Below are 129,100 nucleotides of genomic sequence, written 5' to 3'. Positions count from 1 at the left end.
GACATGTCCTGAAAAAAATCTATACAACGTTTTTTTCTTTTGTCCCTTTTAACTGCAATTAAAAATATTTACCTTTAGACTAATATAGGGTATAGACCTCTGACTCAGGTAATCCTTTATACTCTGATTAGGTGTGAATCAATACGACATATTTACACGTTGTTTACACCTTTCATTGTCGTATCGTTAAATATAATTGTGAAACGTTTTACAAAGAAGTGTAAAGCATTTCACGGATCATCTTATTATCAATGAAATACTATCGTTTGTTCAGTCTATATCATTTTAGGAATCAGTTATAGTCGCTTTAAAATAATGACAAAATCTATGTGTGACCCGTACATTTTTTTACAAAGTATTTATTATGATTCTGTATTCTATAACGGACTTGTATATTAGGTATATATATATATATCAGATATAATTAAGGGCAAATATATTTTGTTGCAAACATTGTCATTTTGTGTATTTTAAATCTTAACTTCAAATCTGTTAACCACAAGTGTTGCAAAAATAGCTTTTTAAAAGTGTCGCATAGAAACAGATAAAACAGTTCATATCGATAAAGTTTTTTTCATTCACAATTTTAATGCATTTTAAAATATGATGATAATCGAATTTGAGCGAGGGATTTAGGTAATAAGTCTACCAAACAAGTTCATCGAAAGCCGGTGAAAGCAATTAGCCAATCAGGTCACAGCAGCCTCATTAAATATGAGCGGAATATGCCGATAATCCGACGGTACTTTAGTAACCCGACCAGGGGTTTTACATATGGGCAGAGACTTGCCTGATACACAAGTCTGTGATATTGGTAGGTAGTGCTGATTTTTTTTAAAAATCAGTTCTGAAAACAGATTTTCATCCTTCAATACAAAACAAACCAGAATATAAACTGTTTGGAAATCATTATTTATTTTGTGATCTTAAAGGGTTTTGGACACATAGGTTTTTTTTCCATTTTCTGTTAGCCCGACCCCATAAATGTTGGCTGACACAGGTTTTACCTCGCCTTACAAAGCTGTTTATCTATTTTAGGCCAGTAGGGGGATATTGCTGCTGACTGAAAAAATCTAATGAGCTAGGTGGTCACGTGGTCCGACGCGTCATCTGGTTCACCTCACCAGTAATATGCATTTATAGAGGGAAACTTCAAAGAGCCCCATATTATTTTGTAAACATTGAAAGCAATGACAGTGAATGTCCTGATTTTATCATCTTACATGTTTAGATTTTCTTTCCCCACCTCATGTCTGTAATTGTATAATCAAAATAGTAGACCAGCGGACAATATCATAACCTTGGTAATTTACTAATATCACATGTCATCTTTTTATTTTTTTTTTATTTTAAAAACTCAAACAATGGCATATACACTATAGGTCTACTCAGAGATGTAAATATCACATATGTGATATTTACATCTCTGGTCTACTATACAGTGAGGTGACAAAATGATCTCACTTGTGCAGTCTTTTTACGGTGATTAATTTTCCTAGCCTTGTTAAGTTACCATTTTATTTTTGGCATAATTTGATAAGATTTTGTACACTTTTAAGAACATGTTTTACCCTTTCCTGACGTAATATTAACATAAAAATATCCATTTCTTAATTTTGCAAGATAAAGATTTGATAAAAATGCAGTAGTTTGAAATACAGTTGTTTCATCCTGATGTAATTTAATTAGATAGTACGTAATCACAGAACTGATTTTTTTCATCTAAGACGATACATGAGTTTTTTATACATTGAACTTTGAGGATTTCCTTTGTACATATTAAATCAAGAATTTTTAAATATTGGTTGAAATTAAAGCGTCCAGATAATTTTTACTCAAATCATGTTATGATGACATGTTGGAAACTAAAGATCCTTGGATTCTTTATATAAATCAGTAACTTTGAACTGTCAGTCTTGGGTAAATGTTTGAAGAAATCAGTTACTGTTCTGGTCAATTTTACAGTAATGTATTCAAACAACGTCCTTTTTTGACAATTTCCTTAAAGAATGTTTTATGAAGGTTATGAAGGAAATGTATTTGATGTGGTGAAAATGTTACGCAGACATTCGTATTGATTTGATTAAAACATATTTTAAATACTATAGTATGTTTAAACGTATTCAGTTACTCAAAGTAGAAAATATAAAAGAACTTAACAATTTAGGAAAATATTTATCACTAGCAAATAAACTAAAGGAAAGATTTTTTATAAGATTTTAATTAGAATATATTCATTTTTAATGATTATTTCTCTGTTTCCCTGTAACAAATCTGACAAATTAGCTTATTGAATTATGAATCATGTAAGAGTGGATGCCTTTGTCCATTAATGTTATATACTATTTTATCCAATAAGTTGTAAAACTTATGGAATAAAGTTGAATTTAATACAGTTGTTTAATGAATAACGGGATCATCACTGGAGTACATGTGACCAATTCACTGTTGTAACCCAATATATTAATGTGAAGTATTCCCACATCACAAAACCTTCGGTAGATAGTGTGTAAATAGTGATTTAATGCGACACACATTTGGGTGTTTATAACGTTAGTTATACTATCATCTCGGCAGCAGTGAACCTGTGACGTAGGAGGCTGACCGACCTCGTTATCAGAATGAAATTTTGCATATAGGTCAGTTGTCCAGATGGCCCCTTGCTGTGCCCTGTATCTCAGCGTGTATATACACAACCCCAGGAGTGTGAGGGTTATTTGACTGGCTTTTCAGAAAACCAACCTATAGACAACTTTAACCTTTTTGTTTCTAAAACCCTTTAAACAAAAGAAAAACACACCAAGCTAATTTGGGTTTGCGAGACTATTTTCAAACGTGCAATGCAACTTTCAGACATAAATATCCAGAGCGAAAACGTTTTATTTTTTTTATTTTTCACAATAAACTTTTCTGAGTAGGCGTATTTTTTCTGGGTCGGGCGGGTTACGCCAAACCAACTATGTTTTTATTTTGACCTCATAGGTCTACCAGCAAGTTTCATCAGACCCCGATGACTCCTTAGATACCGTGCGAAAGCTTATCCTCCTCCCAATTTCGTTCGGATAATAACAGATATAAAACAGCTGATTACTAAAATTTAGTATCACAGGGGTTTGACTTTCACAGTCGGTGAGGAGGAGAGGAAGAAAGGATGAGGGGGTGGGGGTGGGGTGGGTTCTGGGGGTCAGGCCCCCCCCCCCCCCCCCTTTCGGATGAGGACATTTTTTTATAGAATCTTATCCCCGAAAAATTGCAAATTCGCTATATCATTTCATTTTCCGAAATTTTGGCCCCCAGACCCACCCAGACCCCTCGCCAAAAAAAATCGGCTCGCGCCTATGGCGCTCGCATTACCACTAAATTTTACTGGACCCCCTGGGTACAAACATATCTCCCATCTTTGAAAAAAAATGGGACATAAGTAAACTACAGATCATTAACATCAGTACCGTGTAAGCTGCTGTAAACACGTTCTAGATCACCTAAGGAAGAACAATATATTTGTCTCAATTAGTAGCTCAGTTGGTAGAGCATCCGGCTGGCGTTCGAAGGGTTCTGGGTTCGAACCCCGACTTGGCTGCAACATTTTCTCTTTCTCCTGTTACGGCTGTTAATCAAAAGAAATACAGAAGATCAATTAATATTAAAAAATTAAAGACCAATATAAAACGATTTACGGATAGTGCTTCCGGATATTTATAGCGGATTTGCTTTGTGGGTACTAGATTAGTAGCTTCAATCATGAGCCAATCAAATTCGTCCTTTCATCTCTTTAAACATATCAGCGCCATATTTGATCAATGGTAAACACTCCAAAATGTGAAACATTAAAGCAGTCGATTGATTTCTATTTTAGCGTCAAGAGGTAAGTTTAAACAATGAATCACCACGAGATATACTTGTACATTCGCGATCTTTGATGAAAATGGAGTTTTAGATTTCAGCTTGTAACAACGAAATTTGTTCTATCAGATCATGTCTACTGTAAATTTGTGGCCAGATGCATACAATACATATGATGATCAGATGATTTAATCTCGCCACTGCACGTACAGGCGCCTGTAGATCTGATAATTTACTTTTTTCGTATATATCGACGATAATGGATTTTAAGTCGGCGTCCAGATGCAAGCGCCTGTTACTGTAGTCAGCATATTATGTTTTGGCACCAGCAGTACATGACCATAAACTGTGATAAAGAGTTTTAAAAATTGTACTGTAGCAATAGTAAACGACCCCACTGATGATGAAAAGAAGCAGCAATTAGCTGGTCACCAGCTTTCATGGGTTGTCCTTGGTAGAAGCTAAACTATTTGATTGTTGCTACAGGCTCATTGTCTGACCCTTTAATAGCTGCTATAACGTAGCTCTGTACAGACAATTTCTGAAAGATGGTCGTCATCATGATCAGAGCTATGATTCGTTTAATTCCCTTCCATTGAAGATAGTGCACATGTTGCAAACCACTAGTGCACGTGTTGCAAAACACTGCACCTCGAAAATGCTTCAAATAGTGGCTGTCATGTAACTTTGGAGTATACGGACGCGTAATATTTAGTTTAATTAAACATTTCTAATGCAATTTTATCAATTTACTTTAGCCTACCTGTCACATCTGGAAATCTTTAATTCGCACATTACAATATAGTAGTATTAAGATAATATATATACATGTAATATATAATATTAATACTCCATATAAAAATATCCTGTATACAGTTGTATATTATATAATCATTACGTTATACGTTGAGTAATGCTCTATCAGTAAGAAAATATATAATAATTCATAACAAATAATCTGTTTACTAATATACAGGGTATATAATATAAATGGATTATTAATATAATTCAGTATATAATAACATTCTGAATTATTGATAACAAAATGAAATGAATGAATTGTGCAATGGCTCATTGTGCCATTCTTAATGAATTTGTATGAACAAAAAGGTACCATTGCCAATGCTAGCGTAAGTTTCCTCTGACTTCAGATTTGAAAATCTGACAGTTAATGGTCGCCTACACTAGACATATATCAGCAAGAATGTCCATTAAGTCCAGGTTACAGGAAATTTGGGCTATGAAACAGCATGAGGAATACATATGTTTTGTAAATCTATGTAATTCAAGAAACCAAGGACTGAAATGCCAAAGGCCATTCCTAAAACACCAAACACATACACGATCTATCGTCTAATTATATATATAACCATTCAGTGATTTTGTCTCCTAGGTTCACTTCCTGACTTAGTACACACAGTCATGGGGAGGAGGGGAGAGAGAACGGTGAAGACTTATGGTCGACATCGACAGCGTGTCATCTCTTCGGATGTGTGGAACAATGCAGTGAGCAAGAATTCAAAAGAGGTTGACAAGAATGTGTTCAGTACAAGTTCCAGTATGGACTCGCTGTCAATGTCTCACAACAGTACAGACGATTCAGTGTTCCAGCTTCAGAAACCAAGGAACAGGTGTGATCACATTACTAATCATACTTTTGACTGTAATCGTCTTGTTCTTGAATTTGCTGTTTCCGACGAGTAAATTTTTTGTATGCCTTTAATATCAGTAATACTTTAAAAGGCTTTCTGATGTAGTCAATCATGTGTTAAAATCCTGGAAATTTAATTAATTTTCAGTTTCCATCATTGCATATTTTTTTGTTTAACTAAAACATGCACAATTACCTAGAAATGGCATATTAAAATAAGTCCACATTTACAATTGTTATTGTGTGTACAAATGATACAGACTGTGAAATTTGTTTGATCTGGTGAAATACAGGAAAATATCAATTGACTGAGTCTGATGTTTGATTATGAAAAACTAACATACTGTAACAGTTGATAATCAGATCAGTTAATGTTAAACAACTGTATCGTCAATTGTTATTCCATCCACTTCTGTCAGAAGACCAAGATCTGTAATTAATGTTAAAAATGATATCGTCCATCGTTATTCCATCCACTTCTGTCAGAAGACAAGTTTAAGTTAATGCAACAAAACTCTGTTATTTATCAATATAGATATACCAGGACAGGCCATACTGAGCTAGCTGTACATATAATAACTACCTGCTCTGAGTGTGATAGTAACCATTTATCTTGTAGCAACAAGAATAAAGAAAACCAACAACAAGTACAGAAGAGATGGAACCTAAGGAAGCTGGACTCCAGTGGAGGGGTTAGTGTGGAGAATGGAAATTTTTTTTTATTTTTAGTTCAATTGTAATCAAATGTTCTAACAACAGTTGCATTTGTATGAACCACATAGAAGTGTCTGTAAAATTAATGTTAATTACAGGATAGTTCAGTTTAATAATTTTGAAAACAGAGTAAATTCGTTTATGGCAATACAGTACATCATACTTTTGTTTTTGAATTCACATCAAATATGAAAGGAGGTCACTGCCAACTCATTTCATGGTTTAGTGTGTTCAGCCATTTTCTGGTTTTGAATTCACATCAAATATGAAAGGCTATAGCTACTGCAAAATGGTGTTCATGGCCTTCCAACAATTTTCCGGTTTACCCTTTTGTGGTTTGAATTTTGTTGGCCAAATTTTAAGACACTTATAATAATTATTGAAAGGTAGAACAATTTTCATGTCACGCAGAACCAAAGTTGGTAAGATAAACCAATATTAATTTTAAAAGTTGTATTCAACCATGTATTTTTCAAGTGAGTTTTCAATATAGTAGAGGTAGCAACCCAAATGTTCGAACGTTTTCTAGAGCATGTTTGATAATGCATAACAGTTGTTTAGTACCTGTATTGAATTTAGTTTTGTTGTATTGCCAGGGGAGCACCTCTAGTACATGTAGTGAAGGGTTGTTCCACAGTAGTTCACGCCCTCGTAGGGCACTTCGAGATCGCAGCAATGTAAAGGGAAATGAAGTGAAGGCTAACGGGAAACGAAAGCGAGGCCAGATATCTGCCCTTCATCACTACAGTCTGTCAAAGAATGCTTCTGCCTCATCATCTGTGCCCTCTCTCTACAACTTCAGTGACTTTGACGACTACAGTCTTGTGATATCTGGTACCCCAGGTCAGGTAAACGGGAAAAACTCGTTTGAGAATAGTCCTGCATTTTGTTCTCCTTGTCATCTTAGGTCGGGTAAGAAACTGCAGATAGAGACCAGTACACCCTTTGCCAAGAGGTTTAACCCAGGTAGTCCTATTGTGGAGAAAATGGAGGACAAAGATCTGTCTCATATTGACATTTTTGATAGCCCAATTGTTAATCTTATTGGGGACAATTCGCTAGAATCCAAGGAGAGGTCAGGTACAGACTTAGACAAACTGGGTATCTCCAGCATAGTGGAAGGCTCACAGATATTGTCCTCATCATCCATTCACCAAGTTTCAAACTTGGAGAGTTTAACAAAGTCTTGTGATTCTAGTGCAGGGAAAAGTCCCATTGATAATTGTGTGGTTGAGTTAGTGAGACTACGAGAAAGTTTTATGTCCATGCATGTGTCAACTCGGAGTAGTACGCGAGGTAAAAGCTTAGATCAAGTGGTAAACAACTCACAGAGTCTTTTCAGTGATATCAGCTTACACACAGATGAAAGTTCTACAGACGATAATAACAATGAGAACAGCGATGAACATGAGACATCTGAAGATGATGAGATTGTTCTTAGTGATATAGAGGAAAACGAGGAATCAGAAGAGGAAAGTGAAGAAATCGATGATGACGAGGATGATGAGGACAGTAGTATTTCTCCCAAAAGTTCACATGATAACTCAACACACTATATGTTGGCTGAGGATGTTGAAGAAAGTGAGGAAAACGTTCTTGATGATATTGAAGAGGAAGGTGATGATGAGGAGGAGGACAGTGAGGAAGAAGAAAATGAGTCATCTAATTCCTCCTATAATACAGCTGACAGTGAGTCAGAGGATCCATCTTATCACACGGCTGATACCACCAACACCACTCCTCTGCTCAGTCGGGGGTGCTTGAGACGGAAAGAAAAGGATAAAACACAGGATTTGAACGGATCAATTTTTGTAAGTCATTTTTAAGGGCTTCCAGTTGACCCTGGAGTTTCAGTAAATCCAGATATCAAATCAACATGAAAAATAGACATGTCCCTTCAATCCCTAGAGTCGATCTCATTTTGGGGAGTCAAAAATATACTCTCAAGGGTCTGCTGGAAGCCCTGAACAGCATTATTTCAAGACAGTAAAATACAAATCGATGGAATAATATGACCAAACATAGCAAGTCATTATAATAAACCATTAATAATGAGCCAGAATACATGACTGTCTTTGAATGTGGATAAACTGCATTATTATCATTGTTACATCAGAGAAGTAAGACATCCACAATTTTCTTCACAATGTAAAATGATCTTGACATTCTGAAACATTTCATTTTAAAAAAAAGTTCAGAAACCAATATCAGAATGTTTCCTCCGTGTACCGGGTACCTAGCCTAGCTTTTAGATATGTGCCACAGTATCTTATAATAACAGTTAACGTTGCAGTATTTATAATGTAATTCTAGTGGTATTTATAATGTTATTCCAGTAGTATTTATAATGTAATTCTAGTGGTATTTATAATGTAATTCTAGTGGTATTTATAATGTTATTCCAGTAGTATTTATAATGTAATTCCAGTAGTATTTGTAATGTAATTCTAGTGGTATTTATAAAGAAAAGAATTATGTAACTTTGTTCACTAAATTTCCTGTCTGTGGTCACCAGGATGTGTTAACTCCTAAAAAATGTAAGAAGCCTGTCGTCGAGGAATCACCTAGGACGAAGGTCTACCAGGTGTGTCAGCAGAAATCATCGATATCTTTTAGGACATGTATACCAGATAGGTAAGTATATAGTCTATTATCAGTGATTGACAAGTCCAGACAGGTAAGTATATAGTCTATTATCAGTGACTGACATGTCCAGACAGGTAAGTATATAGTCTATTATCAGTGACTGACCTGTCCAGACAGGTAAGTATATAGTCTATTATCAGTGACTGACCTGTCCAGACAGGTAAGTATATAGTCTATTATCAGTGACTGACCTGTCCAGACAGGTAAGTATATAGTCTATTATCAGTAACTGACATGTCCAGACAGGTAAGTATATAGTCTATTATCAGTGACTGACCTGTCCAGACAGGTAAGTATATAGTCTATTATCAGTAACTGACATGTCCAGACAGGTAAGTATATAGTCTATTATCAGTGACTGACCTGTCCAGACAGGTAAGTATATAGTCTATTATCAGTGATTGACATGTCCAGACAGGTAAGTATATAGTCTATTATCAGTGACTGACCTGTCCAGACAGGTAAGTATGTAGTCTATTATCAGTGACTGACCTGTCCAGACAGGTAAGTAAATAGTCTATTATCAGTGATTGACATGTCCAGACAGGTAAGTATATAGTCTATTATCAGTGACTGACCTGTCCAGACAGGTAAGTATATAGTCTATTATCAGTGACTGACCTGTCCAGACAGGTAAGTATATAGTCTATTATCAGTAACTGACATGTCCAGACAGGTAAGTATATAGTCTATTATCAGTGACTGACCTGTCCAGACAGGTAAGTATATAGTCTATTATCAGTAACTGACATGTCCAGACAGGTAAGTATATAGTCTATTATCAGTGACTGACCTGTCCAGACAGGTAAGTATATAGTCTATTATCAGTGATTGACATGTCCAGACAGGTAAGTATATAGTCTATTATCAGTGACTGACCTGTCCAGACAGGTAAGTATGTAGTCTATTATCAGTGACTGACCTGTCCAGACAGGTAAGTATATAGTCTATTATCAGTGATTGACATGTCCAGACAGGTAAGTATATAGTCTATTATCAGTGACTGACCTGTCCAGACAGGTAAGTATGTAGTCTATTATCAGTGACTGACATGTCCAGACAGGTAAGTATATAGTCTATTATCAGTGACTGACATGTCCAGACAGGTAAGTATATAGTCTATTATCAGTGACTGACCTGTCCAGACAGGTAAGTAAATAGTCTATTATCAGTGACTGACCTGTCCAGACAGGTAAGTAAATAGTCTATTATCAGTGACTGACATGTCCAGACAGGTAAGTATGTAGTCTATTATCAGTGACTGACATGTCCAGACAGGTAAGTATATAGTCTATTATCAGTGACTGACATGTCCAGACAGGTAAGTATATAGTCTATTATCAGTGACTGACCTGTCCAGACAGGTAAGTAAATAGTCTATTATCAGTGACTGACCTGTCCAGACAGGTAAGTAAATAGTCTATTATCAGTGACTGACATGTCCAGACAGGTAAGTATATAGTCTATTATCAGTGACTGACCTGTCCAGACAGGTAAGTATATAGTCTATTATCAGTGACTGACATGTCCAGACAGGTAAGTATATAGTCTATTATCAGTGACTGACCTGTCCAGACAGGTAAGTATATAGTCTATTATCAGTGACTGACATGTCCAGACAGGTAAGTATATAGTCTATTATCAGTGATTGACATGTCCAGACAGGTAAGTATATAGTCTATTATCAGTGACTGACCTGTCCAGACAGGTAAGTATATAGTCTATTATCAGTGACTGACCTGTCCAGACAGGTAAGTATATATATAGTCTATTATCAGTGATTGACATGTCCAGACACGTATTAAAGTACTCTATAGTAGTAATTTTTGTGGGGTATCTAATTTCTCTATTCACAGTCATTAGATAAAGTATCAAAATATAAATGAATGTAAAGAGAAGTATTCACTGTGTAATGTTAACTAGGTGTGGTTCCACAAGATTTAAACCCAAACTAGGTTCGACTAGAGCAAGTGTAAAATATCAGCTACATGAAATTTAAAAACTCTACAGTATATTGCCCATTATCAGTGATAGACATTATGTAACACAGGTAAGCTTGTAGTGTTGTAACGTATATTGCCCATTATCAGTGATAGACATTATGTAACACAGGTAACGTACACATAAAAGTGCTTAAATACTTTTAATACGATTAAATCTTCAAATAATAAATATTAAAATCTTCAGTGAAAATATTTTTGGTTTGTAATTTTGTTGTATGATAGAATATGTGCATAAATGAAAAACAATTTTTTTTTAAATTTTGTTTGCCCAGCAGTATATAGTAAAAATAAGATGGTTCCATGTTAACCAGGGCGCTTAATTAAGTAATGTACATGTTAACATCCATATGCATGTAGTTTACTCACTTCAGTTGACAAAATTTATATGAATTGGTTTTCAGTTTTCCATAAAGAAATGATAAATCATGAGTTTATACACAACACACCAAAACAGTATGAAAGTCAAAAATTTATTGAATGGAACCAATAACTTGTTCAGGCTCATATTAAATATTACCTAAAGGTTTTGGCATTCTTAGGGGCTGCTCATTCTTACAACTAAATAACATCAACTAACAATATTACATAATAAATTTTTACTCACTACTAAAAAGATACACCTAAACAATTAAGATACTAATTATACTATAGGGGCATGCAACCCCCAAGCTAGAGCGATCATAGCTTAGCTAGCTATGACTAATAGAAAGGAGAGAAACCTAGCTTGAGCGACCTCAAGCCACAGAGTAAGCAGTTGGTAGCTAAAAAGCAGGCAGTTCTGCTAAGACTGTTTCAGATGGGGCGACCCCCGAGCTTGGGCGATCCCAAGCATATCATCTACATAAGAAATAAATACACAAAATATGATATAATGAATTGGGGGCAAGAAATTCCCCGAATTTAAAAGTGCTAATATCACGGCGTGATAAATTCATTACTGTGAGTGATATCCTCTAACTATTCCGTACTAAGAAGAGCAGCCCAAAAAAAAAATAAAAAAATGTGACAACATGTAATAAAATAAAGCTTATAATTAACCAACACAGATGTACAATGAGGTGCTGCGAGCCGGCTGCCCCAACCTGAATCAGGGAGGTAGGTTTATCCAATGCTCAGACCAGCTTGCCAGGTGTTGTCTCACCATGAGGCCTTACTTACCCCTAAACAAATGAGCCCGAAACAAGTAAAAAAGACATGTACACTGTAATAAATATAAATATTATAAGTAAACACATATAATAAAAACAACGTATACACATGAAAAGTACAGGCAATCAAAACAAAACAACAGTATATAAATATTAAAAGGTAATTATAATATAATATAAAGAATTATACACAAACCACAGTAAAGAAAACTGCAAATTATCAAAGGTGGAGGTGGGGCGGATGGTGGATGATGAATAAAACACTGCTGCTACAAATAATCACGCTGCTTGAAAATGAATGCAGGTGGCGCTATCCCCTGACGTATTTCCATTGGTCAAGAACATCACGTGATCAAAGGCGCGAGGTTAGAAATAGATATTTACTAACATGAAGACTGTGACGGGGTTTTTAAATGTTGTGTACAAACAACTATTTAGTAAACAAAATATCATTTTATACACAACACACCAAAACAGTATGAAAGTCAAAAATTTATTGAATGGAACCAATAACTTGTTCAGGCTCATATTAAATATTACCTAAAGGTTTTGGCATTCTTAGGGGCTGCTCATTCTTACAACTAAATAACATCAACTAACAATATTACATAATAAATTTTTACTCACTACTAAAAAGATACACCTAAACAATTAAGATACTAATTATACTATAGGGGTATGCAACCCCCAAGCTAGAGCGATCATAGCTTAGCTAGCTATGACTAATAGAAAGGAGAGAAACCTAGCTTGAGCGACCTCAAGCCACAGAGTAAGCAGTTGGTAGCTAAAAAGCAGGCAGTTCTGCTAAGACTGTTTCAGATGGGGCGACCCCCGAGCTTGGGCGATCCCAAGCATATCATCTACATAAGAAATAAATACACAAAATATGATATAATGAATTGGGGGCAAGAAATTCCCCGAATTTAAAAGGCCAAATCGAAGAGGTTACAATAAAGTAACCGAATGAGAGCCCCAGATTACGTTACTGCTGAATTTTAACGGGAGGGTTAGCTTTACAATATCACACATGTTGTCATTATGTTGATGTTATTCCTGAGATTTCCATGATGCTATTTATGTTTTATTTTTAGAATGATGTCAGTCTGCACTAAAGTGGGAGAGGGAGTTTACGGAGAGGTGTTTAGGACACAAAACAAGGGCGAGTCGGTCGCCATAAAGGTAAGTAGTTGGTGTGTTAAGTAGGGTTTTTCTGATTAATTAATTTAATCAATGATCTCTCGTTTTACCTCTGATTATGACTAATTGATTATAATTTTCTGTAATAGATAATTAGTCCCCGACTGGTGAACTTGGGAGACTGTAGATTTTAGTCTCCATCTGTCTGGTACGTGTGTTTGTATACAACCCCAAAGTTTGTCAGAAACCCTATATGGTGAGACATTTCTTGCCCGGGCTAGTCCTTCAAACATGTCAAACATATTTTACCAATTTCATTGAAATTCCACAGGAATATTAATAGGGACCATGTTTAGATGTACATGTTGGGTTTTTTTTGTTTTGTTTTTTTGAAACTTTGGTTGCCATGATAACCAGGTCATTACACACAGGTTTTGTTTGATGGCCAATAGCTCATAGTGGGGGTATTATTTAGCCATTGGCTAATACAGTTGAAATTATCGATTTTGTTTTTTTAAGGTAATTCCTATAGAAGGATGTTTTCCTGTGAATGATGAACCACAGAAAACCTTTGGTGAAATGCTACCCGAGATTGTCATATCCAAGTAGGTTGTCTGTACATATCTCACTGTAATATATAGTTTTATCTAGTTGCAAAGCTTGTTTTATAAAAGTCTTCCATTACAGATATTCACCTCACACCATGTATTAAAAACAGTTAGCTTTGCAAATGATCAATAGTGTAAAAATTGAACGATACCAAAAATTCAGAAGCGATCAACTTTCTTTACAAGACTACTTTCTGGGTATCAATTAGCTGTCACACGAAAAAAAAATTCAATTAAAAAAAAAACTAAATCAAATTTTGATTTCTTGGTGGGAATTTGAAAATTAATTTTCCTGCTCATATTAAAGGGCCTTTAGTTAATAGATCTGTTTAATTCCGAGAATGCATGGCCCATTCTTATTATCAGAAAGCTTACCATGAATAACATTAAATACGTCTCTGTTGTATTTGTTTCAGAGAACTTAGTTCCTTACGTTCACTGAAGGAATCTTTTACTCCGAACTTCTGTCAAGTAAATAGGTAGGTTCCTATCTGTGTGATTATGATTGTCCAATCAGACTGTAACATTGTACATTTTCCATTGTCTATAAGCCCATGCATGACACAAGGGCATATTATCTGGTCTTTCATCCAGAACTACCAAATTTTGTATGCATGTACTTCTTTGGATGGTAAAGGTAATATTTCTTAGAGGTGTGTCCCTTAATTCATTATTATCAGCCCATCATCATCAGATAGTGGGCTATTCAAATTGCCCTGTGTCCGGGGTCCGTCCATCCCTAAACAATTCTTGTTATCTCTATTTCTTGAAAAGTATGTAAGGAATATTTCTCAAACTTTGTGTGTACGTTCTCCTTGGTAACATGTTGTGCCAATTCAATTTTGATTTTTGATCAGAAAAACAAAATGGTTGACAGGCGGCCATCTTGGATTTTGAGATTGAAGTTTATTATCGCAATTTTTTAAAAGTACTTGAAAGGTATTTTTCAAGTGTGATGAATAACTTTCCCTTGGTCCATAGTTGTGCTAATTAAATTAAGATTTTTGGTCAGAAAAAGAAAATGGCCGATAGGCAATCGTCTTGGATTTTGAGAATTGAAGTTTGTTTTCACTATTTGTTGAAAAGAACCTCAGGGTATATTCATCAAACTTCATTTATAGGTTCCCTTTGGTACACAGTTGTGCAAATTTAAGCTAGATTTTTTATCTGGAAAAGAAAATGGCTGACAGTCGGCTTTTGGATTTCTTGGATTTCAAGAATTGAAATATTCTTAAAAAGATCTGAAGGGATGTTTCTCAACCTTTAGATGTAGGGTTGACTTTTTCTTGTTTTTAAAGAGGAAAAGAAGAAAGAATGAAAAGTAGAGAGATCGGTATGACATAGAACCAATATAGATCATTCAATGGTGGGCCCCAAGATCACTCTGGGATCTCTTGTTAACAATAATACCTATCAAAAAGATATCCCGTTATATTATAATTACATATATGTTATAATTATATATGTTATTGTTTCAGAGTGTCATGTGTTCAGGGCCAGTATCCAGCCAAGCTACTGAAGGAGTGGACTGTGTTCGATAAAAAAGGCCAATCACAGAATGACAAACCAGGTACTTCTACTTTGACAGTTTGTTTTCTGTTGTTAAGTCACAAATTAATATCACTTCAAAATTACATCTCCAGTTTTTTTTTTTTTTTAAGGGAGAGATGACCTTTTTCATATTATATCAGAATATGCAGTGTTTTCTGAAAATCAAAATTTCAGATATATTTCCCTCAAGAGTGACACAATGGCTTAACCAGTCTTCAGAGTTCAATATAGTGTCAGACCCTAGTAAATAGATATGCATAAAAGTCTGGTATTGATAACGATAAAATATGTAAAACAGATAATGTAGAGAGAAATGATCTTTGGCCCCAATCATACTCAGCCACGTTTCCACTTTGTCCAACTATGTCCTGGATAGTTTTGGAGAAGACAATGAGAATGCCTTAATACAATATAGAAAGAATGCAGTAGAAACCGATTAGGGTGTGGTGTACACTTATGGATGTTGAGCATGTTGACAAACTTTGAAAATGTAAAAAAAAAAGCGAAGCAAGGGCGTCGTCGAATCAGATTAAGAACCTAATAAGGACGTATTAGGGATAGTAGTTGAATACTGATGACACAACCTGTTCAGGTTTAATTAATTGACAACTAAAATTTTCTGAACTTTACGTTAAATACAACAAGGGTCAAATTTGACCAATCCACCTTACTCCTACCTGTCTTGTTTCAGATGTGTTTGATGATGAACAACTGTTTATTGTGTTTGAGTTTGCTGATGGTGGCCGGGACATAGAATCATGTCAGGTAATAGTCACAGATAAAATTGTCTATATGTATGAAAGGAGAGACAGATCATGAAGTGGCACTAAAATATAATTATAGATAGCTAAATCTATGATCATAGATCGCATCTCAAATTTAATGTTTCCATATAAATTAATAATTGATGTATACTTGAAATCACCTAGATTTTACGGATACTTTATTCGCAAACTTACTTTTTCAGACATAATACATGATTTTGCTAATGCTTAGCTATGAGATTCATGGACTCCTATATTGGTAACTGATAGCTTGGGCGCCATACAAAAGTGTTATATTCATATGAATAATCGCGATTTTAATTTGAGCTTGACTCATCTCGTGTATTAACGCGAAAAATGAATCCCACATGAAATATGAGTGATTTACAGTATCTAGGAAGACTGCCTATATGGGATTGTTTGGTATGTTTTCCAATCTTGAAATGTTTCCAAGGTATCCTGTATGTTACTTGTTATTCAGTTCCAGAATATCTCTGAAGCAAAAAGTGCCCTTGCCCAAGTGGCGTTTTCGCTAGCAGTTGCAGAAGAAGCACTGGAATTTGAGCATCGGGACTTACATTGGGGAAACGTTTTGGTGAAGAGGACTGAGGTACCGGAGATCCACTACAGATTGATGGGCCAAGACTACAGTATACCCTCCTGTAAAGTGGAGGCATGTCTCATAGACTTTACTCTCTCTAGGCTCAGAAAAGGTAAACCAGGACAATAGTATACCCTCCTACAGAGTGATGTGTCTCATAGACTTTACTCTGTCTAGGCTAGTGTTGGGACGATGATCGGTAAAGATCGATTAGCGATCGTTTATAGCATCTCGATGCCGATGATCGATGGCAAACATCAACAATCGATCATCGGCAAATATAAAAAGGTACCGAAACGAACGAACCTCATGATCAGTATATGTAATCGAACGCGCCCGTCAAACAATGTACAAAGATGGCGGCCGCTGAAGAAAATCTAAGGGAAATATACCCAAACCCAGGCTCCATAACGAAATCAGATGTTTGGAAATTCTTCGGATTTTATAAAATTAATGATAATGAACCACCATCAAAAAAGAATTTGGATACAACGCAAGCTGTTTGCCGTCTATGCCGCAAGTTTACAGAAATACAGGTAAGTTCTACCAAGCTAACAAACTCGTACGGCAGACGTAACATGTGTTTCATTTGTAAACTCAAAATTGTATCAGCCGTTTAGAACGCTTGTCAGTTGTATATTTATTATCTTTGAACAAGTATCAACTTAATGTTTTCTTCCGTCGTTTTCAGGAAATACTACGAATTTCAGAGCCCATATTGACGGGGAACACAAATTACCGTCGGGAAATTCCACACAATCGCGATCAGACAAAGTTGAAACAAAATTAGTTCAACCAACAATATCGGCTGCATTTGTCAAAAGATGTGATGTTGTATCAGGATCAAATACTGTATTGAGTCAAGAACGGAGAGGACGGGTCGATGATGCAATATATCAACAGACATTAAAAACAATCATTTCCAGGGAGATTTGAGTGCATGTATTGTATTTGCATTTGTGAGTTTTTCACCCTTGTTCGTATACATGTTCAATAAATGTTTACTATTATTTTCTAGTCAAAAAAATGGTGTGTCAAAAATGTCAATTGTCTAGTCAAGAATGTTTAGTTATTGCTCTGTTATACTAAATTGTTATTGTTTATCAGTTTAATAGCTCAATTAAGCTGTTTTCATTGTTAATAAAAATATTGTTTTTCTTGATTTTAGCTTTTTGTGATTGATGTGTCCTCATGATTAGTAATTAAAATTATTTTGAGAAATCCTCAAATCCCAAAAACATATCAAGTTGGAACACCCCTTTTCTATAGTGCTTAAAGGAACTGGTTAAGTGATTCATAAAGTGGCATTAACATATTAGAGACTTTATCATGTTCAACAGGAAGTTATGTTTCACATACTACAGAGGGGGTGAAGCATACAGTACACATACAACACAAAATAAAGTAAACAAAGGCAGATAACTGAAAACAGTTTATTTCCATGCTAAGTTACTACTATTCAATGGAATTTTAAAGATATTAAAGTTATAAATGCATTGGAAAAGTAAACCGATTATTTCACCGATTATCGGTTAACACTAGTCTAGGCTCAGAAAAGGTAAACCAGGACAATAGTATACCCTCCTACAGTGTGATGTATCTCATAGACTTCACTTTACTCTCTCTAGGCTCAGAAAAGGTAAACCAGGACAATAGTATACCCTCCTACAGAGTGATGTGTCTCATAGACTTTACTCTGTCTAGGCTCAGAAAAGGTAAACAAGGACAATAGTATACCCTCCTACAGTGTGATGTATCTCATAGACTTCACTTTACTCTCTCTAGGCTCAGAAAAGGTAAACCAGGATAATAGTATACCCTCCTACAGAGTGATGTGTCTCATAGACTTTACTCTCTCTAGGCTCAGAAAAGGTAAAGTTGGTTAGGGCAATAGTATAACCTCCTACAGAGTGATGTATCACATAGACTTTACTCTCTCTCTAGGCTCAGAAAAGGTAAACCAGGACAATAGTATACCCTCCTACAGAGTGATGTATCTCATAGACTTTACTCTCTCTAGGCTCAGAAAAGGTAAAGTTAGCCAGGACAATAGTATACCCTCCTACAGAGTGATGTATCTCATAGACTTTACTCTCTCTCTAGGCTCAGAAAAGGTAAACCAGGACAATAGTATACTCTCCTACAGTGTGATGTATCTCATAGACTTTACTCTCTCTAGGCTCAGAAAAGGTAAACCAGGACAATAGTATACCCTCCTACAGAGTGATGTATCTCATAGACTTTACTCTCTCTAGGCTCAGAAAAGGTAAAGTTAGCCAGGACAATAGTATACCCTCCTACAGAGTGTTGTGTCTCATAGACTTTACTCTCTCTAGACTCAGAAAAGGTAAAGTTTGCAAGGCAAGGACAATAGTATCATCTCACACAGTGTGATGTGTCTCATAGACTTCACTTTTTCCTTGGAATAACACAAGAAGTCTATTTTGGTGCATATTTGTTTTATTTTTTATGTCCAGGCCATGGTTTATAAATGTTACTACTTGGGGGGGGGGGGAGATCTTTTACAGTAAGTTTAATTTCGACAACTTAAACTTTATTCAAATGAAGGAATTTTAAAAATTCTGCCTGAAAATATGAATTCGAGGAATATTGTAACTTCTCTATTGATTCAGTCACACTGCAGAGGCCTCTAGTAAGGTATTCCATAACTTCAACAGGGGCTCAAAAAGTATTCATGACATCTTGCTATTTGCTACAAATGATAAGGCTATATCAGAATTATCTGTGTGGGAGGCACGTATATTAAATTTGGTCAGAAGTGGGGCAAGTCCCCAGTTTTCTAGTACATGTATTCCTTTTGTTTAATATCTTTAATATTTGATGGATTGTGGGGTTTCTGAAGAAATGCCTCCCATATGGATCATTTTTAAAACAGCCCTAATATAAATTCTCATTTAATGAATTATACTTTGATTTTATCAGATGGATGTGTGGTGTACAATGATCTATCTAAAGATGAGACTCTATTTGATGGTTCGGGTGATCTACAGTTTGACATCTACAGGCAGATGAAGGAAAAAAATGGGTTAGTATTCTCGAAGCTTCATTTACTGATGAATTTAGTACTGTATCTGTTCTTGTCCAAAGAAGGACTCTACTTTTAACTTCTTCAACACAACTAAAAGCAACTGGGTAGTGATATTTGGCCACTGTGTACCTTGGGGATGGTTCATTGAAGTGTCCTCATATGATTGACCTTGACTTATTCTCATGGTCACAAGCCTCAAATATGTTTAAAATGGTCTCAAATTCCAGAGGACTGAGACTCTTCTCAAGTTCTAGAAGTCCCAAAAGCCTTACGTTTTTTCAGTGGGTCTCTTAGAACTGGGCACGAGTTCTATAAATTTTATTCATATAAATGACCTTCACCTATTTCAATTTCATATTGGAGTTAAATATGTTAAAAACTTCAAGAATGTTCTCAATTTCCAGATGATCAAGAGGCCTTATTATTTTACCAGCGAGTGTGTAGATTTGAGGTCTATAAGGTTGACTAATATAAACCTTAGGGAAAAATGCATTAGGAATCTACTTTGGAAGTTCTTGAAGACCAAAATGTAAGAGGCCTGTTATTTTGTCTGCTGGTACCTTGTATGGAGTGTTATAAAATTTCCTCTTATTAATGACCTTGAACTATTGTCAAGGCAACAGGAGCAGATTAATTAAAAAATCCTATTGAGGATCTTCTTCTTATCTTCTAGAAGACCCAGAGTTCTCATAAAAAAGTCAACATGAAAACTTAAAATAGAAATTCTGCCATTATTCCTAATTAGGTAATTTGATACTAGCAATAAATGATTCAGGCCCTTGTGTTAAAATGTGTTTAACTGTGAACTATATCCAGCAATGATCACATTCCTAGAAATAACGCAATCCATTACCACATCTATTCTTGTAAAATTACCAACTAACTTGAAAAGTAGCTGCATTGTCCGTAAATATCAAGCCTACCCTAAGACAGACGCATAGTTTGTGGGTTAGCCCAATTGGCTCATTGCAGTATCTGTACAATTAGAGGATCTAAAATGTTCTCTTTTACCACACTTGTTTATAGTGTAGTACATGTGTTGTGAAATTCACAATTTTATTTCTACTTGTATTTTTCTTTCAGGAATGATTGGGAACCATTCCACCCACACACAAACATCCTTTGGTTGCATTATCTAGCGGACAAGTTGGTGCGGTCAAAGCGATATGTGCGCAACTCGCGTGAGGATAAGAGCATATTGCGAGAGTTCAGGAACTTTCTGAAGGACATTTTGGATTATAACAGTGCCTGTGAACTTGTAACCTGTAATGATTTTCTCAAATCCTGATATATCGTGTAATGTGTGGATGTGGACAGTGATGTGAGATGTTCCAGGATTGTATGTGTACAGTTGTGTGAGGCCCTTGTGCTTTAGGATTAGGTGTGTACAGTTGTGTGGGAGAAATTTGCTGGAAAGAATAATTTTATTTCACTTTAAAGATCTTTTAAGCATGACAACTATTTTACATTAAATTCCACAAATGGATTGATACTTTGGTGAAAACATATGTACAATGGTATTGGATCAGGGTCTTGCTTCAGGAGTTCCCTTGAAGATAATATTTTGATTGGAAATACCTGCTCATTTACACAATTCAGAAAATTTGTTTGTTTGCTAGGTTTATTGCCCTGTTAACAGCCAGAGTCTCCTTGTACTAGTTGTAGTAGTTGGTGACTACCTCAATGAATAACATATGGGAGGTCTGTCACTTGCCATCCAAAACAATTAGGGTAAAGTGTCTTGCCCAAGGACACAACCATGATCGCAGCCTCATTCAATTCTGAAGAAGTTATTTAAACATTTTAACAGATTGTAACCTTACTTCACATTATTTTTAGAATGAAATTCTTAGCCTATAAACCAAAATTAAGCAGCAGATTTGATTGTTTTAAGACATGTGGGCTATTCCTGTAAACTGTATTGGGGAGAATTCCAGGAATGAAGAAACTATATGCTAGGTGTATGTGGGAGAAAAAGTGGCATTTTAATATCACTTATTTGGATGGTTCCTGGTTTAAATAACAAACCTGCAGTCCTCGGGCTGGGTAATAAATTTCACTGAAATAACCTCGAGTTATATTTGGGATCATCATTGTCAAAATAATAAGGCAATTTTGAGCTTACTTTTTTAAGTATCATTTGCAAGAACTTTGTTTCTTATATTTATATCTGTTGCAACTTCAAAATATGTTGGTTAAACATGACTTTAGCTATTGATGGATGTTTGACTATGTATAAACAATTCAACATTTTTGGTCTTCAAATTGAAGCAATTGCTGGAGAGTGATTTGACAGGTTGACATATCCCTACCTTAAATCACTTTTTTGATTTCCCTCTCGTGTTAAATTAATATCATGGTAATCAGCCCTTTGAAGAGAACCTTATGGATCATGTCTAGAATTAAACAGTTACTCTGTTGTCTATAATGAGACCTGAGAAAGATACATTGTCCTGTAAAATCATAAGTAGAGATATCCAAGAAGGGTTTCTCCCATACCATATATGTAGAGGCCCCTTTCCTTTTGCCTGATAATGATGCAAAGATGTCAATAGTATGATGAGTATATGATTAGGATCTCATTTATTAAAATCTTTTGTTGAAAATTTCATCAGTATTTTTATGTTTGTATGTATGTGTAATTACAATGACTGCCATTTCATTTCATTTGGATTCCATTAATAGGAAGATTTGAACTTTTGATAATATTTAAATGTTAAAGTACATTGTAAATAATCTCCAAAATATCTATCTGACTTTTGAAAGACACACAAAAATGTCCAGTTTGATTTTAAATTTGAATATTTTTTTCAAAAATATGGTACAGTAGAAACCTATCTATGGGTTATGTTCTTGTTATATTTTCAGTGCAACCCCCTGGATTTCCGAGTTCTTACTTTCATTTATTGAATATGAAATTGACAGCATTGGTAGTCATGTAATCAATTTATTTATGACAAATGTGGATGTTTATTTTTAAAATAGGTTTTCAATTTACCATGTATTTGCATTTTACTTGTCAGAAAAAAACATTTTACCCAAATTTGAGTGCTGGTAATCGTTCATATTATGAAAGGCTGGTATGTTGTTTATACAACTTGACTTCAAATTTATCTATACCTTAATCTGCTAATTTATCATTTACCAAATATTTATGTTGCCTGATGATGATTTACATTTAACTTGATATCGATAGGAATTGTAGATGAGGTGTAAAAAATAAATTAAATAAAAGATTTATAGCAATATTCTGGTGCTTCATCCGATGCTTTCTTTTAAAAATTTCAATCTTCACATGTACTCAATGTACCTACATCACAAAATAGCATTACCTGGTAGAACAATGTTTCAAACTGTCAAGGCCATAGAAATAATGAGTTGGACGGACTGTCAAGGCCATAGAAATAACGAGTTGGACGGACTGTCAATGCCATAGAAATAACGAGTTGGACGGACTGTCAAGGCCATAGAAATAAGAAGTTGTTAAAACTGACAAAGTGCGAGAGGCAAGACATATAATTACATGTAATTCTTGTGACAAGCAGGATATTTACACTGTTGGTGATGGAGCATGTTAAATTATGTATGAATCCCGTATAACTACACATTCTGTATTTTAGAACTTGATACTGATCAGCTGGAGTCATGGTAAACCTTTCTTCGTTTTAGGGACGATGCCATGGATTTATAAACTGCTCCATTTTAAACATTTTCTAACGAATAGCTTGTATTATAGAAACTGCTCCATTTAAAACATTTTCTAGATTGTATTATTTATTGCAACATTTAAGGTTGTGTTAGAAACATTGTGATTGTTATCTTTATTATCAACATAATCACCATAAGCCAGAGTTAGTAATGAAATAACAAATTTTATTTGAAATACAAATGTAACAAAATGTAAGAAATAAAATAGATTATACTCCTGTATAACAAAACAAAATATTGAAGAAATATTCACTTTGAACGGAATAACTGAGATAGCCATATATAAACATCAACTAACTTTACATTTTATGTAGCATGGAAGTGCATAGTAAACAAATCACCGATGACTAATTTGGTGCCCATTATTAGAGGTAACTATGTAAACAAATTATACAGATCTGAGAAGAGAGGTTTTGCTATGCAAATCCACATGGAAATAATCTGTCATTAAGAAGGCATCTGTTTCAAGGCATGGTGGTGAAGATTCCAGAATTTGACAGTAATATGATATCCAACCACTACAAACACGTCCTCCCGACACAGGCAAGAAAATGACTATGAAATATCCAAGTTGGTATGCTAAAACAGGTAAGTTTCACACAACAATGGAATTCAAATAAATTAAATTTCATGGTTGAAAACATACAAAAATTTTCAAAAAATTAAAGGAAGGACAATAACTTAACAAAAATAGTTGAATCAAAATGCTGTTCAGGGAAACACCTTTTTTTGTGGATATACAGCCTTCCAAGTTGCAAAGAAATTGGTTGAAAAATAAAGGAGATCTCTGGAAAAAAAATGCAAAGGGCAATCACCTTGGAAAAAATTCCTTTCAAGTTAAGACATTTACATATGATTATAATGCATACTTAAGTTTCAAACAGATTGATCAATAAATGTTGGAGGAGACCTTTGGACAAACAAAAGTTTATGCCAGACGAACAATGCTATGTCATAATACTCCCGTCAAATTTGACAAGCATATAAAAAAATTATCCTCCTCATGGATGTGGTGCTGACAACATAATCAAAATAGTCGAATTTAACATAAATATCTATGTTTTCATGTCAATGACAGCTACACTTAACAGCAATACATGATTATCTGTTTTTGTGTGACTGACAGCTACACTCAATAGCAATGCATAATTACCTGCATCTTCACATCAATGACAGCTACACCTATTAGCAATGCATAATCATCTGTTTTTGCATCAATGAAAGCTACACCCAATAGCAATGTTATACTATCTGTGTTTTTGTGTTAATGACAAATACACCCAACAGTGCTACAAAATGATCACTTTCCATTTATGCTTTTCTGAAATTAAGTGCATATAACTCCATCTTGCACAATGTAAAAGGTTTAAGATTATACTTTGAAGTTAGATATCTGTTTTTCAAATTTTTTAGCATTGAAGGTAAATGTATCTTTTTCCACCTCAAATATAGTTTTCAAGGTAAATAGACCACTCACAATGATTTCGATTTAGAAATACACTCAGGGAAACTTGCACTAAAAAAAAACCATTTTCACTTTTGCTAATTCAGTAGTGTGCATTTCAACGATGGAGCATTGACCACTAGTAGCTGACCTATGGAATAAAATATCTTTAGATTCTTTTTTTCCAATTCTCTTACAAACATGTATATCATGTATTCATCATTCTTGAAATTATATGAAAAAGTAAATAAGATTTTTGAAGGCAAAAAACTTCCAACCATCGAATTTTAGGATACAATTCAACTAAGGGCCAAAAATCTGTATTATACACAGTGCATTGTGAGTTACACAACACAATTAAAGTACTTTGTACATTAACTTTTGTCATCCTTAAATGTACTAATTTATGCAAAGCATTAGGCATTTTGGTAGAAAGAGTATTACAAAATGAACACACAGAGTGATCCATATAAATTGGTGTTGTAAAAGTACATAAACAAAATCTGTCCATATCCTGTTGATTGGTATACCCTTACTATTCTCATCTACACTTAAAGCCTCTTAGTCATATACCACAGGGACCTGGAATATGTTAGCCCAGGTGTATTTGGATGTATCCTAGAGTGTGTATTACTATTGCACATTTTTCTTTGTAATCTAAACCCAAAAACATGTAAAAATGAGCAACACACACCAAGGATAGGTCTAAATACACCAAGACAGTAAGAATTCTCAGGGTTCTGTTTCACAAACAAGCATGTATTATCGTTTTTGTTTTCCCAGATTCAGATCCAATCTGGCTGCTTCCTCACTTGTTTTCGGGTTCAAAGTCATGTTTTTTCATCCTGTGGTAATGGAGAAGATTGAGCTGGTTAAAGCTACTGTTACATGTAGAGCACTGGTATGGTCGTTCCTTGGTGTGAATCCACATGTGGATCTTGAGATTCCCCTTCTGGCTGAAGGATTTCTTACAACGTGAACATTTGAATGGCTTCTCCCCTGTGTGAACTCGAACGTGGGCCTGAAGACAACTTGTTGTTGGGAACAATCGTTTGCATATGAGACATGCTTTTTCATTATCAGTAGGCTCTCTCCGAGGTAGAAGGGCTGCTATATTTCTTGGCCTCCCTCTACGAGATCTTGGTATCTTTACAGCCTTTTCATCACAATATGCAGAACCTTTAGTTTCGGTTTCATTTGGTTTCCTTCTGTGACCAGTTTGAAGATGCATTCCTCCTCGTCTGTTTCTTAAACTTGCTGGTACTTTATTTTGGATGTCATAGTTTTCAGAAGGAAAAATTTGAAAATTATTTTTCTTAGGCCTTCCTCTTCCACATTTATTTTTCAGATGAAATGCTGAAACTTGACCAGTGTTTTCTTCTAGCTGTGGGTAACAGGATGACCTTTGGTTGTTGGAGTGATGGGTCAAAAAGCTATGTGATGTGAGGTCACTCAACCTACTGAATCCCTTGCCACATACCTGACATTTTTGCAAACGATGTGAAAGTTTAATATTTTGCCTACCTGGCAGCACCATGTAGTCGTCAAATTTACTTGCTGAAGAGTTTGAGCTAGACACACTAAATGATGAACTGCTCATCATTGAATTCATTCTATAACTTGTCCTACTGCTGCCTGGGAAAGATGATGAATTGCTTACCATCCTAGATACAGAATTATTCGTCCCATAATTAAAGATTTTTTCGTGGTTTTCTTTGTCATGCTGTCCGAGTGAAGTTCTGTAAAATGTATTACTGTTTCTAACATCTGCATCTTTACCTCCATTTTGTTCCATTTGACTTCCTGAACAATGAAATAAAGGTGGGATCAATCCAACAAGATTTCCATTGCTGTCAAATCCACTGATATTCCCCTAATGTACACAGCTTCCTGGATGAGCTGAAAGAGTTTGAGTGAATTTCTGTTTCTTTGTGCTCACTTGTTGATGTTCCATTCCCGTTAAAAACATTCCATTTCTGAACATTAGATTCACTTAGTACTGTGTAAGTTCGAGTTGTATTATAAGTCTGCCCTGTTTCAGTGTATATATTACAGTCTGATGCTATGCATTTTGGCAATGGTGGGTTACATTTAAGTTTACTAAAACCTTCTCTTTTCAGCTCTGTAGAATTATCGGAGACTTCACATTTTGACTGTAGTATGCTGGATCCATACATTTTTTCAATATTATTATCCTGTTTGTCCAGCAAAGGAATATGGAAAGCCTCATTTTTCAATTTTGACACACCAGGAAGACTCTGAGAGCATTTCTGCGTTCTCATGCTAGGCACACTATTCTGAGGAGCTTTATATTTCTGTACTGGATGCTGAAGTGCTTCACATTGCAGAACAGGATGCCGAAGTACTTCACATTTCTGATTCGGAATATTTGGAATAGGTGGTTTTGAGAGGCTAGGAATAAAGTCCATAGGTAATTCACATTGCAACACTGGTATGGTGTGTACATCAGTATTAGGATTTTCACATTTTTGCTGATGGGGTAAAGTATTCCCATTCTTTTCACATGTCAACTGTGGCATGCTTGGCTCAATATCCCTCAATTTTTCATACCTCTGATGTCCTTTTTGATGGTGAACCATAATCATGTGAGCGTTGAGGTCTCCCTTACGACAAAATCCAGTGCCACAAACTTCACATATACTCATTAGTCTATTTACCTGCCCAGACTTGAGGTGTGTTAATATGCCCCTACCTTTTTCCCATTTCTCATCATCTTCAATGTCGGACCAAGTGTCAGATATTGTATCAGATTTTGATATGGTGTCTGACTCACTATCCCACAATGAACTGTCAAGCTTGTCATCAGAGACATCTGTTGAACTTTTTTCCAGTCCTGCGTCAGTGTTTGTATCGGTGAAAGTTGTGTGATAATGATTGGTGATTTTCACTTCCTTGCATGAAATTGTTTGTGAAACATTGTATGTTACAGAACTTGTTAGATCACCAACAGGATGTAGCACATTTTGAATTTTTTGGAATGATGACAATGTAGCGGTTGGTCTTTTTTCATGAAATCCTCTTTTCAGATCATTTTTCAGAGTTGCCTCCCCTGCATAGCTAGTATTGGTTTGGTTATATCTCTCAAGTGTTACATCATCATCCATTCCTGCATTCACACAAGATAGAACCGCCTCGTTATAGCTGACACTGTGTCGATTACGTAAGCTGTATGGTCTTTGTGCTTCTTTACAAATCTTTACCTTGGACTTGTAAGGTTTATCAACACCTCTTTTCCCCACCATTGTCAATTACACATCTCCTGAAATACACAGAAGAGAAAATCAAAGATCTGTTATAATACAGACATTTTTTAACAAAGATGGTTAGCCTTAGAGCTGATAGCAAATGGCCTCTTATGATAAATACTTATATCAAAAACAAAAAGGATAAATGAACTTAAAAATTACAAAGACAATGGAACAAGACATCTGAGAGATCTTGACACCCACTATTGCATGATTTTTATTGGTTCTATGAAGTATTAACTTTTCTCTACTTTTCTCCTTTTAATTAACTCTTCTATTGGAAAAATACAAGATGGCTACTTATAGCCTGGCCATTTTGTTGGAACAGCTAGGGAACAAGGGAAATCTACACATGACATTTGAAAAAGATCTTTCCAAACTGTCAGAATCCAAGATGGTATAAATACGGCAGTCTGTTTTTTTGTTTTTTTTTATCAATGTCAAAATTTAGCATGCACATCTATGGACTATATGATATACATCTATGACATTTTAGAAATATTCTTTCAATACAATACACAATGTACTTCCCAAATATTAGTGATAATGATGCAGATCATTGTAGCATTAACGAGTAGACGTCCATACCTATTATTTTTTGCTAAAAATGTCAAAACTTATTCCTCTTGTCTACATCTGTTACACAGCCATTGGTACTCGTCGACAATCAAGCTAAGGTCAACATCTGTTTGGACAAGTGACGGTAGACAATCGTAGCGGTACCAGCTGTCACACCTGTCGCACCCAACCCAGAATCTGTCTTCGTCCGTCATTTTGATATTTTTTTTTCAAAACTGTGTCAGATCTACATTGGAATCATTACTTTTCTTTTGAATTATATATTTTGCTATAATTCTTTCAAAATACAGATTTTTCCATGAATGCTAACCTTTCCGGGAATGATGTTTGATGATATTTGATTGTACACTATATGATGACCATTGTCGTCTGCTCAAATTTGGATCATCGCCCTTGATAGAGATTATAAGACTCTTTCATATGTGTATATGTAGGATAGGGATATTCCACCCGAGGGGTCACAAAATGTGGTGAAACCCGAGGCTTGCCGAGGGTTTTACCACATTTTGTGATCCCAAGGGTGGAATATCTCTATCCTACATACACACATAATGAAAGAGTCTTTTTCTCTCATATCATTACCGAATTTCTGGCGAAAGTGTCCCTCAGCCATCCATTTTCTTCATTTTTTTAATTTTTTTATTTGACGTTTTTACTAAAAATACTTGTGATATTCTGAAAGATCATACCTTATTTTGGCAAACTAAGTTTGCACACAAATTTCATTCATTTTGTGGTTAAGTGATGAACGAATGAACAATTCGCCGATAAAAAATTACCGTAACTTGGCCGACTTTTACGTGGCCATGATAAAATTGTCAACATCCGAGAAAAAGGAGTTCTATCAACACTACTGAAAGCCAAAGCTGAAATGAGTTTTCCAACTTTACATATAATTTGATTTGCACCTCGACATATTTTATCATTTCACAGAATACACTGTACTTTTAAATGCAAGTCAATTTTTTTTTTTATAAAATACTACGTCACTGCATGACGTCACGACTGTCATCGGAATTCCATTCATAGTTCAAGGATATTGAGAGTGATGTTGATCTCGATCGCCATGACGCGGCGATGTTTCGTGGCTGGTAATTTTAAATTCACTGTGATTTTGGCAACTTCGTGTGTGAACCAGCAAACAGTGACTCTATACGAGTATTCGATCTTTTCTGTGACATAGGATTATATGTGTTTAACCGGTTGTCTTGATGGAATGACGAAGGTAGGTCAGTCGATAACGATGATCATATTGAAAGGCTAGGATGTCAGTTAGTTTTCATTGTTAGTCTACACAAATATAGACTCTGAGTTACAATTAAAATAAATATTTTATATGAACATCGAGGGGTGTCATTTTTACCGAATATTCGTTCCCATTCCCAACTTCCAAATACACAGGTTACTGAGTAGGCCTAGCAGTTACTGACAGTACAGTAGAGTAAACAAATTCCAGGCCACCCTGCGGACGCAAACGGAACCATTTCATAGGTTGTGATGTTTGACATTTTCTTTTTTATATTTTTTGATGTATGGTTTTTATTTTACTTCCTGTCATTGCCAGGTGATTGTGTGTGTTTACATTTTTTTAATGACAAATGACAAATCTGTCGGGTAGGCCAGTCTGTATTACTGTACTGTAACTGTTACAACAGGCCTGTAGGCCTATTCTACAGTAACGGAGTTATATGTTCGCTCAGATGAAATGTCTAATCGTTTAACCGTGTAGCCCTATTGGTTTACTGCTGATATGATATATATTTATCTAAGAATGTATGTATTTTTATAGTTAAGTCAAATGTTTCAAAACCGACACTGACGATAAGGACTGTCGGATGTAAACACAAGCAGACGACGTTGTGAGAGTTGTCCCCCTTGAATGGAGATTACTCCGCGCACGTGAAATGCTATGTAAGATAGATTTATCTTACATAGCTATCTTACATGGGCAAACTCTATCCAACATGGCGAGATATGAGAGAACTATCTTTACCGGAGGTAAGAAAGTGCTGTTACACCCCATAATAATCATGTGGAAAGAACGGACGGAAAGTATGATTTAGGAAAGGAGAAGCAAAAATAAGCAGTGCTCGAGCACTGGTCAGTATAGTCTTTGTCTATAGGTCTATACCAAATTATTATTTGACTTTTGGTGGTTTTCCTTTTTTAATTTCATAGTCAGTAAGGTGGACATCATAATAATTAATCAGAAACCCTTTGCTAGCGGAAGTTCATGGATCATTTGCATTCAAAGTCGCCCGAGTTTTCTCTGGTCCCGTCACCATGTCTGGTCTACACATGGTGACAGGGCCAGAGAAAACTCGGGCTACATTCAAAGAGGACCAACATAGCCATATCATTGTGCATATTTCCGATTTATGAACCATTCTACTTTCCTCCACACTGCATATGCGACCGGTCAGAATTTTTAGTCAGCGATTATGGTCAGTTTTAGCGGACTATCTTGCCTACCTAGACTAAAGGCCTCGTCTCGTCTCGACCACTCATTACCAATAATGGACACGTGCATGTGTAATTAACAGAGGAAAAATGGATGGAATTTTCTAATATTAGCAATTAAGGGTCATGTAGGGATAAACTTCTAAACTTGTCCGAATTGTTACCTTTCCTATAACCACCGTTTTTCTACCGGCTCAGGTCAATTTTCTTACCCGTTTTATCACCGGATGTAGGAGGGTGCACGTGAAAAGCGCCTTAATCTTGATCAATAACATGCTTGAACGACGAGTGAAGTTGTTGGCGGTGGTAAAATATGAAAACGTGATAGATTTTGTCATCAACTTTCATAACAATCTTTTTTATGAAATCGTCATAATTTATGCGTTGATACTTGATGTGATATCAAGCTTTTTGTATATGGTAAGGCACCAAAATGTTTAAAAGTGTTGAAATCCAGACGACGGAAAAAGCGTACGTGTAGGTAGGCCTACCTAGATCTAACGATAGAATCTATAGGCCTATGTTTGAATTTAAAACTATTTTTTTTATAGCTATGCTGTGCACTTACCATATAATTCAAGAATATTGGATAAGTTATCTTATCATATATACGAGAATTTGGGAATGATAGGCTATCTTGATGGTCTTTACTAACCACGGGTGTTTTCTTGCACGGATGGGTCTATCCGAGCTAGCATGATTTATTTTCCGTCAGATGAATATCATATATACAAGTCACTGTGAAATATTTCTCTCTTATGACAATCGAGAAAACGACTCAATTCTGCATTTTCATGTTATTACAGAAACAAGATTAGTAAAAATGTAATACATCTTTAAAAGTTGCCTCATAATTGTTATAAAAGAAACTAAATCTAACATAGATTCTAGAATAATCGACGAATACCCGCAATGGAGGATGATCATGATTCCATTTCTTTTTTTCTTTCTTTTGTTTTCTTTCTTCTTCTTTTCGGTTATAAATCCTCGAGTCAGTCATGTATGTTACTGCGGAAAGAGTTTAGTTTAGTTTTTTTCAGTGATATCTAGAGCTAGCTTCCGCTGAATCTTCTTGCTCTGACTAGCCATTTTGTCAAGTGCTTTGCTAATATATGTCAGGAAGCACTGTTAGTCTCTAATAGGCGTGTCTCTTAGGAAACTTGTGTTTAGGCGGCAGACTGTAACGGGAGTCCGTCTGTTTCATGACTGTAATGTCTACTTTATATATGTTCAGCAACCTTAGTCAGTGTTCTGTCGGCCTTAGTTACAGGTTTACCACCTACATGACCCCGCCTATCGTTAGGTTTCGTCTCACCGACTATATAGTCAGTGTTCTGTCGGCCTTAGTTACTGGTTTACCACCTACATGACCACGCCTATCGTTAGGTTTCGTCTCAGTTTCTTGTGCTCCGTTAGGGCCAAATTTCCAATATCGCTCCTTCGACCTAAACGCGAAGGAGCGAAAACACGATGGCGAAGGAGCGAAGTAGCGAAGGAGCGAAAATACGATATCAAAGGAGCGAAAACAAGATGGCGAAGGAGCGAAGGAGCAAAAATACGCTCCTTCGCTTCTTCTCTCCTTCGCGCTCGGAGGTTGGATGGAGATATATTTGACGCATGCCCAGTCTAAAAAATGGCGACACGTGGGGAAGATTTTCATAATGTTTTCGCTCCTTCGTCATCGTATTTTCGCTCCTTCGCTTCTTCACTCCCCGGGCTCGCCATCGTGTTTTTGCTCTTTCCCGTTTAGGTCAGGTTTCGTCTCACCGACTATATAGTTCATGTTCTGTCGGCCTTAGTTACTGGTTTACCACCTACATAACCCCGCCTTTTGTTAGGTTTCGTCTCGCCGACTATAGTCCGTGTTCTGTCGGCCTTAGTTACTGGTTTACCACAGGTCTACATGGCCCTGCCTATCGTTAGGTTTCGTCTCATCGACTATAGTCCGTGTTCTGTCGGCCTTAGTTACTGGTTTACCACCTACATAACCCCGCCTTTTGTTAGGTTTCGTCTCGCCGACTATAGTCCGTGTTCTGTCGGCCTTAGTTACTGGTTTACCACAGGTCTACATGGCCCTGCCTATCGTTAGGTTTCGTCTCATCGACTATAGTCCGTGTTCTGTCGGCCTTAGTTACTGGTTTACCACCTACATAACCCCGCCTTTTGTTAGGTTTCGTCTCGCCGACTATAGTCCGTGTTCTGTCGGCCTTAGTTACTGGTTTACCACCAACATGACCACGCCTATCGTTAGGTTTCGTCTCGCCGACTATAGTCCGTGTGCTGTCGGCCTTAGTTACTGGTTTACCACAGGTCTACATGGCCCTGCCTAGGTTTCGTCTCGTCGACTCTCGTCAGTATTCTGTCGGTGTTCCAGTCTTATTCTGCATGTTGAAGCCAGTTCCCGCTGTCTTGTCTGTATTCACAAGCGTCTTCCAGTACTCTACTTCTTCCATGGTTAGCCTACATCAATATTCACCATTCGTGTAAGGTGGTCCCTACAGGGGATGAAAAGTTATAGTGTCTGCTTTAGTGTATCGCTGTACAAGAACCGACGATGTTCTCGAGTCTTAGCTGCGGATAGGACGTTCAATAATGATGTACCAAATCAAACCCACGCAGGGGAGGTCGTCCTTAAATGACCTTAGCTGTGAATAGGACGTTCAATAATGCTGTACCAAATCAAACCCACGCAGGGGAGGTCGTCCTTGAATGACCTTAGTGTGGATAGGACGTTCAATAATGCTGTACCAAATCAAACCCACACAGAGGATGTCGTCCTTGAATGACCTTAGTGTGGATAGGACGTTCAATAATACTAAACCAATTCAAACCCACACAGAGGAGGTCGTCCTTGAATGACCTTAGTGTGGATAGGACGTTCAATAATACTGCACCAAATCAAACCCACACAGAGGAGGTCGTCCTTGAAAGACCTTAGTGGGGGATAGGACGTTCAATAATGCTGTACCAAATAAAGACAACCGAATCAAACCCACACAAGCTGATGGTAGGACGTTCAAAATACTGAACCAAATCAATTCACACTTTTCTGATGCAAGGTTTGGTTTGGTTTATTTTGTTTAACGTCCTATTTACAGTGGTCATTTCCCGGACTTATCTTTATATGAAATAAGAATACATGTACATTTGTATATATTACGGGTATTTCTGACTAGACGATTAGGTGCCGTAGCTAGATCGTGAGTTCGAGGCGAAGTCCGGGCACGAGTCATGTATATATGTCTCTTCTTAAACATTGCGTTATTTGTGTAAAAAAAAAAACAAAAAAAAACAACAAAAAACAAGAAAAAAAACCTTACAATATCAAGAAGCACAATAGATATAGAGTCTATACATTTTTTTGAAAAGCTATCAGGAAGAGAAAAAATGTCAGCAAACCCATCCTTGTTTGACTAATTAATAGAAATAGGCTTTCTGCTAAGATTAGCTTCTTGTTACCACCATATTTACCTTTCTCAGAAAAAAAGTTTGACTCTGATATAAGAACTTCACTGTCTCTTTCTTCTTTAATGTGTTCGATTCTTGTCGGGGCACTGGGCATGAATGTGTTTTCCTCTGTTCTTTCGCCTGTCTGGAATAGGGCCTACCTCTTTATGATCTGAAGTACTGGAAAGACCTCCAGTCGAGTATATTTTCCATCATCAATCTTTATTTCCCCCTATTGGAGATTTTGTTTTGTTTACAATGAAAGTGCATGAAATTAAAATGTAAATTATAAATATTAAGTTAAGTTGAGGTCGAATATGAATGATATCTAGATCTAGAATGTCTGCATATTTTTTTTTATAATTAATTGCTGTAAAAATCTTGACAACACAAATAGTTTGGAAACAACTCTTAGAATTTAAATATAAACTTTATTCATATTACAACAAGTTATATCAACTTATATTAGCCTGATTAAGCTTGTTGGTCTTAGGGTCTGTGTGTGTGTGTTCTATTCGAATACTAAGGGGTCGCTCGTTTGGTAATTCTAACTGTGCGAATGCCTGTTCCACAAGAGTAGTTCCCCTTGTGGCGCTTTTCCGTTGTTTACCAGAAGTGACGTCAAGGCAAGCACTGCTACTTCAGCCGAAGTAAACGAACCTGTCAGTGTGTGGAAATTACACGACCTGTAGTTCAGCTTGTTACATTTGATTCTGCAAAATGGATAATCTGTTGTTTTGGCTAAATGTGTGATATATATTGTGTGTTGATATGACGATTTTGTAAATAGGAGCTGTCTGCTTGGGCAGGTGTGACTGGCCGCTATGGACGGGCCATACACTCGAGTTTTACTTATAAGCGCAAATGTTGGTTCCATTTTCGAGGATGTAAGTATTAAGCTTAAACATAACTTTGCTAGTGAAATATATTGATTTTTTTGCGCATTGATGTTTTTGGTGTATGGGGGTATTATTTGTGTCTGTAAGGTGATAACGTGTATGCGGCAATGTTTACAAATACAACTGTGTCTTGCATATATGCTAGACCAGTAGGCCCGGTGCTGTAATGAAGGGCAGACCGTCTGTTTACTATCTATCGACTCCCCGTAAACAATCCACGCTGTCGACTTATCTTAATTGAGAAAGTATCTGCTAATGTGTAAAATCGACAAACGTCCTGCTGTGGGGGTTGAATGACCAATGACATGGCAGAGTTACAATCCACAGAGGTTACTGTAGAGAGTAGGTTAAACAACTTCTATAAAACATTTGATTGCATAGTAAATGCATTCCACAACAACCAACGACTTTTAACTGAAGATCAACTTACCAGACACAATTGATGTTTGTATGACATTAAATGTCATTAAAACACAAAGATCTGTGATGCATGTCATCCATTGTTATTTGTGCACAATAACCAAAAATCATATAGCTAGGCATCACTTGTAACCAACCAATGAGTTACCTGTAGCTGTGAAATATAATACACAAAAGAATGCACTTATTGGGCAGTTGTAGGTAACTTATTGGAGAGCGGTAGCTTATTGGACAGTTACAGTTTTGAATGAGCATATACTTGTGCTAGTCAATGGAAAGCATTATCAATATCAGCAACAGCTTGACATATGCATGCAAACAAAGTGTGATATATCTTGGATGAAAACATGTTAGATATGGTGTTGAAATATGTTTTTTTCCCAGAATCACAGAAATGTATTGTTATCACTTCAATAAATCAATCACATTATTTGAATTTTATCCATTTCAATCATGAATGCTGGTGATCAAGATGTACTCACTGTGCATATATATTATATCTATAGGTTGTGTTATAGGAACCAATTACCTTCACTGTGATCAGATGACATTATAAAAAAAAGTATAAATTCCTCTCAGGCATATTTTATACACCTGTAAATTCATGCCATTGTGCAAAAGCATGCAAAGTATGTTACAGGACAAATGTATCATATACTCATCTAATATGGAAAATATTAACACGAAGAGGGATCAATGTGGTTAAGTAAGATGTAACTGCCTCAAACTTACTCGGCAACCATTATTGTTATAACGGTGGGTGCAGTTGCAGTTCACCAGTCAAAATGGCTGTTTATTTCCTTCCATCTGATTACTCTTTTGGTAATAGTAATGAATACTGTGAATTGTTTTAATTTAAACAAATTATTATCGATATAAAATGTGTGTTGGAAATATTAATGTAAGTCTAACTTCTGTTGAACTGACTTTATTAGATATAGCATTAATAGTTGTTATGATCGAATGATCCTGACACACTTTGTCAGCAAATTAAAACATACCGTATTGCAGTAGCTAGAAATTTTCATGTTTGGTCGTGAACCTATTTGTAACAACCATATATATATTACATACAAAGGTAGATTAATGGTTGGATGTCAACAACTTGACTTATTTGACAAATTTTCACAGCTTTTCTATGTATGGCTAAAGTTTTGATGTTTTGGACACTAAGTTCAGACTTTGTGGTGCAATACTTAGATTTATAGTTATTAGTGCTACTCTTACAAATTTTGGCATTCTTTCTGGTATCATCAAACTTTATGGTTACTATGCATGGTTACTGGTAATATGATACTAGTCTTTTTGTGATTGCTTATTGGGGCCAATTTTATACATGCATTTACCCCGCAAGTAAAATCCCCAACATTTACAGTAATTACATGGAACTGAAAAATACTCCCCTCCTGATTCACAAATTTTCTTCCTAATATGAGGCAAAAAGGACCCATCCCAAACCAGTGAAGAAAACCCCTGATCAAAATATATAGATATATATTTTTTCTAAATCTCAATACTCCCCTTCCGGATATGGCTATTCAAGTTGAGACACTAACCTGATGGGAAGTCAAGCCAGACATGAAACAAACATGCAGCATGTATAAACATGTGATTTCGACTTGTTGAGGTTATAATTACAAAGGTAAAATGATGGAAATTAGATTCTTATCAATGTTTTAACGTCATGAAATTTGGAAGGTAGACTAAACAAAATATAATAATATTCTAAATTGTCTAGTCCTAAAGGCTAAAGGGATGGTACAAATATATGTTTTCTAACTTTGATTTTATTACCCTGGTTCAATTACAAGGACTTGTGTACTATTTGTCAAGTGCTAGAGGTCATATCCTGACAAATTGATGATTTACAGCGATTTGAAATGTTAACAGTTCAATTAACACCCACCACTTGTCATGTCTGACCTGCTTTATGCTGGAAATTAATTACCAAAGAGTATGTATATATATGTACATGTATATATGTGTAATGTGTCAATTACGTGCAGTAAATACATACTTATACTCCTACGCATACATACCTATACTAGCTATAGCTATATACCATCGACTGTAACATCATACTGTACATGTCTACTTTAACTTCCTGTGTTTTGTTTAATTTTGTTTTGTATGACTTTTTATCTATATGGATGTTATTTTTTCTGTAATACTTGGATTACTAAATTAAAAAAAAAATACGTATCAGATGACAGCCATCAAATGTAGACAGCAATAGCTGTTTATATCATATTATGTACATCAAAGGAAATTTTTTTTTAGAAATTTAAACGAATTTTAAAATCTAAAAACTGTATGACAAAATTTTTGATACAGGATGTACAGTTTATAATGCAATGTAAATGATGTGTTAAAATATTTAATATTTTGCACGTAGATCGTGATTGTTAGCTAGATGAAAACATGAACTTATATAGATCGTGATTGTGAGCTAGATGAAAACACGAACTTGTCTAGTTCTACTCATGAATAAGTAGTATTTTAAGAATGTTTTCGAATCAAAATTCTGAAAAAATCAAAATCTATTCAACCCTTCTTACACTGTACATGTATTTATGTATACATTTTGAGTTGTTAAAACATATCAAAGATCAAAATCAAAGTCTCGGTTATACATACTCATCAGTGAAGTCTTATGAAATTCTTTCACATGGATCACATGACATGTACAGTGACAGGGAACATTATGGGGTATCAATTGCAAGTTGGTAGAGAATGAAATGATGAAAATATGTGTGTATCTTTAAACCAGTGAGACTCCAACCATGTATTTGTTACAAATGTTCCCTGTAATATGCCAAATCAATTAAATGGGTGACCTAAAGGCCTGCGGTGGTCCATCCAGTTAACAAGGTACCCCACCCTGGTAACCATGGTAACTGTTGATTAGTATGTATATCTATATGTACTGATCACGTACATGTGTATACTGGTATCTATATATGTACTAGCAGAAAAAAGAAAACGCAAATTTATTTTCGATAGTTATAATTTTACATGATTGTTTGATGGTGTGTTCATGGTGCGGGTTTCTCGATTATTTCATCATTACTGAATACATTTTAATTTTTGCTGTCCTATCACAAACGGTGTTTGAGTGAATACTAAAACAAGGGTACCCTATGACGTTTCCTGATTGAAATCAGTAGTGTGTGTGTGTATGTGCACATCCCTGGCATCCGTCGCTGCTCTTTGTAATAACTCGACTTAACATTAACCCCATCAAGGTGTTTATTGCCTTTTGCGGGTTATTATTCCACTCATGAATAAGGGCCTGCGTGAGTTAAGTTATATGGGACGTTGACGTGCTTCCTAACCCTTCTGTCCAAGAACTGGAACGTTGTTTTGAGCCTTATTAACATGGGGACTCTCGTTGTCCTGCTGCAGCATAAGGTTACATTGACGGATGAGAGGAAGAACGTGTGGTCTCAAGACCTGAGCCCAATATCTTATTGCTGTTATAAGATTACCATTGTTAACCACAAGAGGCGTTTTCACAGACCCTCCCCCAAATCTGTCGCTTTTCGTTAGGCAAGTGTCAAAATTTCGCTCACCACGATGTTGGCAGTGAAAAACGTGCGTCTTCAATGAGCCAAATGAAACCGATTAGGTTCATGTGCAATCAGTAGTGTTGGGAATCGGTTGAATTTTTGTGATCGATCATCACTTGTGTGTAACCGATCGATGATCGATTAAAATCGATTAATTTCCAAATGTATATTTTGTATTCATGTCTCAATATTTTGTGAAATGCTTTCAACAACAATTTCAGTAACTAATAACTGTTATACCTATATAGCTACATGTATACTATCTTCCTGTATGTTTATTTGTTTATTACACAGATAAAAATGAACCAAAATTGTTTTTTTTGATAATTTTATTCAACACATAAAAAACAACAACAAAAGGATTGTTCATTGGAGTATTTAGCTCATTGGAAATTTTTGCACGGGCTGTAAAATGCTTTAATCCATCCGTTATCGAAAGTCTAATATACTATAATACTTTGAAAACAAAAGTAGAACTGTGACTTACCATTGAAGGAATACGACTTTCTGCACATTTTATAAATAGTTTTTGTCATATTTAAAGTATCAGTACTTAACAGACCTAATGCTTCTTGTTTTCATTAAAAACCAAAATGTTTCCATAAAATAGACCCTGTACGTTTACCGGGAAGAAGGATTGTATACATTGACGTTGCTTCCATAGCTATTCGCTTATGTTCTCACAAACAAAATCTTAGTCATCGGTAGGTTTGCATTCCTCCTAGTATTACAACACTACCAGTTATTGCGACGCTTGATTTTGTATGATACAAGCATAACCATTTCCCGCAAGCGACTGTGTTGTAGACATTGTCAAGCTGAACTTGCGGATGTTTATCTGAAATCCGGCGAATATATTTTCATAAAACCTGAAGTAGGACACTTCCGACTAAACTCGATTACATATTTCTTACTCGATTAATTGATCAAAGGTCTCAAACAAGTGATACTTGACGAACTCGATTAATCGGAACACCACTAGCAAGCAGCACTGTATTCGACGTTGATGCCGCTTCTGCGTAAGTGGCGGACCAACATAGGGATGTCATGGCCATAAATGAACTCCCGCAACCAATTTCTAACTGCTGACAACTTGACATGCTGTCTCCGTTGCCGTCTGAAATCGGTTAGGGAGGTGCGAGAAAGGTATATATGTGTCTGTATCTTGAAGTCGTGACGTAACGCGATGTCTTGAGCTCCTGGGACGGTCATCCAATTCTCCCTGTGATTCTGAGATGTCCAACTAAATGGGATAATGTTGTCTCATGTACACCATATTGCTAGGGCTACATGACATATACATAGCGAATGCCCCTGCATTATCAGAGCAATGGCCCTACCCCTTTCGACTTAACTCAAACCCAAAATTTCACTGTGCAATTGTTGTGAAACTGATCTGTAGTGTTCAAGTGTTCGATTTGTAATGATTTACTTAAGCTTGTACTACATATAGTGCAAGAATACCTTGGATGCATGCTTCTTGAAAAATCTGCTGAAAGCATGTAGCATTGAGCAGGTCACGGTGGACTGAATTTTAATTGAAGAACATTCTCACAGTGCGAAAAGCTGGCTCAGTGTGAAATTTAATTGAATTTACACCACATGTCTTAAAGTTATAATAGAAAAACCGAACTTGTGTTTCTTTTTTCCGCTAGTATATATATATACCAATATTGTACTGTGTGTCCTAAAAATAAAAACTGTAAAACTTACTAGTACATTACCCTGAGTAACAACTTTATGTAGTATATTGAAAAGGGAAATACATGCACAGGAAAGTTTTGTCAATTTAGTAAATTTTTAGTTAATAATAACCCTTCAGAGATTATATGAGTGAAAATTAAAATATTTTTTGAATGTCCCATAATAGGTTTTCTGCACTGTTCATCATATTTGACCATGGGAGTAATATATAAAAGAAATCTATCATAGAGCTTCTATGATGATGTTATGTTTGTTCTTATGGAGGGGCCGCGGTGGCCGAGTGATTATATTAAGGTGTACCGACAGAGTTCGAAACCTACGTGGGGCAGTTGCCAGGTACTGACCGCAGGCCGGTGGTTTTTCTCCGGGTACTCCGGCTTTCCTCCACCTCCAAAACCTGGCACGTCCTTAAATGACCCTGGCTGTTAATAGGATGTTAAACAAAAACAAACCAAAATTGTTCAATTATGGTCCCAAACTTATTTAAAGTTATTTCTTAATCTCCCCTGAGAATCAGACAAATCTTGGAGATCAAAGTTTATAATTCTTATATTCTGGATACGGGGCCAGTTGACAAGCGGTCCGTCGGTTAGGATGAATTTGGATAGGTCAAGGTCATTATGGGTTGATGTCTTCTTACTATAGCACATATATAATGTTATGAAGCAATATTCAATTCACATCAACTGTCAGTTGCCACAGCTAAATGTTTTAGGGATAGAGGTTCAATTATGCATGATCATGATAAAACATTTAATCAAAATAAATCTTATTGTCATATAAGACCAGTCTAAAGATAACATAAAAGCACAATTGAGCCACCTTCTATATTACATGTACATGAATGTACATAAAAAATGTATAGACCCCCCCCCCCCCCCCATAACATAAAAGTGAATGTTTGCCTGTTTGAATCCCTTCTGGATTGGTTCTCTTCTTCTTATAAGACAAAATAAAATTAGGAAATTAAATTTTTTAATGATTCCAGGTAAAGTACTACATTATTGTAGTATGGCCTTTAAATCTGACGTTTTGTACATTTATAATCCGGGAAAGATCAGTTGTCTCATACTATAATTGTTAGGAATGTCGGAATGCACAGTGATGAATTAGTATCGGTAAAAAAAATTCTGGTCTGTTGTTTCATTGATTGAAGTGTTTGTGATGCTGATGATGGGACCAGAGGTACCGGACTGTAACAAATGGATGTGTGATGTGTTCCACCCTTCTTTATCCTTCTCATACAATTTATTTGGTGCTATGTATCACCCAAACTAATTATATATATAATCAGTATAGTGATTTAATTTATCAGTGTTATTTCACTACATGCTGATTAGTGAAAACACCTCTCACAGGTCTAGATACCTCTCACAGGTCTAGATACCTCTCACAGGTCTAGATATATCGTGATATTACATGGAAACCTACAGAATCATTCAATACGAGGTGATTAGAACAGTCCAAAACCATGTTTGCACCTCACAGGTGAATATTACTTCACCTTCCCTTTCTTTGCATGAGCATCTAGAAGAGAGCATCCGGTACCGTTTGAAAAGATTTCAATTTGGAAACCTTGGAGACAGATCTCTAGCTACAACCATTGATTTTGACCTTTTTCACACAGTACATAGATGAAAACTCAATCAGAGGCTTGAATAAGTCTGGCTTTCTATCAATGCATGTATCTGGGCCAAGTGGTTAATAATGTTTCAGAATTATTGTAAAATAAACAAATTTATTCCTATATTTGTTTGAAAATGTTCTTTGAACTGTTATTAAGAGAAGAGTTCAAGCAAAACACTGCACAGTTTGCTAACAAACACATACCACAGGTTTAAAATTTCTAATCAATATGGTACAGTCATGCAATTTATGGTTGTAGGAGACTTTCGATGGTCTTTACGAAAAATGTTTCCTGTCTAGCCAGAACTATATATCTTAACTATAGTGTGTACAGGCATGTTCATGTATATGTGCTGTAGACGCATGCTAGACTGTCAAAACTACTGGTTTCCAGGTACATTGTAAGTGTATATTAGTCAGAGGAATTTTCATATACTGCCTACAGATGATAGCAGTACCCTTTACCATTTTAAAAAAATGACCATTGCTCTGATAAGGTATATATATATATGTATGTATATTCAAGAGTTCTGGAACATTTTATTCTGCCATTGGCAATGCAACATGGTTGCTGTGGCCTCTGTTTGACATAAGATATGTATGGTCCAATTCTCTCCAGGGGTACATATATATATAGTTTTAGGAAGGTAGATAACAGTTTTGACAGTTAAAATTGTATATGAAATATATTGTTACCTTGAATATTCAGGATATCTCAGTGTTTTCATGATCCCACTGACTTTTTGATAACAATGTGTTTCATAAAAAAAAAAAATTGATTATAAAGTAGCTATAGGTATTACATAAAGCTTGGTCAGTGATTAATATGTCTGATCATTACGTTAATCATTTATACAGACCAAGTGATTTTAATGATTTTTAGTTGAAATGTTATATGTTAATTAGCCAATGAACAGGTTGATGTACAATTATTATAAAATTTAGATGATACTCTCTTCAGACTTCATTTTTAGCCCACCATCATCAGATGGTGGGCTATTCAAATCGCCCTGCGTCCGTGGTCCGTCGTCCGTCCGTCCGTCCGTCCCTCCGTCCGTCCCTCCGTCCGTCCGTCCCTCCGTCCGTCCGTAAACAATTCTTGTTATCGCTAATCCTCAGAAAGTACTGAAGAGATCTTTCTCAAACTTCATATGTAGGTTCCCCTTGGTGCCTAGTTATGCATATTGCATTTTGGGACCGATCGGAAAACAAGATGGCCGACAGGCAGCCATCTTGGATTTTGACCATTGAAGTTTGTTATCGCTATTTCTGAGAAAGTACTGAAGGGATCTTTCTCAAATTTCATATGTAGGTTCCCCTTGGTGCCTAGTTATGCATATTGCATTTTGGGACCGATCGGAAAACAAGATGGCCGACAGGCAGCCATCTTGGATTTTGACCATTGAAGTTTGTTATCGCTATTTCTGAGAAAGTACAGAAGGGATCTTTCTCAAATTTCATATGTAGGTTCCCCTTGGTGCCTAATTATGCATATTGCATTTTGGGACCGATCGGAAAACAAGATGGCCGACAGGCAGCCATCTTGGATTTTGACAATTGAAGTTTGTTATCGCTATTTCTGAGAAAGTACAGAAGGGATCTTCCTCAAATTTCATATGTAGGTTCCCCTTGGTGCCTAGTTATGCATATTGCATTTTGAGACCAATCAGAAAACAAGATGGCCGACAGGCAGCCATCTTTGATTTTGACAAATGAAGTTTGTTATCACTATTTCTGAGGAAGTACTGAAGGGATCATTCTCAAATTTCATATGTAGGTTCCCCTTGGTGCCTAGTTATGCATATTGCATTTTGAGACCAGTCAGAAAACAACATGGCCGACAGGCAGCCATCTTGGATTTTGACAATTGAAGTTTGTTATCGCTATTTCTCAGAAAGTACAGAAGGGATCTTCCTCAAATTTCATATGTAGGTTCCCCTTGGTGCCTAGTTATGCATATTGCATTTTGAGACCAATCAGAAAACAAGATGGCCGACAGGCAGCCATCTTTGATTTTAACAAATGAAGTTTGTTATCACTATTTCTGAGGAAGTACTGAAGGGATCATTCTCAAATTTCATATGTAGGTTCCCCTTGGTGCCTAGTTATGCATATTGCATTTTGAGACCAGTCAGAAAACAACATGGCCGACAGGCAGCCATCTTGGATTTTGACAATTGAAGTTTGTTATCGCTATTTCTCAGAAAGTACTGAAGGAATCTTTCTCAAATTCTAGTAAGACTTAGAAGAAGAGAAAAGTAGAGAAAAGATCAATCTGACATGGAACCTATGAAGAACATTCAATGGTGGGCGCCAAGATCCCTCTGGGATCTCTTGTTTAAAAACAAGATTGTTATGTATGCTCAGGTTAACTACACAGACAGCAGTTGACAGAAATACTAGATTAAACAATTTGTTCAGAGTTTTTATTCCCAGTAGGTTAAAACAGATTCTGTGTATTTATCAGCTTTTGTAAGATAGCAGTTATCAAACTTCAACGGAAGAATTTAGCTGACATGTCTATACAGAGGAAGAAAAAAATGAGATTATTGAAGTATATATGAAGTGTTTCATGTGGTGAACTGTATCCTGGTAATGATGATATATTGATGTACAAAATACATGTGCTAACAGATCGAACATTTACAACAGGATAGAATGCTCTCTTGCTAGCTTTGTCCTGGCAACGTCAAAAACCTCTTCATGATATATACAGCGCAATAAATAAAAAAATATCAGTCTATTCCTAAAGTATATGATTACCACTGTGTGGATGACATTCAGTGAATTAATAATTTATATAATTAACTGTAAAATAGAAATAAACCCCCTGTTTAGCTGGCATCTGTAAAGCTATAATGACTGCTCTCCAAATTTTAACCATGATATATAATTGGGGTATTTTAGTGTCAGCAATTTTTGGTGTTTTTAGCCCACCATCATCAGATGGTGGGCTGTTCAAATCGCCCTGCGTCCGTGGTCCGTCGTCCGTCCGTCCGTCCGTCCGTCCGTCCCTCCGTCCCTCCGTCCCTCCGTCCCTCCGTCCGTAAACAATTCTTGTTATCGCTATTTCTCAGAAAGTACTGAAGGGATCTTTCTCAAATTTCATATGTAGGTTCCCCTTGGTGCCTAGTTATGCATATTGCGTTTTGAGACCAATCGGAAAACAATATGGCCGACAGGCTGCCATCTTGGATTTTGACAATTGAAGTTTGTTATCGCTATTTCTGAGAAAGTACTGAAGGGATCTTTCTGAAATTTCATATGAAGGTTCCCCTTGGTACTTAGTTATGCATATTGCGTTTTGAGACCAATCGGATAACAACATGGCCGACAGGCAGCCATCTTGGATTTTGACAATTGAAGTTTGTTATCGCTATTTCTGAGAAAGTACTGAAGGGATCTTTCTCAAATTTCATATGAAGGTTCCCCTTGGTGCCTAGTTATGCATATTGCGTTTTGAGACCAATCGGATAACAACATGGCCGACAGGCAGCCATCTTGGATTTTGACAATTGAAGTTTGTTATCGCTATTTCTGAAAAAGTACTGAAGGGATCTTTCTCAAATTTCATATGTAGGTTCCCCTTGGTGCCTAGTTATGCATATTGCGATTTGAGACCAATCGGAAAACAAAATAGCCGACAGGCAGCCATCTTGGATTTTGACAATTGAAGTTTGTTATCGCTATTTCTGAGAAAGTACTGAAGGGATCTTTCTCAAATTTCATATGAAGGTTCCCCTTGGTGCCTAGTTATGCATATTGCATTTTGAGACCAATCGGATAACAACATGGCAGACAGGCAGCCATCTTGGATTTTGACAATTGAAGTTTGTTATCGCTATTTCTGAGAAAGTACTGAAGGGATCTTTCTCAAATTTCATATGAAGGCTCCCCTTGGTGCCTAGTTATGCATATTGCGTTTTGAGACCAATCAGATAACAACATGGCCGACAGGCAGCCATCTTGGATTTTGACAATTGAAGTTTGTTATCGCTATTTCTGAGAAAGTACTGAAGGGATCTTTCTGAAATTTCATATGTAGGTTTCCCTTGGTGCCTAGTTATGCATATTGCGTTTTGAGACCAATCCGAAAACAACATGGCCTACAGGCAGCCATCTTGGATTTTGACAATTGAAGTTTGTTATCGCTATTTCTGAGAATGTACTGAATGGATCTTTCTCAAATTGCATATGTAAGTTTCCCTTGGTGCCTAGTTATGCATATTGCGTTTTGAGACCAATCGGATAACAACATGGCCGACAGGCAGCCATCATGGATTTTGACAATTTAAGTTTGTTATCACTATTTCTGAGAAAGTACTGAATGGATCTTTCTGAAATTTCATATGTAGGTTGCCCTTGGTGCTTAGTTATGCATATTGCGTTTTGAGACCAATCAGATAACAACATGGCCGACAGGCAGCCATCTTGGATTTTGACAATTGAAGTTTGTTATCGCTATTTCTGAAAAAGTACTGAAGGGATCTTTCTCAAATTTCATATGTAGGTTCCCCTTGGTGCCTAGTTATGCATATTGCGATTTGAGACCAATCGGAAAACAAAATAGCCGACAGGCAGCCATCTTGGATTTTGACAATTGAAGTTTGTTATCGCTATTTCTGAGAAAGTACTGAAGGGATCTTTCTCAAATTTCATATGAAGGTTCCCCTTGGTGCCTAGTTATGCATATTGCATTTTGAGACCAATCGGATAACAACATGGCAGACAGGCAGCCATCTTGGATTTTGACAATTGAAGTTTGTTATCGCTATTTCTGAGAAAGTACTGAAGGGATCTTTCTCAAATTTCATATGAAGGCTCCCCTTGGTGCCTAGTTATGCATATTGCGTTTTGAGACCAATCAGATAACAACATGGCCGACAGGCAGCCATCTTGGATTTTGACAATTGAAGTTTGTTATCGCTATTTCTGAGAAAGTACTGAAGGGATCTTTCTGAAATTTCATATGTAGGTTTCCCTTGGTGCCTAGTTATGCATATTGCGTTTTGAGACCAATCCGAAAACAACATGGCCTACAGGCAGCCATCTTGGATTTTGACAATTGAAGTTTGTTATCGCTATTTCTGAGAATGTACTGAATGGATCTTTCTCAAATTGCATATGTAAGTTTCCCTTGGTGCCTAGTTATGCATATTGCGTTTTGAGACCAATCGGATAACAACATGGCCGACAGGCAGCCATCATGGATTTTGACAATTTAAGTTTGTTATCACTATTTCTGAGAAAGTACTGAATGGATCTTTCTGAAATTTCATATGTAGGTTGCCCTTGGTGCTTAGTTATGCATATTGCGTTTTGAGACCAATCAGAAAACAACATGGCCGACAGACCGCCATCTTGGATTTTAACAATTGAAGTTTGTTATCTCTATTTCTCAAAGTACTGAATGGATCTTTCTCAAATTTCATAAGTAGGTTCCGCTTGGTCCCTTGTATTGCATTTTTGGACCAGTCTGTCCTGAAAACAACCTGGCAAACAAACAGCCATTATCGTTAAATCTCAAATGTCTTATATAGCTAGGATTCCCTTGTTTGAAAAGTACTGGAGGGATGTCTCAATTTGCACAGATTAGTAAAATGAAGGGAAAAGTAGAGAAAAGATCAATCTGACATGGAACCTATGAAGATCATTCAATGGTGGGCGCCAAGATCCCTCTGGGATCTCTTGTTTTATTTGTTTTTTTTTGTCAAAACATGTACAGGGTAGTTTTATTTTGCTGTGTCTAAATTTGGCATTTCAATCATTCCTGTGTCAAATTTTGGCATGTTGAAATGTATTTTTCCCAAGGGACCGGTCGCTTAGGTTTTCATCATTGTCATGATGATTGCTTTTGAAGTCTTGTGATTCAAATTCTCTGCCTGCAAGATTGCTGCTACTGTGGCCCATGCAATTGAACAACCTGTTTTGTTCAAAATACAAACAAGTTACAAATTCTTACATATCTATTCATATATATATGTGACCCTGCTTAATACTAGCCGCAAAATACCGGCAAAATACCGCGCTCGGCTAGAGAGATCTTCGAATTCTCATTAGCTCGATCAGTTGAGCGTTAGAATAGTAAGCCAGAGGTCTGGGTTCGATCTCTAGCAGAGGCAGTGATTTAAATCTAATTAATCATGTGCTCTATTACATATACAAAAAAGTTACATTATGAGCATACATACTCATCCTTACACAAACATTCAAAATGAAAGTTTACAAGTACTAACATTATCAACACAAATTTTAGGAGCCATACCATTATTGAATAATGACAAAACAACACATTTTATGCAAACATGTTGATAGAAAAAACAGCAACCCATTTTTATGGAAATAAAACCACATTATCTAATTAATATTACTGAGCTGGAAAATTAATACTGAAAATGTTAAAATATGTGTTAGATTTTGGTGCTTTCATGCCAGGCACCAAATATATCCCAATTTATGGTGGTTAAGTGGTAGGATCCAATTACATTTCTACTGTATATTATCCATTAGTAATGTATACACATGTATATAATATTATAGAGTCTGAAGAGTTATTTGAACCATATATTAGATTAGTTAACTTGTAACATCCTTAGTCATAACATATATTGTCCATTAAAGCTTCTACCACCTACACCTGTGTATAATCATTATGTAACGTAACCAGACAGAGGAATCTGAACCATAACATATTAGTTATCTTGTAATTAAGATTCTCTATTAATCTTAACACATATGTCCATTAAAACTTGAAAGTTTGAGTACATTTTACTGATTTTATTTCTGAATTTATCAAAAAATTCTTCATTTACCAAGTTTTTCACTGCCAATATTTTGATTTATCATATGCATGCATTATTGATATATAAGGTAACATTTTGTTAAAAAATAGTATGTTCTAAACATTTAACATTTTAAACTAGGTATTGTTCTTACTGATTATAGTCTGCGCTTTGGTGGTCATGGCATTTAGCAGTAAGCACTATTACATAATTTCAGCAAAAAGTGCACCTTTGAAGGCAGTTCAATTTGAACTACCAAGATTACGAGTGTTAACATATTTAAGTATTAGAGGCATGCTTACAGTTGTTTTGAAGATAGGTGTAACTTTACCAGAAGCTGTATTAATTTATTGTTGTAATAACCAGATACCTCAAGCTTTGGTCATGAAAACAGTTCAAGTTCCCATTCCATTTTGTAATTTCTTTCATAGATTTAATTTCCTTTTCTAATTTCAGCCGGATCACATGTTGAAACTATGGCTCGCAGAATTCCTTAAGGTAAGTGGCTGTGATTGCGCTGGTTACTTTTGTAATTAACAAACTTTTATGTGCTGTGAAATAGCAATTTAATTCAGTTCATCTTGAAGTCTGTATCCTGATAGAACTAATTAAACACAGAAAGTTGTTGGTATTTAGATTCTTACGTATTTTAAACTACCGCTTAGCCAAATGGTTTGAAGTGTAACTGTTCTATGAATGTTGTGCTTTTATGATCAGACGAGATTGAGGATGTACAAGTCTATTCATCATAATGCTTAGGTTTATTAGTTAACAACATTTAGTGAAATATTCATCTGTAATCAAGAGTGACTTTTAAACATTACCAGAGGAAAAAAGAGAATTTGATTGCTGAGTCTTCATGCATTAATTATAACGTTATGTTTATCTCAGATAATATCTATAAATGCCATTTTTGACAGAGGAAAAAGAAATACCCGAACTATATACTGAAAATAAATTTCTTGTGGTGGTAAAAGAACAAATTGTAATTGATTATTTTTGTCCTAAGGAAGTTCTTGGCATTAACACTAGTACTCTAGACTGAGATTACCTCTTCTCCTAGACTATTAGATTACACCAAGGACTTGTGAATCACCTCGTTTTCTTTGTCGTACAATGTACCACCAGACAGAAATTGTCATTGCCTAAACTTAACTTGAAATGCATTCAAAGGTTAGTTCGATAAAAGTTTGAATATGTAATTGTAAAGTTGAAATCTGGAGTTGGATGTGGAAAGTGGGTTTAGAGAAGACATAAAGCACATGTAGATATGGAAACACGTATACAATGTACATGTATATGACAGATATAAGCATTGTTTAGATAATGGAATGAACCAATAAAATACGAGACACAGTGTAGGAAAAATTGTAGCATCTTCAAAATATGTACAGAGATACATAAAGAAGATCCAGGTAAGATGTGAACAAGCTGGAACCTGAGTTAATTAGTGTGTAATGATATACAAAAGGCGCCTTTGTATCAGGAATCTTTTTACAGATGATTACACTACGTTTGTTTCAGACGGTACAACATTATGAACCTGGTCTGCTTGCTCTGCATTGCCAAGAAGTCGGTGGTAAAAACTATGAGGCTTCCATGCAACATGTAAACTCTTTTGTGAAGTAAGTGAAGCGCCTGCTGATATTTATTTTCTGTAGGTACATACTTGTAGAAACTGATCATTAGAACACATATACAAACTTAATTAGATGGTCTACATGCCCTTTCTGGTCAGTACTCTGGACATAATGTTACCTGCTATATGTAGTCAGTGTTCTGGATATATACTGGTACATAAATAATGTGTTACAATTCTACAGTAGTGGTATATTACCATATTCATCCTAAAATGAGCATGCTCCCTTAGTGTAAAAAATTACCAGTTAAGTTTAGGGATAGCTTATTAGTGAACCATTTTAAGTTTATCATTTTCAGATTGATGATTCTGCAAAAATGAATAAGGGGGGTTATTTGCTGATAAATATGGTAAACCATATTTGTCTTTAATCAGACCGCCAACTCCAGCTTAAAAGATTATTACAGGACAAAGAAATAGCATTTGCTAACATTTTGACTGAAGTTCAATTGACTTTGATAGGCAAATCATCTGACAGGACCAAATCATCTGACAGGACCTTATTGCTTTATTATACTAATAGCCTATAGGAGTGACTTTGTGGCCAGTGTTATGTTCAGTATTACAAAGTAGCCTATAGGAGTGACTTTGTGGCCAGTGTTATGTTCAGTATACGTATTAAAAACAGCCTATCAAGTTCGCATATTGGCTGGAGTGTTGTGTTCAGTATTACAAATATCCTGTAATGGTCACTTCCTGGCCGTAGTGTTGTGTTCAGTGATTACAAAGTAGCCTATAATGGTCACTTCCTGGCCGTAGTGTTGTGTTAAGTATTACGAAGTAGCTTATAATGGTCACTTTGCGGCCGGAGTGTTGTGTTCAGTATTACAAAGAAGCCTTTAAGGGTCACTTTGTGGCCAGAGTGTTGTGTTCAGTGTAACAAAGTAGCCTATACAAGGGTCACTTTGTGGCCGGAATGTTGTGTTCAGTTTTACAAAGTAGCCTCTATTGGTCACTTTGTGGCCGGAGTATTATGTTCAGTTTTACAAAGTAGCCTCTATTGGTCACTTTGTGGCCGAATAATGTTGTATTCAGTTTTACAAAGAACATCTAGAGAATGGTCACTTACTGGTAGGTAAATAATCACCATTCTCAGGTGGGTAGTATAGACATTAATGTATTACTATGTATACATAGACTGTATTTATTGGTAATTCTTAGTCAAAACATTGACTTTAACAGCAATAGTATTGTTTATTCATACTAGCACTGAACATAAAGCATTGTAAAGACTGAATCTGAATCACATTAGTACATGTACATAGCGTTTTTAATGTGATTTGACAATATTTTATAAAATGTGATTTGCAATCTTTAAAAAGAGTGATTAATGCATTAAAAGCTGATGAAACCTCTTTCATAATTGCTGTTAAGTGAATGAAGTCTGTTGAGATTTTCATATTTAATTAATGTTCTACTTTATATTTACTTATTTGCCAAAAATACATTTTATGTTCCTACAAGTCGGGAAGACTGTACAACTTGCTAATGCCTTTGAACGAATATATTTAAGCATTGAACTGCTTTCATTTGGAAGTTATGGGCTGATGAATGCCAACTGGACAAAGGCAAATTTAATGTAGTGCGCTAGCGCTTCATGTTCAATTTGCCTTTGTCCAGTTGGCATTCATCAGCCCATGACTTCCAAATGAAAGCAATTCAATGCTTATATTTACATTTGACAACGATTTTGAAAGAGTATATCAAGTAATTTTACTCTGATAATGAATGAACAAATTATTATCGTCAAAGACGTAACAGCCTTTTCAACAGCCATCTTTCGTTATCGCCGACGTGACAGTTATGACGTCACTATAATAATGATGTCATAAATATGATAAAGACTTGGAAGTTATGGACTCATAACTTCCAAGTGAGCTTGGTAAAGTTATATAGTGGGGCTGCAGTGTAAATGTAAATATAGGCCAAACAAGGATAATTAAAAGGTATTTGTAATGACATTACATGCACATAACAAGCTAATATTTATGAATTCCTCAATGTTGATGCTGATTTAAATTGATTTCCATAATTCATTACTTGGCAGTTCTCAAACTTTCTGATTAACATATATCAGACGTATAGGTAGAATATTTATCATTTTGATGCATAGAACCGGTTTGACATTTTGGTGTGTGCTGCCAATATAGTTATCCTCTGGATTGGCAGCACATGTGTTTGCTATATAGTCAGATAGTGTGTACCACTGTGTGATAGTCTGATAGTTGCTGATGGACCACTGGGAAATAGGGATATCCCTGATATTAGTGTTGATGTAGGGTCAGAATCATGCTGGAGTATGGCAACCTTGTATACAGTGAAGTCAGCTATATACAACAGTAATTTCATAATGATGATATATGGTGTTTTACATGTGTACAGATATATCACAATCCAGCAGAGCGTGTCTGGGACAAAACAAAAATATAGGTTAATAGCTGTTGATTTCGAACAGGTTGATAACAAACAAAACACCACCACATCCTCAGATAATTTAAATGTCATTATCTCAGTAACCAAAAGGATTCAATGGATCATAATAAAATGTGAAGGAGAAAGAACTTGTCTGTGCAATATCATGAGTTCATATGGTTCTTAAATTAATGCTGAGTCTAGATTTTGTTACACTGATATATGCATATCAGAATTGTATACAAGGCATTGTTCTGTATATGTAGTTAATTTGATATGTAAAATGAAAATGTTTCCAATTATCTAAATTCAATTTGAGAGAGAAGTATTATTAGTGGTATTTTTAACTTGGCAGTGATAAGTGTTTCATCACTGCACAATTCACTACTTTAACTACTGGAGGACAATTTTGCAGAGCGTAAATATTACAGTTAACAGTATTTACAGGCACAGAGCTGCAGTATATAAAATGAGAATAGAGCCATAGACAGTTGTTCACTCTAAAAACTCTCTCCTGGAGAACATGTATAGATGCCATGGCTTTATTGATTATGCTGAAACCTGTTACTAGCATAAAAGATAAAGAAGAGAAATGCTACCGTTTGCTAGAGGAAACTGCTATTTCATACTTTAGTAAACACCATTCTTTATATTCATACTATCCAAACAGACCATTGACAAAATCATCATTTGATTTATGTCTGTCACAATTTTGGTGTAGAAACAGCAGCTGTGGTTCACGAAGTCCGAAGTCCATACAAGTGGTTTTGTACAGATATGAGAATTCATATACAAACACAGTTCTCATCTCATTGTAGTGTTCCTGTCCCTCGGTGAGGGAGGGCATTTATAATTACCTGGCTTTCACACTAAGACAGTTTTAGAATAATGATGATGAAGTTTTCTATCCTCTGATTTAAGTCAGGAATCTTAATTGAATATATGATCAGTACTTCAGGAAAAGCATGCTAGACAGATTGACTCATAAAGATCTAAAATTACATAGGTCCCTATAGTATCAATTAGTTACTCAGATATATCAACTTTCTAAAATTGTTCTGTGTTTGGGTTTATTGCCTCGTAAACAGCAAGGGTCATTTTGAGGCAGGTCTAGATCTCCTTGTAGTAGCTGGTGGCTACCTCACTGACCCACATACAGGAGACCTGTCACATGCTGTCTAGAGCAGTTTGTGTAAAGTGACTTGCCCAAGGACACAACCACATTGGCACAAACCAATCCGTTTTTCAGCTTCCTGAGAAACACAAATTGCCACGGGTAGGGAACATTGAACACACACCTCGGATCTTCACCTGAGGCTATATGGCTGACACTCTAACTGACTGAGCTATCACAGCCCTCTACTCTGTATTCATTATCTCTTCGTGAAGATGAAATTGGTATCATATAATGTACATGTTTTGATAATTACTGTTTGTATAATTGAATTTGTGATAAGATTAATGTCCAAGGTTAATTGATATGGAAATAGGAAATGTTCATGTAAGTTATCTATTTGTATAAATGTAATTATAAACAACTGTTAAACAATGTCTAACAATACAAGCTCCACCCATGGGTAGCTTTCGGCAAACCACCTGATTGCGAAAAAAAAGCTTCTTCAGCCCTAACTGTGGTCAATGAGGGTCTCCAGACTAATCTAGTGTGTGATTCAGTTGATTGACTCGAGGATTAATCTGGGGTCATGTGACTGATCAAGCTAAATATCTCTCAGTCATTGTTCTTTCTATTAATTACAAGCACTTGAATGTGAAAATATTCAAAAGGATCAACTGACCAGGTTTTGCTTTAAATTTTCTTTCTAGGATTAAAAGAAAATATATATGAAAGATATTATCAACACATTAAATATTTTTCAATATTTTCAGACATTCCTCGTTCTCAGTTAAAAAAGTTGAAATGCAGCCAGCACAAACTTATATACAATAGCATAGACACATCCAATAAATCTTCTAAACTAAATTGGATTCTTTGTATATTAAAATTAAAACTCTCTGAATTTTGAGCATTACCATTCAAATTAAACACAACATATGATATTATATGTTGTAATTGTATTCTGGGTATATATTGTTTGTGAACTCAATTCCAAAAATTACTCTCAATACATTTTCTTCATAACATGCAATTACTGTAGAAAACAAATTGCACAGAAGTGAGACAGACTTCCCCATAGAGTTAATCAATATAGCTATGTTCACTGAGTTCTCAATATAAGATGTAAATTAAGAATATTGATCAGCATATAAGGAGATTAATTATATAAAAAATACAAATTTATCAAATGGTAGGGGATGCAGTAAGAATATAGTATGCGGGAGTTTTCGATCAATATGTATAAATTCTTCACGGGTATCTACCATGAACTAAGTCTAATTTCCTGGCAGTCAGGCACTAAGAATGCTTTGGGTTCAGGATCAAGTCTAGAAGTATATATGTTCTAATGCAATTTGTATGTTGAAATTTTATCAATATTTTCTATATAAATTGTTAAATATGGCAATCCATTTTGACTTTGCTAATGAGTGAGTTTGGTTTTGTAGGAATGGAATTTAAGGGTAGGACTATAAAGAGCAGTGACCTTGCAGACAAAATGCATACACTACATAATTATTGTAAATGCTGTGTCTTTTATCTTTTAACTAACATAATAGGACTTAAGGGAATACTTTCTGTGTAAAAATTGCTACAATAAGGTTACTGTAAGAACTATGCATAAAGCTTTGATACTGTTTTACAATGCAAGTCACCTTTGTAATTTTTAGGATGCTGTACATGTACAACAGCAAATATAACAGTCCTCAAGAGAAGACTGATCATTTAAAACTCTTTTGGGAATCTACTACTAGTATTTGAATTATTTTCATGACAAAAAAAGCCAAACAACCACTATGTTTCTGGGAAGGAGATTTGATAGGTTTGCTTGCGATCTCATAATATAATTTTTGCTATTAAAAAAGTCTGTGTGAGATAAAAAAAAAAATGGCAAAAAACATTAAATTCTTATAAAATAACCTTGTTTATCATTGCATATTCCAAACTGCACATATCACTACATGTATGTGGAAAATTTTGTTTTAAAAGTTCTCTCCACTTACCCATCCCATTGCATATTGATCAATGCATTTTCATTACCCCAAACTGCACCCATGGCCACAAGGGTTGATAAAACTACTCTTCACACTGAATGGAAATGTGACAAAGATAGATCTGTTCATTATCTGCAACAAACCATGAATTTACTGATGCATTCGATTCTGAGACAAGTAACTTTTTACAACATTTATCAAATATATCGTATCTAATCATGATCTGGATCAATTGATATGTTACATACAGAAAATGCTGTAGTTTTACGAGTGACTTTAAAAACATGGGACAGTCAATTATTGACTTGAGTGTTGCAAGAAAATTATCGCTACCTTGTTGATCAAGAAGTGTGACATTTTAAACTCTACTATATAAAAATTAACTGGTAATAGAGGCATACATTTTGAATAAATGTGATGAAAATTCACATGGCATGCTCTGATTACCAACTATAATCTTATAGACAGGTGGTGGTGATCAACATATTTTCAAAATTTGGTTTGGAAGTTGACTTATATCTGTGTAATTTGTAATTTGAAATATACTTACATGTAGAAAATAACATTTTCTTGATTGTCATGATCACCTGTAGAAAAAAAAACAGATGCGACCTCAAACTTTATACAAATAACTCACAATTTTCCTCACAATACAAATATTTCCAAGCTATAATCTGTTGCGTTTGTCCATAATTCAGCATTGAGAGCCATATTACTACACATTTTAGTAACGGTTTATTTTGACAAAATAATGAATGCATTTTTGTTCTGCCCTATGAAACTTTTTTATTGAAAAGTATGAGGTCAAAGATGGGCTAATTAATAAGTATGAGGTCAAAGATGGGCTAATTAATAAGTATGAGGTCAAAGATGGGCTAATTAATAAGTATGAGGTCAAAGATGGGCTAATTAATAAGTATGAGGTCAAAGATGGGCTATCATGACCTTTGCTCATGTTCTGTAGCATTTCTTGAAGTTAAATACTGATACTTGCTTTAGTCCTTTGTTTCAATCCCTCATACACATCCCCTATGACTGCCCTTTATTCCTTCATTTCAATCCCTCATACACATCCCCTATGACTGCCCTTTATTCCTTCATTTCAATCCCTCATACACATCCCCTATGACTGCCCTTAATCCTTCATTTCAATCCCTCATACACATCCCCTATGACTGCCCTTTATTCCTTCATTTCAATCCCTCATACACATCCCCTATGACTGCCCTTTATTCCTTCATTACAATCCCTCATGCACATCACCAATGACTGCCCTTTATTCCTTCATTACAATCCCTCATGCACATCACCAATGACTGCCCTTTATTCCTTCATTACAATCCCTCATGCACATCACCAATGACTGCCCTTTAATCCTTCATTTCAATCCCTCATGCACATCACCAATGACTGCCCTTTATTCCTTCATTTCAATCCCTCATGCACATCCCCTATGACTGCCCTTTATTCCTTCATTTCAATCCCTCATACACATCACCTATGAGTGCTCTTAGCACTTTGACTAAGGATACTTTCCATAATATTGCTTCCTATCATCCGTGATCCATTTGACAATTAAAAATACTTTAATATACATGTATATGCATATGGTTTTGTAAAAAAAAAAAAAAAAAAGATGAAAGAAGTATATAAATTTACTTGAAAGCAAAACTAGCTAGGCAACCCCATTGAATATGAAACAATATTGACCATCTGAGTAAGTTTATAAGAACTTTGTACTCCAATGATTGCCTGAGACTCAGCAGTGTTCTATGTTAGACAGTAAGATCTCTGAGAATATTTGGTCTGGGTTGACGAAGAGGAAGCCATCCATTGCCCTTTGGTCATCTTTCTGATGGCCACCATATACTTTGTAAGTGATGGGAGAAGCTCTGACTGCCACTGGTATCTTTGGTTATTACTTGATATAGCCCTTCACCCCTCCCTAGACCTAATCAATACAGCACATTGTCTACAAATAGAGGGATAGACACCAGAAATCACCAGTCTTTCATCCTCACTCTATCATGTGGCCTTCAATGTGCACATATGGTACATAATCGGCTTCCCCTGATCAATCATTATAAATGATGATTAATAGTTGTTCAGTCATTTTTAGAAAAGAACAGTGTTTGGAAAAACAATAACAGTGACATCTTATCAGTTATACAGTCAAAATAAGGAAAGTTAATCATTTACCATATTTATCCTGTAAAGACTGGGCAACTTAAAATTTTTGACTCGGAGTACATGACTGACTTATTGTAGGAGGGTGAAACAGCACTTGTTAGTATTGATTCAAAGTAGATGATTGACTTATTGTAGGAGGTTGAAACAGCACTTATTAGTATTGATTCAAAGTAGAGGATGGAGTATTTTAGGAGGGTAAAACAGCACTTATTAGTATTGATTCAAAGTAGAGGATTGACTTATTGTAGGAGGGTGAAACAGCACTTATTAGTATCGATTCAAAGTAGAGGATTGACTTATTGTAGGAGGGTGAAACAGCACTTGTTAGTATTGATTCAAAGTAGAGGATTGACTTATTGTAGGAGGGTGAAACAGCACTTATTAGTATTGATTCAAAGTAGAGGATGGAGTATTGTAGGAGGGTGAAACAGTACTTGTTAGTATTGATTCAAAGTAGAGGATTGACTTATTGTAGGAGGGTGAAACAGCACTTATTAGTATTGATTCAAAGTAGAGGATTGACTTATTGTAGGAGGGTGAAACAGCACTTATTAGTATTGATTCAAAGTAGAGGATTGACTTATTGTAGGAGGGTGAAACAGCACTTATTAGTATCGATTCAAAGTAGAGGATTGACTTATTGTAGGAGGGTGAAACAGCACTTGTTAGTATTGATTCAAAGTAGAGGATGGGGTATTGTAGGAGGGTGAAACAGCACTTATTAGTATTGATTCAAAGTAGAGGATGGGGTATTGTAGGAGGGTGAAACAGCACTTATTAGTATTGATTCAAAGTAGAGGATGGAGTGTTGTAGGAGGGTGAAACAGCACTTATTAGTATTGATTCAAAGTAGAGGATTGACTTATTGTAGGAGGGTGAAACAGCACTTGTTAGTGTTGATTCAAAGTAGAGGATTGACTTATTGTAGGAGGGTGAAACAGCACTTATTAGTATTGATTCAAAGTAGAGGATTGACTTATTGTAGGAGGGTGAAACAGCACTTATTAGTATTGATTCAAAGTAGAGGATTGACTTATTGTAGGAGGGTGAAACAGCACTTGTTAGTATTGATTCAAAGTAGAGGATTGACGTATTGTAGGAGGGTGAAACAGCACTTATTAGTATTGATTCAAAGTAGAGGATTGACTTATTGTAGGAGGGTGAAACAGCACTTATTAGTATTGATTCAAAGTAGAGGATGGACTTATTGTAGGAGGGTGAAACAGCACTTATTAGTATTGATTCAAAGTAGAGGATGGAGTGTTGTAGGAGGGTGAAACAGCACTTATTAGTATTGATTCAAAGTAGAGGATTGACTTATTGTAGGAGGGTGAAACAGCACTTATTAGTGTTGATTCAAAGTAGAGGATTGACTTATTGTAGGAGGGTGAAACAGCACTTGTTAGTATTGATTCAAAGTAGAGGATGGAGTATTGTAGGAGGGTGAAACAGCACTTATTAGTATTGATTCAAAGTAGAGGATTGACTTATTGTAGGAGGGTGAAACAGCACTTATTAGTATTGATTCGAAGTAGAGGATTGACTTATTGTAGGAGGGTGAAACAGCACTTATTAGTATTGATTCAAAGTAGAGGATGGGGTATTGTAGGAGGGTGAAACAGCACTTATTAGTATTGATTCAAAGTAGAGGATTGACTTATTGTAGGAGGGTGAAACAGCACTTATTAGTATTGATTCAAAGTAGAGGATTGACTTATTGTAGGAGGTTGAAACAGCACTTATTAGTATTGATTCAAAGTAGAGGATTGACTTATTGTAGGAGGGTGAAACAGCACTTATTAGTATTGATTCAAAGTAGAGGATGGAGTGTTGTAGGAGGGTGAAACAGCACTTATTAGTATTGATTCAAAGTAGAGGATGGAGTATTGTAGGAGGGTGAAACAGCACTTGTTAGTATTGATTCAAAGTAGATGATTGACTTATTGTAGGAGGGTGAAACAGCACTTATTAGTATTGATTCAAAGTAGAGGATTGACTTATTGTAGGAGGGTGAAACAGCACTTATTAGTATTGATTCAAAGTGGATGATTGACTTATTGTAGGAGGGTGAAACAGCACTTGTTAGTATTGATTCAAAGTGGATGATTGACTTATTGTAGGAGGGTGAAACAGCACTTATTAGTATTGATTCAAAGTAGAGGATTGACTTATTGTAGGAGGGTGAAACAGCACTTATTAGTATTGATTCAAAGTAGACGATTGACTTATTGTAGGAGGGTGAAACAGCACTTATTAGTATTGATTCAAAGTAGACGATTGACTTATTGTAGGAGGGTGAAACAGCACTTATTAGTATTGATTCAAAGTAGATGATTGACTTATTGTAGGAGGGTGAAACAGCACTTATTAGTATTGATTCAAAGTAGAGGATTGACTTATTGTAGGAGGGTGAAACAGCACTTATTAGTATTGATTCAAAGTAGAGGATTGACTTATTGTAGGAGGGTGAAACAGCACTTATTAGTATTGATTCAAAGTAGAGGATTGACTTATTGTAGGAGGGTGAAACAGCACTTGTTCAAAGTAATGATGGAGTGTTCAAAGTAATGATGGACTTATTGTAGGAGGGTGAAACAGCACTTGTTAGTGTTGATTCAAAGTAGAGGATTGACTTATTGTAGGAGGGTGAAACAGCACTTATTAGTGTTGATTCAAAGTAGAGGATTGACTTATTGTAGGAGGGTGAAACAGCACTTGTTAGTATTGATTCAAAGTAGAGGATTGACTTATTGTAGGAGGGTGAAACAGCACTTGTTAGTGTTGATTCAAAGTAGAGGATTGACTTATTGTAGGAGGGTGAAACAGCACTTATTAGTATTGATTCAAAGTAGAGGATTGACTTATTGTAGGAGGGTGAAACAGCACTTATTAGTATTGATTCAAAGTAGAGGATTGACTTATTGTAGGAGGGTGAAACAGCACTTATTAGTATTGATTCGAAGTAGAGGATTGACTTATTGTAGGAGGGTGAAACAGCACTTATTAGTATTGATTCAAAGTAGAGGATGGGGTATTGTAGGAGGGTGAAACAGCACTTATTAGTATTGATTCAAAGTAGAGGATTGACTTATTGTAGGAGGGTGAAACAGCACTTATTAGTATTGATTCAAAGTAGAGGATTGACTTATTGTAGGAGGTTGAAACAGCACTTATTAGTATTGATTCAAAGTAGAGGATTGACTTATTGTAGGAGGGTGAAACAGCACTTATTAGTATTGATTCAAAGTAGAGGATTGACTTATTGTAGGAGGGTGAAACAGCACTTATTAGTATTGATTCAAAGTAGATAATGGACTTATTGTAGGAGGGTGAAACAGCACTTATTAGTATTGATTCAAAGTAGAGGATTGACTTATTGTAGGAGGGTGAAACAGCACTTATTAGTATTGATTCAAAGTAGATAATGGACTTATTGTAGGAGGGTGAAACAGCACTTATTAGTGTTGATTCAAAGTAGAGGATTGACGTATTGTAGGAGGGTGAAACAGCACTTATTAGTATTGTTTCAAAGTAGATAATGGACTTATTGTAGGAGGGTGAAACAGCACTTATTAGTATTGATTCAAAGTAGAGGATTGACTTATTGTAGGAGGGTGAAACAGCACTTATTAGTGTTGATTCAAAGTAGAGGATTGACGTATTGTAGGAGGGTGAAACAGCACTTATTAGTATTGTTTCAAAGTAGAGGATTGACTTATTGTAGGAGGGTGAAACAGCACTTATTAGTGTTGATTCAAAGTAGAGGATTGACTTATTGTAGGAGGGTGAAACAGCACTTATTAGTATTGTTTCAAAGTAGATAATGGACTTATTGTAGGAGGGTGAAACAGCACTTATTAGTATTGATTCAAAGTAGAGGATGGAGTATTGTAGGAGGGTGAAACAGCACTTGTTAGTATTGATTCAAAGTAGAGGATTGACTTATTGTAGGAGGGTGAAACAGCACTTATTAGTATTGATTCAAAGTAGAGGATTGACTTATTGTAGGAGGGTGAAACAGCACTTATTAGTATTGATTCAAAGTAGAGGATTGACTTATTGTAGGAGGGTGAAACAGCACTTATTAGTATTGATTCAAAGTAGAGGATGGAGTATTGTAGGAGGGTGAAACAGCACTTATTAGTATTGATTCAAAGTAGAGGATTGACTTATTGTAGGAGGGTGAAACAGTACTTATTAGTATTGATTCAAAGTAGAGGATGGAGTATTGTAGGAGGGTGAAACAGCACTTATTAGTATTGATTCAAAGTAGAGGATGGAGTATTGTAGGAGGGTGAAACAGCACTTATTAGTATTGTTTCAAAGTAGATAATGGACTTATTGTAGGAGGGTGAAACAGCACTTATTAGTATTGATTCAAAGTAGAGGATGGAGTATTGTAGGAGGGTGAAACAGCACTTATTAGTGTTGATTCAAAGTAGAGGATTGACTTATTGTAGGAGGGTGAAACAGCACTTATTAGTATTGATTCAAAGTAGAGGATTGACTTATTGTAGGAGGGTGAAACAGCACTTATTAGTATTGATTCAAAGTAGAGGATTGACTTATTGTAGGAGGGTGAAACAGCACTTATTAGTGTTGATTCAAAGTAGATGATTGACTTATTGTAGGAGGGTGAAACAGCACTTGTTAGTATTGATTCAAAGTAGAGGATTGACTTATTGTAGGAGGGTGAAACAGCACTTATTAGTGTTGATTCAAAGTAGAGGATTGACTTATTGTAGGAGGGTGAAACAGCACTTTTCAAGTAGAGGATTGACTTATTGTAGGAGGGTGAAACACTTATTAGTATTGATTCAAAGTAGAGGATTGACTTATTGTAGGAGGGTGAAACAGCACTTGTTCAAAGTAATGATGGAGTGTTCAAAGTAATGATGGACTTATTGTAGGAGGGTGAAACAGTACTTGTTAGTATTGATTCAAAGTAGATGATTGACTTATTGTAGAAGGGTGAAACAGCACTTGTTCAAAGTAATGATGGAGTGTTCAAAGTAGATGATTGACTTATTGTAGGAGGGTGAAACAGTACTTGTTAGTATTGATTCAAAGTAGATGATTGACTTATTGTAGGAGGGTGAAACAGTACTTGTTAGTATTGATTCAAAGTAGAGGATGGAGTATTGTACGAGGGTGAAACAGCACTTATTAGTTTTGATTTAAAGTAGAGGATTTACTTATTGTAGGAGGGTAAAACAGCACTTATTAGTATTTGTAGGAGGGTGAAACATCACTTATTAGTATTGATTCAAAGTAGAGGATTGACTTATTGTAGGAGGGTGAAACAGCACTTGTTATTATTGATTCAAAGTAGATGATTGACTTATTGTAGGAGGGTGAAACAGCACTTATTAGTATTGATTCAAAGTAGAGGATGGACTTATTGTAGGAGGGTGAAACAGCACTTATTAGTATTGATTCAAAGTAGAGGATTGACTTATTGTAGGAGGGTGAAACAGCACTTATTAGTATTGATTCAAAGTAGAGGATTGACTTATTGTAGGAAGGTGAAACAGCACTTATTAGTTTTGATTCAAAGTAGAGGATGGAGTATTGTAGGAGGGTGAAACAGCACTTATTAGTGTTGATTCAAAGTAGAGGATTGACTTATTGTAGGAGGGTGAAACAGCACTTATTAGTATTGATTCAAAGTAGATAATGGACTTATTGTAGGAGGGTGAAACAGCACTTGTTCAAAGTAATGATGGACTTATTGTAGGAGGGTGAAACAGCACTTGTTAGTGTTGATTCAAAGTAGAGGATTGACTTATTGTAGGAGGGTGAAACAGCACTTATTAGTATTGATTCAAAGTAGATAATGGACTTATTGTAGGAGGGTGAAACAGCACTTGTTCAAAGTAATGATGGAGTGTTCAAAGTAATGATGGACTTATTGTAGGAGGGTGAAACAGCACTTATTAGTATTGATTCAATGTAGATGATTGACTTATTGTAGGAGGGTGAAACAGCACTTATTAGTGTTGATTCAATGTAGATAATGGACTTATTGTAGGAGGGTGAAACAGCACTTGTTCAAAGTAATGATGGAGTGTTCAAAGTAATGATGGACTTATTGTAGAAGGGTGAAACAGCACTTATTAGTATTGATTCAAAGTAGAGGATGGAGTATTGTAGGAGGGTGAAACAGCACTTGTTCAAAGTAATGATGGACTTATTGTAGGAGGGTGAAACAGTACTTGTTTATTTCTAATTAGATATAGTATACAAAGCTCAGTCTGAATGTATTGGCAGAATTGATATGGATGAATGGAAAAATTCCATTATATAAAGTATTAGGAGGAAAACCTTCCTCCCCTTTACCCCTCGAGCTCATGAACAATATTTCTTTCAATAAGCTGTCATGTATTGCATCTGAAGATATTCTCTTTTCATATCTAGTCAGATCAAGGAATACCAGTAAGTATTATCATATGTAACAGTAACACCCTCAAGGTATAGATATTGATTATATATATCTCGGTTAACTGCTGATAGGTAAGCATGAATCTTGTATTAAAACCTACTTGGTAATATACAGCTGCAACTGAAAAGAAACATAGCATTATTTTGTTGTGTAAATTTAGAAACGAAAACATCAGACACATGTTTCCTTTTATTTAGTTCTGGGTTGGTATGCCCTGCACATACTACAGAAGATGTGAAGGAGTTTTAAAGATTATTCCTTTGGCAATTCTTTTCATTAGGATACCAGTGGGAAGCGTAGTGATTTCTCATTAAAGCTGTTCAAAGTTGCTACACAGAAATTGATTTTCAATCCAGGTTCTGATCAAAGCCACAAGGATTTAACTTTGCATCTGTTATAATTAGTTAGTTATAGGTATTCAGTAGTGACTTTTCTCATGTTGGTTTAAGATACCGGTAGATATTTTTCATGTTTCTATCTGAATATTTTGATTTGAAATACTTGTCGTTGTATTCTCATTGATTTTCTATACAGTAGTATGTATTCTACACTGACCTAGTTTAACATCTGTGGCTTGGTGGTACTGCCTAGAACCTGCATATAAATGTTATTTTTTCGGTAATAATCAAATAATTTTAGCAAGCTGAGTCCAAACCCCTATCAACATGTACAAGCAGTTTACAGGGCATTATATAATTGTCAAGAAATTCCAGAAAACATTGTCCTTTAATTTGGTAAATGGTCATGGTCACAGATTTCTGTTATTATTTTGTCAGAGGTCAAGGTCATTAATAATAATAAAAATGTTAAAAAAAAATTGTTTATTTGAAAATTCAAATTCAATTAGAAAGATTTTTTGTTTATTTCTCTGAGGATTTATTCAGCCAAATAAATGTTCAGTCTTGGTGATAAATAAAATGTCAAGGTCATCGATGTTCATTCCTTGTAGTATGTTGCCATCAAGGCATTGAAAAATTAATACTCTTCTTTTATAAAAGTCAAACTTTTTTGTAGTTGGTAGTGTAAAGTGACTACCTAATAGCTATATGTAGGTACTGAACTTACTGAATTGCCATCTTTGAACAAACTATGTGTAAGTCTACACTTGGAGGGAATATCAAGTCCAGGAAATGATCACACACTCATATCTTGAGGATCGCTTTGATCAAATATGCACATACAAAATATACACATGTTTTAAAATGACTGTGGGCAGGCCATGAAAAGAATAAGTGGTAAGTTTATTGGAAAAAAATCACAAACTGTTCTTTGTTGCGACACCTGTTTAACAAAATTTAGACACAAATGTGCAATGAATGTCAGCTGAAATGAAATGGTAGACACATCAGATTAATGTATAATTCAATATAGATCTGCCATTCAAACTTCAACAGCTGCATTGTTGAATGCAAACATTAAATGTCCTCTTCTATCAATGCTAATCTGCATTTTTAGGTCTCCTGAACAAAAGGCACATGGTGACCTATTGCAATTGCCTTTTGTCCTTCCTATTGCAATTGCCTTTTGTCCGTCATCCTAAAAATCACTACTAAGTCATGAATGGATTTTGATCAAATTCGGCCTGAAGCATCCTTGCATTTGGTTGAAGGGGAACAAATCTTGTGTAAACAGTTGGTATGCCCCTCCTCAATCCTGAGGGGCGGGGCCCCAATAGGAAAAATGTAGAAAATTGTTTAAAATCCTTTTTTCCTCTGTAGAAATGAAAGGATTTTAAAGGATTTTGCCTAAATTTGGCCTGAAACACCCTTTGAAGGGAAACTTATATTATGTATAAACAATGGATCTTACTCCCCATGGGTTAGCAAGGAATATTGGTGATAAATCCTTTTAAGTTCTTTTCAGTGCTTTCGACTTAATTGGCATTGAATCTTAAAGGAATGAGTTGACTGCAGTCCATGATCATAATACTGAGTAGCAGATCCCAAACTGGGAAATGTGTTTATGATTTATCTTAGTGTTTTAAGAGATGCTCGCTCCATGGGCCTCTTGTTTTCCACACATTTCCTTAAGAAATGTTTTTCAAATTGGTGTGGCCTCTGGAGTCATTTTTGGCCAAATGGAATCATACATGTTTCAAACACTCTCTAGTTTACTTCATTTGACATGACATTAATTCAAGCAAGGATGAAGATTGAAAAAAATTCTTATGTCAATGGTTTTTGAATTGTCTGTGTTGTATTTTGGGGCAATGGGGTTAATGATTCTGGGTTTGTACCTCCCACCATTCTATGGAGAACACATGTAAAAGTATATAAGTCTCTGGTTTGCAGCTGACAGCTATTTGTTGTAGAGTTCTGTTTATTTACCAGTGAAACCGTCCTGCCCCTATTTGTGGAAGGATTTGGAGTTGAAACACATGGCATACTGTAGAATTACAGGTAGCTCTTTCCTACTTGTGTTTATGTTGTACTAGAAGTCATTCCTTCCAAGGTAAACCTTCGGTGTGGAAGTGAAAAGAATGATCCCTCACACCCCTGACACCTTACCACCTGAACCACCACTTTGTTCATTTGGGATAATGTACAGGGAGGTTAGCAGGGAATAATGGGCAGGCTTGCTTTTCAGCTGCTTGCAATTTATACAGCGAAGATACCAGAGTCCATTATTACCCTAGGAACATTGAATTCCAGGATAGAAAAAAACCAAAAGACAGAATGAGAAGTAGACAGAAATGTTGATAAGCATGTTTACATTTTGTAAATTACATAGTTATTTAAAATTTAGAAAAAGTCCCAGAAAGAAATTACTGTATTTGACCACAAATGAGCTCCCTCACCTCTTTGGGAATTATGTCCTGGGAAATATGTCCGAACAAAAGGACTGTTAATTGGTACATATGCCTCCCTTAATTCCATTCATATTCACAGTATAAAAACATAAACAGTGTATATACTCGTGTGCAAATGATATGGGAAAAAGTGCCTAATAATAACTTTATATTTATGTTACATGCATAGCACAAACATGCAATACATATATATATAGGCTACAGTGTGTACTAAGTATAGTATATGAATGTAGAGAAATGAATTCCTTATTTCCTATCAGTATGTGATCATAGAGAACTGGGTGTGAGTCTAAATGAATGAGCACCAAGATATAGGTACCAAGGCCTTGATATGTAGATAAGAGGATTGTTGAGCAAGGCTGATTGTATATATCTGTGGTGTGAGGATGATTACCTGCATGCTGTACCAAATGCTCCTAATTACACTCACCAACAAATCTCGGTTATAGTAGGTGGGATGATAATAAGGGCAGTTTGCAGCATGTTAATGGTGCCCCGAGGATGTATCCTGTGATAACTCCAGCATGATAACGATGATAACAAGAGAATTTCTTTACCTTATCACCTTCATAAAAACACAGACTAGCAAAGGTTCCTGCTTTGGTGATCACTGGGTAATAGGGATTGCTGCTTGCCCTTGATTGAATTGATAAAATCATGAATTTATCTTTTTACTGATCTAATTCCCAATATCATTTGGTCGTATGAATTGCTGAAAAGAAGTTTTCTCTAGCTACATGTACATATGTATATGAATATATTATGTATATGAATATATAAAGCTATATATATTAAGACAGTCATAATCTCTTTTAGCAAGATGTATAATGCTAAAGTAAAGATGTATTCTTTCATAGCTATATATAAAGCCAGACATAATCTCTCATCGCTATAAAGCTAATAAGGCTAAATAGCTATAAATCAAATCAGCCAATTGTAGATTCGAGAATAATTATTTCTAAAAAGAAAATCACGAGTTTGGACATTCTGACCTCAATATAAATAATTATTTCACTACGTCTGTTTTATTATCATGTGCTTAGCCTGTTGTACTTTAGTGGAGCCTTGTGGAGTTATAAACAACTAAGTCTTCTGTAAACGAATGTTCCATTACCAGGGTCAGCCCTGACAGATACATCTCCCGCAGTGACAACATGGGTATTCTTAGCAAGGAAGTGTAACCAGGTGCCAGACATATTATATAGGGTTGTGTAGGTAATTAACTCCAGCTGGAACGTATTAGTATGATATAAATATCTGACCAGGGTATTCTATGCCCAAGATTTACCAAAAAAAATGGCTTGTTATCAATTAATAACTTCCTATTGTGTACCACTTAATATAATCAATATTTAGAATCATGTAACATCTTAGCCATCCAGGAGGGGTTTAGTGAGCAGGGGTTGAACTCCTGTATTTGGAAACCTGTTTAGTGATCATGAGCAAGAGTTTGGACTCCTGGTGTCTGGTATACAACCTGGTCATCAGGAGATTTTCAGTGAGGAGGGGTCATCATGCCAGTATTTGAAACCTAGTGCAGTGAGCAGGAGATCTAGATGGCTCCTGTATTGTAAACCCTGTGTAGTGATCAGAGGTTCGACTCCTGGTTTCTGGAACAAAACTTGGTCATAAGTTGAGCAAGTGTTTGGAACCCTGTTAAGTGAGCTGAGGTTAAATTCCTGATTTTAGTTACTATTTGTGTCAGACTTCATTGTAAAAGTGGAGGTTGTAATTAATTGATGAAGTATTGATTTGTTACATAATTTTCAATGTTTGGAGTTAAAATGTGAAGTAAAAAGAAAATTAAATCAGATCAGTTGGTGATACCTTTCAGAAGGCATTGAATTAAATCAAAACAAAATAATATATGATTATAATCAACTGTATAAACAGTGATTGTAAAATAAAGTACAATTCTGATTTTGGATCACTGTAGCTCTCAAAGTAATTACCTAGCCACCAAGAATAGGCAGTACAGCAATGTATATCTAGAACTTATTTCAAACATGCTCTGAAATGTTGGCAACATTTCGGCATTGTCATGTTGAGCCTATTTCTAAACAGGGATATTAAAATGATTAAATGCATTTCAATGTTTATATGTTCATCATGGTAAAGCCCTTTCTCTTTTATCTAAATGAGAAGCAAATGTTCACAATCTAAATTTTGTCCTCACTACTAGTGCTAAATCCACTGTTAGTAGTATATATATATAGCGTCAAAGTGACAGTTCATGTACTTACCAGCATCTGGGAACTCTTACACTGGCAATTCAATCAGTATTTATTTATGTTCATCAGCAAGTCTACAAAACCACCCTCAATTCCCATTACGTAATCACTCTGGCAACTAAACATTTCGCCAAAATTCCTACATCTGTGTTGCCCAACAAAAACCTGGGATAATTTTGTAGTGCCATCAGGCCTATTAGGCCTAATGTGTAAGGCAAATGGTGGGTTCTGCTGCATTTGTACTGAACTGTCATGGCTGGCTACTATTTTGGTTTTGTTGAGGAGAACCTGACAGGGAGTAATGACATTTACAGTCCCGTGTTTATATAATGCCTTTTATGGAGATTAAAAAAATAGCATATTGATTTGTCCAAGGTTATCCTAATCTTGATTTGTCTGGTGGACTTTGCCAGCAAGGTACTGTGTAGAGGTTACGACAAGGTCATATGTAGTTCATTAAACCTTCAAATCATGTTGTAGAAATTTCTCCATACGTTCCTTGAGAATATTTTATGGAAGTTTAGTTTACTGTTGCTCGATAATCGGCAAAGTTTAGGTTATATATATACAGTAATTATAAGTTACAGAACAATTTATCATTAGAACTATTATATAGGACTAGAGGGTTCCTCTCCATCCGTCTTGAATGCATATAATTATTATGTATATGTACAAAACTCTGCCATTTTTCAGAGCTCCCATGGCTTCATTCCTTGAGGGATTTTGATCAAACTTCACAAATTACAAAGGACAGAAATAACTTGGATTAGTTCCACCTTCATTATTGTTGGGTGAAGGTCAAAGACACCGTTACTATTTTTAGAAAATCCAATTTTCTTTAAAATCATTACAGTGCAATAACTGGCAGGAGCTGATAGGGGACATATTGCTTTAGCAATGCTCATGTATCACTATGCTTGTAGAAATGTTACACATACAGTATACTGATGTGGAATGGCAGTAAATGTTTACTGTAATTATAACAAAACAACAGAGGATATGTACTGACATTACATAAATCCTAGATAGAAAAAGCAAGGGCAAAAATACAAAATAACATGTATATAAACCTTGATCTTCCAGTGTTTTTCATTGTTTGGAAATTAAAACTTCAAATTGGATAATACTAATGTAGCATGTAGTAATATTTTTTCACTGATTGATATATAAAATGAACCAGCAATGTCTAAATAGAGATATTTGTTTCATTTAAAATTCATCTAATATTCTAATTTCAAAATTCAATCTTTGAAAATCGGTAGCATGCTTGATCTTAATGTATGCAACTATAAGCTACCTATGTAGAATGGCATTTGATTTGACAAGGAGTTACCTGTTTAAAGCAAAAATTAGACATGGACTTAAATAAGGATATCAGCATCGAGTCTTCAATGTTTCTTAACACATAGGGGCCTTGATTTTAAGTGTCCCAATGACATGATGCAGAGCTTTTTCTCACTAGTTTTGGATGGGGCCTTTTAGTCTCATTTTGGGAAGAAAATTTGTGAATTGGGAAAGACTTCTTCATGGGTGAACTGCAAAAATTTGGGGAATTTGGCGTCAATATGAAATAATTTCAATTAGGGATGGGGCTCAATAACGGCCCTAAAAAGCCTTGTGGTGTATTATGTTTTGTCAAGTGTCTTGATCAGTTACTGAATTTTAGAAGATAAATCAGAATGCCAGGTTTGTGTAAAAAGTCCTCATTGTTATGCAAAATTGAAAGAAAGTAGTTATAATTTTAAAATCCTCACACTGAAATATCATGTGAAGAGGTTTATAATTTGTTTTCTGTATATATAAAAACACAAGGAAGTTCTGTTCCAGGGTAGAGATACCAGTGGTTCAGTCCTCACTGTCTCCTGTATACAGTAATGTTTATCATCATTAGTGTATCAACAGCTGTGTTTACCATAACATATGGTCATCTCCAAGTACAGGTCACCAGACAACACTGGTATGTGTGTACCTTCACTTCAACATATGGCGCAGGGTCAGTCCCATCATTGAATTGATGATAATGAAAAAATGAATGGCTGAGTCTGATACACCAGCTGCATATGTACTTGGTCACTAAAGTACTTCATGTGTGGTTCTCTGATAATTTTTTTTGGTAAATACCTCATTCATTACCCCCACAAAATGTGTTTGAGGGAGGGAGGTTATACAGATCCTACTGTGATTCTCTGAACATTTTTTGGTAAATATCTGAATGAAATGGGTTTGCGGCCAGTATTACATATAATCTCTGTCCATGTGTCTGTATATACATGTCCTTTTGTCTGGAACATAATAATATAACTTGATGCAAGTTCAGCAAGGATGATGAAACATGATATGTACATCTGCCACACAAAAGCAATGTGCAGTGTACTAGACAGAGTTATTGGCCTTTGTTTGAATATTGTGTCCGGAGCATTAATTTGCCCACAGTAAAGCAAATTTAAAGTTCATGAAAATTGATGTGTTCCTCAGTTACACTAAAGCAATGTGCAGTGTACTAGATTCAAGGCCCAAAAACCCTTATTGATGGAGTTGTTGCCCTTTGTTAACATTTCATGTATAGAGTATAACAATGCATGTCGTAAAATATTTTGAAACATTCTTTCTTCTTCCAAACTCTCCATTTTAACATATTTTTATAGGTATGTGTCATTTATTTGATGAAATAGAATACTCAGACAGGAAAAGCCTCCAATCAAGTTGGTTTGGGGGATCATTCATTGGTTGATATAACAATTTTGTTTTCCCTTTAATACAGTTTGAAAAAACAGTAAGCGGAAGGGGAGACAATTCCTATAAGAAATTTTGTAAACAGTTGACAAAAAATAAAAGAACCTTGTCTTATTCCAGGCTAGGAATGTAAGGTGTGTTTTAAAAACCTCGTCAGTACCACAACCCAATGTTTTGTCGAGGTAACATTTTAAAAATCATGATGAAAAGTTATGTTGCAAGAATCCATCAAAGGGATGTATGAAACTTTAAGAAATTGGAATATCCTTAAAATCTCATTTGAAATTGATAAAGTGAAAAAAAAGTTTGATGCAATATTGGAATCATTAACAAAGAGACTATTGCAGTATTTGCCACCGGTGACTATTGGTTTGTTATTTTATTAGTGTGCCAATCATAATACATTGTCGGTAAACAGTATGGTTAATGATCTTTTTTTTTTTTTTTAAAGTTTGTGATACCTCTTTATCCATGCACACAGCTGATGAATAACAAACTGTTTAATAATTAACCTACAGATTATATGAGCTGAAAATTTTCGAGCAACTGTGAAATATTATGAACCTGAAATTGCATCATCCATCTGTTTTGTCCTAGGGTAATGCTAGCTACGAGCCAACAGTGTGGGGAACCCATAGGGATTTAGGAAAATGGTTCTGTGATAAGTTAAAATGAATGTTTAAATATTGAAGAGGAAAGTAATTAAACCCATAATTTAGTGAATTTTGGATATTGAAAAATTTTAAAATCACATGAAATTAATATATAAATATTTAGCTGTTAACTACTAGCTATATTGATAAGAGTTTGGACATTGGGTTAAGGCAAATGCCGAATGTACAAAAGACATATGTCACAAGAGAATGAAGTGATCTTTATCTGATGCAACAATAGTTCATACTAGATTCTGTATCACTGTACAAAGGGCTGGTTTGAAGTATACTTAAAGTTCACCTTACTTTTCAAATTATTCTTCTCAAAATATTTACTCAACGTGTTCTGGAAATTAAACTTGGTGAACTGTGACATTCCATCATGTGTTGGCATTTACTACAAGTAGCGTTAATCATTAAACATGACATTAATCTTATTCATATCGGGCAAAATTATTAATTGAAGATTATAATTGATTGAAACTTGATAATTGATTTATTATTATAATTGAAATGAGTAAGTCACCCCATACAAACTGTAGTGATTGTCATGTCTGTTGTATGTGTTTCCTTCATTCCTAGTAAAGTATAATTGAAAAACAATCTTTTTATCAACACCTTCTATCAAATTAGATATACCTGATTACTGGATAGTATTAGCTATTTTTACTTTAGGATAATGTTGAAGAATGATCTTGAGTTTTCAACCAGAAATGTAAAATGTTTAAGGTACCAAATCCTGATCTCTATTGCTGACTCAGTAATTTAATTTGTAAAATACATTTGTAGAATTTACAACTTCATATATATATTGAGATTTCATAAATTTGTACAAATGACTTTTCAGAGCTTTCATATATAGTCTTAGCTGATGTAGCAGTATTTTGATTCAGTGGTGAATCAATATGACAGAATCTGTATTAATATATGCATTGTGTGACCCTAGTGTGTCGGTGAAGAACCTGTAGGGGTAATCAACTAATATAAAACCTATCTGAGTCTGTAATCCGCTTATATTGAATCTTACCAGCAATCCATTGAGGAGATCACCAAGAGGTTGTGTAGCGAGTACAACAGGTCAAATTGATTTTACACAAGTAGCACTCGAGTAAACTCCTGAGAGAGTACTTTATATCATAACATTGAAGAAAATATGTTATTTTTGGTCTAATATTTCAAAACAAACCTTTATAGCTCTCCTGGTCTGAAGGACCGGTGAGCTTATGCCATGGTGCAGTGTCTGTATTCTGTCCATCGTCTGTCAACTTTTAGCTACCAGTCATGAACAGGACTGAATGGAATTTTGACCAAGGAAAAGGGGAAACAAATTGTGATTCTGCCCTCCCTCCCTATTAAGGCAGGGGAAGGATAGGGCCCAAAAGAGGAAATTGAGGTAACTCCTGTAAATTGATATTAGTTATGAACACCTAAATGAGCAAATTTTGTCAGAAGCAAACTTGGTGGAAGAAAAACAAAGTTTGCATAAATGGTGACTCTTGATTTCATGGGTCTGGAGGGGCAGGGGCTCAATAGGGAAGTATAGAATTAAGTCCTTTAAATTGCTACTGAAGTCATAAAGCACTGAATGGATTCTAACCAAGTTTGGTCTGAAGTATATATCTATCCTTTCCTTAGGGGAACCAATTTTGTATAAAATGGGTCTGGCCACCATGGGAAATAGGGCTGTAACGGGTACAATTTTTTTGCCCTGGTTACTCAGTCTTTACAACCCGACCCGTACCCAGTTACCCGTTGGCTGTAGACTTGTAAGTTGTAGCCCTGTACGGACGTTTAGAATAGAACAGGAGGCCTTCGAGATAGTGGTGTTACGATTAATCGAGTTCGTCGAGTATCACTTGTTTGAGACGTTTGATCAATTAATCGAGTAATAAATCTGTAATCGAGTTTCGTCGGAAGTGCCCTACATCAGGTTTTATGAAAATATATTAGCCGGGTTTCAGATAAACATATGCAAATTCAGCTTGACAATGTCTACAACACAATCGCTTGCGGGAAATGGTTATGCTTGTATCATACAAAATCAAGTGTCGCAATAACTGGTACAGTGTTGTAACACTAGGCGGAATGCAAACGTACCGATGACTAAGATTTCGTTTGTAAGAGCATAAGCGACTAGCTATGGAAGCAACGTTAACGTATACGATCTTTCTTCCCGATAAACACACATGGTCTATTTTATGGAAACATTTTGGTTTTTATTAATGAAAACCAGAAGCAAAAGGTCCGTTAAGTACTGATACTTTAAATATGACAAAAACTATTTGTAAAATGTGCAGAAAGTCGTATTCCTTCAATGGTAAGTCACAGTTCTACGTTCGTTTTCAAAGTATATTAGATTTCGATAACGGATGGATTAAAGCATTTTACAGCCCGTGCAAAAATTTCTAATTAGCTAAATACTCCAATGAACAATCCTTTTGTTGTTTTTTTTCTGTGTTGAATAAAATTATTAAAAAAAACAATTTTGGTTCATTTTTATCTGTGTAATAAACAAATAAAAACACAGGAAGATAGTATACATGTAAGTATACCAGTTTATAAGTTACTGAAATTGTTGTTGAAAGCATTTCACAAAATATTGAGACATGAATACAAAAAATACATTTGGAAATTAATCGATTTTAATCGATCATCGATTGGTTACACACAAGTGATGATCGATCACAAAAATGCAACCGATTCCCAACACTACTTCCATATTATTAACATGGATTTGAATACTTTGAATAGTTCTTAATTCTTAGTAGAACATTACTGATGAAGTCGTGATATGTACTGGTGAAAAGACATTGTATTGAGTCGCGCTTCAATCAAGGAAGCCATGTTGTTTGGTTGACATGCGTGCAGTTTGTTTTGCGCATGACCGGAAACACAGCTCTACCGTAATAACTCAGGTAAAGAGAACACACGAAAACGACATGACAAAAGTGAGCAGTTTTATACTATCATTATCGTCCATGACTTGTGAGAGGCTTGTGTATGGTTATTACAGTAAATGTTTATTTGGTGTCAATTCGAGATTTCTCTAATGTGTGTGTGTTTTGCCTTGCGTACATTGCGGAGTTCCGAGTGTTACAAGAGAAATCGGTGTTGAGGCAGTACGCTTTGCAGCCATGATAAAGTGTCAACAGACGATGCAACAATGTAACTGTTCATACAGGAGACATGTTTACAGAACACTAAAAACAATGTTTAATTATCTATATGTGATGACTCAAGTGTGTCAAAGCTATACGGTGTACTTTGAAATATATGTGTCCTTCGGTGAACTATAGTAGTCAGTACTATGTTAGTACAAAGTTTCGGGGTTCTTCACATACCTGGGTTTTAATTAATTACCTACTTAAGTTGGGTGTTACGCTGGATCTTAAATCTAATGTGGCAATTACTTAAATTGTAAATTATCTGTCTCTTTGTTATGTTTTAACTGTTTGTCACTCCGATGACGCATCCGTGTTTGTGAAATGTTCCTTATAAAACAGATTATGATGTATGTAATTATTAAGTGTTTTTTTGTAAGAGTCTATTTGTCACTGAATAGATAAAATGAAAAATTTTTTTTTGCAAAATCTGGCATTCAGAAAACAATGGTTGACAAATTGTAAAATGTTCGAATGATGAAAATTTGCATGTAAGTTTTTCATTCAGTTGTTCAGCCTGTTAAGCGATGACTGTTTATAATTTCTGCTAAGGTATTCATACTCAATCCTAAAAAGAATGACCATTTGAATACATGACATTTATTCAAAGATATGGGGGAGAAATTATTTGTGTTCATAGTCTTCAGGGCTGGATCTGTATAAAGTCATCCATTCATTTATATAATTATATCACTGGAGGTTTTTTTTAAATGGAAATTATACTATGAATGTATTTAATAGAATAGATGTGTGTTCAGAAACAGGTTTATTGGATGATAAATCTAATATACCTTCATGCGAGACGAATCTGTAACTTGTCACAGTCAGGTGTATATGTGGTAAAATATATCTTTATATCAGGTATACAAAGATTATATATAACGAGAAGTGAAATACACAAACACTTTTAGGATTGGTATTGTGACCTATATATGACTGGGCTGGCCTGCAATATGAAATTGAGACCGCATTGCTATATACCGTATTTGACCTAATAAGGGTGCAGCTAGGGCGCGGGTAATTGATCAAGATGAGTTATTCTGAAGTTTTATGAAACAGACTATACCTTATAGCAGAATACCCAAGGCTGTGGAAACGGTAAAATATTCAGTCATTAAAAATATTCCAGATGAAGATATCTATTCATTATCATATATTAAGCTTAAACATCACTTGAATATTCCTGTAAACTTGTAAACCATGCCAGCTGATCTTTTAGACCAGAGAACGTGTGTTCCACCATTTATGTTCAAATGGAACTCTTTTGTGTTCTATTTATAGACACAGGTGATTTCCCAGATCATATCAGACATCGTTTTCTTTGACCTAATAATTTATTTACAATGTCTTTTACTAGCTTTCTGTTCTGAACAAAAGTTATTTATCAACAAGAATGAAGTCTTTTACTTAACTTCAAATAAAGATGGTAAATTATTATTTGTATGTGTGTTTAGTTTCGGGTGCTCTTTGGACTGACATGTCATCTGTAGGTATAGACAAAATTTGTGTTCCAGTTACTTAATTTGCTGAAGAAAATTGAACACATAAAGTATAGCAAAACATTTCACATGAATTATTACTTTTGAACAACATTTTGACACTCAGTCAAAGATTTATTTCCTTGAAAAAAGGTAGGGGCGCCCTTATTAGGGCAGGTGCCCTTATTAGGTCAAATACGGTATCTGTATATAGTTAAACTTCATGAAAGCACTATATTTTGTTTAAACATGTAAACATAAGGAACTCAAAATGGCAATTGCAGTTGATAATCGCTAACATCACATTTTCAAGCCATGTATCGGCTATCTTCAGACGATTACTTTAATGTCTATCTATATACACTGTATATACATACCATTATTATTTGAAATTCTTTCTAGAGAAATAGTATCATAAACAAGTTTTAAAGACTTTAGATTATTTCTTTGAATTATTTTATCTATTTTATATTATTAGATATACATGCGTTTGAATTTATTCTAAATAGGGTGTTTCAGAACATTACAACAAACACAAAATTGCCATTGCTTGAAATTGGGTAGAATCTTGATGTTATTATGTTTTGTGTGGCCCGATCTGTTGTTAATATTAAAAATAATGATGAAGTGATGAAGAAACTGTTTTATTCTCATCTGTTATGAATGGAATTCCTCAAAGTAACAAAGTTCTTTTTTTATTTTTATGCTTCAAAAGTCTATAAGGGCAGTTTAATCTCAAGCTCTGGATAGGATAAATGTTCTTTGCTCTTTTGACCTGTATACAGATATTATCCCTGGAGAACATACACACCTTCCACTACCTGCCTCCTATCAAGATATAGTTTCAGCATAGGGATAAGCAGTTGAGCTCCCAAATTCTTGCCAATGTACAATCATGCAAGGTCAAGTATGTAACTGGTATTGACAGCAGGCATGTTTACCATCTTAACAGCAGTACCCATCATCAAGTGCCAGGCTGTGTTAGTTCCAAACTTTAATTGCACTATTTCCTGTTCCTGTCATAATTCTGGGACTCTGGAGATATAATCAGCAAGGAAATTTGATGTTCCTTGGTTTTGTTAGTCCATATTTCCTGAAGATTTAAGAGAATATAATTAACTTACAAAGAGTTGGGTAAAATTTTCTCTCATACTTGAGATCCAATATTTCTTTAAGTCTGTTGTGGTTGGCCATGCATGTGTAGATTTTTACTTTTATGTATCGCTACTCCTTCTTCAGGACAAAGTGGATTCAGCTAAATTTAGTCTCATTGGGGGAAGGCAGTCATAATTTTTATAATTGAGGCTTTTCGTACCTCTGAGGACATAGGACCGGGGCTCCAAAAGGGGAACTTGTCTGAAATTTTCCTTTAAAATGCTACTTCTCCTTAATGTCGAAATTGATTACAACCAGATTTTGTCTTTAAACATTAAACTACCCAGGTAGTAGTTTAACAGATGAGGCTGGTTTGACCCTTGGGTTGGAGCCGGGCATGTCCCTGCTGTAAGTCTTTATCAGATGACTGTTTAGTTTATCTTGTTAATGTAACAGATAAAAGTAAAATATTGATTGGATAAAAAATGAAAATGTACCCTCATGAAGTAAATCCTAGTCATTCTGCTTTTTTTGGACAATACTCTTTTCTGGTTTCTGTTTGCAATTAGCCAGAATTGCCTGATAGTATCGAGACAGATGTTGTTAGCTGTTGGGAAATAATTAGACCTGATAATTTATGTATTGTATTTACCTGGAATTAAGCACCTGTCCACAAATACGCTCCCTTTTGACAGAATCGTAAAATTAAAATCGTAATCTAAATAAACCCCCCTAAAACTTTAATACTTAGCTTTTACACTAGGGGATCAATTTTGAGGATAATATGGTATAAGGATACATAAACACATTTCTGCAATTAGGACACATGTTGTTGCATTGTTTGTTTTTGCTGTGTTTATTAAGCTACATAGTTAAACTATTTTGAATTTGTACTGTATTTGATTTGTAAACATGCATACCGTATATATAGCATTTGTGGGGGGTTATATAAGTGGGCTTTAATTTTTGCAGCCCTAATTGTTTATATTGAGACCTGTCAAGCGTTAGAATTTTATTGACTGTATCACTTGATGCACTAGTTTTTGTGTGATCACTTAAAATATGGGTTTCTGTACTTAGTAGATTTGAAATGATGACTGACATTGTATGATGGTGAGATGAGTCCTGTGATCTTTGATCCTGAGATCACGACACTGTGCTATTGTGACAGCTGGTCTACGTGAGGGCGACACTGGTATTGTGACGGGTCTACGTGAGGGCGACACTGTGGTATTGTGACAGGTCTACGTGAGGGCGACACTGTGGTATTGTGACAGGTCTACGTGAGGGCGACACTGTGGTATTGTGACAGGTCTACATGAGGGCGACACTGTGGTATTGTGACAGGTCTACGTGAGGGCAACACTGTGGTATTGTGACAGCTGGTCTACGTGAGGGCGACACTGTGGTATTGTGACAGGTCTACGTGAGGGCAACACTGTGGTATTGTGTCAGGTCTACGTGAGGGCGAAACTGTGGTATTGTGACAGGTCTACGTGAGGGCGAAACTGGTATTGTGACAGGTCTACGTGAGGACGACACTGTGGTATTGAGATAGGTCTAAGTGAGGGCGACACTGGTATTGAGATAGGTCTACGTGAGGGCGACACTGTGGTATTGTGACAGGTCTACGTGAGGGCGACACTGTGGTATTGTGACAGGTCTACGTGAGGGCGACACTGGTATTGTGACAGGTCTATGTGAGGGCGACACTGTGGTATTGTGACAGGTCTACGTGAGGGCGACACTGGTATTGTGACAGGTCTACGTGAGGGCGACACTAGTACTGTGGTATTGTGACAGGTCTACGTGAGGGCGACACTAGTACTGTGGTATTGTGACAGGTCTACGTGAGGGCGACACTGGTATTGTGACGGGTCTACGTGAGGGCGACACTGTGGTATTGTGACAGGTCTACGTGAGGGCGACACTGTGGTATTGTGACAGGTCTACGTGAGGGCGACACTGTGGTATTGTGACAGGTCTACATGAGGGTGACACTGGTATTGTGACAGGTCTATGTGAGGGTGACACTGGTATTGTGACAGGTCTACGTGAGGGTGACACTGTGGTATTGTGACAGGTCTACGTGAGGGCGACACTGTGGTATTGTGACAGGTCTACGTGAGGGCGACACTGGTATTGTGACAGGTCTACGTGAGGGCGACACTGTGGTATTGTGACAGGTTTACGTGAGGGCGACACTGTGGTATTGTGACAGGTCTACGTGAGGGCGACACTGTGGTATTGTGACAGGTCTACGTGAGGGCGACACTGTGGTATTGTGACAGGTTTACGTGAGGGCGACACTGTGGTATTGTGACAGGTCTACGTGAGGGCGACACTGTGGTATTGTGACAGGTCTACGTGAGGGCGACACTGGTATTGTGACAGGTCTACGTGAGGGTGACACTGTGGTATTGTGACAGATTTACGTGAGGGCGACACTGTGGTATTGACAGGTTTACGTGAGGGCGACACTGGTATTGTGACAGGTTTACGTGAGGGCGACACTGGTATTGTGAAAGGTCTACGTGAGGGCGACACTGTGATATTGTGAAAGGTCTACGTGAGGGCGACACTGTGGTATTGTGACAGGTCTACGTGAGGGCGACACTGTGGTATTGTGACAGGTCTACGTGAGGGCGACACTGTGGTATTGTGACAGGTCTACATGAGGGTGACACTGGTATTGTGACAGGTCTACGTGAGGGCGACACTGGTATTGTGACAGGTCTACGTGAGGGCGACACTGTGGTATTGTGACAGCTGGTCTACGTGAGGGCGACACTGTGGTATTGTGACAGGTCTACGTGTGGGCGAGACTGTGGTATTGTGACAGGTCTACGTGAGGGCGACACTGTGGTATTGTGACAGGTCTACGTGAGGGCGACACTGTGGTATTGTGACAGGTCTATGTGAGGGCGAGAAGTAATGTACACACATGTTCCAGATCTCTTGTTTCTGTAAATTTCTCCAAAATTGATATAGACATGCAACTTTGTATGTCTGGATAGCTGTGATCATATATATATATATATATACCAAACTGACACAAGTAGTTTATATACCAGGTAAGGGTACCCCATGAGGCATGAGTACAGTATACATAGAAAATGATCTTGGTTTGTTATTTTTTACAGCCAATTTTACGGAGTGAAATTGTTTAGAACATTATAGTACTGCCTAGTTGTTGATGCTGTGACATTTCATTGGAGTAATTGACATACACTAAAACAGATGGCAGTTGTACCTATAGTACCAGTGGACTCTTATATATTGTTCAAATGATGTCAGCTGCACAGCAGAAATAAAAAGGAAAAAAAAGAATTTTTTATGACTGAAGTCAATATGTACCCATGATGGAACTTAACAGCCTGTTCTTGAACATGACCTTTTATGTACCAATGATATACAAGTGTTTCATGATGGATAAAGAAAAAAAAATCCATTTCTTGTTCTACCTCTTGTAGGTTGGTGATTGGAAAAAGAAAATACTAGCCATTTCTGCATATATACCCACTACATGTTGTAAGAGGCATCTAGCTCTAGATCTATAATTACTTAAATTAGAAAATATACATGATGTATATATGATATTGACCAAAACAAATCTGCAATATTTGCATTCTTAGTTACTCTCTATATCTTATCATCATTTTAAGCTCACTTGAGCGATGGAGACTGTATCATTGAGAGGCACTTGTAAATATTAAAATTGATCAGTTGTGAGGCCTAAAAATCCAACCAGACAAATACCCATTAAATTCCCCTCATATGCATTAAACAATGAAAAATAACAAAAGAAAATCATTTTGTCCATAATTCAAGTTTTTGCTGCATATATAGGTAATAGTGTTTAAAAATGAAAAGGCTGTAGATTGAAAACAAAGAGTTTAGAGTTTCAACATAAATCAGTTGTATGGATGATAAATATACGACATGGTAACAATATTTCTATGGGAATGTGACGTAAAATATAATACATGATATCAATATTTCTATGGGAATGTGAAGTGAAATATAATATATAGTATCAATATTTATATGGGAAGATCACATCATTCTTGGATTCATTGGTTTCCTCAAATGTTTACTTAGATATTAATTAAGATATTGATGACCTAGCTAATGATTACAAAATATATATATATATTTAGAAATGATTTCAGTACATAGTTAGAGTTTAGAACATTTTGAGATGAAATGTGTAAAATCCTGTGATGTTTAATTACCAAACACATGCTATTGGTATATGTGTTGTTTACCTGACAGGTGATAACAAGGTGTTTACAATGTTGTTTACCTGACAGGTGATAACAAGGTGTTTACAATGTTGTTTACCCTGACAGGTGATAACAAGGTGTTTACAATGTTGTTTACCTGACAGATGATAACAAGGTGTTTACAATGTTGTTTACCTGACAGGTGATAACAAGGTGTTTACAATGTTGTTTACCTGACAGGTGATAACTAGGTGTTTACAATGTTGTTTACCTGACAGGTGATAACAAGGTGTTTACAATGTTGTTTACCTGACAGGTGACAGCAAGGTGTTTACAGTGTTGTTTACCCTGACAGATGATAACAAGGTGTTTACAATGTTGTTTACCCTGACAGGTGATAACAAGGTGTTTACAATGTTGTTTACCCTGACAGGTGATAACAAGGTGTTTACAATGTTGTTTACCCTGACAGGTGATAACAAGGTGTTTACAATGTTGTTTACCCTGACAGGTGATAACAAGGTGTTTACATTGTTGTTTACCTGACAGGTGACAACAAGGTGTTTACAATGTTGTTTACCTGACAAGTGATAACAAGATGTTTACAATGTTGTTTACCTGACAGGTGACAACAAGGTGTTTACAATGTTGTTTACCTGACAGGTGATAACAAGGTGTTTACAATGTTGTTTACCCTGACAGGTGATAACAAGGTGTTTACAATGTTGTTTACCCTGACAGGTGACAACAAGGTGTTTATAATGTTGTTTACCAGGCAGGTGAAAACAAGGTGTTTACAATGTTATTTACCTGACAGGTGATAACAAGGTGTTTACAATGTTATTTACCTGACAGATGATGTTTACCTGACTGGTGATAACAAGGTGTTTACAATGATGTTTACCCTGACAGATGATGTTTACCTGACAGGTGATAACAAGGTGTTTACCATGTTGTTTACCTGACAGATGATGTTTACCTGACAGGTGATAACAAGGTGTTTACAATGATGTTTACCCTGACAGATGATGTTTACCTGACAGGTGATAACAAGGTGTTTACAATGTTGTTTACCCTGACAGGTGATAACAAGGTGTTTACAATGTTGTTTACCCTGACAGGTGACAACAAGGTGTTTACAGTGTTGTTTACCTGACAGAAGATAACAAGGTGTTTACAGTGTTGTTTACCTGACAGATGATAACAAGGTGTTTACAATGTTGTTTACCTGACAGGTGATAACAAGGTGTTTACAATGTTGTTTACCTGACAGGTGATAACAAGGTGTTTACAATGTTGTTAACCCTGACAGGTGATAACAAGGTGTTAACAATGTTGTTTACCCTGACAGGTGATAACAAGGTGTTTACAATGTTGTTTACCTGACAGGTGATAACAAGGTGTTTACAATGTTGTTTACCCTGACAGGTGATAACAAGGTGTTTACAATGTTGTTTACCTGACAGGTGATAACAAGGTGTTTACAGTGTTGTTTACCTGACAGGTGATAACAAGGTGTTTACAATGTTGTTTACCCTGACAGATGATCATGATAACAAGGTGTTTACAATGATGTTTACCTGACAGATGATGTTTACCTGACAGGTGATAACAAGGTGTTTACAATGTTGTTTACCCTGACAGGTGATAACAAGGTGTTTACAATGTTGTTTACCCTGACAGGTGATAACAAGGTGTTTACAATGTTGTTTACCCTGACAGGTGATAACAAGGTGTTTACAATGTTGTTTACCTGACAGGTGATAACAAGGTGTTTACAATGTTGTTTACCCTGACAGGTGATAACAAGGTGTTTACAATGTTGTTTACCTGACAGGTGATAACAAGGTGTTTACAATGTTGTTTACCCGACAGGTGATAACAAGGTGTTTACAATGTTGTTTACCTGACAGTTGATAACAAGGTGTTTACAATGTTGTTTTCCTGACAGGTGATAACAAGGTGTTTACAATGTTGTTTACCTGACAGGTGATAACAAGGTGTTTACAATGTTATTTACCCTGACAGGTGATAACAAGGTGTTTACAATGTTGTTTACCTGACAGGTGACAGCAAGGTGTTTACAATGTTGTTTTCCTGACAGGTGATAACAAGGTGTTTACAATGTTGTTTACCTGACAGGTGACAGCAAGGTGTTTACGATGTTGTTTACCCGACAGATGATAACAAGGTGTTTACAATGTTGTTTACCTGACAGGTGATAACAAGGTGTTTACAATGTTATTTACCTGACAGGTGATAACAAGGTGTTTACAATGTTGTTTACCTGACAGGTGATAACAAGGTGTTTACAATGTTATTTACCCGACAGGTGATAACAAGGTGTTTACAATGATGCTTACCTGACAGATGATGTTTACCTGACAGGTGATAACAAGGTGTTTACAATGTTGTTTACCCTGACAGATGATGTTTACCTGACAGATGATAACAAGGTGTTTACAATGTTGTTTACCTGACAGATGATAACAAGATGTTTACAATGTTGTTTACCCTGACAGGTGATAACAAGGTGTTTACAATGTTGTTTACCTGACAGATGATAACAAGATGTTTACAATGTTGTTTACCCTGACAGGTGATAACAAGGTGTTTACAATGTTGTTTACCCTGACAGATGATGTTTACCTGACAAGTGATAACAAGGTGTTTACAATGTATGTATGTTTGATATGTTACAGGTCTATGCTAGGTTGTGAAGAACTACAGAAATATGACAGGGTGCGTGTGTTTCTTGATGAAGATTACACTGCTGCTGACAAGTTCACAGTAAGTAAGCTCTGAAAAAGAAGACCAATTTATAAAAATAACCCATATTATCACATATACCTATCTTCCAAAAATAAATGACTAAGCTAGCTCAACATCATTGTGCCCATGACATCCTAAAGTCTAGGTATATATTTTCTATGCAGGTTTTCGTTGGCAATGTTTCATGCTAAAGCACTTTACTTTGTCTGTTTTAACAATACTTTGGTTAAATACTGATCGATTATCAGATATAATGAATTGTTTTTAAGTATATTGTGCGTGGGTGAAGGAAGTAAGCGTATCCTGTTGATGTACGTGCAGTGTGTAGCATGCACACAAGCTTATTGAAATTGCATTTATTTCCTGATCTTTGTGACTATTCTCATGATAAAAAATATTATTCTGTTACTTTATCTGATATTTTCTTCTATCCTGCATTAGAATAATCTTAAAATTTGATTCAGTATAATAGCAAAATATATTTTTGTTCATATTATTTTTTTTCAATTTTTTACTGCTAATGTTGATAGTAAAGGCGGGCACCCTGAGAATCTGTGATTTTGTTCTATGTCTTCTATTTAGAGGATATTGAAGAAACCAAAATAGATCTTGACTGCCCGGCCCCATGGCAACACTTACGATCTTAAATCGTTACTTCAATTCCTCACTACTCTCTCCTTCTCTGCTTTATTTTCTTCTTTTGGTATCTCCTTGACACCCGTCCTCATATGAGTGACCTATCTGTTGCGAAGAAATTATTTATCATTGAACTGCATGCTTTCAGTTGGCAGTTATGGGCTGATAATGCCTGCTTGACAAAGGCAAATTTAATGAAGCGTGCTAGCACACCAGGGGCCCCGAGGAGTGGGGCAAAATAGGTTCACATTGACTGAAATTTCAAAATCTTTCTTCTCCAGACCCAAATAGTTAGGTAGAATCAAATACTCTTCATAGACGGAAGAGTCTAAAGAGCTTTACCAAAATTGTGAATTTCATGACTGAGGTCTCATGGTTCCCCTGGGAAAGAGGTAACATTCACAATAGCTTATTTAAGGAAATCACATTGTTAAGTATCATTTGTGTAATTGCCATTAGAAATAATTAAAATTTGGTTAGAATTATCAGTAGGGGATAGTAGTGTGATTTTATATGCACATATTGGCCCTGACTGACCCATGCAAGGGTTGACGGTTGAGGCCAAAATGGGTCAAATTGACTGAAACATATCAAAACTCGGGTGACTGTTAAGGCCCATATGCTTCTTGTTAAAGATCTGCTGAAATGTACTTCTATTTATTTTTCTTTCATCTATCCCATTTTCTTAATCACGATTGTAGGCATAGCTTGTAGGTGTAGCATACTAGTAGGTGTATGTTTGACTTTGGATGAGGCAACCCTTTACCATCCCAGAACAGGATCTTGTAATAATCTTATACAGATACAAATGTATTGTTTATTTTCTGACAACTTATGGTGAAAGTATTTAATTGTCTGCATCAAATTTCATTATGAAAAATGCATGGAAAAGGATAGGCATGGGAAGTAACCACTGTTTTTGTTTAGATTTGTGTATGATTTGTAAGATCCGGTATCGGGTATGACATGTATATGAGGTAAACAAGCGTGTAACCAGGTGTGAGAGATGATGTCGAGGTGATGCAGCCATACCAGTCAGTGCATGGAGCAGAACAAAATAATGACACAAACTTTTCCTCAAGGAATGTTGATTTTGGTAATAAATTAAAGTTTAAAAAAAAAAGACTTCAGTGTACGGTATCATGATCACTCAATCGTGATTACCACATATCCACGTTCTAGGGAAAAAGATTCTCTGTTAAAAGTCATGGTTGAAACTATAGCTTTGCATATAATGAAAAGACATGCTACCAGGGGTTAACACTTAGAATGAAAAATACATAATTCTGGGGTTAACACTTAGAATGAAAAATACATAATTCTGGGGTTAACACTTAGAATGAAAAATACATAATTCTGAGGTTAACACTTAGAATGAAAAATACATAATTCTGGGGTTAACACTTAGAATGAAAAATACATAATTCTGGGGTTAACACTTATAAAGACATGCTACCGCGGGTTATCATTTTGAATGATAAAGACATGCTAACTGGTTATCACTTACAATGATAAAGACATACTACCTGGTTATCACTTAGAATGAAGAAAACATACCAGGTACTACCTGGGCTATTTTGATATAGATCTAAAAAGTTTGGCATTGGGATTCTTGTACAAGAGGTAAATTCATTTAGAAGAAATGCTATGAATCTGCAGACTTAAATGTTAGGATTTGTGTTGATGGAGATGAGTGACAGACACTGATGGTGATGGATGCCCTCGTGTCTGTTGTCAGGATTGAACAAAGGGCAGACCATGTTTCTCTACTTAGTCTTACATACATCCCTGATTACAGGAGAAGAGCTGTAGGAAATCATAGCAAACTCAAGCGTTTAATCCTCCAGTGTTTAGGTACAACTGTTTACAGTTGGGGAATTGAACATGTTTTTTCGCTGTTTGTAGCTGGTAAAAGTTAATATGATGGGTACAGTATGGCTACAGGTGTTGTTGAGGCTCAAAACCGAATACAGATTGTATTGGGTGTCGGGAAGAAACTCCATTGATTCATTCTCCATTAAATACTTTCAAAGAAATGTCTGCCAAAAAAATGTGTTCAGTATCGCATATCCATTGGGCCAGTAAGTACAAAGTTACGTTAAAATACAGACTAGAACGTGGAAATGTTGGAATAATTCCAACATGTACAGTTATCTCGCAATCATTTTATTACATATACGTTTGTTTTATTGGTTATATTCATTTAACATAATTTGCCATTGTGTGGGGGAGCTCAGTTGTAAGAGATGGATACATAGCAGTGGATTTACACTCTCATGAATGCCGTATTGTAGAAAATTTTCACATGTGTCAACAAATCTATATAGATCGCACATTTTAGCTCACCACGATCATCATCATTAGCTTAATCAGGAGAAAAATCTTGGATTTTGACAGCAAATTTTTAATCAGTTTCTCAAGTTTCACTCTGTTAGTTTCCATTGGTCCATTATAAGGTTTGCATGTTTCATTTTGAATCTGATTGGATGAGAACAAATGGCTGCCAGGCAGTTTTGAGACTGGCAAGAAGATCAAAAGAAAAATATGAAACCAATGTCTGAAAGAACTGTAGTCTTACTGAAGATATCTGAAAGACCTGCAGCATTACTGATTATAGATATCTGAAAGAGACCTGCAGCCTAACTGTAGATATCTGAAAGACTTACAACCTAACTGTAGATATCAGAAAGACCTGCAGCCTTACTGTAGATATCAGAAAGACTTACAACCTAACTGTAGATATCAGAAAGACCTGCATCCTTACTGTAGATATCAGAAAGACCTGCAGCCTAACTGTAGATATCTGAAAGACTTGCATCCTTACTGTAGATATCAGAAAGACCTGCAGCCTTACTGTAGATATCTGAAAGACTTACAACCTAACTGTAGATATCAGAAAGACCTGCAGCCTTACTGTAGATATCAGAAAGACTTACAACCTAACTGTAGATATCAGAAAGACCTGCATCCTTACTGTAGATATCAGAAAGACCTGCAGCCTAACTGTAGATATCTGAAAGACTTGCATCCTTACTGTAGATATCAGAAAGACCTGCAGCCTTACTGTAGATATCAGAAAGACCTGCATCCTTACTGTAGATATCAGAAAGACTTGCATCCTTACTGTAGATATCAGAAAGACCTGCATCCTTACTGTAGATATCAGAAAGACTTACAACCTAACTGTAGATATCAGAAAGACCTGCAGCCTAACTGTAGATATCTGAAAGACTTACAACCTAACTGTAGATATCAGAAAGACCTGCAGCCTTACTGTAGATATCAGAAAGACTTACAACCTAACTGTAGATATCAGAAAGACCTGCATCCTTACTGTAGATATCAGAAAGACCTGCAGCCTAACTGTAGATATCTGAAAGACTTGCATCCTTACTGTAGATATCAGAAAGACCTGCAGCCTTACTGTAGATATCAGAAAGACCTGCATCCTTACTGTAGATATCAGAAAGACCTGCAGCCTTACTGTAGATATCAGAAAGACCTGCAGCCTAACTGTAGATATCTGAAAGACTTGCATCCTTACTGTAGATATAAGAAAGACCTGCAGCCTTATACTGTAGATATCTGAAAGAAACCATACAGTATTACTGATTGTAGATATCTAAAAGACCTGCAGCCTAACTGTAGATATTTGAAAGACCTGTTGTCTTGCTGTAGATATCTATAAAACCTGCAGCCTTACTGTAGATATCTGAAAGACCTGCAGCCTAACTGTAGATATTTGAAAGACCTGTTGTCTTGCTGTAGATATCTATAAAACCTGCATCCTTACTGTAGATATCTGAAAGACCTGTAACCTTAATGTAGATATCTGAAAGACCTGTAACATTAATGTAGATATCTGAAAGACCTGTAACCTTAATGTAGATATCTCACTGAAAGACCTGCAGCCTTAATGTAGATATCTGAAAGACATGTAGCATTATAAGTACTATTCTAGTCAATGAAAGACAATTTTAAAAACTGCCTTAGGTCATACCAATTTAATAAATTGTTCTTCGGGTTTCGAGATTTCAAAATTGGAGCGAGCGAGCGAAATTTTTTTGTTTTTAAAATAATTTTGAAATCATGAAAATTTGGAGCGAGCGAATTATTTCAGAGGTCTCAATATCAGTAAATGTCTTTGACTGTGTAAATAATGTGAAAACATGTGTTAAACACTTCTTAACTGGTTAAATGTTGTAAAGAAATGACTTGCACAGCACTGAGATAGTGTATAGAGCTACACAAGAGAGAAAGGCACTGTTTAATAGCGTTTTAAATAGAACTATCCATTGAAATTAAAAGATAAAGCCACAACAATATGGAGCAACCTTTTTGCAACCATATATTATTAATTTCAAATTTACCTGCATGAGCAAATCATTTCAACGATAAACTCTATCATTCATTAAGAATGCATATGTATAACAATAATAAATTCTATGTACCGGTATGGTGTCTCTATCAACCAAATCCTGAAGTCTAGTGATATGAAAGATGTTTTGATGAAACAGACCAAGGTAATCGCTATTTCAAAATAATCAACAAACATATTGTTAAAACAAAATCAACAGTATTGTATTAATCAAAATTATGCACTGCTAGTACACTTCTGTAAACAAGATTCAAAATTATATAAAACACTTTCCTTGATTGGCACATTAAGTTACAAATGATTTCAATAAAATGACTAGAACCTAATATTTGATTGGCACATTAAAACAAATGATTTCAATAAAATGACTAGAACCTAATACTTGATTGGCACATAAAAACAAATGATTTCAATAAAATGACTAGAACCTAATACTTGATTGGCACATAAAAACAAATGATTTCAATAAAATGACTAGAACCTAATACTTATTCAACAAAATTACATACAGGAAACATGGAAATTAACCTACTGATAATTTGGAATGCAAAACAAACCTCTTGTCACCAATAATCACATTAAAATTCAATCTTTCATGGACTGTCATAGAGCCTATAAGATAGTAAAGATACTGATAGATACAAGAATAATTTAAATACCAAAAATACAAAACAGACAAAACACTAACATAATTATAAATGCAAATGACTTCTAAATATATCACAAAATTAAAAATAATTATCTTCTATAAAACAATAATTAGACTACAGACAGACATACAATGTAAGTGTAAACACTGAACAAAATATAAAATGAAACAATAAAACATCCATTTCAAATCAAAGATGGATCCATTCAGGACTTCAATGTTAAAGCTTTAAAATGTCTTTGTAAACAACCTGAAGACACTGATATAAAATATGGATTAAGGACGGATGACTTGCTGCATCTAAGTTTTAAATCAAAGATTTTAAGGTATTTTTCTTATTTTTGTTCTTGAACAGTACTATAAAGTAATTAAATACTAAAAAGAAATTGCACTTCAATCACAGTTAATACTGAGGTAATATCAGTTCAAACTTGTATTTCAAAAACAGTTTCTGAGTAACTTGTTCAGACCTATAACACCAATATCACTGTCTGACAACAAATCTCATGCCCAACTCTTGACACAAAGATAATGTCATCGTAAGCGATGACACAACGATGCTGTCTGCAGACGGGGGTCGACTGCTCGATATACGTATCTCGACGAGAGTGTTTCGTTTACCTTGTTAAATAAATGTTCAAATAATGAAGCGACGTCCACCTCCATAGCTGTATGTTGTAGTACATTGTGGCGGCCGCGTTTTGTCGTTACTGATACAACAAAAATACCCATGTTGACACAACTTTTCTTCAGGTAAACCCTCGTGCTTTCATTGTGTTTGACAGTTCACATCACTGTTAAAAACGCGCTTCAGTAATTACTGTACTGTGACCTTCGTTTCAAACGTTCAATTGATCCAGAAAGGCGCTTTCTAAATTTTGAAATCGCGAGAATTTTTTCCGGATTCATCATTTTTCGTTGACGAAAAAATAGGAGCGGTAATTTTTTTTAAAAATTTTAATTTTGATTTTGATAAAACAGGAGCGGTAAATCCGACGAACAATAAATTAAATTGGTATGGCCTTACCTGAAAGTTTTACCACAGGTTCTATTGAGTTAACTAATGGCATGACTTTTAATACAACTGATAAGATAAGGAAAGAAGAGAAATGGAAAGTTCTAAATAACAAAATGATGGTCATACATTGATGGGTTCAAAATTGAACAGGGATCTGTTATCAAGCAAAAACGATCACCTGGTGGATAAACAAAATGTATTGGAAATCACACGAAACTTGTTCTAATCCACCATTTTCAATACCAGTAGAAGGTAGTAATTAAAGCTAATAATATCTTTGGTTTTACTAATTGGTGGCTTGGTGAACTCCTAATGACATGTTCTGGTTTAACAATGCTTGCCATGTGAGGTACTGTAAACCATTCTAAGGTTGATTCATTGCATTGTAATCTTTATCACTCCTCAAACATATCTCTGAAACCATTCAAGATAACTTCACAACTTTCTAAACACATCAATCAAGTGGTCTAGTAGTGAGTTTTACTATAGAGCAATTTTCAGTTTCACATATTTTCATGGTTACCATGGAACCAAATAGTCAAAATCACTGATTTAAGAGTGGTATGGACTGTAGTCTTCTTGAGTCTTCGTTTTGTGAAACAGACGGTATTTGTAAACATCCAAGTCTTGGGTTGATAATGATCTCATTTTGTATTTACATCAGAGTTTTAACATAGTGGTGAGGACAGTATATTGTATACATTCAAGTCTTAATTAGTGGTAAGGACAGTTTTCTGTATACATCTGGGTCTTACTTAACTCAGCGTTACAGCTCTCTCCAGAGTCTGTTATAACACATACAACATGGATGCCGACATTTCTCATGGTCTGCTGTGAACTTGGATATCGTTTTTGTTATTGAATAACACTAAGTGTGATTGCTCTGATGTTTGAGATGGAATCCCCTGAGAGCTATACAGCCACTAGTAGTGTAGGTTTCATGACTTTTACAGCATATGCTGGCACTTACACAACATAATGTGCTGGTGCCTATATATATATACTCATTATAAATAAAGAACATCAGGAAAATTAATTCCCTATAATGCATTTACCGGTATTCAAATTCGTTAGATTAGGCCTACAGTAAAAACTTGGTATATTGGATGTGTCCATCGAAGGCTTGGTTTTATGAAAAGATTTTTTCGATGTCAAGAAAAAAGTGGAAATCTGATATTTTGTGGCAGTGAGCATTGTATCCGGGTTCGATGCTCCCTACCCATGTCAGTATTTCTTGGGAAGCTGAGAAAAGGGCCGGTCTGTGCTGTCATAGTTGTGTCATTGGACCAGACACTTAACCCTAATATAATTGTTCTGGATGGCATGGGACAGGCCTTCCATATGTTATTCAGTGAGGCAGTCACCAACTACTACAAGGAGACCCCACCTCAAAATGACCCTGGCTTTCACAGGGTGATAAACCCAGCAAACAAACTAACAATTGTATCAAGGTCTTACTTCACATACTGCTATACGACAGTATAGCTGTTATTTTGAACTGAAGTATTACTCTGGAGTAATTTTCCTGCTCTAATTATACCCCCGCAACGAAGTTAGGGGGGGTATACTGGAATCAGGTTGTCTGTCCCTCCGTCCGTCCGTCCGTCTGTCTGTAGATGCATTTTGTCCGGACAACTCCTCCTTAACCGATGGGCGAATTCCGATGAAACTTCACATAAATATTAATGATCATGTGTAGATGTGCATGCCACTTTATTTTTCTCAAAATTATGGTTGCTATGGCAACTGGTCACTATAAACAGGTTTTCTGATAAGAACCATAACTTTAAGTTTGTCCGGACAACTCCTCCTAAACCGAAGGGCCGATTTCAATGAAACTTCACACAAATATAGAGGACCATGTGTAGATGTGCATGCCACTTTATTTTTCTCAAAATTATGGTTGCTATGGCAACTGTTCACTATAAACAGGTTTTCTGATAAGAACCATAACTTTAAGTTTGTCCGGACAACTCCTCCTAAACCAAAGGGCCGATTTCAATGAAACTTCACACAAATATAGAGGACCATGTGTAGATGTGCATGCCACTTTATTTTTCACAAAATTATGGTTGCTATGGCAACTGGTCACTATATTACTGGATTATCTTTAAAGTAAGCCTCTAATTAACAGTTCCAATTCACCATTGACTTGTGCAGATTGCGGGGGGGTATTAGTCAGCCATCTTGGCGACAGTTCTAGTTTAAGGTTATAATGTATTGAATGTATCATGTATTTATCCTGCAATAGGCCCAGGCGGGGGCCAACACATAATCTCAGAGTTATGCTAATTACAGGACAATGAAAATAAACATCTATGTTATTGGCATTTGTCTAGAACAGATGTGATATTGGCCAATTATAATTATTGTCCTATAAGTGATACTAACATGAATATTTAGTGTTATTACTGTTTATTATATTTTATCTAAAATATGAAGAACTGCCATTAACTTGTAATTACTCCCTAATTATCTCCCTTGTTTTTTCAGGCACTTGGGAATTTATACTTTATCCACGAGTCCATCGACGATGTCATGATCTGGGATTTTGTTGGTATGTACATACTTGATCTAATTAGGAAGATCTATGGCACTTTCCTTGCTCCAATCAATCTACTTATAACATTTATGTTTAAAAATTTATCAAACATATCATAACATATCAAATATCACATTTAGAACTTATGTCTTATGATATCCATACAGTGTGAGACTATTTTGGCAAATGAATAATAATAATAAAAAAAATTTAGCACAGAGGTAAAAAAAAGAAAAAACGTGTAGAGATACTAACAAATAATAACTCCACTTTTGTATGTATCATTTATGCTTATCTTCAAAATCACTCTGGTAAAGGCCAATGTGTAGGTGTTGCATTGAATCTTCAGTGCCTTTTTAGGTCACCTGAGACAAAGTCTCAAGTGACCTATTCTTATCACCTTTTGTCCGTCGTCATCCGTCGTGCAACGTGCAATGTGCGTCTGTAAACAATTTACAATTTCAACTTCTTCTCCAAAACCGCTACACCAAATTCAATGAAATTTGGCAGAAAGCTTCTATGGCTGAAGGTCAACAAAAATTGTGAATTATATGGTCCCCACCCCCCAGGGGCCTGAGGGATGGGGCCAAAAAGGGTCAAATTGACTAAAAATCTTCTTCTCTACTCTTGAGATATAGTGGAATCAAACATTCTTCATAGATGGAAGGGTCTTTCATGGCCCTGGGGTCTCACTTTTGACCCTGGGGAGGGGGTAAACTTTACTATAGTTTATATAGGGAAATCACATTTTTGACTATTATTTGTTGGATTTGTATTGGAATTCATTCTAACCTGGTTAACATTATCAGCATGGGATAACAGTTTGATTGTATGCACATGTTGGCCCTGACTGCCCCCCAGGGGCTGATTGGCGGGGCCAAAAAGGGTCGAATTGACTGAAATTTCAAAAATCTTCTTCTCAATACCCATATAAGGTATAATCAAATACTTTTCATAGATGGAAGGGTCTTATGGTGGTTTTCCAAAGTTGTGAATTTCATGACCCTGGGGTCTCACGTTTGCCCCTGGGGAAGGGGTAAATTTCACTATAGTTTATATAGGGAAATACATTTTTGACTATTATTTGTTAGATTTGTATTGGAATTCATTCTAACCTAGTTCACATTATCAGCATTGGATAACAGTTTGATGGTATGCTCATGTTGGCCCTGACTGACCCCCAGGGGCTGATGTGCGGGGCCAAAAAGGATCAAATTGACTGAAATTTCAAAAATCTTCTTCTCAATACCCAAATAAGGTAGATCGAGTCAAATACTCTTCATAGATGGAAAGGTCTTAAGGTGCTTTACTTAGATTGTGAATTTCATGACCCTGGGGTCTCAAGTTTGCCCCTATAGTTTATAAAGGGAAATCACATTTTTGACAATTATTTGTTTGATTTCTATTGGTCTAGCTTTCCTAAGATTATCAGCATGGGATGACAGCTTAATGATATACACATGTTGGCCCTGACTGACCCCTTGGACTGATGGGTGGGGCCAAAAAGGGTCAATTAGATTAACTGAATTATTGACCGTTAAGGCCCATGGGCCTCTTGCATTGTATAGTCAGATATTGTGATCCACCATTTGATTACACTTACTGCAACACTTGACTTGGAACAATATGCAGTGGCAGGTCAGGGTCAACTTGTGTAGTTTGTGACATTTTCACATGTGCAGAGATTATGTCTGACATCATATTTACAATTCAACTTTAATAGCACATTTATATATAACAGTAGGAATTGATGGGCTATGATAATAATCTACAAACAGAACTAAGTATATACAAACCAATAAAGACACAATATCAGTATCACAATGGAATATATGTATATTATAAGTATTTAAATTGTGTACAGGTCCATCTTCCTCTTATGACTGGTTAATGAATCAGCACGTCTGAATTATCAACTTCATATTATCAGATAAATTTAAATATATTGGAAAAACTTTCATGATTCCGAACTATATATATGTGTATCACTTTTTACTCATCAGTATTAAAATCAAATAAGGCTTCAAGACAAAGATGAAAATAGCTCTTTCGTTAGATGATAGAAATTAAAAAGAAAGCTGTGTGCAAAGAAAATTTGTATATACTTAATTAACCAATAATCAATTATGGTTTTGCAGTTGATGTTCTTTGATATAGTATCAACTATATATGATATAGTACCAACTATATATGATATAGTATCAACTATTTATGATTCTTTATTGATATAGTATCAACTATATGATTATTTATTAAAATTATTTCCAGATTGCAAATTTGTACCTGTGCTTGGACGAGAGGTAAACAGTTTAATTTATATCCACAATCTTTATGAATGTATTTAATTATTTAATTAGGCGAAGAATATTATTTTCCTTTGCTGTATTATAATAACTATATCTGAAATTTTATACCATATTTGTCACCAGTAAGCCCCTCCCCTAGTGTAAAATATTAGCATGTAAATTTGGGAAGGGCTTATTTGAGGACCACTTTTAGCTTACTATTTTAAAACATTGATGATTTTGCAAAAATGAAGAAGGGGGCTTATTTGTAGAAAGGAACTTATTTGCAGACAAATATGGTAACCTTCTTGCAATTCATTATTCAGATTTTATGATAAAATGTGATAGGAAAAAACCATGAAAATTCAAATGAATGAATGCATGCCAGGAAATTGAAATTAGAAATTGATTTTCTTATCGATTGTAACCTAATATTGTATTATAATGACTTATTCCAGTATAGCAGCTATGGATTTTTGTATATAACCTGTTGGTTTTGATGTTACAGGTACTTTCAGGGAATATAGAGAATGTCCAAATCAAGGAGAAAGCTAAGTTTCCTCAGGATTTCTTCCCTGATGTGAGTGATGAATGTCACGTATTCTGTAGGAAGCCTGTAGGAGCATGCCTACAAGTTTTTGATTTTATTGATTAAATTCTCAGAATTTATCCTGGGTGTCATTGCACTGTATGTGGTTGTATGAATCATAGCGTGTATAGGAAAAATAGGATTTTAATCATTGTTGCATATTTCAGTGTCCTATGGAAATTCTATCACTGTTCTATTATGCAAGGAAAGTGACACCTGCATACAAAACAGTTCTTTATTGCCATAACGGTTTAACATTGTCAGATAGTCCTTCATTACCTTCTCAATTAACACATCTGTATTACGAGTTATCATCTCTCGTGTAGGCTGCATCAAATTGTCTTTTGTATTTATATTTTCACAACAGAAGTCATTATTTTTCACAGCCTCATGTAGGGACCACAGGCGTTTGATATTCTATAATAAATTATATACATATATATATTCAATATACATGTATGTGAAAAGAATGTGGATAATGTAGTTTTGCTGCTTTCTCGTAATCATTGACAATGTCAGTAAGATTTACCAGGAAAAATGAATAAAAACACAGTAAGACAAAATAGTAGTACTATGAAAATGTGTAATGTAACAAGGGAGGTAACTGTGCTGTACTTGTAGAAAATGTGTTTTTAAGCAGAAAGTTAGCAAAATTTCAACCCAAAGTCCATATAATATTAAAAAAGAAATGAAGACAAGCCCAAAATATATGATTTGTAATAAATATCTTATTTTAAATCCCCATATTTAGGAGATGAATCAAAATAAGATATATCTGATAGAAGTGATATTTTTAGCCCACCATCATCAGATGGTGGGCTATTCAAATCGCCCTGCGTCCGTGGTCCGTGGTCCGTCCGTCCCTCCGTCCCTCCGTCCCTCCGTCCCTCCCTCCGTCCCTCCGTCCCTCCGTCCGTAAACAATTCTTGTTATCGCTATTTCTGAGAAAGTACTGAAGGGATCTTTCTCAAATTTCATATGTAGGTTCCCCTTGGTGCCTAGTTATGCATATTGCGTTTTGAGACCAATCGGAAAACAACATGGCCGACAGGCAGCCATCTTGGATTTTGACAATTGAAGTTTGTTATCGCTATTTCTGAGAAAGTACTGAAGGGATCTTTCTCAAATTTCATATGAAGGTTCCTCTTGGTGCCTAGTTATGCATATTGCGTTTTGAGACCAATCGGTTAACAACATGGCCGACAGGCAGCCATCTTGGATTTTGACAATTGAAGTTTGTTATCGCTATTTCTGAGAAAGTACTGAAGAGATCTTTCTCAAATTTCATATGTAGGTCTCCTTGGTGCCTAGTTATGCATATTGCGATTTGAAACCAATCGGAAAACAACATGGCCGACAGGCAGCCATCTTGGATTTTGACAATTGAAGTTTGTTGTCACTATTTCTGAGAAAGTACTGAATGGATCTTTCTGAAATTTCATATGTAGGTTTCCCTTGGTGCCTAGTTATGCATATTGCGATTTGAGACCAATCTGAAAACAACATGTCCGACAGGCAGCCATCTTGGATTTTGACAATTGAAGTTTGTTATCACTATTTCTGAGAAAGTACTGAATGGATATTTCTGAAATTTCATATGTAAGTTTCCCTTGGTGCCTAGTTATGCATATTGCGTTTTGAGACCAATCTGAAAACAACATGGCCGACAGGCAGCCATCTTGGATTTTGACAATTGAAGTTTGTTATCGCTATTTCTGAGAAAGTACTGAAGGGATCTTTCTCAAATTTCATATGTAAGTTTCCCTTGGTGCCTTGTTATGCATATTGCATTTTGAGACCAATCTGAAAATAACATGGCCGACAGGCCACCGTCTTGGATTTTGACAATTGAAGTTTGTTATCGCTATTTCTGAGAAAGTACTGAAGGGATCTTTCTCAAATTTCATATGGAGGTTCCTCTTGGTGCCTCTTTATGCTTATTGCATTTTGAGGCCAATCTGAAAATAACATGGCCGACAGGCAGCCATCTTGGATTTTGACAATTGAAGTTTGTTATCGCTATTTCTGAGAAAGTACTGAAGGGATCTTTCTCAAATTTCATATGGAGGTTCCCCTTGGTGCCTCTTTATGCTTATTGCATTTTGAGATCAATTGGAAAACATTATGGCCGACAGACCGCCATCTTGGATTTTGACAATTGAAGTTTGTTATCTCTATTTCTCAAAGTACTGAATGGATCTTGCTCAAATTTCATAAGTAGGTTCCCCCTGGTCCCTTGTATTGCATTTTTGGACCAGTCTGTCCTCAAAACAACCTGGCAAACAAACAGCCATTATCGTTAAATCTCAAATTTCTTATATAGCTAGGATTCACTTGTTTGAAAAGTACTGTAGGGATGTCTCAATTTGCACAGATTAGTAAAATGAAGGGAAAAGTAGAGAAAAGATCAATCTGACATGGAACTTATGAAGATCATTCAATGGTGGGCGCCAAGATCCCTCTGGGATCTCTTGTTTGATGTAAGATGATATCTAACTTATACAATAAGTCTCCTGATCATGAATATAAACATATGAAAGATCAATTAAAAAAAAAAAATTAAATTCATGTCTTTTTTTTTTTTATACATATATATGCTTATTGATTTTAATTGTATGATTCTTTGTCGCAACAATAGCTCTACAGAGCTAAGCATGATGTATGTTTATTGTTAGTAACATGTGACTTTAAATAAATATTCTTGTATCTTGTATCCTGTTTATCTATTGTTTCAGTTTAAATGGTCAAGGAAAGGCTTTATCAGAACAAGGTGGAACATAAGAAATTGGTAAGGGATTGTAAAATTTCATTGATGACTTGTTTTTTTAGCTCACCGGTTACGAGTAACCGAGAGCTAATGCTGTCACCCCGGTGTCGGCATCGGCATCCCACCCCAAAACTTTAAAGTTTTTGGGGTAAGTTTTTGGAAAGCTTGTAAGTCCAAAAGTATACACCTCATGCCCTTCTAATATGGTTTATACATTCATTAGAGGTCTAGGAGTGATGTTATGGCAAAATCATGCAGAAAAAAATTGTGATTTTTTCGCATTTTACCATTTTGTGGACTTAACTTTTTTGGCAACAAAACCTACTTTAAAGTTTTTGGGGTAATTTTTTGGAAAGTTTGTTAATCCAAATGTATACAGCTCATGCCCTTCTAAATTGGTTTATACATTCATTAGAGGTCTAGGAGTGATGTTATAGCGAAATCATGCAGAAAAAAAATGTGATTTTTTCGCATTTTACCATTTTGTGGAATTAACTTTTTTGGCACCAAAACTCACTTTAAAGTTTTGGGGGTAAGTCCAAAAGTATACACCTCACACCCTTCTAATTTGGTTTATACATTCATTATAGATCCAGGAGTGCTGTGGCAAAATCATGCAGAAAAAAATTGTGATTTTTCTTTGGCATTTTACCATTTAGTGGACTTACTTTTTTTGGCACAAAAACCCAGTTTAAAGATTTTGGGGGTTACTTTTGGAAAGCTTTTAAGTCCACACCTTTCTTATTTGGTTTATACATCCATTAGAGGTCTAGGAGCGATATTATGTGACATACAATTTCAAAATGACATGCTTATACATACATAAAAAATGAATGCATAGTGTGATTGCTGCCGCCGGTGAGCTTTCGCAATCATTTATTGCACTTGTTATGAATTGCTAAGGCAATGAACAATTTCGAATTTCATTGTTGATACTTTCATTTGATGTGAAGCATGCTTGTGCTTCTGTTTTAAGAAAATTTTAATTTGAATTAAGATTTTAAGACATTATATATATAAATTTATTAGTAATTGGTCAACTCAAATAGGACATACAAATGGAAATTGAAATCCTGAGTTAATTTGATAGTTTAATTACTATACCAAAAAGAAAAGAAAATTTAAAATTATTTATTGTTTAATTACAGCAATTTGTAGTGCTTGTCGTTCTGACAGCAGTACAAAAGAAGTTGTATTTATCCAAACAAAAAAATACTGGTACACGTATTTACTTATGATCTGTTTTGATTCATTTTGCAGTTTATTTGATCTTGTCAACATTCATCTATTCCATGATGCATCCAATATCATCGCAATGCAAACAGTAAGTACTTACTTTGTATAACTCTCCACATGTCAGATGGGACATTGATATCCTGTCTGATATTACAACCCTGGTATAACTCTCCACACGTCTGGAGGGACATTGATATCCTGTCTGATATTACAACCCTGGTATAACTCTCCACACGTCTGGAGGGACATTGATATCCTGTCTGATATTACAACCCTGGTATAACTCTCCACACGTCTGGAGGGACATTGATATCCTGTCTGATATTACAACCCTGGTATAACTCTCCACACATCTGGAGGGACATTGATATCCTGTCTGATATTACAACCCTGGTATAACTCTCCACACGTCTGGAGGGACATTGATATCCTGTCTGATATTACAACCCTGGTATAACTCTCCACACGTCTGGAGGGACATTGATATCCTGTCTGATATTACAACCCTGATATAACTCTCCACACGTCTGGAGGGACATTGATATCCTGTCTGATATTACAACCCTGGTATAACTCTCCACACGTCTGGAGGGACATTGATATCCTGTCTGATACTACAACCCTGGTATAACTCTCCACACGTCTGGAGGGACATTGATATCCTGTCTGATATTACAACCCTGGTATAACTCTCCACACGTCTGGAGGGACATTGATATCCTGTCTGATATTACAACCCTGGTATAACTCTCCACACGTCTGGAGGGACATTGATATCCTGTCTGATATTACAACCCTGGTATAACTCTCCACACGTCTGGAGGGACATTGATATCCTGTCTGATATTACAACCCTGATATAACTCTCCACACGTCTGGAGGGACATTGATATCCTGTCTGATATTACAACCCTGGTATAACTCTCCACACGTCTGGAGGGACATTGATATCCTGTCTGATATTACAACCCCTGGTATAACTCTCCACACGTCTGGAGGGACATTGATATCCTGTCTGATATTACAACCCCTGGTATAACTCTCCACACGTCTGGAGGGACATTGATATCCTGTCTGATATTACAACCCCGGTATAACTCTCCACACGTCTGGAGGGACATTGATATCCTGTCTGATATTACAACCCCGGTATAACTCTCCACACGTCTGGAGGGACATTGATATCCTGTCTGATATTACAACCCTGGTATAACTCTCCACACGTCTGGAGGGACATTGATATCCTGTCTGATATTACAACCCTGATATAACTCTCCACACGTCTGGAGGGACATTGATATCCTGTCTGATATTACAACCCTGGTATAACTCTCCACACGTCTGGAGGGACATTGATATCCTGTCTGATATTACAACCCTGGTATAACTCTCCACACGTCTGGAGGGACATTGATATCCTGTCTGATATTACAACCCTGGTATAACTCTCCACACGTCTGGAGGGACATTGATATCCTGTCTGATACTACAACCCTGGTATAACTCTCCACACGTCTGGAGGGACATTGGTATCCTGTCTGATACTACAACCCTGGTATAACTCTCCACACGTCTGGAGGGACATTGATATCCTGTCTGATACTACAACCCTGGTATAACTCTCCACACGTCTGGAGGGACATTGATATCCTGTCTGATACTACAACCCTGGTATAACTCTCCACACGTCTGGAGGGACATTGATATCCTGTCTGATATTACAACCCTGATATAACTCTCCACACGTCTGGAGGGACATTGATATCCTGTCTGATATTACAACCCTGGTATAACTCTCCACACGTCTGGAGGGACATTGATATCCTGTCTGATATTACAACCCTGGTATAACTCTCCACACGTCTGGAGGGACATTGATATCCTGTCTGATATTACAACCCTGGTATAACTCTCCACACGTCTGGAGGGACATTGATATCCTGTCTGATATTACAACCCTGGTATAACTCTCCACACGTCTGGAGGGACATTGATATCCTGTCTGATATTACAACCCTGGTATAACTCTCCACACGTCTGGAGGGACATTGATATCCTGTCTGATATTACAACCCCGGTATAACTCTCCACACGTCTGGAGGGACATTGATATCCTGTCTGATATTACAACCCTGGTATAACTCTCCACACGTCTGGAGGGACATTGATATCCTGTCTGATATTACAACCCTGGTATATAACACTCCACACATCTGGAGGGACATTGATATCCTGTCTGACATTACCACCCTGGTATAACTCTCCACACGTCTGGAGGGACATTGATATCCTGTGATGGGGTGTCTGGTTGTGTCCGGGTGTTGGGTTGTGTCCGGGTGTCAGGTTGTGTCCGGGTTTTGGGTTGTGTCCGGGTGTTGGGTTGTGTCCGGGTGTTGGGTTGTGTCTGGGTGTTGGGTTGTGTCCGGGTGTTGGGTTAACGTTGTGTCCAGGTGTTGGAGGTGCTTATTTCAATATCTGATATGTATATGTGTTGGTATTTCCAATGTTTGAAATCATAAAAATATAGAAAATTATAGCTACTGTAGATCAATATTATACTGAATCTTCCACTGTTGTTAATGGTTTTGGTTTGTATCTACAGAGTCCCTCAGTATACAGTAATAACAGAAAAGCAGCACTCCTACATACCCTGCAGAGGTAGGTACCACTAACATTGAGTATTGTGTTTATTACACTATAATCATTGTGACTTAACATTGGCCTAATGTAAATGTCCTGCTACCAAGATAAATATAATACTATTTCACCCTTTGCCCTCAGTCAATATTGATTCTACAAGGTCATTATAACACCATAGTGGCATCGCCAAAGCTTGCAAAAATAAAAAAAAAATCTACAGGCTCATTTCATAAGATTTCATATGAAATAAAAATTCCAAGTAAGATCCTATGAGTATACAATTGTGTTGCAGGTTTGAAAAGGACCAGTACGACAAAGTCCCGATGTTCATATTTGGTGATTTTAACTTCCGTCTAGATGTTCATCAGCTAGTTTCGGTATGTAAATTATGAAAACAGGGACAGTCGTATAAAAAAATATAGTACATAAGTTGGAAAAAATTGTAGTTAGATTGAATGAAATCAGATTTAAAAATTCTTAATTGGATGAAGTTTTAGAGTTTTTTTGGTAAAGTCAACAGATTGTTGCATTTTGTTTTGAAATATTTTTTTGTAATCAAATCTTTCTAATGAGTGACTTTAATCAAAAATTACTGGTATAACCATTGTGTTAACATCAATATTTGTAAGCTAACATGAAATAGTTGACTCCTTCTTGGCCAGTGTGTGATGCAGTTGTCTTTACTTTTAAACATGGTATTTTACATTTGTAGAGTTTGACCTCAAAAACTAAAACACACCAAACTAAAGGAAAGAAGGACCAAATTGCCAAATTAGTTTACTCTGAAGAAGGCAACGGCAAGGTATGGTTATGAAGACCAAATATATGATGATATGGGAGTGATAACACGATAGGGTAGATAGAGGACTAGGTATATACCATAAGACTCTATCATATGTGGTCATGTAGGATAGGGATATTCCTCCCGAGGGGTCACAAAATGTGGTAAAACCCGAGGCTCTGCCGAGGGTTTTACCACATTTTGTGACCCAGAGGGTGAAATCTCCCTATCCTACATGAACCACATATGATTGAGTATTTTTCTCTCATTCCCCAACCTAAAATATGCAAAAATAGGCACTATCTGTCGATAGCTTTCTCAGATAGACACCATTTTTTCTCAATCCAAACTTTTTTTCTACTGCATATTATAAAAAAAGAACAGCGCCAATCGATTTACCATACCCCATATATGCAAACGGTGTTTGCTGTTCTAAAAACGAAGGAAACCATTCATTTCCACAGTCTAACGTTGTTTCAGCAGCCCTGTCATTGCAAGCGAAGCCAAATCACTTGATGTCGGCCAAGCTAGTGTGTCCTTTCGCGTGAAAATATAGTTCCTTGTTTTATTAATGAAAAACAATAAAAGAACTGTTTTTTTACATAATTTATATCATAAATAAAAACATTTATTAGATCTGGCCTAGAACATGGAGCAGACGATGTGTTTACAAATCTATAGATAGATCTACTTTCGGTTCGGCGACCTACTTTTGTATCATTGCGCACATGTGGATATCCTACACCGGAAGCGAGGTAATACACACACAGCAAGCATGGGTGTATTTACCTGGACAGACCAGTATGATACCGGTAGGGATGAGAGAATAACAAGTCTACCTCACTGTCATCTTCTTCATCCTTCACCATCTTCGTGTGATCCTTGTTAAGAAAATCCAAATAGAGGATTGCCAGAATTACTGTCTGTTTAATCATTGGATTTACAATTTGATCACTGGGATATGTCTTATCCTATGTTTAATGGGTAGTTGGATGGCCCAGTGGTAACGCACTCACTTTTCACCTAGGCTCCCAGGGTTAAGTTTCCTCAGTCAGACATGAAAAGGTATGGGAGTCGCCTGCCTGACCACGTGGGTTTTCCCTGGGTATTCCGGTTTCCTTCCACATTAAGACCCTAACACGCTTCCATCCACTCCAACATGCATAAATGATAGAAGTTTATACAACTTGTTTTGCAAATGTTGTAAAATAAAGCTTCTGAGCTAGGGGGAGATAAGCTAGTATTAGACTTCAAATCTTTACACAAACCCAAGGGCTGGTGTAGCCAGTCTACTGTACATAAGACATATGATGGAGACGAGTTCTGTGGTCCAGTATGTGTTGATGTACAAGTGGTACAAGTATCTATGGTTAAATTATATGATTATACATTAGGGATGTGAATATTATACAAAATGTATATAAAATCTCATTTTTAGTTGGCCTCTATTTGAATCTAAACTTGTAGAAATACAGGTACTTGGGGATACTAATATAAGCCATGAATTTGAATTTAAATTGATTTAAATCGTATCTACTGGTTATCATACTTTTATATAGATGTTAAACTAAATTTCGAACATTACTTATTGAACTATAGACAACATCATATCATTATACCCACATGTCTGAGGAGATTTAATACAGATGAATGAAGTTATGCATTTTTGTTCTATGGAGAGATACAATGTGTCGTTTTGTTCTGTCACTAATGAGAATATTTAGCTAAGTGTGGCTATTCAAATCATCCCTGCATCCATGGTCCATCCATCTTGGGTTTTGACAGTTGAAGTTTGTTATCGCTATATATATATATATATTTCTTTAAAAGTGCTGAAGGGATATTTCTCCTACTTCACACATAGGCTCCCTTTGGTCACTAGTTGTATCCATTCAATTTTGAGTCTGATCGGGAAAACAAAATGGTCTACAGGCCATCATTTCTGATTTTGCCAATTGAGGTTTGTTATTGCTATTTCTCAAAAAGTTTTTCTTAGAATTTCTTAGATTTTATTTTAAATCACATTTTTTTCTTCATTACAGACTGTGCTGACGATCGAGACAAAAGGCTTTGATCACCACGACAAACATGCAGAGGTTTTCTCGAAGAAAGCAAAATATGTATGTATATCAGATCCATTCTGAAATTCTGTAATTAGTCTAAAATTTAGAGACACTTCAATATTTGAGTGTGTGTATTTTCAGTCCATACTGAAAACAAAATTCTTCAAATAAAAAACAAACTGCTATGGCAAGAGTCCTAAGTATTGATTTTAAATGTTTAAGTCTTGTTTTTAAAATGTCAAAATGAAACAGATTTTAACAATGTAGAATTAATTTTTTTCTTTTGTCTATGATGTTGAAATATTTGAATACATTTTTGTAGTAAATATGTGAATGTGTGGGTGTTTACAGCTGCGGCCCTATGACAAGGAGATTCATTCCTACAAAGACAAGCTGTATGAATTTGATATATCTTTTGCACCAAGGTAGGTTAACACATATCATTAAGGTGAACCTGTGGTGACAGTTTTGCCTGTCTGGGTACTGAAGGGCTGGGTGTGAACCTGTGGTGACAGTTTTGCCTGTCTGGGTACTGAAGGGCTGGCTGTGAACCTGTGGTGACAGTTTGGCCTGTCTGGGTACTGAAGGGCTGGGTGTGAACCTGTGGTGACAGTTGGGCCTGTCTGGGTACTGAAGGGCTGGGTGTGAACCTGTGGTGACAGTTGGGCCTGTCTGGGTACTGAAGGGCTGGGTGTGAATCTGTAGTGACAGTTGGGCCTGTCTGGGTACTGAAGGGCTGGGTGTGAACCTGTGGTGACAGTTTGCCTGTCTGGGTACTGAAGGGCTGGGTGTGAACCTGTGGTGACAGTTGGGCCTGTCTGGGTACTGAAGGGCTGGGTGTGAATCTGTAGTGACAGTTGGGCCTGTCTGGGTACTGAAGGGCTGGGTGTGAACCTGTGGTGACAGTTGGGCCTGTCTGGGTACTGAAGGGCTGGGTGTGAATCTGTAGTGACAGTTGGGCCTGTCTGGGTACTGAAGGGCTGGGTGTGAACCTGTGGTGACAGTTTGCCGGGCTGGGTGCTGAAGGCCTGTGGGACAGTTTGCCTGTCTGGGTACTGAAGGGCTGGGTTGTGAACCTGTGGTGACAGTTGGGCCTGTCTGGGTACTGAAGGGTGTGTTGTGAACCTGTGGTGACAGTTGGGCCGTCTGGGTACTGAAGGGCGGGTGTGAACCTGTGGTGACAGTTGGGCCGTCTGGGTTACTGAAGGGCTGGGTGTGAATCTGTAGTGACAGTTTTGCCTGTCTGGGTACTGTAGGGCTGGGTGTGAACCTGTGGTGACAGTTGGGCCTGTCTGGGTACTGAAGGGCTGGGTGTGAACCTGTGGTGACAGTTTGCCGGGCTGGGTGTGAACCTGTGGTGACAGTTTGCCTGTCTGGGTACTGAAGGGCTGGGTGTGTGAAAGTTGGGCCTGTCTGGGTACTGAAGGGCTGGGTGTGAACCTGTGGTGACAGTTGGGCCTGTCTGGGTACTGAAGGGCTGGGTGTGAACCTGTGGTGACAGTTGGGCCTGTCTGGGTACTGAAGGGCTGGGTGTGAATCTGTAGTGACAGTTTTGCCTGTCTGGGTACTGTAGGGCTGGGTGTGAACCTGTGGTGACAGTTGGGCCTGTCTGGGTACTGAAGGGCTGGGTGTGAACCTGTGGTGACAGTTGGGCCTGTCTGGGTACTGAAGGGCTGGGTGTGAACCTGTGGTGACAGTTTTGCTTGTCTGGTACTGAAGGGCTGGGTGTGAACCTGTGGTGACAGTTGGGCCTGTCTGGATACTGAAGGGCTGGGTGTGAACCTGTGGTGACAGTTTGCCGGGCTGGGTGTGAACCTGTGGTGACAGTTTGCCTGTCTGGGTACTGAAGGGCTGGGTGTGAACCTGTGGTGACAGTTGGGCCTGTCTGGGTACTGAAGGGCTGGGTGTGAACCTGTGGTGACAGTTGGGCCTGTCTGGGTACTGAAGGGCTGGGTGTGAACCTGTGGTGACAGTTGGGCCTGTCTGGGTACTGAAGGGCTGGGTGTGAATCTGTAGTGACAGTTTGGCCTGTCTGGGTACTGTAGGGCTGGGTGTGAACCTGTGGTGACAGTTGGGCCTGTCTGGGTACTGAAGGGCTGGGTGTGAACCTGTGGTGACAGTTGGGCCTGTCTGGGTACTGAAGGGCTGGGTGTGAACCTGTGGTGACAGTTTTGCTTGTCTGGTACTGAAGGGCTGGGTGTGAACCTGTGGTGACAGTTGGGCCTGTCTGGGTACTGAAGGGCTGGGTGTGAACCTGTGGTGACAGTTTTGCTTGTCTGGTACTGAAGGGCTGGGTGTGAACCTGTGGTGACAGTTGGGCCTGTCTGGGTACTGAAGGGCTGGGTGGTCTTTGGATTCCATTTCCCCCTGCTGGAGTTGATTTACTGTAGTTCACTGCATTGTTGATTATTTGTGGGAAGGGGCTTATTTTGGATAGATATGGGATATACATGAAACACTTGTGTGATTTTTCTGGTAAACTGATTCTGACCATCTGTAGTTAATATGAACGTATTGTGGATGGATTGTAAGAAAGGCTGGAGGCTTTGCTAATACTTTCATCATCAGCATTTTGTATTATTTAACAACCTATCAGGCAGGCTCCGCTGTGTGTGAGATGCATGCATGTAGTGTATGTGTTTTTGGAGGCTGCAGTATGTTCATGTTGGGCACATTTTACTGACAACGGATGAACCACTTATCCCAATCCCTAAAAAGCTGAGCATTAAGCAGGGCAGTGACTACCTTTTCTATAGACTGTGGTCTCGGCCAGGGGATTAATCTCAAAGCCTTACTCACAGTGGCAAGGAAATCTCTATGAGGAGAAAATGGGGAAAATTCTGCAAGAACTAGCGGCCAATAAGTCCATGCGCATCATGTGGTTAATGTTTTTTTTTTTAGAGGTTGCATATGCTAAACACAGTCCTCTATATTAGTTCAAAAATTTGTTTTTATAATATTCATGTATATATTTATTATATTTTTTTCTGTCTTACAATAGCTACCCATTCTCAGAAGACATCACAGATGGAGTGTCGTACATGAAGACAAGATGTCCGTCATGGTGTGACCGTATCCTCATGTCTAGTAGTGCCAAAAATATAGTAGTAAGCGTGAGTAAATGGTTACTAAGTTAACATACAATAGTTTTATACAGGTGTCGTAAACGATAGAGTAAATGGTAACCAAGTTATCATACAGCAGTTTTATACAGGTGTCGTAAACGATAGAGTAAATGGTTACCACGTTATCATACAACAGTTTTATACAGGTGTCGTAAACGATAGAGTAAATGGTTACCAAGTTATCATACAACAGTTTTATACAGGTGTCGTAAACGATAGAGTAAATGGTTACCAAGTTATCATACAACAGTTTTATACAGGTGTCGTAAATGATAGCGTAAATGGTTACCACGTTATCATACAACAGTTTTATACAGGTGTCGTAAACGATAGAGTAAATGGTTACCAAGCTATTATACAACAGGTTTATACAGGTGTTGTAAACGATAGAGTAAATGGTAACCAAGTTATCATACAACAGTTTTATACAGGTGTCGTAAACAATAGAGTAAATGGTAACCAAGTTATCATACAACAGTTTTATACAGGTGTTGTAAACGATAGAGTAAATGGTAACCAAGTTATCATACAACAGTTTTATACAGGTGTCGTAAACAATAGAGTAAATGGTAACCACGTTATCATACAACAGTTTTTACAGGTGTTGTAACGATAGAGTAAATGGTAACCAAGTTATCATACAACAGTTTTATACAGGTGTCGTAAACAATAGAGTAAATGGTAACCACGTTATCATACAACAGTTTTTACAGGTGTTGTAAACGATAGAGTAAATGGTAACCAAGTTGTCATACAACAGTTTTATACAGGTGTCGTAAACAATAGAGTAAATGGTAACCACGTTATCATACAACAGTTTTTACAGGTGTTGTAAACGATAGAGTAAATGGTAACCAAGTTATCATACAACAGTTTTATACAGGTGTCGTAAATGATAGAGTAAATGGTAACCACGTTATCATACAACAGTTTTATACAGGTGTCGTAAACGATAGAGTAAATGGTAACCAAGTTATCATACAACAGTTTTATACAGGTGTCCTAAATGATACAGTATAGTGATGTAAACGATACAGTATAGAGATGTAAACAGTACAGTATAGAGATGTAAACAGTACGGTATAGAGATGTAAACAGTACGGTATAGAGATGTAAACAATATGGTATAGAGATGTAAACGATACGGTATAGAGATGTAAACGATACGGTATAGAGATGTAAACGATACGGTATAGAGATGTAAACGATACGGTATAGAGATGTAAACGATACGGTATAGAGATGTAAACGATACGGTATAGAGATGTAAACAATACGGTATAGAGATGTAAACGATACGGTATAGAGATGTAAACGATACGGTATAGAGATGTAAACAATACGGTATAGAGATGTAAACAATACGGTATAGAGATGTAAACGATACGGTATAGAGATGTAAACGATACGGTATAGAGATGTAAACGATACGGTATAGAGATGTAAACGATACGGTATAGAGATGTAAACGATACGGTATAGAGATGTAAACGATACGGTATAGAGATGTAAACGATACAGTATAGAGATGTAAACAATACAGTATAGAGATGTAAACGATACGGTATAGAGATGTAAACGGTACGGTATAGAGATGTAAACGATACAGTATAGATATGTAAACGATACGGTATAGAGATGTAAACGATACGGTATAGAGATGTAAACAATACAGTATAGACAAGCTGTGGTAGTTAGCATGAGTAAATGGTTACAAAATTATGAAAGAACAGTTTTATACAGGTGTTGTAAGCCCTACAGTATGTAGATGCTGTGGTATCTACAAAGTCACATATTTTATCATTAGTTTGAATTATTTTAGATTGTTAGACATTCAGAGTAAAATAGTAGTCTAAAATGCATTATATGTTATGTTATTTTGAATTGAATAGAAAGGTATTGAAAGTTGTTATTAAAAACTCATTCTCTTCTGTTAATTATTAAACTGGTTGGTAATTCTTCAGAAAATGTCTCCGTGATATTTAATATATTTGTATTAGTCAATGTTATACATCATCAGGATATTAGAAGAATCGTATGTATTTCTTCAGTAAAATAGGTATTAGGATGAATTGGTCACAAAAAAAAAAATGTTTGTGCTATTAAAGGTATATTCAATACATATAGTACGCTTATATAATTATATCATGGCACATTGTGGCTTCCATTGTCTGTCCACCTGACGGCCAGCTGTTTAGCCATACTTAGCTGGTAGGTCAACACACTGCTCAAGAAGAATGTGCCAGATCAATTTTATCTTTGTTCAATTATTTAACTTCAGGAAGACAAGTACCAGCCCAGATATGACATCATTGGAAAGGAAATCTGTATGGGGGATCACAAGGTAAGGTCAAGGTCGCATTTTGTGATCTCATTCCAGATTGTCCAAAGGACGGGTGAGCTTATGCAATGATGCAGTGTCTGACGTCCATCATTTTTTCCTAATAATCACTACTAGTCATGAATGACTAAATGGATTATGCCCGAATTTGGTTAGAAGCTTTGCATAAATGCGGCTGGATGCGAGGGGTCAATATGGGATATGGAGATAATTCCTTTAAATCGCTACTAGTCAAATGTTTTCCGATGATCACTGAAATATCCAAGTGAGCGATGTAGGCCCCTCAAGCCTCTTGTTTATTTCACGTTTATTGTCTGTTCTGTTGGTTCCATTTGGCCCCTTAAAGCTTGTTGTCCATGTATAATTTTAAGATTGATCAGAGAAACAGCATATGGCTGACAAATGGCCATTTTAGATTTTAGAAGTTAGTTATTGCTAATTTGTGGAAAGTACTGTATAGACCAGATTTCATCTTTAGTTTCCACTTTCCACCTGTCTCTCTGCACACTTTTGTACTCTAGGATTATGTATGGATGTCAACAAACTTTATTCTTGTGTCTCCCTTAATGGAGTTAAGTTCGGTTAATTAATGGTGTAGCTATGACGTTTGATGTGTTATTGACAGTTTCTATGCTATGGCTAATTACCTTGGAAACGGTATTTTGTATGCACATGTACATATTACATTGGAGTATTGTAGGCATAGGTGTAAACCACATTGTACATCTGACAAACTTCACCAGAGTGATTAGGCTAAAATGAAGATATTGTAGGATTTAGCTGAAAATAAGTATATTAGGATTTTGAGGGATGGCAATACAATGATACAACATTCCAAAACAATAGGTGTCATTTGGTTGCCATGATAACCAAAAGAAACCATGTTAGGGACCATGTGTAGATGTGCATGCAGGTTGGTTTATAAATAATATAATTTTTGTTTGTCTGTCTACAGCCAGTGTACCTGTACCTACACATCAAAAGAAGTCAAGGTAATGGACTGCCGGCATGGGACTCGGGCACCCCCCGTAGACAACTCACAAAGTCTCTCTCCATCAATGGCGAGGTGGTCGAAGTCGACCATTTAGAGGATATAAACATTCATGACTTTGCTACATTTGAAAAAGAGCAACACCTATTACCGGAATTCAAAAATAGCATCCGTCAAAAGCGTTATTCTGCCCCTGAACAAAGATCAAAGGATAAATTATTCCAGCAAATGGGCCGGAAGCCCTCATTTCAAGAAATAGCTAAAACCGTCCAGGCTGTTGAAAAAGTATTGATCCGCTGGCCTCGTAGATCAAGAACCCACCATCATAGCTCATCCTCTGAGGATGATTTAGATGAGAATGTTTCATGCAGCGACAAGAAAAAGGGGAAGGTGGATGAGGGTGATATAACTGTAGAGCTAGGAGAGTCCTCCTTGGCGGGAATGGGAGATATTGTCACAGACAAATCGTCAATCCATACAACCTCGTCAGACATTACCAATACTGACGAGTCAAATCCTGTCACACCAGCAAAACAACCATACACAGACGCTTTGAGTCAGGCAGACCCGTCAAACACCTCACAGGGGGACGGGTCTGCAGTGACCTTGGAAAAAACAACACTGCATGATCAAACTGTGTCGTCTTCTGTTGTGAAAACGCATGCGCATGAGGCTGATGAGTGTGGCCCAGTAATTGATAGCCAGGTCCCTTATCCCACTGCCCTGGGCTCGGCTACGCTCCTGGTGAAAAAGAAGGGGTCCCCCAGGAATCCGTCTTCCCAATCCTCCTCGTCTGACCAAAGGTGCTCATGCTGCGTCATCTTGTGATTGTGGAGTATTGAGTAGCTATGTGTTCACTGTTGTGAGTTTTAGCATTAGTCATCCCATCTAGGCCTCAGTTTCATAATTGTACGTCTAATTTGAGGAAATCTATCACATTTTTGGACACCTTTAACAATATATATATAAAAAGATATCAATGTGATTCAGGAAATCAGTTTTATAAACAAATGCCTGACTGTCATACTTTGAGAAAATTGTTTTGGCAAAATGATCTGATGCAGCAGCTCCACATAATTTAATATATTTGATACTAATTTACCTACAAAAAACCTCCCAGTTCCTGTATAATGTGCTAATGTAATCTCATATTAAAATAAAGAGCTCCTCAGTTATGAAATCAATTATGAAATGGGCCATTACAGTCAAACACAACTCAACATTTACTAGGTTTAGCAATGTATGGGATCTAACTGCATGGCTAGATAAATAGTAAAAACAGCATGAATTAACCAGAAATTCAGTTAATTACATGTGGAAATGTAACTAATGTTGTACATTCTGCCCATATTTTGACTTAAACTTTTATTAAAGACGGGTGCTATAACGCTAGTAAGGAACCCTATACCAAAGGGTTACACCTTGAAAAATAATATTAAATTTTTTATATATATATTGAGTTGTGTTTGAAGTAATTCTTACTGTTTAAAGCAGAAATAGCTGTAGAAAAAAAGACTTTATTGTGAAACCTGAGAATACTGACATCTGATCCTCAGGGCATACTGCAATATCTAATTTGATTCTTTTACTCGGGCTGTACGGAAATACTTCCTCAGTGTCCCAACCAAATGATGAAGTCCCTCTATATGTCTGTCAACAGGTTTCACATAAAAAATTATTTTTCAGTAATCAGGCTATTTCTGCTGTGAATGGTATCATTTTTATGGGCTCGGTGTTTTTATATTTTTAATATGCTCATGCGTTAATTTTTTACTGGCATTATGTTTTGTTTTTTATATTTTCACTTCAGAATTTGTGAAGGTATTGGTAATGGTTTTTCTGTCTCTGTAAAATTCCAATGTTCATTTTGTCATATCCTTATTCAGACATATCAGATTGGTTCATATATTTTTGTCCAAAATCTGTACTTGTGAAATTGTAACTTTAGAAGAATGGCATGGAATTAGAATTTAGTCAGATGAGAAGATTGTCAGACAACTTTACCATAAACCTACTGTTTATTAATCTAGATCTGATGTTTACTGAAAATGTAACATTTCATTGGTAGGTGAGATCTAAGATATCTCAGTCAGTTGGATGATTTTAATTTGATAGTTTGAAAATACACTCATTTCATTGTTCAGAATTCATCCCTGCATCTGCCAGGTAATTTCAATAAGTTGATTAAATCAAAGCTTATTATGAGCAGAAACTTTAGCAATATTTTGTTTTCTAGTTTTAGCATTAATGTATTCCTAAACTGGAGAGAATGTGTTTTATCACCAACTTGAAGCTGAATAAAGTTTTCAATAGTAGTGGTATAACACACTCTTTCTTGGCTTATTAAGTTGTTAAATTATTTTTGATGTCATTGTGTTGATTTTGATATCTGATATGTAGCTCTAGTTTATGTGTAATACTAGCTTTCAATTTTCAGTTTTAACATTGTTTGCATGACTTGTATGTTTTGGTTTATGTTGTGATGAGTATCTTACTTAAGCCCTTGATAATTAAGTCTTCATACAACCACGTAATTGGTGTAGTTGTACTTAAATAATTTGATCTCTTTTATAGTCTTATTCTACCAGCCAATCGGAGTTTATACTGATACACTACCAGCCAATCAGAGTTTATAATGATACACTACCAGCCAATCAGAGTTTATACTGATACACTACCAGCCAATCAGAGTTTATAATGATACACTACCAGCCAATCAGAGTTTATACTGATACACTACCAGCCAATCAGAGTTTATAATGATACATTACCAGCCAATCAGAGTTTATACTGATACACTACCAGCCAATCATAGTTTATACTGATACAGAAGACAGTACCTTAGATGGGACAAATTTTGTACAAAAGTTATAGTTTGGCTGGGTTCATATCATGAAATGTCACTGTCTTCCTATATTAAAATTGACTAAATTTGAAGAGGTTTTTTTCAGATATAGTTATGTAATAAGTATCAATTTGAATTTGATGAGCCACACATCCTCAGCTTCTATAGATGCAATACAATCCCCCAAAAAATCAGAAGGATTGATAAGTGAATTACTCACAGTTTCTTCATATGCAAAAAAGGGAAGTAACAAGATGACGATGGTGCTCATTCAGCTGTGGAACTCTGAATTAGTCTGAAAAATACAAAAGTACTTTTTTTCCAGAATTGCTTTCTGTTGATTTGATCAGCTTCAAACAGCAGAATAGCAGAAAAAAACTGTTTTGGCAGGGATTTCAAAATTCATGTACATTCATGTACTTGTATTTCAAGATATCATAGTATTTATAGATTTTAAAGTCACCCGAGACAAAGTTCTCATGTGACCTATTCTAGTTACCTTTGTCCATTGCATCCATCATGAGCTCTCCGTTTGTAAACAATTTACATTTTCAACATCTCTAAAACCCCTGAACTAATTTTAATAAAAATTTGCAGAAACCTTCCTTGACCAAAATTATGGATTTTATGGTCTCCTTCCCCCAGGGGGCCTGAGGGGTATCAAATTGACTTAATCTTAAAAATCTTCCTTCTCAATACCAAGATACGTTAGAATCAAATACTTTTCAAAGATGGGAGGGTCTTAATAGTGCTTTATCAATATTGTGAATTCCATGACTCTGGGTCTCATGTTTCCCCCTGGAGAGGAGGTAAACTTTTACATAGTTTATATAGGGAAATCAAATTTTTGAGTATTATTTGTTTTTCATTGGAAGTACCATATTTCAAACTAGAACATAGAGTTGTCAGTATGGGATGACAGTTTGCACATAATGGCACTGACTGACCCCCAGGAGCTGATTGGTAGGTCCAAAAAGGGTCAAATTGACAATACCCAGATATAAAGAAATCACAATTTGCTTATCATTTGTTGAATTTCCATGGTAGTTTGATATTGTATGCACATATCAGCCCTGATTGACTTCCAAGTGGACCAGGCATGTAGGAGGCGAAGCTGGTACAAATTGTCTGACATAAGACACATCAGGGCCTAAAGTAGTCAACAAATGTTCTAAAATTTCTACATTTTCCTAGTTTAGATTTTTCTTTCAAGAGGACTAAGAACAGTACCTTACAGAATCTTCTCTGAATGAGACTCGATGGCTGCACACTGAGGCATTTGTGACTAAGTCATGACTGGATATCATCAGTTTGTGTTTGACTGTAGATATTTCAGGTGGAGAATTGAGATGAAGTCCATTGGGAGACAGATATAAGTAAAATGCATATATGCTGTAGTTTTATATAATCATAGATTCATATACTAACAGTATTATATATTCTGAATGTTTTCTATTTGCTGCACTGGTTACTGGTTTAATGTTAATTGCGAGAAATACTCAACTTGTTTGTGTCTCTAGATTGACATTTTACAGTTTATAAGTGTATATCCCTTATACTGACTACAGCTTTTATAATATTGTGTAAAATAATAGATTCACATGTTAAAATATGAAGAAAACAAATTGATAAATAACAGATTATCCAGATAAAAGAATCTTAAAACGAAAAACGATGAAAATATTGTGAAATATTTGAATAGCTAGACAACTTTTTACTGGTGTTTGTAATAGCCAGTGATTATGAAAATTGACACATGATGTTCACACAGATAATTTCTTTAAAATATATAAGAAAATACTCCTTAAAAATTATTACCTATATATTTTGTAAGAGATCTATGAATCCATACCTGGTAGCAAAAGCAATTAGAGAATATCATTATTTTATCTCGGAGTTGATAAATGAGGACAAAACATGAACACAATATATAACTTTACATACATGGGGACTTTTGAAAAGTACAAGGAAATTCAGACCAGGTGTTCTGGAAGGGTAAGTGTCTCTAGCTTCATCAACAATACCTTTCATGGAAATCTAGGTCAAATCCGAGTTATGTAACTTTCTCAAAATCAAAACTAGAGTTAATAATGAAATCAAAGCATAGCGAATGTTCCTAGTGTGAAATAAATAGATTCACCATTATTTTATAAGTAATATAGTTTGTGAAACCAGAAATGATATCAGTACCTAGCTTCATACTTAAATCAGCATAAGCTGGATGGTGGTGGGATGCCTACACTAATACACCTTGGAGTGAATTGTATCATTGGCAACACTTTTATTGTATTATAGCTTTCGCACATTCTTATTCTCATGATTAACTTGCTAAAAAGACAGTTCTAGAAATTTGATTTTTTTTTTATTTAAGAATTTTTTTATAAAATCTACAATCTATCATCCTCAAGGCAGCTATAAGGCTTGTGATCATTTTTAGCCCACCATCGTCACATGTTGGGCTATTAAAATCGCCCTGTGTCTGTGGGCCATCGCTCGGCTGTCACTGAACAATTCTTATTATCAGTGTTCTTGAGAAGTACTGGAAGGATATTTCTTCAAATTCACATGTACTTTTCTCCTGGTCCCTAGTAGTGTCCATTTAATTTTGAGTGTAATCCAGAAAACAAAATGTCTGACAGACAGCCATCTTGGATTTTGACAGTTGAAGTTTGTTATTTCTTGAGAAGTACTGCAGCAATATACATTTATATCTCAAACTTCACAATTATGTTCCACATGGTCCCTAGTTGATCCCATTCAATTTTGAGTCTGATCTGGAAAAGAAATCAGCTAACAAGCAGCTACCTGGTATTTCGGATTTTGACATTTGAAGTTTGTCATCACTATTTCTTAATATTTCTTTAGAAGTACTGGGGATATTTTTGAAACTTGATGTGTAGGTTCCCCATGGTCCGTAGTTGTGCCTTTTCAATTTTGAGTCTTATCTGGGAATGAAAACCGCTGATCAGAGGTCATCCTGGATTTTGACAATTGAAATTTGTTACAGATATTCCTTCTTCTCCTTAGATCTCTCTCAGACCTCATATGTAGTTTCCCCTCATTATCAAATGATTAAAAGGAAGATGGAGGAGATAAACAGAGAAAAGATCTGTCTTTCATATGCCAATAAAGATAATTCAATGGTGGACATCAAGAACTTGTCTAATGTTTTATTGTTTTAAGTAGAATACATTTAATGTCTTAACTGTAATACTAATATCTGATTTTCTGACCACAGTATCTTCTGAAAGAAATAAGTTACTTCCTGTTCACATTAAAAAAAACTATTCAATAGCAATGTCTTATATAACTATAAGAAGTACCCAAAAATATTAGCATACATAGGCTTGTTTTGGGTGATCCAATAAAATTGGCAAGGTAAGAATATGCATATATCATTGGGGTTAAAGGTCAGTAAGTTTTGGAGTGTTCATTGTATGGATAGTAGGTTTATATAAATATATTGAATTTCTAACCTGGATCTTGTATGCACATTATATATCTGTTTTTTATACAGAATCCTTTCAGTATTGCTTTGATGCCTGTTGTGGAATTGTGTTGGTGTAGTGGATATTGTTTTATTGTTTTAAGTGTTGTTATTAAGGCATGCATCTGGTACCTCCTGGAGCAATCAAAATGAAGCAATTTGAAGTAAAGTCAAGAGTGAAATATGAAAGTCTGGATTCATAAATGATGCTGAAGGCAAATTTTTTTACTGCAGAAATTTTACACCTTTTTGATAATTTGTCTCAATGTTCCATTGTTTATTGCTACATTGCTACTTTTTTCAAACCATCTTCAAATGACATTTTTGAAACATGAACATCAGAAAATGTTAAAATACCTTTTTATTATTGAAGACTATTATCAGATATGAAGAGAACATGTGGAGTGTGGCCAGGAGGTATTAACTGTATGTTTGGTTGTGGTAGAGGTCGACACCAACACACACCTGCTGCAAAAACAAAGGGAGATAAATCAAATACACACATGGTGCCAAAACAAAGGGAGATAACCACAAATTTAAAAGATAAACATAAATGAATAGATAAAGATAAACTTATTGAAAATGACATGGTACATTTTCAAAAGACTGAATATGATTATAAGGTGGCATGCTTAGCCTTGATACTAGGGCTTTTTTGTTTATTTTGACAAAACAGTTGGTAAATCTTTTTAGATGTAACATTCTAACTGGCATAAATGGAGGTGCTAATATTAGCACAGACTTTCAAAGTTTCTGTCGAGGCTTATTAGAAATCAAAATAGATCACTGGGTCTTCTTATTTTATGAGTGAACCTTGCTGTTTCTCTCAATTAAACTGTTTGTACCACGATAAACAAAACCAGCCCTAGAAGTAAAATGAGAGTTATCTCCCTTGATGATAAACAGAAATTTAAGACACACCTCTAGGAGGTAGATAGAACAGACATGGTGTAGAACTTCTGTCAGGACAACACAACACCTTATCCTGACTTAAAAACATGTTGTGTATGTGATAAGAATAAAATTATTAGTACCATATACTTCCAAAAGGTAATTTGTGTGTAACAAAACTGGGCATTATGAAGTATATAGGAATGCATAAAACAGAAAATGAAACATTTTGATATGGTAATGAATTTGAAACAAAAAACAACAACAAACAAATGAGGGCATTATACATTTTACTGTAGTGCTGGGTACCATGTGACTGCCAGGGGCAAATACCATGAACATAATATTATTGTCACCCCCTAGGATGTCTTTAACCTCATACAGTCAGTATGAAAGAGTTTGTCTGGTGGTTTCATTTAACTAGTTATTTAAATCTCTAGTGGTCTATACATAATTTGTTTGATGGAACACAATACAGTAAAATTAAACTTTTTATTTAATAACCATCTGGTAAGACTGCACTACCAAAATGTGTACTCTGTATAAACTGTTTCTCATCCTGGTTTAACTGCATCAGTTATATCTGTATTAGAATATGAAGGTATCATATCTCTCTTAATCCATATAATCTCAACTTAATTCAACGCTTTTAATCCCATGGTGATTAATTTATAATCTCCATAAGAATTCTAGAAATCCAAGTGTCTCATTTACTGATTTAAAACAATGGGGCACTTTGATAAGATGAATTAGTGAAATTCCAATCACTTATCTGTAAAAGTATGTACTATTTGATTTATGGCATAGAGATGAATAAATTAAGGAATTGCTAGATTATCTGGAGGTTTTGGTTGATAATTCCGGTGAGATCTTGGTGTCATGGTGATTAACATTGACCAATGACTATCATTATAAATGTAAAATATCAAAACTACCATCAAAGTGACTTTGAAAACAAATTGGTCTTCATGGAATTTTCAGGTATTGATGATAGTTTGGTTATTTAACATTTTGGTCAATTCATAACATGGAGTTGTCTCCCTTTATATGGTAGTAGATAGCCACAGATTCAGAGTTTTGGTTGTGTTGCAGGTAAATGGGAGTAAAGAATGCTTTCAGGTCTTAAAAACAACAACATGTATATTTTAACAAAGGCTTTAACCTAAGTTTATGTAGAGTATATTCTTCAAGTATTATATTTGTATGTAGATAAGATGAGAGTGCGAGATATATTTATCTATACATATTATTTGATTCCAAAATTAATTATATTGACTGTAGGTGTTAATTTTCGCAGGCTCAGTTTGATAATTTTATGAAATTATTGTCAATATTAACCACTAATTCATGCACAGTATCATGTGATGTAAATTTTAATTTTAGTTTTTGTTGCCTTTGATGATGGACATTGGCACTGAATAACTTATATCGAACCTTGATTTTGAAGTCCTAAATTTATCAATTAAAATGCCTGTGAAAATTAGCAATTGCACAAAAACAGGGTTGTCTGTTCCTTCAAAGTAAGTATGAATGTAAATAAATGACTAAATTATATTACATTAAGTAGTCTAAGTTTGCCAAATTGCATTTACTTGTACATTTACTTGTACATTTACTTGTACATTTACAATGATTATGATGGTCTGTGGTCCTGTACTAATTCACATTGTTTTCTTTGCAGCTCCCACAGTGTCGGCACCTGAACTACTACAGCTACCAACAGCTACCGAGGTTATCGTACCAAGCACACAGGTGAAGATATCTCATGTGGACACCACTAAATATATCCACATCCGGCGGCAAAACGGCAACTCCACACGCGTCTTCCGAGAAACGTCTGTCTGACACCAGTTATTTCCCCTGTTTGTGATCATTTGGACACCGGTTGACAGCAAGGAAGTTCTGCTCTATATCAAAGTGTAGTTTTGCTGTTTATTGATTCTTGTCTTCTAATAATGAAATGTTTCTGTTTACCTGTATCCTATATGGCCTATTGAAGGAACTCATGAAATATGATTGGATAAATAACAGTCCGATACTATGCTTATCAAAAATTCTGAAGAGTGATTTTTTTTTTTTATTGAAGTTTAAGGATTTGTATATATTTGCTAAGAAGGTATTTAGCAGAACATCCTTGGACTCTACATTTTTGCTCACTTTGTTTGGTGATATACAACCAACTCATTGTGTTTGTGACAGCTCTTAGTAATTTTGTGTTTCTAAATCACCTCAATATATATAGAAATATAGCTGATACTCAGCATAGCAGAAAGATAAGCAAATGAAAATTGGCTATGTTTAAAGTCAGTCTTCATTGTTTTGTTTTGAAATTTTATCTACACAAGTCTTTTGTTTATGAAATTTTTGAAGCTGCTTAAACCGTCCTGTTGCTCCATGGTTTGGGTGACGAAGGTACCACTTTTTGAAATGCTGATACACTTTGGATTGAACTGAAATAACAGACATACATTTCCAAGTGAATACTAATTTTCATTAAATATTCTTTTTGGTTTTAGTTTTCATCTTCAGACTCAAATTAGTAAAAATGTTATATTGATAAATTGTAAATGAAGTTGGTTTGACTTTGTTTTAATTGATATAACAGATTTGTAGATATTTAATATCAAGGGATATAGCAGACATGCATACAGACACTAAAATGGTGTCAGAGAAAATACTTTCATGTTGATCATCTTTAAAATTAAAAAAACCTTATTAATGTCCAATATTGATATCACAATTTCATGATATCATTCAAAAGGTTATTAATACAGTTTGATAGCAGAGTTAGATATAACAAGCTATGTATATATCCTTCATGCAATAGATTTATTAGATTGCTTTTTTTTTTTTTAATTATCACTGACCCTCATGAAACAATTTGTTGAGTGAAGACTTAGCTTTGCCTTGCCTATACTTTTTACAAATCTCTAGTGGGCCAGTGAAAACAATCCATCTCTGAAAGGTGAAAAAATAGCACCGTTCCATGCATGCCAGCGACACATTACTATTTTAGGTCCTTGATTATGTGTATAGTTTTGGGTGGTATGTGTCCTGTGTATACCCTGATAGTCCTTACACGATCTGGTGGGGAGTATCCTCTATGTCCAGGGTAGATCCTCAGATAACTTACCTAGTTCCCTGTCCACATCAAGTAGTGCTTTGTGATGAGACATCAGCTGGGCTGATCTATACATGATACTTTTGTTGATTTGATTCTTATTCCGGTTTATGCATTTATTGGAATTGTTGAAACAAAACAAAAGTGATTTGTTAAAAAATTCCCAGAAATCGTTTACAAGCTGTAAACGATTTTAGTATTTAAGAAAATTTCTTGTTTCTGTGATGGTCATTGTACTAGTTTTACTGTATATTAATCCACAAATAAGCTCTTGTCTATAAATAAGCTCCCTTCTTCATGTTGGCAGAATCATCAATTTTAAAGTGGTAAGCATAAACTTTTATACTAGGGATAGGAGCTTATTTGAGGATAAATATTGTAAAGGTTTAGAGTTATATTGTCTTTTGGAAGTTGCAGCAGAAATGTCTCATAAGGACATTTATTTATTTAACAACTTTAGGATATAGTCTGGGATGTATAAAACAATATGTCTCGGTTTACCAAATTTTGTTATATTTTAACTTGAGACTCCGATTTAACAGACCAGTCACTTAACATTCCCGTCTGAAAACTTCTATCTTAGCTTGTTTAGCATCAATCAATCAATTAATCAACAAGAGATGTCATTTGATGTGAAAGATGGCTGCTTTGTCAATATCTAGGGCTGAATATATCCATGTAAGTAACCTCACCTACATAGAGTCATACAGTCCGACTTATAGTCGGCACAGAGAAATCTTTTATGTTTTGTCTAGTATTTGTTAGGTTTTGACCTATAGAGATATGTGTGAACATTCAATGCTATTGTACCTAATTGATGAAAACAAATCATGAAATTTGTGCAATATTCCTTTTCTATCAAACATGTGTTTAGACAATGAAGCCAGTTTCAGTTTGGGCATAAGATACATTGTATATAAACAACATTTCTGTTATTGAATGGTTGTCTAAACCCATATGATTATGAAATCCATTTTTTCCTCCCACTTTATTTAACACATCAATGTTATAAAATGCACGTTTCTGGAAAATGTCACCTTCCTGTGTATTTGTTAAAAGAAAAAAAACTTCATCCTATTGTAAACTCCTGTTTGGGTTCATCAATGAAAAATAATTTACAGACCAAAATTGAGATGGTGATAGGTAGTGTAGAGGAATGTTTGGGTGTGGCATTGGATCTGCCAAAATGTTAGTAGAATGATGTGTCGCATGGAGAATCCTTCACATGTATCTAACGTTTGTTGGTAGCATCAGGGGGAATAACTCTTACCTATAGAAATATAATTATCCCTTCCTCCAAAAAGATGCTTTATGAGGTTGTATGTATGTCCATTGGTTTGCTATAAGTTTAAGGTATTGTATAGTGTTATTACAGAGAAATAATAATATTTGGTTTCCATTAGTGTATAAAAGTATTGTCTATTTTACTTTATTACTGAATCAGATTTTGATGATCATAGAAAATTCAACAGGATCTCATTCGCCTCAATGTATCACTCTCATTGAGTCACTTCAGAAAAAAATGAACCTTGCATTTAAAGAACATCCTGTCTGTGTCTGGTACAAATAGGCTTATAATTACAGATCCTATAAATGGATTGAAGATAATCATGTAACGGATGATATGTTTATTGATATTTATTTTCATTCCTCCGCTAGGGATTGAACCTGGGACCTCTGAATTACTAGTCTTATGCTTAACCAATGAAGCTGAAGAGAATTAATCAAGGGTTAAAATTTTAATGAAAGTAGTTGAAAAAAGAGGAAATGAATCTATATGGAAAGATTTTATTTTAGAATTTGTTGAAATATGTAGTTCATCTTGAAAATTTACATTATGCCTTGTGAAATTCTGAAGAATATTCATAGGTTATCATTAAGAGTAATGTCACAGAAACATGTACTATAGAGTTGATTGTGAATTAATTAGATTGTGTATTTTAGTGTATGAAGGTAGACAGTTTCAGAAACTGTAACTTCCGTAGCTCAAACAAGAGTTGTCCCCCATGACATATTCCATTGTAATCATTTACGATTGGTCACAGGGTTGATATCTATTATTCAGTTAGACAATAAAACCGAACAGGTGTCATTTTCCAGAGTAAAATTTTTTGTTTGACCTCTCTATATTTGTGTGAAGTTATCACTTCATGTGAAAATATATTCATTGTTTTCCTTGTTACTGTTTTAACTCTTGCCGGCAAGGTTTGTCAATTATGCTGTTTGTTATTGCTGGTATTTTAAAGCTAGAATTGAGCTTTGCCATTCTTTATGTGTTTACCAGTGCTTTAAATTGGTTCCACAAAAATGTATAAAATATATCAAATTAACACCAACAAATGACAAAAATAATTAAAATATCCTAGTAATGATTGCTGATCAGGCCGAAATTAGATACAAATTACGGAGGCGGAGTATGATAGAGTTTCTTTGGGATGCAATTACACTGTTATCATTCTTTCGGTTTGAATCTGAAAAACAAAAAGGGAATATCAATCTATTGGAGGGTGGTGGTAGTTTCTTGCAGTATGTAATTTTGATAATGATTGATAATAATCACTCTTTGTTAGAGGTGTAGCATCTTTGAAAGTTTCTGGGATAACCACTGGAATTATCATGAGAAGTTATTCTGTTTTCAACACCCAACATACTGTATAATGGCTCTTGTCACCAGTGTTCGGAATTTTCCCCTATGATTTTGTTTATAAAATTCACAGAAAAAATAGTTTTAAGTTTTAGTGGAGTAACTTCCCTTGAATCAGGGTGTTAAATGAATATGCACAGAATTGAAATGGATTGCTGAATACTAACAGATATATTTATGTATTGCTAGTATCATTATACTGCTGTACATCTAGATAACTCGCCTCTATGCTTGTAAACTCATTTCGAAACCATAACATGCTATCATAGAACTAATTAGTATCTGTGTTGCCTGTGTATTTATACCAATACTCACCATGCACTCTGGTTTACCTCAAAATTTTACTGTGACTTGGAATGACATTAGACTATACATCATCCTGGTATATCAACCAAGCTGTGATATTCCTTACTCCAATATACTGAATCATTTGGAGCTTTAGTAATTTCTAGATTAGCAGAAGTTTTTTCAGTTGAATTCTAATGAAGAAATTCTCAAATGATTTTCCAGTGTAAAGCTGCTATGGAAACAAAAGAGAAAGAAATATATAACATCTCTGTAATTTATAAACAAAAGACATCTGGAATTTCTGTTGTTGACTCTACCACTGCAGGCCGATCTGTGCTGGTCTCCACATTATATATCTCCTCAATATACTCAAGCATGACTGTTATCAAACTACTAAGCTTTTTCTGTTTACTACCTCAGTAATTAGGTGTTTTTTTCTGTAATCTGCTAGATCATTTGTCATTTTAGTGTTTTGTATTTCATAATATATGGGTATTTTTCTGTTGTGATTATGGAACTAATTCTCAATAGAAAAATTAGACTTTATTTTAACTACGACTAGGCTAGCTTGTCGAACATCATCTACGGTCTGATTTTTTTTTTTTTAAGTGAAATTTTCTGTTTATACAGAGGAATTTTAGAGATTGTCTTTGATTCATTCCTGATGAAAAACAACACTGGTGAATAGCCAATAAACATATGATTTATGGTTCTCAGAACTAGAACCTTGGTGGGCAGGATTGGATCTGCCAGTCGAAATTGGGGGAAAGATATATCTATTTTACTCCAGTCCTTATATTTTCCCTCTTAAAATTTTAATCTGTAATGTGAAAACAAATTTGATGTAATTTCATGTTACAAGTTTACATAAATACAAGAAAAAGAAAAAATAAGAAAGTGATGCTTTATATGTTACTAGGATTAAAACAAGAAATATGTTTAACAGGAATTCAGAAAAATAGTAATTTTCCGTCCACCCAAACAGGAATGAAGATGCCATTTGCAAAAGACATTTTGCTATTTTTTTAATGAAATATACTGTTTAATGTTGATCCACAGTTACACATGCAAACTTCCATTTTAAGGTTCAAAAAGCCAGCTATATCTGCAAATGATAATCTAGAACCATGTCATTAAGTTATTATTGTTGTGTCAATACATAGCCAAATGTGGTCAACATTTGTGTTCAAATCAACAATTTACTGACTATTTTAG

At 35.8% G+C, this 129,100-nt stretch overlaps 4 protein-coding genes and 1 long non-coding RNA gene across 10 annotated transcripts; 2 read left to right on the top strand and 3 right to left on the bottom strand.

Moving 5' to 3' along the window:
* Positions 1–3,771: 3,771 nt before the first annotated feature.
* Positions 3,772–22,963, top strand: LOC117339441. Of its 4 annotated transcripts, XR_004535204.1 has the most exons (14): positions 3,772–3,865; positions 5,237–5,474; positions 6,114–6,186; positions 6,805–8,019; positions 8,724–8,842; positions 13,097–13,184; positions 13,662–13,747; positions 14,167–14,229; positions 15,229–15,320; positions 15,993–16,066; positions 16,547–16,843; positions 18,214–18,538; positions 18,622–18,932; positions 19,610–19,713. XR_004535204.1 is itself a non-coding variant. In XM_033901021.1 (13 exons), the coding sequence occupies exons 2-13, from the start codon at positions 5,266–5,268 to the stop codon at positions 21,001–21,003; spliced, it is 2,559 nt and encodes an 852-aa protein (XP_033756912.1). In that variant the 5' UTR covers positions 3,772–3,865; positions 5,237–5,265; the 3' UTR covers positions 21,004–22,963. The 4 variants fall into 4 exon arrangements, 1 of the variants encoding a protein (XP_033756912.1); XR_004535205.1 differs by lacking the exon at positions 18,622–18,932 and having other exon boundaries at positions 19,610–19,699; XR_004535206.1 differs by lacking the exon at positions 19,610–19,713 and having other exon boundaries at positions 18,698–18,715.
* A 2,712-nt stretch (positions 22,964–25,675) lies between these two features.
* Positions 25,676–26,530, bottom strand: LOC117338919 (zinc finger protein 888-like). The gene has a single exon (XM_033900283.1). It carries the CDS (start codon positions 26,528–26,530, stop codon positions 25,676–25,678), a length of 855 nt encoding a protein of 284 aa, XP_033756174.1.
* Positions 26,531–26,698: 168 nt separating this feature from the next.
* On the bottom strand, positions 26,699–31,398 carry LOC117340078. Its single transcript, XM_033901852.1, has 2 exons — positions 31,337–31,398; positions 26,699–28,147 (listed from the first exon to the last, which is right to left on the bottom strand). Exon 2 carries the CDS (start codon positions 28,128–28,130, stop codon positions 26,721–26,723), a length of 1,410 nt encoding a protein of 469 aa, XP_033757743.1. The 5' UTR covers positions 28,131–28,147; positions 31,337–31,398; the 3' UTR covers positions 26,699–26,720.
* Positions 31,399–35,230: 3,832 nt separating this feature from the next.
* Positions 35,231–128,415, top strand: LOC117339907 (inositol polyphosphate-5-phosphatase A-like). 3 transcript variants are annotated; one of them, XM_033901620.1, is made up of 18 exons: positions 35,231–35,506; positions 50,076–50,117; positions 51,144–51,244; positions 86,499–86,586; positions 95,743–95,806; positions 98,060–98,091; positions 98,585–98,656; positions 101,401–101,453; positions 102,693–102,756; positions 105,271–105,326; positions 105,601–105,685; positions 106,021–106,110; positions 108,132–108,209; positions 108,504–108,577; positions 111,154–111,265; positions 113,559–113,621; positions 114,574–114,610; positions 123,514–128,415. In XM_033901620.1, exons 1-18 carry the CDS (start codon positions 35,444–35,446, stop codon positions 123,675–123,677), a joined length of 1,338 nt encoding a protein of 445 aa, XP_033757511.1. In that variant the 5' UTR covers positions 35,231–35,443; the 3' UTR covers positions 123,678–128,415. The 3 variants fall into 3 exon arrangements, with proteins under 3 accessions (XP_033757511.1, XP_033757510.1, XP_033757509.1); XM_033901619.1 differs by having other exon boundaries at positions 114,574–115,412; XM_033901618.1 differs by having other exon boundaries at positions 114,574–115,471.
* LOC117339909 lies at positions 91,283–93,012 on the bottom strand. Its single transcript, XR_004535331.1, has 2 exons — positions 92,064–93,012; positions 91,283–92,010 (listed from the first exon to the last, which is right to left on the bottom strand). It is a non-coding gene; the product is annotated as an uncharacterized LOC117339909 (long non-coding RNA).
* Positions 128,416–129,100: the final 685 nt, after the last annotated feature.

Source organism: Pecten maximus, chromosome 12 (genome assembly GCF_902652985.1).
Source record: "Pecten maximus chromosome 12, xPecMax1.1, whole genome shotgun sequence".
Classification (NCBI taxonomy): Eukaryota; Metazoa; Mollusca; class Bivalvia; order Pectinida; family Pectinidae; genus Pecten; species Pecten maximus.
This window is presented reverse-complemented; position numbering and strand designations above follow the sequence as displayed.

Coding starts and splice junctions, on each gene's coding strand:
- LOC117339441 (XM_033901021.1), top strand. CDS start 5,266: ATGGGGAGGAGGGGAGAGAGAACGGTGAAGACTTATGGTCGACATCGA. Junction 8,020..8,723: donor ATTTGAACGGATCAATTTTT/GTAAGTCATTTT, acceptor TGTGGTCACCAG/GATGTGTTAACTCCTAAAAA. Junction 13,748..14,166: donor CCCGAGATTGTCATATCCAA/GTAGGTTGTCTG, acceptor TATTTGTTTCAG/AGAACTTAGTTCCTTACGTT.
- LOC117338919 (XM_033900283.1), bottom strand. CDS start 26,530: ATGGTAAGCAATTCATCATCTTTCCCAGGCAGCAGTAGGACAAGTTAT.
- LOC117340078 (XM_033901852.1), bottom strand. CDS start 28,130: ATGGTGGGGAAAAGAGGTGTTGATAAACCTTACAAGTCCAAGGTAAAG.
- LOC117339907 (XM_033901618.1), top strand. CDS start 35,444: ATGGACGGGCCATACACTCGAGTTTTACTTATAAGCGCAAATGTTGGT. Junction 50,118..51,143: donor GGCTCGCAGAATTCCTTAAG/GTAAGTGGCTGT, acceptor CGTTTGTTTCAG/ACGGTACAACATTATGAACC. Junction 98,657..101,400: donor CTCAGGATTTCTTCCCTGAT/GTGAGTGATGAA, acceptor CTATTGTTTCAG/TTTAAATGGTCAAGGAAAGG.